Source organism: Lepidochelys olivacea (genome assembly GCF_965140295.1).
Source record: "Lepidochelys olivacea isolate rLepOli2 genome assembly, chromosome: 3".
Classification (NCBI taxonomy): domain Eukaryota; kingdom Metazoa; phylum Chordata; order Testudines; family Cheloniidae; genus Lepidochelys; species Lepidochelys olivacea.
In genome coordinates, this window is record NC_140413.1 from 111,046,697 (window position 1) to 111,190,875 (window position 144,179).

The window sequence follows — 144,179 nt, forward strand, 5'->3', positions numbered from 1 at the left end:
GTGAGGTGCTCAGACACTATAGTACTGTGGGGACATATGAGCACTTAAAAAAGAAAAGATACACATCAGAAGATGTATAAGAAGTAAATGGAGTGTCATTTTTTCAGTCTGCCTATTACCACACAGAGCTTACCCAGAACCTCTTTCTGTGTTGATAGATGTAGGAGGAGATTATGATGCCCATCCCAGCAATGAGCATATCATCCTAGGAGAGGTAAATTTATAAAAAACAGTTACTGTGGTAAATGGTTCTGATTTAATAACTTATGTCTCTCTAACAAACATGAGGGCTCACACTTGAAAATCTTTACTCATGAAAGTAGTTCTTACATGATGAGTCCCTTTGCTGACCCCTCCCCCCACCCCAATTTGTGTTCCAATTGTTAATTTAAATTAGGATTTGCAGGATTATACACTGAGATATTTAAGTGCTTTTATTATTTGAATAGGTAAAAACCCTTCAGGGCTGGATCCATTGCATCATTTGAAAAAACAAGGTGGGTAAGCTAATATCTCTTAGTGGACCAACTGCTGTTGGTGAGAGAAGCAAGCTTTTGAGCTTGCACAGAGCACTTCATCAGGTCTGGCAAACGTACTCAGAATGTCACAAGGTGGAACAGATTGTTAAGCATAAGGAGATAACACATGTCGCAAGAGACCATTCAAGGTGAAGTGGGCAGTTAACATCCCTGTAGTCCTTGGACAAAGTGTGGGGGGTGGGGTGGGGGTGGGGGTTACTGACTGCTGTAGGGCACCACAAATTCTGTGTCTTTATTGGGGCCATGATTTCTAGTGTCTAGCAAAGTTATGAATTTAAGCTCCCAGGCTCGTCTTTTGAAGGTATTGGGCAGGTTTCCTTTGAGGAGAAGGACTGAGGGGGTCCTATATGGAGTAACTGTTTTGTGAAAAGTGTTCACCCACAGGTGATAGGGTGTTTTGGTCTTTTATCATTTTTCTATGTGAGCTCATTCTGGAGCATAGTGATTGTCTCGTTTCACCCACATAGTTGTTATAGGGGCATTTAGTGGACTAGAGATATACCACATGTTGTGATAGGCTTGTGTAGGACACAGGATCTTGACAGGTGTGTTGTGGGGATATTGATCATTGTAGCATTTGCATCTGTTGTTCTGGCAGGGTCTGGTGCCGCTTTGTTGTACCATGGGTACTGTGTTATATAATTGATTATGTTTTGGCTATATACATTGTATGTTTTTTAGTAAGAATTAAGGTATTTGAATAAATTAATAGGATAGTGGATACTAGTATTAGCCATTTTCTTTTCATGCCTTGTAAGTAACAGACAGGATTTTGTCTGTGTCTATGTTAATTTCGGAGGCCCAGGCCCCAATGTGGGAAAGGACAGTTACAAGATTTAGTAAGGTCTAATTTATGATGCCTTTCTTGTTCAATATAAAACACTGCTATTTGTTACCTTTTGAAGGTCTCTGCAAAGAACTGTTTGTGTGAATGAGGAATGTATGCATCAGGGAAAGATAAGATGTGAAGGCCATTTTTGAAGTCAGATGGCCAAGGGAGGAGGAGTGAATAGACTCAGAGACACCAGAGAACCATCAAAGCGCATCCATGGTTGAGGAGGGGCAGACTGACGACCCTGAGGTGAAGGCTGGCATCCTAAACCATAAGATAATTGATTAAATTGAAACCAGACACAATGACCCTCCCGGAGGTGTTTTGGACCATCAAAAGCTAACACTCACTGAGGAGTAACCAGTCATAAACTGACACAGCAAAATCCACAGACTTCAACGGAGGAAAAAAGACTATAAGAACAGGGTGCTTTGCCATGGGGCTTTGGGTTCGTCTTGCCAACAACTCCAGGAGCATCAGATCATGACCGACAGAGCCCAGCTCCCCTCTGTGACCAATCTGGCTGGCCACTAAATTTGATCCAGACTCTGGACTGGTAATTATAAACATCGACTGGCGGGACTGTGTGCATGGTATGTGTATGTGTGACTGAAAAGTATATGCTAACTGCTGTATTCTCAATAAATGTGGGGTGTTGCCTTTTCCCCTATAAAAAGATCTCATGTGCTTTGTATAAGCATAACAGCTTTGTGTTGGTACATCCTAGTCTGTGGGTAGTTTGCTTCTGATGTTCAGCTTGGCAAGGTTGGATGGTTGTTTAAAGGCCAGAAGAGGAGGGTCTGGGAAAGATTTCTTTCAGGCTGTGGTCCCCACACTGAATATACATTGTGATTGTTTGGGGTAGTAAGTGTGGGATGCTAGATGACAACTAGGCATGTGTGGTTGGTGGTCCCCCCCACCCCTCGCCCCTACATTGAAGCAGCTTCTCTCAGGGTATTTGGGTGGCCCAAATATGCAATCTATTTCTCTAGCGGAGTGTACTTATTTGGAGAAGGTGGTTTTAAGTGTGGTAAGTTATATATACCAGACTTTGTCCTCGAAGTATATTCCGTAGTATCTGAGGGCCTGGCTGTAGATTACAGATTTTTTGGTGTGTTTGGGGTGGTTCCTGGCTCTGTAAAGGGACATGTGGTGATCCCTGGGTTTCTTGTATATAGTTGTCTGTCGGGTTCCTTTCAAGAGCCATAGGTTGGCGCCAGTAAAAGATATTACCTCGTCTTGCTAATATCCTGGGATCAGCACGGCTACAACAGCACTGCCAACATCATTTGAAAAGGCCTTTATGTATTGCGCTGGTACTTTAGTCAGGAATAGATTAAAGGTGTTCAGGTAATACAATGCCTTTGATCCTGTGGTGTTATTAGTTGCACAGCACTTTCTCCTGACCCGTTTTCTTTAGCTATCTGGCACATGAAGCTGCAGCTGTGACAAATGGTGCCTGCAGCTGGGTACACACTATGTACCATTGGCAGTAGGGATGCTCAGAGTGGGGAGGGGAGCAAAAGGGGCACTTTGCCGCAAGCCCCTGGTTTGATAGGCTCCCACACCGAGTGGCATTGGAACCTGGTGCATGGGGGTTGCAGTGTCACTCAGGTTGGCCTGGTCGCGCCTCTGTCTCCAGGAGCTTCCACTGCGAGGTGTGTGTGTGGCGGGCTTGCTCTCCAACCCAACAGGAGCTGAGTATGCGCCGACTTGGTGGGTGAGGTGCTGGGGCCAGTGGCTGCTGTGGGGATGGCTCCACAGGGATTGGTGGTGATTTGTGGGATCTCCCTGGCTCATGTGATACATGTATGTACCATGTGAAAAAATTCCGGGGGCACCCCTGGCTGCTGCAAAGAGGCATGACGGAGTGGGGAGGCTGTGTCAATGGTGGCAGAAGGAACAGGGGTGGGCGTGCTGGCAGAGACAGAAAGTGAGAGGTTCAGTACCAGTCCTGGGCTCCCCCAGCCAGATTCTGCCTAACCCAGGTATCCAAGAGCTTTGGGATCCTATGAAATAAGAAGCACTTGACTTATAATGAACCTGCACTGTGCTATGCCCAGGTCTGACAGCCAGTAGAGGATTGCATAATCCCCAGAGTACAGGAAAGGGAAGTACTCCTTGAGGTCAGAAGGGAGCAGGCGCAGGAGAGAACCAGAGGCTGCATGGGAGGAGGGGCAGAGACTAGAGAAGCTGACTGTGGCGCAAAGACAAGGCAGTCTAAGAACTTGGAAGACATCTCCCCATCCCCAGTGGCTCGCAGTAGCTGCAGCAAGAGGATACAGTGGAGTGGGTTGGTGGCAAGAGGATAGTGAGATGGGCTGGGCTGTCATAGAATCATAGAATATCAGGGTTGGAAGGGACCTCAGGAGGTCATCTAGTCCAACCCCCTGCTGAAAGTAGGACCAATTCCCAACTAAATCATCCCAGCCAGGGCTTTGTCAAACCGGACCTTAAGGAAGGAGATTCCACCTCCTCCTTAGGTAACCCATTCCAGTGCTTCACCACCCTCCTAGTGAAAAAGTTCCTAATTTCCAACCTAAACCTCCCCCACTGCAACTTGAGACCATTACCCCTCGTTCTGTCATCTGCTACCACTGAGAACAGTCTAGATCCATCCTCTTTGGACCCCCCTTTCAGGTAGTTGAAAGCAACTATCAAATCCCGCCTCATTCTTCACTTCTGCAGACTAAAAAATCCCAGTTCCCTCAGCCTCTCCTCATAAGTCATGTGTTCCAGTCCCCTAATCATTTTTGTTGCCCTTCACTGGACTCTTTCCAATTTTTCCACATCCTTCTTGTAGTGTGGGGCCCAAAACTGGACACAGTACTCCAGATGAGGCCTCACCAATGCCAAATAGAGGGGAATGATCACATCCCTCTATCTGCTGGCAATGCTCCTACTTATACAGCCCAAAATGCCATTAGCCTTCTTGGCAACAAGGGCACACTGTTGACTCATATCCAGCTTCTCGCCCACTGTAACCCCAAGGTGCTTTTCTGCAAAACTGCTGCTTAGCTGCTTGGTCCCAAGTTTGTAGCAGTGCATGGGATTCTTCCGTCTTAAGTGCTGGACTCTGCACTTGTCCTTGTTGAACCTTTTGGCCCCATCCTCCAATTTGTCTAGGTCCCTCTGTATCGTTTCCCTACCTTCCAGCGTATCTACCACTCCTCCCAGTTTAGTGTCGTCTGTCCTTAGGGATGGGTTATGATCTGTGTTGATCTTTTCCTTGTAACTGTTAAAAGCAGTTGGGCCTAGGGTGTTTGCACTTTGTGTTTCTGGAAGCTGTAGGAAAGCAGTCCTCGATTACTCAAAGTGTGTATTTATAGGAATCCTGTCGAGCCTAGTGTTTGCAGCACCTACAGCGTTTGCCTTCGAGCTCATAGTACACAGAGCACACAACCAGACATGTAGGATATGTCTACAGGTGAGCTGAGGGGTATAATTCCCAGCTCAGGTGACCATACGCATGCTAGCTTTCATCGAGCAAGTGCGCTAAACATAGAAGTGGGGCGGCATGGGCAGTGGGACAGCCTGAGCAACTTGACTAGATGCCTAGAGTACTGGTGGGATTGTACTTGAGTTGGCAAGCCTACTCCTCCACCTGCACCACCCTGGCTAACACTACTATTTTAGCATGCTGTCCTTATCAAAGCTAGTATATGTGTGGCTGGAAATTACACCCCTCGCTCAAATGTTGATGTACCCTTCCAGCGGACTGTATACCACAGCACTTACTCTGATATTCTGCCATGTGGTGCTTACAACATGTAAAGCATCTTCAGGCATTATAATGCAGTTAATATCTATTAGAATCACTGGAAATTGTTATTCAAACCTATTTGTCTGAGCTTTCTACAGCACTGTCCTTCCCTCTAGGTTTGTTGATGTTAAACAGTTTTCTCATTTATAGTGTGTGTATTCAACACAGAAAATGAATAGTGGACATCAGCAGTGACTAGTATTGATGTAACTGGGAATTTTGCTTTTGAAAGATCCCACCCCAGGGACCCAATTCTCTACTCTATCACTTAGTGTCAGAGCCCTAGTCAACTAAAACCAGACTTAAGTACATAAACATTAAGCATATGACAACAAAGCACTCATGTACAACCTTAAAAATTTACTTAGAAAACTTCATTTAAAAAACAAAATGTACAATAACTGCAGTGTCCTTAGTGTGATGTTCACCAAGTTACACGATCTGGATCTGTAGAAACAGATGCATATTTTAAACCAAACTTCTCCATGCTCTGCCTTACTCCAGAAACTACTTCTTCCCGAAAGTGCGCCAGCAAAAGACAAATTACTTTCTAAGACATGCAGTGCATAATCTTCAGCTTCATTTTTGTACTCAGTCTCTTGGATCCAGGCAAATGTGTCTTCTGCCATTTGGCAATCCAAACCGAAGAGTCCAGTCAAACAAAAGCTGTCACACAGAAATTTTGAAGGGTGAGGATTATCTTTATTCAGTCTTTGTCTTCATAGAGAATACTTTTGTCAAGGGAATGGCACATTACTGAAATAACAGAGATCACATTGCTAATGTAAAATACATATTTAATTTTATTTATAATGGTGCTAGATTTTAATAATTTTGGAATAAGTAGGAAGAGGTCAAGAATTGAAGCATCCTGGGTTCTATTCTATTGCTCCCTTTTGCTGTGTAGGCTGGGGTAAGTGATTTAACCTTTTAAGCTAAAGTCTGATTGAGGTCTAATTTACTTTGAGAGACAATGTATATATTATTGCATATACTCTTCATTACAGTCATTCAAGCACCTAGCTTAGACATCCATCTAGCTATGTAAACCTCAGAAAGTGCTGTTATTTTTAAACTAATGATCTAAGAAAGCAATGAAACTGGAGCTCCAGAAAAAGTTTACAGCCTGATTTTGTTTGGCACTATGATTAATCAGGAATAGCTCCAAATAAATCAATGGAGCTACATAAAACTATGAGCAGTGTTAGGTTCTAAGTTTGCAGCCAATTGTTTGCAATCATTTTGATATGAAATTTAACTGGTTAACATTGTTTCATACTTTAGGATTATGCACTTTCTACAGACTGATCACATGGCTGTTTTCAGCCAATCATTACCCAGGATTCTTCCTGAATGTGACATTTTTTCATTAAAACCTCAGCTAAATGTTGAGAATGAACTCCTGCATTCCCACTGGTACTTATCTGGTCATTAACTGCTCGCAAATGCCAGTATGGTAAATGCAACAGTGGCTGCACACAGAGCTTGAGACAACAACAGGTTTCCTACTTAGACATCATAATACTAACTACCACAGCTGCTTGCTCCCAGGTGTAATTAATGTTTGTCAAGTGCTTTGCGATGCTTGACTGAAAGGCAGGGAAGGGCAAAGAATGATTCCTTAGGATTTTATGCTGTAAAGGTAACAGAAACAGCCAATGTAAACTTCAAGTCCATTAATGGCCAAAATGTATTTAAAACAGAGTATTGGTGCACTGCTGCAATGTGATTTTAACCTTATTTAAATTAGGGACTTGTTGAATAAGGAAGCAAAAGGATAATTAAAAAAATCCTTCAATTTCTCTATTTCTAAGCATCATTTGTCCCCATTGTGCAGAGTGACATATACCACAGTGGCAAAATGATTTCTATGTACAGATGTGACGAGCGGTAAATGAAGTTTCTGTTTGCCACTCGCTAGCACAAAAAGTCAGTGTCACACCATTTATCAAACGATAACATGATGTCACTAACCCTTCAAAAGCAGCCCCTGCCCTCTTCCCGATACGAAAAAAAAAAAAAGCTAACCAAGGAGGCAGTGCCTGAGAGAGGGACTCATTTACAGGACATGTAGGTATTGCACGGAGACAAATCTGTTATTTTTTGACTAGAACTAAACTATGAATCATTGTGTGTGTGTATATATATATATATATATGGCTTTATGAGTAAAAGTAAGGAACATTAGTATGCCTTGTTCAGAAGAGATCTTGATTGCAACAACCATGACCTTAAAATACACGTGAGATAAAATGACAGTGTATGGTGAGATAGCCACGTGCCTCTTTCAATGGGATTTGTGGGTGCTCAACAATCCTGAACATCAGATCAACCTAACTTCTGGCATCCAGGTGTGAAAATTTTGACCCTAACTATTTACTCCTCTTCGTATTGGAGAGCCAACAAAGGTATACAACTGTGAACTGGAGTCTAGACTGTCTTGTGAATCATCCAGGAAACTTTCAGTTCCATTATGATTGCAGAAGTTTTGATGTAAGAAACAGAAAACCATTTGAGCTTGTTAGGCTTGAATTTGTTAGGCTGATGCATTACAAAAATTAAGACTTTGCAAGCATTGTAAACTAAGCACACAGTACCTGATAGGGAAGTCAGCACGAGAATAAGTATAGAATTTTCACAATGCCCTTTTTAGTCACTTTTCTAACTATAATTTCACTTTAACGATTTGTAGACTGAGGACAGATGTATGTGCACAATATAACCATATATACAAACACTACACGGTGTATCAACTAAGGTAGGTTGCACAAAACAGGTCAGAGCCTCAGCTGTAAATCATCATAGATCCATTGAAAATAGCTGACTCTCCATTCCACCAGATCTAATGCAAAGGAAACAAACCAGTTCCCTGTCTATCTCTGCGTAACCTCTACTCTTCCACCCAGAGATGAAGACTTCACTAGTTGCACAACCACCATCTACTACATACCACACATCAGTAGAGGCATCAGAAACAAAGTCTCAGATTTGCACCCATTTCATTACACAGAACAGAACCATCATCAAAGGTAGCTAAAGAGTTTGCAATGCTACTGGCTCTATTAAATGTAACTTCCCAATGCATTCCATTACAAATTCAGTTTTCGTTCAGTAATCCAAAAACCAAGGTTTATTTGGTCCTAGTGGTCATAGGGGAAGCCATTTTCAAAAAGACAAATGCTTTGTTGCTTTTTGTAGAGTTGGATGTTCAAAGGGTGCTTATGCATCCTTTTTTTAACAGGTGGCAGATGGAGTCATGACAAGTAAAGATATCCAAATGAATACGCTTTTACAACGAAAAAGAAAATACACTTTCTGAATCGAACTATAAAAAATAAAATACAATACTTTCTGCTTTTTTCTGAGACTACTACAAGGTTACCAACACAATGGAGGAGAGCGAGGTATGCAGTTGTTATTTGAGTGTGACTGTGTCTTGTTGTGGAAGTGCACCTTAAACCTTATTTGCTTGGGTTTGTAACTTTTTTATTTTTGTACGTTTTTAACTTGCTCATCATGCAATATGCTGGTATTTGCTCAAAACCGTAACAGGTTTCTTTGTGTGGGCTGATATATTATGCAGCATCTCCTCTTGTTTAAATCTGCTTGTTAAAATGTGCACTCACACACACCCGCAATTGAAGCATTCACTCAGCGGGCAACCTGGAAAATTCTAGCATTCTAACGGAAGGCACGTGGTTAAATATAAACTCACCCCAATGAACCCTTACCTCTCAAATCAGACTCTTGTCTATTTCTTTAAATCTGGTTTGAGTTGCAGAGCGCTTTGAAGATTTCAAAAAAGGACTTTGGGGGCAAAGTTCCTGAAAAGTCTGTTAAATTAATATCATGGTAAAACCCTCTGTGAAGAGAGAATACCCTAAAGCAATTCAGTGTTACAGATGTCCTCAGAAGATGATGATGTGACTCCCTACTTTACTGTTTGTTTAACATCCTTAAGTCTTTCTAAAACTTAAGCCCCTAAAACTCTGCTTCAGTGATATCCCCACCCCTACCCCCAGAATGCTTATTTTGAGATGTCCTGGAGGTATGGAAAAGTGATGAGCTCTCTGCATTAAAATAAAATAAAAATACTGGACTTGTCCCCTCTAGTGTTTCTCTACCAGTAATCCCTTAGGACGACTTAGTAAAAAGCTGCCCCCAAATTTGACCTACATCAATGTGCTGAAGGCTTTTACCTGAGTGAAATCCCAGTAGCATTTACAATGTTGCAGACCTTGAGCAAACATACATAATAAATTCAGAGAGATGCCTGATGTGCTCTTCAATATTTGATGCCCCTGCTGCTTTTTATAGCTGAACAAAAAGCTGAAAGGCACCACTGTAGCTACATTACCCCAGTATCATTGGCTTCAAGAACAACAGTCTGTTATTGATATCCCTGCATTTAAAGGAAAGCCACGTTATTTTAAGGTAATTGGTCCTTAAAACCTTTCCTGAAACCCCATTTCACATGGCTACAGATTCTCTTCATTCCGCTATAAATGCAAGCCAAGCTGAGCTTTTTTTTTTTATAAAGAAAAATGAGTTGCAAGCATTTTTCAGACAGCCATCTATTTCAATATTTCACTAACCCTTTTTATTTATGGAAATTCAGTTTCTGAGTCACAAGTAAAGAATTGAATATCTAGTGCCATAAATCAATACAGCTCAGAGCGGGGGGAAACTTGAATTTTGCTCTGAAGCCAAAACTCATCTTGAAAACAATTTAACAGTGGTAGACTGAGTTGCTCAGGGCATTGATTATGAGGTCTAGAGCTCTTCTCCTCTAAGTTGCTGGTGTGAATCCACTAAACCTGGGTAGTGACAGAAAGTCATTATCATCTGATGGCTGGAGGATATCATATGTAAAATGGGTTGATTTCAATCTATTTCCTATTTGACAGGACTCCACTTCACTGAATCCACCAACATGATTAGCTCTGTTTGGCATAGAAGCCAAGGACCGAAGGAATACAGAGAATGAATTACTGACATGCCCAGACCCCAAGTTGTGGTTTCTGCACAAGGATTTGGTATAAGGAATCTTACACTGCCATTTCCCATGCTGCACCTGTTCTGCGGATAAACAGAGCTCATTGCTTTTAGCCTGTTAATCTATCTTAGTCTCTTGGGCATTGTATTTTCAGTCAATCTGTAGGCACACATTGCCATGCATAGATATGCAGTCCTGTGTGGTGCACACACTTCTAGAAGTGTACACCCACATCTTCTGCCTGCCCAGGCACATGGTTAGCTAGACACCTATCTAGTCAGGTGCATATGCAAATCAATCAGAAATGCATCCAGTACTGCACAAGCCCATAGGCGCATTTATGTGATTTTGAAAACAGATTAAGCAGCAGCTTCCTTAGAGATGGAACACTTTGAAATTTCAGGTGCAATATGTAGCTTTTTAGAACATTTAAAAACATTTCACGACTCAACATTTATGGCAACAACAACAAAAATGTCCACTTGGTGTTTATTTGGAATTCTCTACTTGCCAGCATGGCGAGTTACATTTTGTTAAGGGGGCAAATCCATTTTCCAGTGACCAACTCAAGCATTTGAGCTGGGGCTAGGAGGATAAGTGGGGAAAGGAACCCTCTGATCCTATGCCATGGAGTGTGCAGAGACCTGCTCTAGTCTTAGCTAGCTGCAGGAGCAACCATGGCTCTCAAAGCACCCCTATACAGGAGGCAAAGCTCCAGAGCAGCATATTTTCCAGCCCTGCCTTCTCCCACACATGCTCTACCCTTACCTGCCCTCATGGTGTGCAGTGAGCCATTGCAAAGCAAACCCCTGCATCTCACCGGAGCTGCATACCCACTGTGCATTCCCCTAAATCAGGTGCTACCTTACTATGATGCATCATTTTCCACTGCCAGAAGATCTTCCACAGGCAATGAGACAAGGACATTATTTGCCCTAAATCTGCACCAAAGCAATAAGACCTTGTGTCTTCATGCATCTCCCATCACACGTCTATGGAAGATTGAGCCCGAGTCACCCTTCAGACACCCTAGTGTAAATCAGGAAAACATCCAATGAGTTACACCCGTGAAAAACTGGTGTTTGCATAAGTTACTACCGTTTTAAATGCAGAAGTTCTTGCAACAATGCTAAGAGGAAGGCAGGATGTGGGAAGCTGCAGCAGGAGGGTTGTGGTGGGAGTCGTGGGGCATCTTCCCCACTCTATCCCTCAGAGAGCCTCCATACCTCTCTCCTGTTCATCTGTATCATGAGAGTTGGGAAGGTTTTGGGTTCCCCCCCCTCTTTGGGTCCCCTCCTTCTGTGTCTCTCCTTCCCTGGTGAACCTTTGGATTCTCCCTGTGCACCCACCACCATGTCCCTATGTGTTCAACATTTCCACATAATCAACCCCCACCCCCGATTAATTCTGTCTTTTCCTTTCCCAAAACACATGATTTATTTTGTGCAATAACTGACCCATTATAGACAGGAATCCTGAGTAACAATGTCCTTCCATTGATAGATTGTTCCCAACTCCATACACAGAAATCCTGCGCATCTCTCATTCACAGATCTGGCAATACCCCTTCGCCTTCCTACTCCCCTTTCCGCCACATATGCTTAAAGTTAGGCATGTATTTAAGCACCTTGCTGCCTCAGTGCCTTGCCCTCCTTCCCTTCTTGCTTTTCCACTGCTTCACCTTCCCTCCTTCTGCTGCTTTTTTCCTCTTTCTTTCTTCATCCCACCCCATTTTCCCTCTTCCTAACTGCCTTTTCCCAGCCTTTCCTCTGTAAACTTTGTTCCTATCTCCCCATTCCGTTATCCCTTTTACCTCTTTCCTTTCAATAAGTTATCACTGCAAACACCCTTAATTCATAAATTACATTCTATGCTCCCTGCCCTGAGTATTAAATCAGCCCTCAACCTCTCTGTGCATAATTTCCAACGTTATGATTGCATTTAATTACGGTAATGTAAATGCTATTCCCACAGGATTACTTATTTAACATATTTTTCCTGCCACCTTAAAATATTATTTTCAGAGGCAGAATACATAAAAGTTTAATAGCATTTATTCAATGAAACTACCTTAATTTAAGTATTGGGGGTAGCCGTGTTAGTCTGTAGCCACAAAAACAACAACGAGTCCGGTGGCACCTTAAAGACTAACAGATTTATTTGGGCATAAGCTTTTCTGGGCTAGAACCCATGCATCCAATGAAGTGGGGTCTAGCCCATGAAAGCTTATGCCCAAATAAATCTGTTAGTCTTTAAGGTGCCACTGGACTCCTTATTATTACCTTAATTTAAGCCATTTTAATCATGAAAACTGGTAGATGTTTGTTCAGTTTTCAAGTAAATACATAATATAACTTCATAGCTACCCCAAATATTTTTCCTTCATCTCACTCAGCTGTTTACTGTTTTTCTTTCCCTCTAGCTGGTTATTTCAGAAATTCTCCTGTTTGCACTCATGTTTATTGTTGAACTGTTGCTGTTATTGTTGTTGAACTCATGAACTGTTTGTTCATGTTTATTGAAATAAAAACTTCAAAATAAAAAACGAGAAATTACAGTCACAATCAGAATAAATCCCAAATACAAGAAAAAATCATCCACCCCCTCCCACACAGACTCTTTGGCCTGAAAACTAGAAGATTAATCCAGTATCATAAGTTGCCCTGTACTGTTCATTCCCTTTGAAGCAGCTGGCATTGGCCACTGTCAGAACACAGGATTTTGGACTAGATGGCCCATTTGTCTGACCCAGTATGGCCATTCTTATGTTCTCATTCCTGAAGCACACTCTGATATAGTGCTCTCTAAACTGTGAGCCACAGTGCTAGAATGCTGTTGCCTGAACTTGCCAATGGGAAATGCATCTTAAAGTTGTATGTAAGAGAGAGTCGGCTGTGCTGTTGCAGAAACAAACAAACAATTGTAGGGGCCTCATCCCATTTTTCTTACCAGTACTCTATTTCTTCCCTTGTGACATTTCCCAGTAACACTGGCATATGAGTGGCCATGCATGTGAACTCTATGAAAATTAGAAAACAAAACCCAACACCATCAAGAAATCTTCAGGGCAAACTGTCCCCAAACTCCCTTCTTTAGCTGGCAGGTAGATTATACTTCTCTTCATTACCCCAGAACATCTGTAAAAATAACCCGGTCAATTTCACCCACAGTTTTCCGGGGGAAGGATACACATATGCTGTATAAATGCTAAGGGGTATCCGGGATGTTTTAATTAACCTCGCCCTTTTTGCCAATATCATGAACCATCTCTTCCACCTCAGTACCTTAACCTGGTGGGAGGCAAACTACTTCTCCCAGTTCACCTTAGTTACTGAATCACCACCAAAGAAGAATCACAAAATATCTATCACCCTGGGAGGACTCATCACAGTTATGGACTTCTCTGGAAGCGAGAAAGAGCACCCTGAAATCCCCACCCACAAAGCCTTGCTCTTCATGTTAATCACTGCTGCAGCCACAGCTGAATAATTATGTGACGTGCCAAAGAATGTGTCCCTACCTTCCTCACTGCCCACCAGCACTCTGCCATCATCTGCATGGGTGAGGCTTTCCATTCATAGCATGCAATTCCTCTCCCCCTTAATCCCTGACATCTTCTGTCACCATTCACTGCCCACAGCAAAGAAAAACCATACAACAGTGGACTCAAGGGAAACCCAGGCCTTATCCCCAAATGTGTCTGTATAGCCTTTCTCCTCCACCCATTTACTAAAGAGATGCTTAGTGCATGAACATGCAGGAACCTCAGTCAGTTAATAAACTGTGGGAGAAAACCATACAATCCTGTGGGAGACAGGACCGACAATAAGGAAGGAAGATTCACGCTATCAAAAGCTAACCCTGCTATTTTCTCTGTGGCCCAATCTCAATTACTTCTCATAAACTACATAAAATGTCACCATGTGATGTTTAACGGCATTACACTGAGAAGGATGCAATAATTTCCCTGCTATTTCCCTCAAACCCTTGCCTAGAATGGAAGCCAAAATTTTGTAATATGTGTTCAAAAGAGGAATATCTCCCAAATCCTCTTTTTAAAAAATATTAAAAAGCCTTCATAAAAGGAAGATCCCAGTGTGCCTTTAGGCAAGGTATCAGTGACAGCACAAGAGCATCATTGAGAGTGGATCCATAAACTTCTGAAAAAATGCCATTCAAACTGTTAGCCCCCAGGATGTTCCTTTCTTCAATGACAAGCTAGCTGCACAAACCTCCATTTCCTCTATTGGTCTCACAAGTGACTCCTGTTCCTTATCTGCCAGTGTTGAAAAACCTGCAGTACTGTCCAACTCCTGCTACAGCTGGGAAGGAGAAATGGTTTGTTCCTGAAATAATTTACTGTAATATTCCTGAACTATCCTCAACATGCCAACATTCCATATCCTGCTGCAATCTCTTTTCCTTACATCCTGAAAGTATATCAGAAGAGGCCACCCCACCTTTTGTCCTAAAGTCCTTTGTAAATTTAGCTGATGCCAGCTGGTCAGAAAACTACAGTTTGCACTGTAAATCATCTGATCACTCAAGTAGTTTTTGCATATACCCTTTGCACTTGGCTTTACTGAATTTCATCTTTTTGATTTCAGACCCTTTCTCCAATTTATCATTTTTTGAATGCTAATCCTGTCCTCCAAAGTGCTTGCAACCCCTTCCTAGCTTGGTGTCATCCTTAAATCTTATAAGCATACTTTCCACGCTATTATCCAAGTAATTAATAAAAATATTGAATAGTACTGGACCCAGGACTGTATAACTGACCACTGTGAGGACCCCACTAGATACACCCTCCTAGTTTGACGGCGAACCATTGATGACTATTCTCTTTCAAACAGTTCTGCAACTACCTTATATTAACTTCATCTAGAGCCCACTTTCCTAGTTTGCTTATGAGAATATCATGTGGCACTGTGTCAAAAGCCTTACTAAAATCAAGAGATATCATGTCTACCGCCAGTAACCCTGTCAAAGAAAGAAAGTAGATTGGTACAGCATGATTTGTACTTGACATATCCATGTTGGCTGTTACTTATTATTTTAAACTTCATGCTGTGATCATCGAGTCGCTCCGCTTAGCAGCATGTCACCATTACAGAATGAGCCTCTTTACACATCCAAGATGTGTTGTTTAAGATGGTATTATTAAATTGAGTAAAACTACAGACTCTGCTCAGACTTACCAAATCATATATGTTTATCACACGTCAGTATTCAACAAAATTGGGCAAGTGTGCTAGTATTTTTGCCGGCAGATATACTGTGAGTATTGAATAAACAGTAGTCAAATATCTAAGGATATATTTGTCCTCTGCCTGTTTTGCTGGTATTTAATTGGTGTGAGAGGTACAATGTTCACCAGTCTCCAGGTCTCTGGGACCTCACCCCTATGTTTGTATGGCACCTAGCTCCTGACTGAGGCCTCTGGGCACTACTTAAGAACATCAGAATGGCCATACTGGATCAGACCCATGCTCCATCTAGTCCATTATCCAGTCTTCTGACAGAGGCCAATGTCAGATGCTTCAGAGGGAATGAACAGAACAGGGCAATTATTGAGTAACCCGTCCTCTGTTGTCTAGTCCTAGTATCTGGCAGTCAGAAGTGTAGGGATAACCAGAACAGAGGGTTGAATCCCTGACCCTCTTGGCTAATAGCCAACAATGCACTTATCAGCCATGAATTTATCTAATTCTTTTTTTGAATATTTATCAATATTCAGTAATGATGATGGTGATAGTAGTAGACATTTTTAATGCGTTTAGTACTTTGGGCAGAATTGACTTTTAGAGTTGTCTCCGTCATTTTGTTTGCCTGTTACTTTTGTTTTCACTAAATAGCCTGTCCTCAGGCATTTGAGAAATGTCCCTGAGCGCCTGGTGGATAAAGATCTATGAGAAAATAAAAATGTATACTGCTCATGAAAATTCATGTTTTTGCTGAATTCTTAATCATTTCATGCCTCCACCTGAACATTATGTCATTGCAAAAGGCAGTTTCTACTGGGAAGTCAGAGAATATGTTACAGCTGTGTTATGCAGGTTTTGCACGTAAGGCTAAAGGCGGAACTTGGAAGCTCCTGGATATTGTATAGCATAACCCCTTCCCAGGTCCATCACTAGATTGAATGATGCCTCAGGGCACAACGTTAGCCCATGAAAGACTCAAAGGCCAAGAATAGAATTAATTCAGGGCATGACACCTCAGAAAACCTCTCTTCAATGTTTCTTTGGGCCCAGCAAAAAATATACTTATTTTCATTGTTGTGAAATTTCACAAGAATTGTGAAAAAATATCTCATGGTGCTATTTGGGTTCTCCTGCATCAACCTACAAACACTTCAGTGCAGCTCCCCTTCCTTCTGTGTTTCTGAGGTGGCTTTGCCTTTTTCTATGCTTCCAGAAAAGCTGTAATTCTTCCCTTTTCAAATGTTTTTATGTTCTTCCCTTCAGTGCTACAGAAGACTGGATTGAACCTTATTACACAAAACAAAAATAATTTGCAAAATTAAAAACTTTCAGGCAAGCAGACTGCTTTTCAAAAAGGCAGAAACATTTATCGAGGAAAATACCATAAATCATGGGCTGGACCATAAACCAAGAGATTATCTGAAAAATTTCTGAGTTCTTCGAAAAAATGCAGTATTTCTCTACTTTACTATATGGGAAGATGGGGACTGATGTAATTAATCATGTTTATTTCAAAGAAACTGGAAAATAGTTCCATAATTACATTGGTGGGAATAGTTGGTAATTATTCTAATTATAGTAGAAAGGAGTAGATATAAAATTTTCCAAAAGTGCATAAACCCAAGAGGCTGAAAATCTTCTAGACCTTTGGGAGACATTTATTGTCTCATTCATATATCGGTATGGTTACCATAATTACCTCTAAAAGAGCTGCATCTCGCTATACATAATTATTCCCATTTTGAGTAAGTTTAGGCCAGAGGTGGGCTAACTATGGCCCACGGGCCACATCTGGCCCAGCCCTTGAGCTCCTGGCTGGGGAGGCTAGCCCTGGCCCTTCTCCTGTTACCCCCCTCCCCTGCAGCCATGCCGCCACGTGGGCAGTGTGGCTGGCTCCGGCAGGGCGGTGCGGCTTCCAGTCCTGCCACTCTGAGCGGCATGGTAAGGGAGCAGGGAGTGGGGAGCAGGGGGGTGGATAAGGGGGTTCTGGGGGGGCAGACAGGGAGCAGGGGGCAGTTGGATGGGGCAGAGGTTCTGGGAGGCAGTCAGGGGATGGGGAGCAGGGGGTGTTGGATAGGCATGGGAGTCCCGGGGACCTGTCAGGGACTGGGGGTGGGAATAGGGGTCAGGGCAGTCAGGGGTGGGGTCCCGGGGGGTAGTTAGGGGCCGGGGGGGTCCCCAGGAGAGGGCAGTCAGGGGACAGGGAGCAGGGGTGGTTAGATAGGGGGTGGGGTCCCAGGGATCCGGTTAGGGGTGGGGGGTCCTGGAAGGGGGCAGTCAGGGACAAGGAGCTGGGGAGGGGTTGGATGGGTTGGAGTTTCTGAGGGGGGGAGTCAGGGGGTGGATAAGGGGAAGGGGGCCAGGCTGTTTGGGGAGTCACAGCCTTCCCTACCCAGCCCTCCATACAGTTTTGCAACCCCGATGTGGCCCTTGGGCCAACAACTTTTCCCACCTCTGGTTTAGCCCATTGAGACTAACAAGTAGAAACTTTCTGGAAATTGGGTTTAATTTGATGATGCATAGGTGCCCCATTAAAGAGGTTTTTCATGTTAAAAATGGGAGACTGGCTTTGGACACTGATTACTCAAAGCAGATTGGACGGGGGTGGTGGGGAATCTTTTTGATAATGTCACATGCATGCACTAACTTCTTGTCATACTTAAGTGCTTTGCTGGATCAGTGCCAGGGTGCCTAGCACCTTACAGGATCAAATCTTTAATTCTTATGGTTATAACTCTGGATATTCTGATTATCCATATACATTTCCTCCAAATTATTGTATGATTAGGAAAAAATAAGGTACAAATGCTGTTTTCCACACATGTTCTAATAGTAATCAGCTATTTCTGGATGTGCATTATTAGACTTCGTGCCCCACAGCCTATCTGAGGCTTGCTGCACTAGCTTACTAATGCATGTCATTCTGTGGCTTATTGCTTAATTACATTGCCTTGTGGCTCAGTTTGCTGAATTGCTACAGCTGATTGCCAATCTGGTTGGGAACGAAGTGTCATACATTGGTTTGATTATCTCTGAAGTAGCAGTATAGTCTTCCATATAAAATCTTGACTCAGCCCTGGGGGACTAATTATGTAGAATTATAAAATAAATTTAAACATAGTTCCAGCCCTTGTACTGAATTTTTTTACCACCATTTGGCTAGAAAGTCACTAGCCACAATAACATCTCCCCTCTCATTTCAAAGTGCTCTGCAAAAGAATGTGTGTGAGAAAGGAAGGGAAAGTGAGGGCTGAGAACAACCAAGGAAATGTCAGGCCTTTTTGATACTGGTCTTGGCTCTGCCACTGACTCCGGTTGACCTTGAAAAAAAAATCATTTCAGTACATTGGCCCAAATCCTCAAAGGTATTTACTTCCATTGAAATCAAGACACAGATTATAACAACCATTTCACAAATGGATAAAGTAGGCACAATGGCCCAGATCCTCAAAGGTAATCGATGGGAGTTAAGAGTCTAAATAAACACCTTTGAAGATCTGGGCCATTGTGCCTACTTTGCTCATTTGTTAAATGACTATTATAATATCTGCCTTTCTTAAAGGGGTGTTGTAATGTACTGGTGAAGTGTGTGATAATGTCATTCTCAAGCATTTGGCCAACATAAGGGATAGAAGGGCCTACTACTTCTTGTACTAGCAGATAGCTCCCACTGTTATACCAGCTCCAGCGGTGAAGGTCGGTTATGTTGGAGTTGAAAGACCAAGGTTTGTAGTACCAGTTCCACAGGGGCCTGTACTGTAACTGTGTCTACGTGGATTTATTGCACTGTGGGGCTTAATTTAGTCATATTTATAAAGTGCTTTGAGCTCCTCAAAGGAAAGAGGGTTATTTAAATACAAAGGAAGTTGTCTTCTTCACTGGGGAGGAAAATATGGTGTGATTTTCATAAGGTTTGAATAGCTTCACTTCCGGGCCATGAAATTTTGAAAACTTAAACATATTTTCTTTTTCTTGTGATTTCAGTTTTATAATAAAACAATAATAAAAATACAGTACTTTGGACTTTAGCAGCCCCTTCCATCAGACAACATCTAAACAATTTACAAATGTCAGTGTATTTAACTTCACAACACCTTGCTGAAGTAGGATTGGTGAGCAATATTATTTCCATTTTACAGATGAGGAAACTGAAACACAGTGGAGTTAAGTGACTTACCAAAGGTCAAATTGGAAATGTGTGTCAGACTCATCAAATAGAACTCAGGTTTCCTGATTCCAAGACCTTTGCCTTAAACAAATATACATAACAGGCTTGGAAGAAATCGCCAAATGAATGATACTGGGACCTGATTAATAAAGAATTGAAGGAGGGTACCGTAATTATTGCCAATCATCATGGATTTATGGTAGATGGATCCCATCAAATTAATTTATCTTTTTTTATGAGATTGCAGGTGACAGTGTTGATGTAATATACTTAGATTTCTGCAAGGCATTTGACTTGGTACCATGTAACATTTTGATCAGAAAACTAGAAAGATATAAAATTAACATGGCACACATTAAATGGATTAAAAACTGGATAATTGTTAGGTCACAAAATGTAATTTTAAATGGGTAATCTTCATCAAATTGGTGTGTTTCTAGTGGGGTCCCTCAGAGATTGGTTCTTGGTACTATGATATTTAACGTTTTTTATTAAATACCTGAAAGAAAACATAAAACCATCATTGATAAAGTTTGCAGATGATGCAAAAATTGGGGGAGTGGTAAATAATGATGAGGATGGGTCACTGATACAGAGTGATGTGGATCGTTTGGTAAGCTGGGCTTAAGCACACAATGTCCGTTTTAATATGGCCAAATGTAAACGTATACATATAGGAACAGAAAATGTAGACCATACTTTCAGTATGGGGGACCCTATCCTGGGAAGCAATGACTCTGAAAAAAGATTTGTGGTGGTGTGTGGGACGGCTGTGGGTGGGGGGGTCACAGTGCACAATCAGCTGAACATGAGTTCTCAGTGTGACACTGTGGCCAATCCTTGGATACATAAACAAGGGAATTTCCAGTAGGTGTAGAGAGGTCATTTTACTCTGGTTTGATGATGATGTGACTGCTGATGTAATACACAACTGCTGGTGCCCACAATTCAAGAAGGATATTGACAAATTGGAGAGGGTTCAGAGAAGAGCCATAAGAATGACTAAAGGATTAGAAACCATACCTTATAGTAGTAGACTCAAGGAGCTCAATCTACTAAGTTTAACAAAGAGAAGGTTAAGTCGTGACTTGATTACAGGCTGTATGTATCTACATGGGAAGCAAATATTTAATAATAGACTCTTCAGTCTAACAGAGAATGGTATAACATGATCCAATGGCTGGAAATTGAAGCTAGACAAATTCAGACAGGAAATAAGGTAGCTACTGTAGAGACTGATTCTTCATCCCTGACTCACTGAGACAAGGGCATTCCTCTGGAACAATGCAGCTAACCAATGCACTCTGGAACAATGCAGCTAACCAAACCCAGGATGAGTTCAGGAGACCTGAGATAAAGTATTCACGGCTGAGGCACAAGGAACTACTAAGGGAGATTAGAATGATCCAAAGTCTGACAAATTTTAGAGAGAGACAAGATAGGCAAGGTAATATATTTTACTGGACCAACTTCTGTTGGTGGAAGGTACAAGCTTTTGAACTACTTGGAGTTTTCCTTCAGGTCTGGGGAAAGAAATCAGAGTGTCTGAGCTAAATACAAGTTGGGACAGATAGTTAAGCATAAGGGTTAACACATGTTGTAGGATCTCACTTGAGATGGAGTGGGCAATAAAGGTTGGATTGTTATATATAAGGGGTTTCAAGAGGGCCATTAACAGTTAGCAGGCAGGTGTATGTCACAGATTGTTGTAATGAGCCATGAAACCAATGTCCCTGACTATCAGTGTCCAGCAGCGTTATGAATTTAAGTTCCCAGGCTCGTCTTTTAAAGCTGTTCTGCAGAGAAGAATTCTGTGTAGTTCAAAACCTTTTCTACCAACAGAAGTTGGTCCAATAAAATATATTACCTTACCAACTTGGTCTCTCTCATACAGCAACACTGCAAACAAATTTTAGAGAGCACTACAAGACTTATTTATTTGATAAAACTTGCCCAAAGGCGACATATTTAACAACACTCTCTTACGGAGAGAGGACAAAGCCCTCTCAATCATGTCTCCCTTTCTTCTACTTCACTGAGATTGTCTGTGAATGCATAGTGGAGGGGAAAGAGACAGGGAAATCTATTCATTTCTTTTCCCACAGAAACATAATGACCACAAGCAAGGAGGCAGTCAGGCAGCACCACTACGCAACAGGCAGACAAAATTATATTAAGCAGCACTGATTGAAAATGTTTATAATTTACTCTGAGAAGTCATTGGTGCTGGAAGGTGGAAGACCTCATAGCGGACTAGGCTTATACTCTACAAGGACAATTTCTGAAGCATACCTTACATGTGATGAAATCTTGTATATTCCAAAGGCAAAAGTTTGCTCTTCAGAAGTAGGTTATGAGCTCAGAGAGAAGAGTTGTATTTGGAACGGATAATCAAGCTCTTTGTAAAAAGGAGGTGACCCTTCAAATTAGACCCAGGGAAATCTTTTCTGCCTGTGCCTTCAACTTGGCTGCAGAATTTTAACAAGAAGCTCTGGAGAGCTCCCAAATTCCTCCACCACTTCCCTGAAATAGCTCTCTTTCTCATATCCACAGTCTTCTCTCCAAGCCAGTGAGATAGCTTGGAAATCTGGCTCATGAGCACAGCTGATCAAAAGTCAGAATTTCTGTCCTCTGGGAAATTCCGATATTTTGACACTTGTTTTCATCCTGATGAAAAGGTGAAGTATCAAAAATTGTCACAGAACAAAAGGTTCAGAAGAATTTTGATTTGGAAATAGCCAAATGTTTTATTTCAACTTTTTCTATCAAAATAAAATGTTGTCATATTCCCGAATCAAAATGTTGTGCCACATGTTGGTTCAACATTTAACTGCATCTGCTTGCTCTGTCGTGGTGCATCTTGCCCCTATTCTCCCGTAAGGGCTGGGCTTCCCTGCCAGACTACAGCTCCCATGATGCACCTCAATGGTTCAGCCAGAGGGAGACCAGGGTGTAGCACTGGAGATGTGGCCGGGTCCACAGAAGTAAATAGGGGATGAGGCACTTCAACGGCAATACCCACGAAGTACTAAGATGGTTCAGGCAGATGCAAATTAATGGAGAATTAACCCAAAATTAAAGGTTTTAATTCCGGTCAACTCAATCCAAAACTAAACATTTTGTTTCAATTTTCCCAGCAGAAAATTGAAAATATTTTATGGCAAAATTCTGTTAATTTGATGACTGAAGAAACCACATTTTCCACCGGAAAAAAAAACATTTTCCCAACCAGAACTAATCATGAGTTCTACTTGCATAATCTAATATTTAAATTGTTCAAAATGCACTAAGAACATGGTGTACTATAGAACCATAACACACCCAATGCATTAACTCAAATCTGCCAGAAGACTGTGTTCTCATTATGAAGAGTTCAGTTAACACAACACACTGTGAGAGCTTAACCAAAATCATATGAGCTATTTCTTGTAATAAGGACCTAATTCATGCAGTGGTTGCCATTATACCCAGAGGTTGCTGAAAATACTGAGTTTTGGTGTGGCATTCTGTTCACTGGGCTGATAAAGATATGGTGATAGGACATCAAAAATCTCATTCAACTATTTGAAAATTTAACAACACAAGCTTTGAAAAAGTATGTTATGGAGTTGAACATCCATCTTATGCCATATCATGTTCTATCAAAGCGTTGCACTTAGACTGGCACCAACTAATGCAACCTGTGCCATTATAACAGGATGAATTTAAAAGGATGAGAAAATATAACATATATTAATATACAGCATTAATATGCAAAATACATTCTGACCACTTTAGCTTCTTTGAAACAAGGAAAACACAAACTCTAATGCTACATTTGTGCATAAACTCGACTTGCACTCTTTCTGGTGTGTACACTCAACCAGTCCTTTCTGATGCGTAAATTTGTAGAGCACCTCTTGACCCAAAGGATCCCAATCCACTTGCAGCAAAATTGATATCACTTACCCATCACTGAAAAGCAGCCACTTCTGCACAAGAGAATAAATTGCATGCTATTATTCCACTTGGTCACTGAATATTCTTCACCATCATAGGTATGCATAGAACTTTACTAAGCATATGGAAAGACATAGTACCTTTCCCAAAGAGCTTACTGTCAAAGAGTCAAAGAAGATAAGTTGCTGAGTGCTTTCTGTCAGGTACTGAGTATCCTCAAGGCCCATGAAGTTCTTTTTAAAAATAAACACTTCTGATTATGAAGAAAACCATCTGAATGTGAACTAATGCAATGCTGTCCTCTTGAATCCACAAACAGACAACCTGAAACAACAGCTTTAAAAGAGGAGTGGACTGTCCCAATCACCTTAATGGGGGTAATTCTTGAAGTCTAACAATAAATTTCTCAGCATTATTATTTTTTTCACTGATGATCATTCTGACCTTTGCTATTAGGGGATTGTAGGAGGAGCTAAAGTAATGCACTACTGTGACCATTTCCAATAAATATACAGCATGGTCATTTTGAAATTACTTGAAACAAAAAGATTTTCGAAATTCATTGCAAAAATTTTTTTTAAAAAGCTTTGTTATACCCAGTGTCTCCACCTTTGGAAATACCACTAAAAATTCAATAATGGGAGATTCTTTGATATTACATTTAGTCTTCTTGAGTTATTATTGTTAGAATTTCTGTGCTTTACTGTCATTAGTCAGTCAAAACAGCATTGTCTGTCAATTGTTATCACCATGTCTTCTGTTTTCCGCAGAGCCTCCTATTAGCTGGAACCAAAGCTTTCAAACTGTGCAGCCATTGCCATCTGAATTGCATAGGCACCCCTTGATAGGTGAGATTTGTATTAGGCATGGGAGATAAACATAAACAGACAAATCCTGCGACTAGGCAGTCTTTCACTAGACCTGCTAATTTGTGTGAAAATTACTAACTGCCTTGTCTTCACAAAGATTTTACCTCACACCAAAAACTCGCCTTTCTTCTTAGTGAAGATACAGACTTAGAAATGCAGCTGCTCAGCATCTTTCAGGATTTGACCCTTAGTATTTTCCAAACCTGAATACCCATAAGAATTCGCTAATAATGAAAATGGCCCTTTATGTTCGACTTGCTTAATTTTAAAGATTCTAAGGTCAATTACACGTTCCAGGTAGGATTTTTGAAAAGCATGTTTTGCCTAGGCTAGTTTTAAATGACTTAAGCAATGAAATACCCTTTGGGTGATTTTTCTACAATCTAATACATTTTGAGATTAGGATGTTTCCTGATATTCACCCTAAATTTTCCTTTGCTGCTGATGTTAACCAATACCTCTTGTTCCTTAATATTCACACTCTTTAAATACTTGCAAATGGACATCTTATTCCTTCCCACATACACAATTGGCCATGATTTGATCAATTCTTATTATCTTTCTCATATCTCAAACCATTATATAACAATTACTTTTGTTGCTGTTCTCCAAATTGAATGATCTCCAATTCACTGACATCTTTCCGGTACTGAGTTGACAAACTGAACTCGTTTATTTAGGTATGGTCTATGCTTCGGCACATAAAGAAGGACATCTAATACAAGTCTCCTTGATTTTAGTAAAGGGCAGCCAGATCTCTATGGTTAGTAGGAAGTCCCAGTCGTTTCAAGTGGTCTACAAAGTGGGAAAAGACTGGATTGACCTGTGCAGCAAGAGAGTGAGCGAACAAAAAGTTCTTAATTAGGTGTTATTTGCCTTGTTGTGGTTTTCTCCCCATCAAGATTTCCTAGGGTGCTCTAGATCAGTAACCAAGGGAAAACTGGTCATCCAACCGTAGCAGGTTTAAAAAATATAAAAATAAAAAGGGAACAGAACATGGAGCAGTTGAAGTGAGCTGTAGCTCACGAAAGCTTATGCTCAAATAAATTGGTTAGTCTTTAAGGTGCCACAAGTACTCCTTTTCTGTTTGGAAATGTGAACTCTTCAATGTTTATCTTGCCTAAGATGTAAATATAATTTATAAAGCTTGTTGGCCACAAGTTCAGAATTTAGCAAAGGACAGTGATGAACATCTTCAACACTGAACCACTAAATTAAATATGACATTAATGAGACCCATTTAATGCATTCAGCTCTGCTTTGATGGCCATTTAAATTGGATTGCTGCTGTGCTGAACTGAAAAGCTGCTGACAACATCAGAAAACCACAGCTTGCAGTATTGCACCTCACAAGATGTTGCTGGGTCTCAATTTGCAAGTATCGTTTATAACTCGGGTCTCTAGGCATGCACCTCTTCCAGAAATGTAATTTGATTTAGAGGTTGGACAAACACATGGGGATTCATTGTCAACCCTTTGCCTACAAGAGCCTTTCTCCACATGGGCTCATTGCAGTTGAACTTCATGATTGATGTGGCTCTGGTATTGTGTCGTGATTGCAAGGCTATAGGTAGTTGGTCTGTTGATTTAAGGGTGAGATGTTTTCCATCGAGGGATGTGTGCCAACAAGAACCCTAAGTTTAATTTTGAGAGGAAGCAGGTGTTCAGCCTTTATTGTAGCACCTACACACTAAAAGAAGTACAATCTAAAGTGACTTCTTTAAAATTTGAACGTACACATTTTCCCACATAATTGTCACCACATAATTGTTTTGCACAAATATTTCTGTCACTAGGATAAAACAATATACCAGAAAAATATCACACTGGTCAGTGATACTCAAATTTATACGCCTTTCCCCTGAGGGAAAGTATACTCAACCCCCAGGGAACACATGTAGAAAAGTGGCTGGCTGAAGCCTTGGTAAAGGCTCCACCCCTCTAGCAACCAGCAGCTCCTCCTCCTCTTATGGAACTCCACCCAATGCCTGCCACCTGGACTCCACCTCATGCCCCGCTTCCAGCAGCTCTTCTTTCTCCTGTGGCCCCCACACACCAAGTGCCTGAGAATCCCCACCTCCAGAACCCCACTCTGCACCTCATCCCTACACAGTCCTCTGCCCCCTTCCACTCCTTCCCACCCCTCCCCCACTCCCTGCCCTGTGCCTCTCACACACACTGCCTCACAGGACCCCACCCTCTACTCTCCCCTGCTTTCTGCCCCCCCCCCCGCGTCCCACCCGAGAAACCATAAGAGTGCATATGTTTGTGTGACAGAGAAATGAGAGAGAGAGGGAATAAGCATAAGTGATTGCATGAGAGAATGGCTGAGGCATGAGTGTGTGTACGAGGAAGAGGGTGTTTGATAGGTCCAGTGAGCATGATTATTGTCAGCTGAGTTTAACTGGAGTGAGAGGCTGAATTGCCTTAAATTTATCTAAAATGAAGGAATTTGTACCTGGCATTTCAAATTTCCCTGGGAGAGAGCACTCAGATTCTCCATTTCTGTTTTTTGCTGCTTCCCCTCAGCTCTCCAAGGCCTCCCACTTCTGTTTCACTGGCTACAAGCGAATGCCAGCAGAACAGTTGAAAGTATTATTTATTTAGTTATAACATTTATTTTTTTAACCTATAAACACCTTATCCTGAGGGGACTGCTGGTCGAGACAAACAAGATCGGCAGCAGCAGTGTACAAATTCTTAAATTATTTAGAATGAGACATGACAGGTTTGAAATAATGTCAGTTTCTTTTAAAAAAAACAGAGGAGAGAAAGTAGAATGCAAAGCTCATGTTGGCTCATTTCAGATTCCTTCAGCGTGAGGGGTCGGCTATTTCAAATGAAACTCTATCACATTTTCTTTTCATTTCCTCAGTTTAAGTAACAGTCCTTACATGTAAGAGGAATTTAAGATTGGTGTTTGAAAGAAATATTTTTGCTCTTCGTACATGTTTCATTTTCTATCCGTATTTGTGATTTTCTTCCTTTTTCCCCCATGGGAGAGAGAACACTGCCACTGTTCAGGGCAGCTGTACCTTTATTACCCCTCCATGATCCACCAAAGGCACCCACTTTTAGCTTTCTAGCTCTCAGCCATCACCTCTTTTGGGCAGAGACCCACGTCTCTGTGCCTCCTGACCAGGGTTTTCAAGGCTGCACAATTCCCTGTCTTACACTCTGATATTCCCAGTGAGCCAGACTTTCCAAACAGGCCAGCATCTGCACTTTGCTTTCTCGCCAAGGGCTATGAACAGCATAATTGCCCGCAGTTACCAGTTACCACACAGTCCCTTATACTCAAGCACATGTATTCATAAGGTGAAAGCATTGCAAGAGAAAACTTTAAAAACAATAAAAGAACTTACATACAAACTCATCACTTACCAGAGGTCACCCTTCTGTCTTATGGAGCCCTAGTAGGTCAAGTCCTTCCAACCCTTCTGCAAGGACTGGGAACCCCCCTTGGACATAAGGCCCTTTCTGTTTGCTGGATCAGACGGAAGGCCGTGAGCCAGTTTAAACTCACGCTGTTTATCCAAAAGTCCTATCTGTTTCTGTTGGTCTCTGGAAAGTATATGTGAGCCTCTCCAGAAGGTGGTACCTCTTGGGCAGGGGGGAGTGCAATCAGGTTAATTTGCCTTAATCGCCACCCACTGTTTTTAGTTTCTGGAGGAGCTGTGATAGTTGTCCCCCACGGAGTAGAACACAATCATATATAAGCCATTCATTTAGAGCAATGAATCCGAAAGATACTGCATGGGGTTGCAATATCTGTCACATCTCCCCTCTAGAGAGTTACGTACAATCCTGGCCCACAGTGATACATAAATTTAATACAACAATGCCTTCCAAGGATATTGCAGGAAGTTGCCATATCTGCCATGAACACCATATTTTGGGGTAGGAGAGGATGAGGCAAGTGATGGGAACAGAAAGCTGGAAGAGGGCAGGGTGTTGGTGAACCAGAGGAACAGTAGATTTTATTAGAAGGATGTTGAAGGCAAAGAAGAGACACGAATACTGAGTCCAGAGGAGGATGTTATAGGAGAACATAAGCAAGAGCAGAGTTTACAGGGCTATAGAAAGGAATAGTGTCTGGGGGGTGCAAATAATTGGAACTGAAGACTTTAATGGGGCCTGCAGAGACAGAATGAGAACAGCAGACATCACTGAAGCCTGAGGAAGCATCAGTGGTTTGCAGTCTATGTATGCAAGGCATTGCGTGCCCTGCATACCTGACCGGCTGTGCACTGTCCAAATGGCACAAATGGGACAAATCTGGCCAACAGGCTGATTCTGTCTGGCCCTCACACAAAATGGCATTCTCTGCACTGTGTGACCTTGCACCGCATGGAGCACGCTGTGTTGTACCACCTACTTACTTACTAAAACTGTCACGGCATGCCGTTGGGAAGCATGTTTGTGAAAAGGGGAATAGAAGTTCTGCATGCCAAAACTGGTGTGTCTTGGCAGAGATTTCTGGAAGAATTTTCAGCAAATAAACCGTCTTGGCTCTAGTCTGAGTTTAGCAGGCCTTCATCATCACAAATATTATAATTTACCTAAATTAAAAAAGAAAAAAAAGGATACTGTTACTGACATAAATGGTGAGGTGGATTCTAAATTGCACTCTGATGAAGTGTAATGCATAAATCTAGCAGCACAATGTAGTTTGTGGATTAAGACTTGCTTAAAACATTTAGCTTACTTAGGTCAATTTTGGGCATTTGCAATACATTAGGAAAAGTACCTGTCTGTAGCAAAATATGATCTAATTGCATGACTAAGAACTTTTCTCAGGAACTGAAAACCTTTGGCATAATCAGTGCATATTCTATATAATTTGGATATATTTTAGTAGGGTTATTTTGTCACAATGACATAATGAGGGCAAGCTATAAAAGCCCTACACTAGCAATGTGTATTTGCTGTAAATCCTATGCAAAATGTGAGTAAATCACAGGCTTCCCAGTAATTGTGCTGAATTATGAGCATTTCAAATCTGGGAAATGCAACACAAGCTAAAGTACTAGCTTAGAATATCATCCAAATTATGTCTTTAAATGTTTTCCCTTGACAAAGGTTACTATATCACTAAATTGAACGCTTAAGAATAAATTACACATAAATGTACAAACACACTTATTTATGTTTGTATGTATATACACACACACAAATATATGCACGTACATCTACCAGTACAAAAACACACGTTTTCGTACACTAATGAAGTTATTATGTAAAACTCAAAGGACAGGACATATAGCCATTACGTGTGCAGATAACACTAGCACTGACTGCAGACCACTTCCAACATGCTTATGCAATTTCTGCTGGAGGCTGGCATCTAGCAATAATTGATAACATGTGCATTGGGAGGTTTAGCTAGAGAGACACAGACTATGAGATGGGTGGCTGTCTTTGGCTACCACCTACCGATTATTAGATAACTAATTTTCCAACAGGCCTGAGAAAGAGGCATTTGATTACCTGAGGAGTCTTTTAATGAGTCCCACTGAAGGTCCCTTCGGCCAGCTTTTGTTTCTTCTTTGATTTAAGACTTCTGTGATACAAGTAATGTCCTCCATTTATACAGCAAAACATTAGACACATGAAAGGAACTGACAGCAGCTGAAGAATTATAACTTTATTCGCCCTTGCCCTTCATTTGTCCTTTATTCTCTCCTCCCCCACCCCCCACCCCTGCTGGGCGTCACGCAGAAAAACAGCATCATGGTGTGAAGCTTCTTTTCACTCGCAGTGTTCCTCATAACAGAGTCAGTGAGAGAGAGAAGTCAAAGCATTATCCTGGATCAATGTGGCCTCAGCAGGGAACCAATATATTCTGGCCTTGACAAAGTGAGCCGGACCAAGTGGGGCCTAGCGTGGTGATGTTAGGCCACTCTCGCTTCTTGATTCTCCACTTGTTTATGAAACTGCATGAAGGAGAGAATTTGACTCTGATGGTTGTCTATTCTTGTGCATGCAACTGCTAGAAAAGAAAACCAAATAAATGAAACACATTTATAGCCTAGATTATGCCACCCCTTGCTCCCAGGATAAGGCTTACAGAAGATTCTATACATACCATGTGCATACATAGGGTGAAAAAGAACACAGTCACTTTGCACTTCTATAGCACTTCAAGGGTGTCACAGCATTCTACAGATATTAAATTAATTAAGCCTCATAATACTCCCAAAGAGAGAAGTATTTTTATCCCCATATTACAAATGGGAAACCTGAGACATAGAGAGATATCGTGCCCAAAGTTACAGACTGAGTCACTGACAGGGTTGGAAATAAATCTTAACAGCGTGACTCAAGTCCCCTTACCTAAATACTAGAAGCAATGTCTCCCAAGGAAAAGAACAGAGGGCTTACATGGCAATTGTGTTTTAAATTTTCCATAGCTGTCCTGTATAAAATGTGCTATGAGAACATCCAGAGGGTAGTGGGCAATATAATACAGAAGCACTTTATGCGATTGTGAAAGAGTTTCTGGAGCAATCATTTATGTGAGCGAGAAAGATCAATAAAAAGAATGAAAAAACAAATACACAAACCCAGTACTATTACAGCCAATAGAGGATGGTGAAAACTGGAAAGTGCTATTTTCAATCTCATCCTCAGGACTTTCCTTTTAATGGTCCAGCATCTTACCCAGGGAAATGTGAATGATATACCTCATTTTGGTCATGACAAAACTACTTTGGCTTTTTACCAGATAACCAGTTAAGGTTGACCAAATTGTTTTGAATATTTTTTTAAAAGTCCATGAAAAAAGATTTTCAAAATGTTCCAATTAAAATTAAAAAATGTAGCCTTTTAAAATAATATTTAAGTTTTGGAGTCTTCATTTAATCTTTTTTCCTTCCTCCCCCTTTTTACTCTTCCATCCCCTACCCCTTTTCTAGTTTCAACATGGAAAGGGGGAGAAAAAAGTACAGGGAAAGGGGAGAAGGAAGAAAAATTGAGGAAGGAGATACTGAAACATTAAAAAGATGAAAAAAATAGAAAATGAAAATAAGGCAAGAATAATAAATATACTGTTCTTATTTTTTCCACACAATCTTCCCAAGAGAAGCCCGATTTCTGTAGAACAGTAGCACACTGAAAACTCGGCTACATCCAATCCACTAATGGAGTATTGACAACCATAATGGCTTGAAGATTTCTCCCTCAAATTCAAACATTGGGCCAGACACTTAAAATGTGATAAAAATGTACACAATATGGAGTAGTTCACTGAAGTCAGTGGACTGCTCACTGTGCTACTCACCATGCATAAAGTTATACATGTGCATAAGCTTTTGCACGATCAAAGCCTTACATTTTAAAGTTAGATCATTGACAGAAAAGTTTCTGTGAAAATGGCACCATTGCAGAGATCATCTCCCTATTTATATTTTCGGCCATATCTACTTTGCAACAAAAATAAATTTTAACTACTTTTACATCTCTGAGCACCGCAGAGCTATCACAATTCCAGGAAAACAAGCCGAATTCTATTCCAGTTTGTGCATCATCATCAGAATTGTTAACTAAATGCCTATTGCAAAATCCTTATTCCCAGTGATAGTGCACAAGCCAGAAATGGAATAGCTTGACTCTTAAATTCCAGAGTTAGGTTTCAGAACTGATGGAACAGACTTATTTTAACTAGAAAAGTGAGGAAATTCTGTCTGAAGTCATTGAGACAGAATTTACATAGAATCCTACTATACTTTTTTTATAGAGAGAATACAACTAGAGCTTAAATATTAACTAGCTGTTACTCATTTGGGGTATTCCTTTTAGTAACGATGATCTCTCATGCTACGTTAGATGCACCTATACTGGAACTTTTGTTCAATACCATCCCACAAACAGATTGATCCAAATACCAGAAGTGGCCGTTAAATAAAAATTATCCCCAAACTATATAAATCTGAAGTCATGCTGTAATTCTCAGCTGAAAATCTTGTTTAAACAGTGCAGCCTCAATTCAGAATCAGTTCATAATATTGAAGAAACTCAAGAAGCTTCTGTGATGAATTTGGAGCTGCTCTGTAATAATGTATGAATAGTGTTTGTTGACCTATTTATTCAAATGTTTAAATATATTGGCTTTGTTTAATAGGAGGCTGTTGAGATAAACAAACAGGAAAAAAAAAAGAAGAATGGCTCAGTATCAGCCTCCTTAGTGAACAATTAAGTAAAAAGAAAAGGAGTACTTGTGGCACCTTAGAGACTATCCAATTTATTTGAGCATAAGCTTTCGTGAGCTACAGCTCTCTTCATCGGATGCATACTGTGGAAAGTGTAGAAGATCTTTTTATATACACACAAAGCATGAAAAAATACCTCCTCCCACCCCACTCTCCTGCTGGTAATAGCTTATCTAAAGTGATCACTCTCCTTACAATAAGAAAAGGAGTACTTGTGGCACCTTAGAGACTAACCAATTTATTACTCTGAAACCTCTCCTTACAATGTGTATGATAATCAAGTTGGGCCATTTCCAGCACAAATCCAGGGTTTAACGAGAACATCTGGGGGGGAGGGGTAGGAAAAAACAAGGGGAAATAGGTTACCTTGCATAATGACTTAGCCACTCCCAGTCTCTATTCAAGCCTAAGTTAATTGTATCCAATTTGCAAATTGTCATAAATATAAAGGGAAGGGTAAACCCCTTTGAAATCCCTCCTGGCCAGGGGAAAGCTCCTCTCACCTGCAAAGGATTAAGAAGCTAAAGGTAACCTCGCTGGCACCTGACCAAAATGACCAATGAGGAGACAAGATACTTTCAAAAGCTGGGAGGAGGGAGAGAAACAAAGGGTCTGGGTCTGTCTGTAGTCGTCTTGGCCAGGGACAGAACAGGAATGGAGTCTTAGAACTTTTAGTAAGTAATCTAGCTAGGTATGTGTTAGATTATGATTTCTTTAAATGGCTGAGAAAAGAATTGTGCTGAATAGAATAACTATTTCTGTCTGTGTATCTTTTTTGTAACTTAAGGTTTTGCCTAGAGGGGTTCTCTATGTTTTTGAATCTAATTACCCTGTAAGATATCTACCATCCTGATTTTACAGGGGGGATTTCTTTATTTCTATTTACTTCTATTTTTTATTAAAAGTCTTCTTGTAAAACACTGAATGCTTTTTCATTGTTCTCAGATCCAAGGGTTTGGGTTTGTGGTCACCTATGCAAATTGGTGAGGCTTTTTATCCAACATTTCCCAGGAAAGGGGGGGTGCAAGTGTTGGGAGGATTGTTCATTGTTCTTAAGATCCAAGGGTCTGGGTCTGTAGTCACCTAGGCAAATTGGTGAGGCTTTTTACCAAACCTTGTCCAGGAAGTGGGGTGCAAGGTTTTGGGAAGTATTTTGGGGGGAAGGACGCGTCCAAACAGCTCTTCCCCAGTAACCAGTATTAGTTTGGTGGTGGTAGCGGCCTGTCCAAGGTGTAATATTTTGTACCTTGGGGAAGTTTTGACCTAAGCTGGTAAAGATAAGCTTAGGAGGTTTTTCATGCAGGTCCCCACATCTGTACCCTAGAGTTCAGAGTGGGGGAGGAACCTTGACACAAATGAATTCCAATTCAACAGTTTCTCGCTGGAGTCTGGATTTGAAGTTTTTTTGTTGTAATATAGCAACTTTCATGTCTGTAATCGCATGACCAGAGAGATTGAAGTGTTCTCCGACTGGTTTATGAATGTTATAATTCTTGACATCTGATTTGTGTCCATTTATTCTTTTATGTAGAGACTGTCCAGTTTGACCAATGTACATGGCAGAGGGGCATTGCTGGCACATGATGGCATATATCACATTGGTGGATGTGCAGGTGAATGAGCCTCTGATAGTGTGGCTGATGTTATTAGGCCCTGTGATGGTGTCCCCTGAATAGATATGTGGGCACAGTTGGCAACAGCTATTACCAGCAGGAGAGTGGGTTTGTGTGTGTGTTTGGGGGGTGTGTGTGAGAAAACCTGGATTTGTGCTGGAAATGGCCCAACTTGATTATCATACACATTGTAAGGAGAGTGATCACTTTAGATAAGCTATTACCAGCAGGAGAGTGGGGTGGGAGGAGGTATTTTTCATGCTTTGTGTGTATATAAAAAGATCTTCTACACTTTCCACAGTATGCATCCGATGATGTGAGCTGTAGCTTACGAAAGCTTATGCTCAAATAAATTGGTTAGTCTCTAAGGTGCCACAAGTACTCCTTTTCTTTTTGCGAATACAGACTAACACGGCTGTTATTCTGAAACAATCAAGTGTTGTTAAGAGACAAAGCCAGGCCAGGAAAAGGCCAGGAAATCAAAAAAACTGTGGCAGGTTAAAAAAGGAACATTCTCTCAAGGAAGAGAGGTCGTCATTCAGGAGAACCAGACTGAGACACAAGATCCCAGTTGAGAAATGGGGCATAGGGGGCCTGAAGAAGTTAGGCCTGGTTAGGTTACCATCAGGGAACGGTGAGCCTTTCAGGAAGACAGACATGTGTAGACGGTTGGTTCTTTTAAAATCCTTTTTCTCTAAATGCTTTGCTCATATTGCAAAATAAACAGTACTTTGTTGTAAGAAGGCTGTATAATCAGTGGTTACCACTAGTCACACATTCCCAAAGGGAAGAACTGCAGGTATCTGAACTCAGTTGTACCTTCTGGGTAAGCATGGTTTATAACACAACTACTGTAAGCCCAGGGCCCAGGCTAAGAGTGGGAGAATTGTGGAAGTCTGTCCCAGGATCGGTAAAGGTATAGGGCCTGACACTTGAGAGGGTGAACTCAGAGAGACCACAAAGGCAGCAGAGGTACAGCTAGCCCTGTAATCATGTCAGCTCCATCTGGGATTTGCACCTTGTGATCTTGCTTATATTTTGCAGAAGGAAATCAACATCTTGAATTTGCATGTGCTGAACACAAATGTCCTGTAGTAGAGAAGGTATGTGATCATGCATTTCTAACAGAGGGCTTGGAGTTAGTATTCCTGGATCCTGTTCCTGGCTTTACACTGAATTGCTAGATAAGTAACTTTATATTACTGTAAAATGGGTATAATATTACACAATACCACCATTTTTATGCTGGGGTAACTCCATAGTTTCTGTCCCTAAGCCAGTAGCATATGGTGTCTTGGTCTTCAAGTTTCTCAGAGCACTTTACAAACATTGGATGTGAGTCACCACTCTATTAAACCGCTATAATAGAGTGGTGAATGTTGGTAAAGTGCTTTGAGATGTTTAAAGGCAAGTACCACATCCAGTAAGTAATTTGTTTGTACCAAACATTGCACATTTAAAAGTATTATTATTGTAAGTGCAAAGCATTATTCCTGTTGGTTTCAGAATGGCATAAACTGTCGCAATCTGCTTGTGGCCTGATATAATATTTCTGTGATTTTAAAGAAAGTTGTACAAATGCATTGCAAAATCAGTAGCCTCTAATGGCAGCCCACTGACTCAGGATCAGAGAACTGCACCTCTCATTTTACAGGCTAATGTCAAAATTAGTTGAAATTAATTTTTAAAAAATCCTTGTGGTAATGCATCTGGGCAGGACATTGAACCTGAAGACAAATAAAGGTAAATGATTGTGTACAACCCTGTTTTCTAGTTATGTCGGAGGGTACAATTCCCAGCAAAGAGCAAAGACAGGTTATTTTCAAAAGTGTCCAGGGGAACAATACAGGTTTGATAGGACCTGTATCTTACGGACACCTAAAAGTTTAATGTTTGAAGATGGAGATCCACAAAGCAAAAAACACTGCCATTTTGAAACTTCCCTTTACTACAATCTCATCTCACTTCTTATAAAACTGAGATACTTATTGTTAACAGCAAAAGGGTAAAAGAGAATCCTCATGTACACTATAGCACAAGCAGGAGTTAATTAGAAAAGGAAAAGGTGAAATCGTAAAGCTGTCCGTATGGAAACCCACAGCTGTGGCTCTGTAAATGAGGGCTTCAGAAGTATCACAGTTTGGGGTATCCGCTAAGTACATTGATTTTTAATTGCTGCAAAAGCTGTGGTTAGAGGGGCTGAAAATGTGGTGAGTGGCAAGTCTGAGCAGAGAATGTTCTGGAGCTTTGCAGGGTAGGAAGAAAATTAAGAATTAGAGTAATTGAGCAACTATCTGTCAGTAGGTATTAATGAGGACAGACAGAGGGACTCTACCACAGGCTGTTTCCTCCATTCAGGGAGTGAGTTCCATGGTAGCAACTTGTGCAGGAGAATTTACTTTTGTTTTTACCTCTTTAGAATCATCAGTTTATTCCCATGGCTCGGAGTGGCAAATGGGGGGTCGTGGGGAATGCTGAGATCACGAGGCAACTGAGATTAGAATGAAAGACAAACGACAACGAAATAAGCTGCAGAAGAGTAATGAGAATGAGATCATAGTAACATTCTTTTGCAGGGTACGCCAATAGAAAGCAATCACTGTCCCTTATCCTAAGCAGTTTCTGGGAGAAAGAAGTACTTTGTGGGTGCTGAATAACATCTGTTTGGGTGTATAACCATTTCAACCATAGTATAAACAACCCATCCCTTAATGCACCTTCTCTCTTGCCCCTAAACCCAGGAACAAGGGGGATGTAATAGATAATCTAGCTCTAAAGAGAAGGTGTGCAGATCCCTTTTCCTCAGGAACACAATGTTACTCTATAGTAATAGCTAGGATATCAATGCAGGAGGCCAAGTCTAAATTAGGGATTTTAGATAAATAGAAAAGTAAGAAGAAATACACAGGAGGTTGCTGTGAACCAAAACTCATGAAATTTGCTTAGTTATCTTGATTTATCTCCTAACTAATAGTACATAACCTCATTAGCCTAGAGTGTACAGATAACCTTAAGACACCTACGGTGAGAGTCTCATCTCACACTGTTATACCAATGTGTCTCCACCAACGTCAATGGGTTTACCTCCCATTTATTCCCTTATCTGTTGTGGTAAGAGAACCAAGACCAACTTTGTATCAATGCCCTCTAGCGGATCACTATTACATCCTCTTTTCTAGGTGAGGCAGGAGGACAGTTTATATTACATCTTCATTTCTGCAAGGGGACAGTGGCAAGGCAGGGGAGAAGGACACATGAAATAGTTTTGTGTGTGGGCAGAGGCCTCTAGTCCTTGTGTGTGTAGACCACTTGCCCTTTGTTACTAAATCTTTTAGTCATGAGGGTTGCTGTGCGTTTTTTTAGGTCGTGTGCTATTAATTTGTGGTTCCCATCATAGGTGCTGGAACTAGGGGTGCTGAGGGTGCGGCAGCACTCCTTGGCTTGAAGAGGTTTCCATCAGATACAGGGTTTACAGTTTGGTTCAATGGCTCTCAGCACCCACAATGTACAAATTGTTCCTGCACCCCTGGTTCTCATCAACTACCTATCCCAACTGACAACACTGTTTGAACGTACTTGGCATTTCATCAGGAGGGCATCTGTCTGTGTAGTAGCCCAGCCAAACCATCATGAAATGACCAGCTCAGGCACAAAATCTACTCAGCTCATCTTTACCAGGATAATTTATTACTGTCATCATTATGTACATAGCGTCAAGAGTGTGCTGGGCATTTGACAGACATGTAAGGAAACAAAGGTTTTTTGCCCCTGAGATATTACAGTCTGATGATTGATGATGAAAAAAAGAAAATATTTTACTAATTTATATTTTAAACTATTTTATATATTTATATGCATGCCATGCATGTATGTACATTTACATAAATTTGCAGACACAATGTCTCTTTGTCCTACTTGCACCTAATCAGTGCATTCACTCCATACATCTGTACCAGCATTCACTCTATGCACCCTTTCATTTCTCCCCAGTGAGTCAATGAATGGGATTTTTGCAAGGCCAGTGTACAGTTACATTCCTAACAAGTACATGATTATTTACCTTGGACTGTGTCATTTTAGCTAGGAGATAAATACAGTCGAACCTCAGAGTTACAAACATCTCGAGAATGAGCTTTCATGAGCTACAGCTCACTTCATCCGATGAAGTGAGCTGTAGCTCACGAAAGCTTATGCTCAAATAAATTGGTTAGTCTCTAAGGTGCCACAAGTACTCCTTTTCTTTTTGCGAATACAGACTAACATGGCTATTACTCTGAAACATCTCAAGAATGGAGGTTGTTCTTAAATCTGAAATGTTTGTAACTCTGAACAAAACATTGTGGCTATTCTTTCAAGAGTTTACAAATGAATATTGACTTAATACAGCTTTGAAACTTTACCATGCAGAAGAAAAATGCTGCTGTCTCTTTATTTTTTTAGTAGTTCACTTTATACACAGTACTGTACTGTATTTGTTTTTTTTCTGGGGATGGGTCTCTGCTGCTGCTTGATTGTCTACTTCTGGTTCCAAATGAGGAGTGCAGTTGACTAGTCAGTTCTTAACTCTGGTGTTCATAACTCTGAGGTTCTACTGTAAAGGAAAGTGGGCCTATCTAAGTGTTTTTAAATGATAGCATCTTCTTGTTTAATGCATTATACATCTTCTTCCTTAGTTTTTATAACATCTGCCAGTTGTTCCCTGGCTTCTATGAACAGACAGCATTTACCAGCTAAAGAGAAGGCAATGCTGCCTTGGTATGCTCACCATAACTTGGCTGCTTTATGAACCACCTGCAGCTTGGATTTCAGATAAGATTTCCCAGAGCTTTTAGTCTTTCTTCACTTACTTCAAATTGGCTTAATTTATCAAATTCCTCATGTTCTTATTATAAGTAATGTCAGTGCCTGCAACAAAGTATTGTTTTGTTATATTGTGTTTGCATTTTGTTTACTAGAACATTCATTTAAGCAATTATGCTAATGATAAGGGTCTTATCTTGATACAAAGGCACAGACATTGGACCACATTTACCAGTGGTGTAAATGAGGGCAGCTCCATTTAAGTTTGTAGACTAGTGCATACTTTTATACCAACATCAAATTTAGCTCAAATAATCTATTGTTGTGTTAAGAGTATATATGTATCCACAAAGTATTGTTACTTTTATATGTATATAGTTTATATGATAAGCACCACCTATTAATAAGGTTATTTGACACTTCCCATTAGAAGACCCTGTTTCAGTTCCTTATAGCTTTGCCGAACTGTATCCATTTGAGCTAACATTTTCCATACCAGGTGTCTGCCTGAGTATGAAGATTTTTTTTTAAACTTCAGCCAAAACAGTTCAGCCATTTTCAAGAGCAAGACTAGGGGGAAAATATGGGGTTTTGCCCATTAAAAAGAATGCTAGTGACCTTTTTTCTGACAAGCTCTAGTGCTCCCATGCTTTGGAGCAAGGACTAGAAGTCTGGCAGGGATGACTAAGCATTTTCTAGTGGCATTCATAATTTGTAACATTTTAATTACATCATCAATATAGATGGGATATTGTTAAACAAGCAAGTAGCATTAGACCACCTTTTAATTGACCTTCAGTTCTCCAGGAATCCAAAGAGAACTCTGGGACAGGGAAAGCAATAAAAGAGCGAAGATGAAAGGGCACGAGGATCCGGAGACTATATACTAGCCAACATATAGAACAATTTTTTAAAAAACCTAATGAAGAATTCTTTGATAACTGCCTTGGCCAATCTAGAGAATGCAGTGTTAGATATATTTTGGCCATTTTAGTAGAAACCACAGTTCACAAAGCAAGTATCTGAGTTTTCCATCAGTGATAATTTTGGTCTACTGTATTTTACAATATTTTTCGTATTTCCTTATTCCTCTGCGAAATGGAGAAGACTGTGCACCCCTATCCTTCCATAGGAATAAGGAAATATGAAAAATATTGCTAAATACAGTAGACCAAAATTATCACTGATGGAAATAGTAAGATAAGTCACTTTTTGGCTCAGATTCTCAGCTGCCGGCAGGAAGGGAGGAGACACAAATCAATCAGTTTTGCCACCACTGGGCAGGCAAACTGATAGCATAGAACTACTGCTAGCATCATGATTTAAACCTAAGTACAGACTGGGCCTTCTTTGCTATCCTCTCTTACATCTCCCTGCTTGCTTTTCTGCCCCTTCCTATTCCCTTTCCCAAAGAGGCTTAGAGGTTTGTAGGCTAGTAAATGGGCAAGCAGGTTAAGTAAGAAGAGTTACGAAACATGAACTGTGCCTACAAAAAATAGCTTGCTGTGCCACCCTGCTCTCCAAAGTGTTTCTGGCATGATGGCCATAGCTTAAAAAATCCACGAAAATGCTTTTAATATCAAGAAGGATGGTGATAATTGGAGAGGGGTCACAGAAGAGCCGTGAGAACTACTAAAGGATTAGAAAACATACCTTATAGTGATACAGTCAGAGCTCAATCTATTTATCTTAACAAAGAGAAGGTTAAAGGGTGACTTGATTACAGTCTATAAGTGTCTAGATGGGAAACAAACATTTAATAGTGGACTTTTCAAAATGTAGCAGAGAAAGTTATAACATGATCCAATGGCTGGAAGTTGAATCTAGACACATTCAGACAGGAAATAAGGTGTACCTTTTTGACAGTGAGAGTAATTAATCATTGGAATAATTTACAAATTGTCATGGTGGATTCTCCATCACTGGCCATTTTAAAATCAAAACTGGATGTTTTTCAGAAAGATCTACTCTGGGAATTAGGGGAAGGAAGTTCTATGCTTTTTGTTATACAAGAGGTCAGACTAGATGGTCACAACGGTCCTTTCTGGCCTTGGAAACTATGAAAAAAATTAAACTTGTACACTTTGAATGAGGGGAAAGGGCCATTGAGGACTTCTTTAGCAAAATAGCTTTGCCATTAAAATATGGCTATCTTTTCTTTATCTCTTCTTTTCTCCTCCATTCTCCTTCACTTACCCTGCTCTTCCCTTTCCTCTCTGATAGTTCATTTTAAGATTCTCATTAAACAATTGTTTAGCTGATGGCAAGCATTAATCAGCAACTCCAGAACAAACACAGACAAACAAATTGAAACAAGATAATTGGAGGGCAAGAGAAATGATGAAAAGTTTGGACAGTGAGAGCTTTCAAAAAAGATTTTGAGAACTAGACATGTTCAGTCTGGAGAAAAGATGACAGAGTAAACATAATGTTGATAAATATCTAAAGGGATGTTACAAAGAGAACAAGAATCAATTATTCTGCACAAGTGGTGAGGTCAGAACTGAGGTTGCCAGTTAAGCTAGTGCAGAGAAAGTGAAGGTTAAATATTAGTACCTAAATAAAAAAATCAGTTGTTAACTTCACTCATATTCAGAACCAATAAGTCACCAATCAGAACTATGAATTTGTTCCATGAACTCCCTTTCCAGAAAGTGGGGGTAACTATTACAAAGGTCATTTCAACTTAGAGCATTATGGAATATATTATAGTGAAGAATCCTGCATTGGGATGGGGTTGGACTTTTCAACATCCTCTTCTGGATACCTAATTATACCCCCAATGGAATATATAAAAATGCCATTGACTTCAGTGAGAGTGATTCTATCCTGCACAGTGAAAACAGTGTCCCAAGATAGAGGAAAGAGAGAGACTAAAATTAATTAATAAAAATTCCAATACAGCACAAGAAGAGTGATGAGCTGTGTTGCACCAACTACAGATTAGTCCATAAGCACACTAGGAACCACTGAAGTGGATTTCAGAACTTTGTAAATCTCTTTTCTTCTCTATTTTAGAAAGGAGGGGTTTTAAAAGGTTAGAAGAAACTGTTCACTGAAGTTCCAATCTCTGATGAGCAGCTCACAGCAGCATTTATTTAGGGTAATATATCTTAGCTAAAACATGGATTTGGCAATCTTATATTGCTTGCCATACCTGGAAAACATCACCAGACTGGCTGGTTCTCTATACATTTTAATCAATGAGAAAGGAATAGAACCCCCAAGACTGACTAGTAATCAAACACAACATGTCTGTTCTCCCACTAATGAGCAGGGGAGTCCCATTGCCTCATCTCCATATCTCCAGGAGTGAACGCTAATTCCTTTTTATTTTAATGCTAGAGTTGTAAATCATCTACCCATAGATTGAGTCTTAGAGAGAGAATTACAGTAAAAAAGGATTTAATATTCACTGTGCTCTAAATGTAATTTCATATTCCTTATATATGTTTGCTATTTGGGGCATAAAACTAGTTACTATTGGGAGGGGGTTTTTTTCTCTCATCAACAGTTGTGTGACTTCCCTGTTCTTTAATGATAGAACAAACATACTTGTTTGATTACTTGTCAGCCTTGGGATGTTTGTCCTTTTTTTGCTATTTGAAACTAGTGAACTATTGGACTGGAGGGAGGTTACTAGTGTAGTTCCTCAAGGATCAATCACAAGCCTGATCTTATTTAGTATTTTTTTTAATGACCTGGTGCACTCGCCCCGCACTGGATGGGGAAGGGTTAACCCTACATTGTGGGTTGAGGAAGCCATGCCCCCTTTACTCTACTGGGCATGCTCCAGGTGCACTGGTATAATAGGGAGCAGCTCAGCTCAGTTGGGACTGACTGCTGGGGAGGAGGGAAGTGCTCAGCTGGCTCTAGTTGAGGATCAGCCAAAACCCAAGGCCATAGAGATCGGAGACACTGTAACCCAAGCAGACACTAAGGTGCCTACTGAGACCCCGCTACATCAGGAGTCACTGGGGACAGTGCAGACTGGGGAACCTGGAGACAGCAGAGACACCCAGACACGGGTGCTATGGTAGGAAGCAGCCCAGGGGAATTAGACAGTGGCCTGGTTAGTGAACCAGAGTTTTGAGTCAGCATGTTTCAGTTGGAACCCCCCCCACCCGTCTGCTGACTCAGTGGCACATGCGCCTTCCACTACCAGGGCCCTGGGTTGGGGCCCAGTGGTGAGGGAGGGCCTGGACCCCCCTATCAGGGCTGCCACCCCCCTCCTTGTCTGTGCGGCCCCCTTCCCGACTGAGTTTGGCCACTAGGCCTCCCTGCCCTGCCGAGAAGGGCAAATCTATGGACTCTGGCCCGTAAGCCTTACTGCCCTGTCTTCCTGGGGCGAATGTACTGATTGTGGCTACGGGGCCTCACTGCCCTGCCAAGAGGGGCGAAGTTATTGACTTTGGCCATTGGGCTACACTGCCCAGCTATTGGGGTGAATACATGGACTCTAGCCATTAGGCCTCACTACCATACTGAGAAGGGCAAATCTATGGACTTTGGCTGCTAGGCCTTACAGTCCTGCTAACTAGGACAAATCTATTGACATTGGCCAGTGGGCCACACGGCCCTGCAAACTGGGCTGAATTTACTGAATTTGGCCACTAGGCCTCATTGCCCTGCCAAGGAGGGTGAATCTATGAACTCTGTCCATTAGGACTTACTGCCCTGTCTTCCTGGGGTGAATGTACTGATTAGGGCTACTAGGCCTACTAAGAGGGGCAAGTCTATTGTTGCTGACCATTGGGCCACATTGCCCTGTCTCATTAGGGTGAACTTATTGACTTAGCCACTGGGCCTTACTGCCCTGCCGTCTGGAGCCAATTTATTGACTCTGGCCATTGGGCCTCACTCCCCGCTAAGAAGGGTGAGTATATAGACTGGAGTTAGAAGTGTGACGGGGTGCCCTCGCCCCGCACTGAACGGTGTTTTCCCCAACCCTGTCACACCTGGACACAAAAAGTAGAAATATGCTAATGAAGTTTGCTGCTGATACAAAGTTGAGAGGCATTGTCAATACAAAGAAGAATTGAAATATTCTAGAGGAAGATCTGGATGACTTTCAAGCCTGGAGTGACAGAAGTGGGATGAAATTCAATAGTACACAGTACAAGGGCATCCACTGAGGATCTAATTATAAGAATTTCTGCTACAAGCTCGTGTCGCATCAGTTGGAGGCAACAGAGCAGGAGTGAGATCAGAGTGTGTTTGTCAATGACAGGATGACTATGAGCCATCAATGTGATACAGCTGTTGAAAAGGCAAATGTGAACCTAAGATGCATCAGGCAAGGCATTTCCAGTAAAGATAGAGATGTTTGTTAATGCCATTGTACAAGGCACTGCTTAGATCTCATTTGGAACAGTGTTCAATTCTGGTCACCCATGTTCAAGAAAGATGAATTTCAACGGGAATGGGTGCAGAGAAGTGCTACTAGGATGATCAAGGGAATGGAGGTCCTGTCTTATGAGAGGAGACTGGAAGAGCTTAGCTTGATTAGTCTAGCAAAAATAAGGCTGAGAGGGGATATGATTGTGCTCTATAAATACACCACAGAGGCAAATACTAGGGAGACTGAGGAGCTATTTAAGTTAAAGGACAATGTTGTCCCAAGAACAAATGGGTGTAAGCTGGCCATGAACAAATTCAGGCTGGAAATTAGAAGAAGGTTTCTAATCATCACTGGGGTGAGGCTCTGGAACAGCCACCCAATAGGAGTTGTGGGGGCAAACAATTAATTTTAAGAGAGAGCTGGATAAATTTATTAGTATGATTGTATGACAAGGTTGTTTGTAATAGTATGAGCCAGGGCTCAACAGTCCTGGGGCTCACTTCTGGCTTATGTCTTATGTTCTTAAAAGCTCATGCTTCAGGTTTTCAGCCAGTCACCTGCAGGGTGAGGAAGGGATTCACCCTTATCCCCCATGTATCCTGGGTAGGGAAGGGGTTAGTTGTCTTCCCCTGAAGCATCAGAGATGGCCATGGCTGGAGATGGGACATTGGACAGGGGGTGGGCCTGGGCTCTGAGGCAGCACTGAGCATTCTCTCTTGGGTGCTTGGCTAGCTGATTGTTGCTCACGTGCTTAGGGTCTAACTGATCACCATATGTGGGATTAGGAAGGAATGTCCCCCCTAGATCATATTGACAGTCATCTTGGGGATATTTTGCCTTCTTATGCAGCATGGGGTGAAGGCTGCTTGCCGGGATAATCTACATATGTCCCTTAATTAATACTCTGCCATTACAAGGGCCTTAGGAACTGGTGCACCTCAACTCTGCCTATTCTCTCCCCATGGCACATAATAGGTGAGTCTCCTGTGGGCTGTAATACCTTGGTCTAATTTCAGTTGTTGGGTTTAGTGTGGGGGTGGAGTTGGTGGCCAGTGATATATAGGAGGTCAGATTAAATTATGAGCTGGTCCCATCTGACCTTAAATTCTATGACACTAGAATGTGTAGAGAACTAGTCCATTTTCATTTTTCTGGTGCAGATATTGATGTTCTTGAAAAATTGGTAATGGGATAAAGAACCTTTCATTTCTACTAGAATGTGTAGAGAACTAGTCCATTTTCATTTTTCTGGTGCAGATATTGATGTTCTTGAAAAATTGGTAATGGGATAAAGAACCTTTCATTTCTACTTCACCAGTTCAAATGCAGGCAGGTTGGCAGTGACAAAGTCATTACCATATGGTTACTATATTGAATTACTGTCTACGTTGCAAAAAACCCATCACCACTATCAGCACCCTGTCAATAGAGGCCTTGTGTATAGTAGGAGTTTCATCTGCATTAGACAAGTGATCTAAAACCTGTGTTCCCCAATCCATGTTAGATTGAGAGGTTGAAGTGTATGTGGAACTTGGTAGACCCTGCCCACACCACCAGGACATTTAACATGAGCTGAGTCAGTAGGCAGGGACAGCTGAAAATGATAGTGAAGACATAGACAGAGAAGTCAGTAGACATGAAAACAGAACTATCCTCCCACAACTATAGTGATGTCTGCACTAGAGATGTTTTCTAAAACATTCCCATTGCTGCTAACACCTGCTCTGTTCCACCAGAATGTAGCAAGATTGGAAACCATAATGTAGATGGGCCACCAGTGTTTTTAATGCTAACTACTAGGAATTAGAGATTGATTTTTCAGTTTGCAGAACCCAAAAAAAGGTTCATTTTGAACCCAAACTGATTTTTTCAGCTTCTTACTGAAACAAAAACAAAACAAAACAACAAATCACTCAGCTCTACTCTGAACAAGGTCACATGATGCAGTTGTTAACAATGCCAGTGGTGGCTGGAAACCCATCAACACTAGGACTCCCCATGTTGGTAATGCTGGTGGAGGTGGGCCAGTATGTGAATCTTTAGCAAGTTTCCCTTGTGTAGATATGGCCTAGAGGTAGAGATTTGGTTGGAGAAAAAGATTGCCCTACTACTGAAAAAGTAATTCTGGATCACGTTCTCTCAATACGAATAGAGAAATCAAATATCTCCTAGGGGTCAATTCACAAAACTCCAGCCTCATCTTAACATGTAGATAAAACTGACATTACATTTTAGATTCCACATTATTAAAATATCCAAATTATTTTTGATGGACCAGAAATTTTCAATAAGTGAAACGTTCTTGACACTTATGTTATATTTTATTCACATTGCCTGAAATAACACCAGGCACCTTGTTTCTCTTTTCTTAAATCTTTTGATTTGGAAAAAAAATATAAGCAGTTCTATCCTAATTAACTCAAATACTTTATAAGCCCCTCTAGCTGTGACAGAAGTTCTAATGGGTTTAATTAGTGGTTCTGCATCATTCTTCTATGCAACACAAAATCATTGATGCTTCTTGCATAAAAAATATTGCCAGAGTAAATAGATCCAAAATTGAACTTCTTTGCCTGTTTACTCTTGGGAATATTTTCTTTTAAAATAATGAGGAAAATTACCAATTTACACACTAATGAAGAAAATAATAGTGTTTTTTTCCCCAAAAATTTTTGCCTTGCACAAAAACCTCCCTTGATAGTTCTATTACAATCCTGCATATAGAGTGACCTGATTGCTTACCTAAAGAGGGAGGCAGCAAGTGGAATGGAAACATTGCATTGGAATTAGCTTACACAGACACATCATGAATAATATCCCAGGGAGAGTAGTAAGGAAAAGCAAGCACTAATATTAGAAAAGGTAAGCCATTAAATACTATACAATCTCATGTATCCACCCTCCATTTAGGCCTTATCCAAAGTCATTTGAAATCTAAGGGGAGTCTTTCCATTTAATTCAATGGCCTGTGAACATATTCTCAACCAGAAATGCCTCTTATCTCAGCCCCAGTTATGTCCCTTGACATGAGTTGCTCTCTTTCTACACAGTTATCTGGTTGAATGAGTGTGTCCACAAAAGGAAAAAAAAAAAGACTAGACTTCCTAGTTATACAATATGCCAGTTTTAACCTAATGGGATGCTTTTAGTTTGCTTTCTCAGTGTACATTTAGCTCTGGTAAAAGGTGCCAGATGGAGACGAGTGGAGGCTGATGTTCTCTACTCACAGAACAGGTATAATGAAGGCAACCACTCTTAAGCTTCCTCACTTTGTCTTACCAGTACACCATAAACCTAGACTTCTTGGAGCACCTCTAGGAGCGAGTGGGTATTGCAGTATTAATAGCCTTTTGGTCCTCTGAGGCTGCTGATCAGGATGTCAAGTAGTAGCAGCTGTGATATAGGTGCTTGTGATATAGACTCCTGTCCACTAGGAGGCACCAGACTTAGCTAAACAATGTTTTCTTTGAACTGCTGAGCTGTCATTAGATAGTAAAGAATTTCATTCAATCACAAATTGGACTGAATTTGAACCAGTGATCTCAAAGTGAAAGGCTGATGACTCCATTCTCAATTCCCAGAGCCATCTAATCCGAGATAATTTCTATTTTATTGTCAAAATCCACACAGATGGAATCTTCTGGGTTTTATCTTCCTCCTTTTCCTGACTATAAGTTTTAGAGGGTTTTGAGCATAGGTTTTGGAGACATTAGGACTCAAGGTGGTAATTCAGAAGCTGAGCCCAGTACAGCATATTATTTATTATATGGATCACATAGTGCCCAGAAGTCCCAGGGACCCATTGTGCTAGGTACTGTACAAATCATAGAAGTGTAGGAATGAAAAGAACCTCAGGAAGTCATCTAGTGCAGTCCCCTGCACTCAAGGCAGGACTATGTAATAACTAGACCATTCCTGAGAGGTGTTTGTCTAACCTGGTCTTAAAAACCTCCAATGATGGAGATTCCACAACCTCCCTAGCCAGTGTGTTCCAGAGCTTAAATAAATGCAGAACAAAAAGACAGTCCCTGCCTCAAAGAGCTTACAATTGAAGTAATCTGCTTCTAGGCATTAATGTGTGTTAAGGAAAGGCTATCCAGGAGCAGGAGGCCAATTTAAGGCCTGACAGAGTTACGTCATTAAAAATGGACGCCAGCAGAACTAGGAGAGGAGAGATCACAGTGAGATAGGGGAGACACAGTTGCGTTAACTTGGATGGGCTAAATGAGCCCAGAGGGTCAAAGGTATTAACATGACCTTGTCACCATGCAACACTGAACAGTTAAACTAGGTTCAAGGTTTTGAGCACAGAGATCTTGGTCTGATTGGCTCCAAGGCACAAAAACGAAAATTCATGCCAAAATTGGAACATACATTGACTGGGATACACAAGTGGAAAAGAATCAACAATAAAACAAAGCATTTTGAAACTTAAATTGTCCAACAAAGCAAACAATCAAAACTGATTAAGTCCCTTTTTGAGAGAGAGGATATCGGTTAGACCTCCTGTTCTATCATGCAATCCTTCTGAGAGTGGGGAAGAAAGGATTAACCCTGTTGGATTTTGAATTGATCACTGAGAACAGTGTTTACATTTTCTGCCTTTTGGCAAAACAGACAGACGCAAGAGGGAAAAGAGATAGGAAAGTACAGGTGGGGGAAACATGGCTTTTGTTGATGTTCTCAGGATACAAGGTTGCTGGTCAATCATGGATGGATACCATGAGCTAGAAATTTGATAAGTTATTCTAGATTCTGGCTTAATTTCTTGCTATGGGATGCCACCCGACTGATCTGGTAGGGTCCCTTGCTTTCACTGGTCCTTCTCAAACAGGGCAGAGCTGAATGGGCAGCCTCATTCCGGTTTGTTGTGCTGTGTGGTGCAGCTGGTCTTAGGATCAGATGAAAAGCTGAGAGAGAGAGAACGAGAACACAGGAGAAAAATAGTGGGGGACATAAAGGAACACGTGAAGCAACAGAAGAAGCAACAGGATCTTACATGTATCAGGCTGGCGTACTCACTGGTTATTTAGTGATTTTCAGGCATCCTCACCAGTGTGGGTCAGGAGGACACCCCCATAATTGACAGGTTTCAGAGTAGCAGCCATGTTAGTCTGTACTTGCAAAAAGAAAAAGTGAATGGCAGAAGTTCTGGAGTGAAGAAGAGCCCTGTTGGCCACTTTGGTCCCAAAGTTTCTCTTTTTAAAACTTCAAGGAGTGATGAGTGGCATAGGCCATTCTCACATTTATTTTGTTCACTGATTAGGCTTAACTTCCAACACACCAATTTTGGCCCACTGATTGCTGATCCTATTCTCTTCTTGTTTATCAGTCATGACCCTAACACAGTGCTTGGGTAGCATCAGTCACCCCTTTTATTTGGGCTAATTCAGCCTGTTTCCTTTTCATATCTTTTCTATCAGCATTCATTGTTACTGGTTATTGTAACATTTTATGAACTTGTACCTACTTTCCAACAACTGGGCTTACAATTGCAGTAGATCAGATAGGCGCTGATTATTCCAGTAGCACTTCACTCCAAGAAATGTTTAAAGAGGGTCAGCAAGGTTTTTGCTCCCACATATAGAAGGGCTAGGGAAGCTTGGCGTGTCATGTAGTCATGGTGCTTATGTTCTAGGTACTGCACCTTTAAATTTCTATGTGCTTGCTGTCAGCAAAGACAGTTGTCATTGTGCGGCAGCTGGCAGAGCCTGTATCAGAGAGATACTGTTCTTTGTTGGTTTGTTCTTCTTTCCCTTTACCTAAAATAAAAGCAATTAAGACTAAACTGTGTCATTGCTCCTTTTTTTATTGAAAAACTAAACAGGAGAAAAGACGATGAGCGAAGAGGGTGGTGGCCATTTAAATTCACGAAGCAGTGCTGCTGGATTCTTACTAAGGCAAGTGGTCTCAGAGAAGAGTACTGCAGAAAATTGCTCTGGGTGAAGCACCCAGTGCAGTAGGGACTGTTGCACTCAGGAGAGAAGGGTAAATTGAGACCCAGTTGGGCCCACCCCTACAGCCAGGACCCCCACCCTGATACTCAGAACTGTGTATGGGTGACAGCTCCCACACACTCTGGAGGCTCCAGGACTAATGTGTCATTAGGGAAAAACTGCAGAGGAAACAGCCAGTAGGAGCAGCTGCAGAAGCAGCCAAAGCTGGGACCTGTGGACATTCAGAGAACTTTCTACAGTTTGGACTGGATTTTCTCTGCCTTGTGCTGATTGACTGTTTGCGCCAACCCTTTCTCTCTCTGTCTCTTCACCTCAGCTTCACTCCAGAACTGTACCTCTTATGCTCTTCTCCCCGCCCATCACCGTCCCCACTCCTTTCACTTGTCTCTCCTTTTAGCTTATTGCCTAACTAACCCCCTTCCCCTTCAAAAATGGGGAATTAATATGCAGTTAGCTGCCATCACATTGTTCATTCTCTGCGTTATACCCCTTCCCTGTCTGTGTCGTCTATTTGGATTGTAAGCTCTTCAGGGCACGTGGACCATCTACCACTGTTTGTTCAGTGCCTAGCACAATGGGCTCCCCATCCTGGCTGGTCCTTAGGTTCTACTATAATAAACTTGTTCAATAATAATTCACCACCACAAGCTCTATGTACCACTTACGCATTCAAAATTGGGCCTAAGTGTCACTTAGATCTTGCAGTGGCCGTTTACCAGGGTTCAAATAGCCCATCCCAGACAAGTTGGGCTATTTGATTGTCATGCACATTGTGTAAAGAGTTGTCACTTTGGATGGGCTATCACCAGCAGGAGAGTGAATTTGTGTGGGGGGGTGGAGGGTGAGAAAACCTGGATTTGTGCTGGAAATGGCCCACCTGATGATCACTTTAGATAAGCTATTACCAGCAGGACAGTGGGGTGGGAATAGGTATTGTTTCATATTCTCTGTGTATATATAAAGCCTGCTGCAGTTTCCACGATATGCATCTGAGGAAGTGAGCTGTAGCTCACGAAAGCTTATGCTCTAATAAATTGGTTAGTCTCTAAGGTGCCACAAGTCCTCCTTTTCTTTTTGCGAAGATAATTAGGCAGGTTGTTCCATCCCGGGGTCCCAGTCAATGAAAACCCTCCGCACAAGCAGCCCAATGGCTAATTATTTTTACATTTTAATTTTATACATATAGTGCTATTATATGTATGATCAAAAATTTGGGTCAGATTCTGCCCTCAGATGTGCTCCTACTGAAATCGATGAGAGCCAGAAGCAGGCATATCTGATGGTAGATTCTGGCTTCGTAAACATAAGAGTGTCTCACTAGTTCCTTTCTAAACAAGGTTTGCTCTGTCTCAGACAGACACCCGAGTAGCTTCCATTGCAATGACTTTGAATCAGAGCTTATGAGGAGTGGGAATCTCATAAAGTAACTGAATTGCAAAGCTGGATCTGTGGGACCCAGGCTTGGTGTTTCCAAGCCCACCCTTTTGCACCCGCACAGCATTGTAAACCTGGGTTTACAGTTGTTGGAGTTGGGTCACACAGCTGTGCTAATGCACCAATACTGCATTATGCAAATCTTCTGACTTGGGTCTGCAACTTGACCTGCATCCACACTGCAAAATGACAGAACTTGGGCCCAAGTCAGAGAAGGATCCCGTGCCCACACCCACTCCCCACCTGGGTCTTAGGACCCAGGTCCTAAGTGCTTGCTGGCCTGAGTCAGACTGATTTGTGTATGGATGGAGGGAGGACTTGGGCTCAAACCTGAGTCACAGCCTGAGGTTCGTGTGCATAGTAGACATACCCATAGACTTTGATGGCTGTAGGCTGTCAGATTCAGCACCAGTTCCGGGTGCCATGCTCCACCAGTGCTAGTGGGATAGTTAATATTTGTGTCCTTACGCAACACAGCACTGAGCTTGAGCCACTTCATGTTTCCTGAGAACTCCATACGATAATAATTCAAGTGCCTCTGGAAAGCTATATTTCTCCCTCTGTATGTGGTCTTCACCGGGGTACATCATATGGTCTCACTCCTCTTTAACAGGAAACCTCCATCCAGTGCTTTCTAACTAGCTATGCAGCCGTACACACGTTACTAATTCCCTTTCTCCTCCACGCTCCTAGGATTGAGCCTACCCCCAACCTAGATTGTACAGGAGTTGTCATCAGAGTCAGGCAGTGACACACTGAATCATCGACCTCAGAACTGCAGGCTACAATGGGATGCTTGGATCAGTTGTTTCATTGTGTGATGGTGTCACATGATGCTTTCCGATATGGCACAATATGAAAATGCAGAACTGAGAGAAGTGAGGTGTGCTGCCATGTCACCGTATAGGAAATGGACTGTACTCCTTGTAGAAGCACAAAAGGCTACTCCTGCTTTTTGAGAAGCAGGTGATATGGTTCCATTGTGCTCCACACTATTTTAACTACTGATGGATAACCACTTACCCATGAAACTTACTCTGAAACCTGTCACTTACCCATGATGATGGAAATGTTCACTAAAATGTGGGCTCTCATGCTGAGTGAAACTAATCATAAGATTTCAATTAAACTGCACCCCAAAAGAATGCACCATGAAAAAAAATAACAGATGTCACACAAAGAGGGAATGAATATGCAAATATGTAAGGCTGAATATAATTATTTATCACCTATTCATGTGTTCCTAAATGTGAGAATCTACTAGCAATTCTATTTGTAATCATAAAACATTTGCAAATGTATATTAAAAAGTATACATGTTTGCTTGCAAAAGAATCAAATAATCTCTTTGGGTGCAAGGACTGTATCTTTTATGTATTTATACAGCACCTAGCACAACGGGGCCTGATCCTGATTGAGCCTTCTGGATGCTACTGTAATATAAATAAAAGCAATGTATTAACTGTACGTACACACACACCTATATATAATACATATTTTATTAGGGGGAAATGATAGCCCTGACATTCAAACAAAGGAATGGAAATGAGGACTTGAATTTTATTGCAATCACAGCCATTTGTCATGGGCAAGTCATTTGATGTTCTGTGCCTCAGTTTCACCATATGTAAATTTGCGAGGATACAATTTACCTGCCTCACTGGAGAATTGTGAGGTTTAATTTACTAATGTTTGTAAACCACTTCAAAATCCTGAACTGGAACATGCTATAGAAGTCAAAAGTATAAGATACAAAGAGGTGTGTATAACATTAATGATCATACAAAACCTAGTTCAGAAAATGCTCAATTACTTATGAAATAGCAATCACCCAAGAGTCTGATATTAAATGTACTACACATGGCTACTTTATCATTCTCGACATGCTTCTGCCTTGAAAAAACAACTAGCACATGATATTGTTGGAAGAGGGTTTGGCAGAGAAACAAATGAATAGAAGCAGGTCAGGCCCTCAGCCACTGTAAGTCAGCACAGCTCTCCTGACATCAGTGTTGATTTACATCGGTTGAGGGCCTGGCCGAATTTTGCATGGTGTGACCAAAAGGAAATGCTGGTAAATCATTTAGCAGGCAAAGCATTTTAGGTTCTCCACTGAAACTTCCAGGGATAGTGCTTCAAAAGGGAGATGATGAAGCTATTAGCTGGGCTATGATTCCCCAGATACATTTACATACTCAGTTTTAGTTGGGAAGATTATGCCACATGTAATCTTTGGCAGAATCTCTTTTAATTTTAAAAGACACCTCTTGGGAATCCAGGTCATAATGATATTGTGATAGCTTGGAGAATTAATATAATTACTTTTCTATAAAAAGAAATGTCATAAATATATTCAGAACAACATATTGTAAATGTGTATACAAAAGTTTACTGAATGCATTCAGGTGGAGTCATAGAAGCATTTCACTGAGAGGAGGCAGTGTATAGCTGATTCAAATGAGTTTTATTCTTTTTATGCAAAAATATTAATTGTAGCAGTGCTTTGCTTATGCAACACATTAGAAAATTCTGAGTTGGATGTTTAGAGATGGTTTTCTTGGGCTGTTAATGCATACTAACGTGAAAATTAGGAACTCCAATTCAGCCATGTTGTTGTATGGTGAGAGGTCAAAAATAATCAGAAGTATTTTCTGATGCATGCCCAGCTAATATGAGAGGCAGTCACCCTAAAAACTTTGTAATCATTTTGCCCTCAAAAACAAAAGTGAAGAGACTTCATGCCAATTAGGGTGAGATATTCCTTCCATAGCTTAGTGATTTCCTATCTTCTGTTATTTTCCATTTTATCAGGTCTCGATTGATTTTAACCTACACTTAAAAATAAACTATAGTTAAACAAAACACTTAAAAATAGGCCTCAAACCTGAAAAGACGCATCCACATGCTTAAGTTTATGCATTATGAGGAAACCCAATGAAGCGACTTCAAGTTAAGCAAGTACGTAAGTCTTTGCAGGATCAGAGACATGACATCTGCCTTCCTTCTTTCTTTCTCTTCCTACAACAGCTATCAGCCTCGTATATGAACATCTGTGTTTTCCTTTATATGAGACAAACTCCTCTCATACTACGTGAAATTTGTCAATGTCGTTCATCTTATACAATAAATAAGATAGTTATGTTTCCATAGATAGTTTCCACCATGTCAATGTATCAGTCTCTTAAAAGAGAAAAATGAGAGCTTATTTTTATCTCTGTCATTTGAATCACAGTAGCTTCTACAGGCACCCACCAAGATGCGGGTCCCATTGTGCTAGGTACTGTACATATCTAAAGTAAGATACAGTCCCTGTCCTGAAGAGTTTATAATCTAAATAGACAAGATGTTATCTTTATTTCACTGATGGTCTTGTTAAAGGTCACATAGGAAGTAAGTAGCAGAGCCAGGAATTGAAGCCAGATTTTAAGACTCTCAGGTCACTGCTTTAACCACAAGACTATCTACAGAGTTACAAACAGTATATGCAAAAGGAGCTTCAAAATAGGATGTGAACTAATGTGTCACACTCAATATTTGTATCTTTTTTTAGAAGATATGAAATTTAATAGAATCTAATTTTCACATGATCTATTTGTATATTTTATGATTTGACATGATATTCGGACGGTGTAAAGCTTGATTCTGATCTCACACTGCTGTAAATCATGAACAACTCCACTGAAGTCATACTGGTGCAAAAATGGTCAGAGCAGAATCAGGGCCATTGTTCAGACACAGATAGGGTCCTAAAGTCTAATTAGCCCATCACACCAGTTTTTACAATCTCCCTCCCTCTGGGAATTGTACATTTGCTCTTGAAAAGCCCATTTGTATGGCCACATCCTGATAAAATGTGAGGGGTATGTGTGTGTGGGGATGGAATACACAGTAAAGAAGAAAAGATCCTTTCCCAGAATCTCTAAAGCCTAGTCTACACTACACAGTTAGGTCAATGTAAGGCAGTACACTCTGCTCCCACTGATGTAAGTGCCCTACTACACTGACATAATAACTCCACCTCCACAAGAGGCATAGGGCTTATGTCGGTGTAGTTTGAGTGACCTAGTATCTGTGTAGACACTGCGTTACTTATATCACCTGTTGGCTGTCTTGTCAATTTCACAGCTGCATCCAGGAGTGGGGAGCTGAGACCCTGGGAGGGCAGCAGAGCTCCCAGTGGGGAGATACAGGGAGCTGAGAGCACTGACTCTCAGCCCTTCACACTGCTCCTCTTCAGTTGATGTAGGTACTGTTTGTGAGGATGCACACCACCAACAGAAAGGGGGCAGTGTGGATATCAGTCACCCCAGTAATTAATGCGCTGGCTGTAAATTGACCTCGCATAGGTCAATGTAAGTCTGTAGTATAGACATGCCCAGTATCTTTGCTCACCAAGCAAATGAACAGACTGCAATTTAAACTGTGAAGCAGTGAATACAGCTGTAGAGTATGAATGCTTAGCTAATGTACATGATGACAACAGGCAATATATGTTGTATTATATTTTGGAGGAGGAAAAAAATACAAACATGGGCAGAAGGGAAAAGCAGGAAAGAGAGAGCCTTATATCTTCCTAATTTTGTTTTTCTTGCCTTACCTCCCAAATGGAGGTTATAAAGGAAGGATCAAGGCCACACCACATGATAGTGATCCCTATACAAACAAAGAATTCAATTTGAAATCTTGTCACGAGTAATAACTGTATCTGAAAGTATCACTGTCATGAAGTGCCAATGACAGAAACTGCAAGGCAACAAAGAGTTGCATGGCAAGAGGTCACAACTACAAATTGCCTATGAAACAATAATGTTATACAATGAACTTCTTATTTCTCATGTTACTGTAACTTTATCCAAGTTTCTTGTGCTAATTTATAGAGAAGAATAACTAGTCTGGGTCATTTAAATAGGAAAGTCACATAAATATATCTTTCTCCACATAAAAGGCAGTAGAAGGTAAATTTGATTGCTGGTCACTTAGGCATCAGCAGAACAAGGACATTAACATTTTATGTTTTTTTCTTATTTTTTAAAGTATTATATCTTATTAAATTCAGGTCATTTAATAAGGTCATTAGAAATGTAATGTACAAAAAAGTAACATAAAAAGGAAAAGAAGATTAAAAAGGTCATTCACATTTGTGTTATTTATTACAGATAGAGAATCAGTAATAAGAACAGTGAGTCGGAGAAAAACCTCAAATGACAAAGTCAAAACACAATGATCATCACAGTATGGCATTCGTTGTCTCTTTTGTGAGCAATCCCAAACTTGTTTCATGAAGTTGGTTGCAGACAGAGTCTACATTGAAGACTTACAGGGAGCCTATAGCAAATCACTCTCAAAAAGCAACTGTGGCAGGCATGTCACTTTGCGACAAAATTTCACACCAGAACCCAGAAGGGGGGACCACACACTGAGAGGATGGAAGAATCCACACAGAAGTTTGTTGTATTTTGTCTAAGCAGAGTGGTTTGGGGAGCATAACAGAGTTCCCTGAAGTTCTTCCCCCAGATAGTGGGAGAACCTGACTGCACCCCATTATTTACACTGGGTGGCTCCAGCACAGGGCCCTAGTTCCTCACTACTTGCAAGGGGGTCCTGCCCTTTGTGGGCCTTCTTAAGTCTTTTCGGATGGGTCAAAATGATAATCACAAACCCCAATAGAGTGTCTATCAAAGTGGGGGAAAGTCCACAATGCTGCCCACGCATAGAGGGTTTCAAGAAATCTCTCTGGCTAGGCTGCTGACTCAGGCTTAGTCTGTCCGGCTTGCCCTGGGAGTTCACTGAACTCTCCTTAGGGTCGGGATGAAGGTCTCCTGCTGGGAGTTCCCTCATGTGAGGTCTATTTGCCCGATTAAAGGGAGGGAACGGATAGCTCAAGTGAAACGTCAATCCTTTTTATTTTCTAGTCATGTATTGGATTTTTTAAATCCATATATTAGGACAAAGACTCATATGCAGCCCTACAGTGTGCCTGACCAGCATTGATTGAAACAGAAACTAATTGGGTTAAGTTCCCTTCTTCCTCACAATGTAATAACATTCTGTCCAGAACTTCCTTTAAAACCATAGACTTCCAAGAGGAAGAGTGCTGTGACCAGCGCACCCAATAATATGCAGTGCCCAAAGTTCAGCAACAGGACTTGGTTTGCGTTTGGGGTTGAGATAAGTCTGAGATATGGGGTTGAGATATGGTTCATAACTCTCTCTGAGGCTTGCTCCAGACTTCCCCTATACTTATCGTGGCCGTCTGTTGCCACACTCCGGGTGTGGGATGCACCCCACCTTGGAAAAAAAGAGTTTGTTGTAAAGAGCATTTGTTATTTATACTACAGTAGCAGCTAGAGACCCCAACTGAGATTAGAGCCCGATTGCTATAAGCACGGTACAGACTAAGAGACGGTACCTGCCACAAAAATCTTACAATTTAGATAGACAAGACAAAGAGTCAGAGCTATTAAGTATGATTGGACCCATTCTATAGATTTGTGAATTGCAGAGATTATGTGACTTGCCCATGGTTACATGGGAGCTCTATGACAGAGCTAGAAACTGGACCTCCTGAGTCCCCAACTAGTGTCTTAACCACAAGCATCCAAAGCCTTCCTTGCTAATGCTTTTCAAGTCCTTCTGTTGGATTTTTATTTGGAGGGTCTAATTTGCTCCTCAGTTCTAGCTATTATTAAAACATTTCACATTGGCTCAATATCTGTATTTTTCTTAAGCAGGGGAATTGTGGAGTTTTGTTTTGTTTTGTATTGCCTGAATACATTAGGAGAATGGGGCTCATCAAACATGTATTTTATTAATAATAATGTTATGCATATCACTGGTGATTACAGGCCTGAAGCCTTGATGCAGCGAACAGAAATAGTTTCAAGGCTTCATGGAAAATAAAATTTCAGATTAAGAAACAATTTGCCAAAACGTAAGCATGCCACTAAGATTCCTTTTTCTGTGGTTGGCTAAAATGAAGTAATTTTCTCTTGTTAAGAGAAAATATGGAATAAGTGATTTAGTTATTTTATTTTAAAATGATATTTTATATGATGCTGTCATCAGGAGATTTAGAAGCTAGCCTAAACCTTTTTTTATGCATGAAGAAAGGAATTGAGTGAAAGTTTCTCTCTCTCTAAGAGGATCTATTTAAAGTTCTACATCACGCTTGAAATCATAAGGCCAGTGTTAGAGGATGTTCTGTTACATATTCACATACTGTTGTAATAATGTGTGTTTTAAATTTAAACAGGAAAGGCTGCTTAATAAACATACTTAACAGCTCATGCGTAAAGGTACCTATGTAATTTCAAAAAGTGAGTGGAAAATGTACAGGGAAATTTTCAAAGGGGATGATCTGTGTGCACAGCAGGAAATCTGCATGCTCTATTTTGGTAGCTCTGGACACCAGTGAAATTTCAAAATAATAAGGTGGGCAGTGCTGGAGTTTTGAAAATATGGGACTCCGGCTCTAGCTGCACACTCATGAGACAGGATTTTCAAAATCAGCTGTCACATGAGGCTATGCTACCCAGCCACCACTCAGAACACTTGTTACCAAATATTCCATCACTTCCATCCTGTGTGGGGACCTCAGATGGAAGCCAGGCCACACCTATGTGGTGACCACTGCGTAAAGGAAGAACCCACAAACCCAGGAAACCTATGACATCAGAAGTGCAAATGCTACTCAGATGTGTATAGACCAACCTTCCCTCCACTCATATTATGCAAGCTCAGGCTGGGTGCAGAAGAAATGTTGCAGGAAAGAAATAAGCGACTACTTTCATACCACATCAGGAACCAGTCATCTGCTTGAAATACAGTAGAGGAGTGAATACCGTACAGATCCAGGGAACCCACAATATGGTTGCTAAGTGCTGCTCTGTGATCTCCAAAAGGGGTCATATGACAGGGATTGAGGGCACAGGGGATGCTTTCTGTGTAATAAGGACATTCTTTTATGATTGCAAGCACCAACAGACAGGAACCACAAAAACCAGGATACTACCTGTAGAGAACTCTATTGGACATTCCTATGGCCAGAAGTAATCACTTATATGTGATGTCACTGTCAAGGTTCCTTCCCCACTCTGAACTCTAGGGTACAGATGTGGGGACCTGCATGAAAGACCCTCTAAGCTAATTCTTACCAGCTTAGGTTAAAAGCTGCCACCACCAAAGTGTTACACAAAGAATAACAGGGGAAGTGCCCACTTGGAAATGTCTCCCCCCAAAAAATATCCCCCCAAGCACTACACCCCCTTTCCTGGGGAAGGCTTGATAAAAATCCTCACTAATTTGCATAGGTGAACACAGATCCAAACCCTTGGATCTTAAGAGCAATGAAAAGCAATCAGGTTCTTAAAAGGAGAATTTTAATTAAAGAAAAAGTAAAAGAATCACCTCTGTAAAATCGGGGTGGTAAATACCTTACAGGGTTATCAGATTCAAAACGTAGAGAATCCCTCTAGGCAAAACCTTAAGTTACAAAAAGACACAAAAACAGGAATATACATTCCATTCAGCACAACTTACTTTATCAGCCATTTAAACGAAACAGAATCTAACGCATATCTAACTAGATTGATTACTAACTCTTTACAGGAGTTCTGACCTGCATTTCTGCTCTGGTCCCGGCTAAAGCATCACATAGACAGAGAGAAACTTTGTTTCTCCCCGCCCCCAGCTTTGAAAGTATCTTGTCTCCTCATTGGTCATTTTGGTCAGGTGCCAGCGAGGTTATCTTAGCTTCTTAACCCTTTACAGGTGAAAGGGTTTTCCTCTGGCCAGGAGGGATTTAAAGGTGTTTACCCTTCCTTTTATATTTATGACAGTCACCAGCCACCTTTTCTCTCACATTGTTCAAAAGATGGTAACAGCCCCTATCATGGCAGAATATAAGCAGGAGACTAGATTCAATGGAGAAGGGGGACAAAGGTTTGTATCTCAGATAGTAAAAAATCCATTGACCATCTTGATAGTCTATACATTTATTGCTTAGCCACAAGGACTGGGTAGAGAGTAGTTTTGTTATGACTATTGCTATATACCCCGTGTATAGGAAGGGAACCATAATACCCTCTCATTTGCTAAGCAGAAATCAACCCATAAGGCTAACCTTTGGCTCATTTGCCAGCTTTGTACGTTTTCGAGGATGGGGTCTAGGCAACTAATCCAAGAGGCTGTAATCTCCTCTAATTTCAGAATCCAAAGTTTATGAAGGAATCAAATAAGAATAGGGCTGGTATTGGCACAGCTTTTAAAAGCAAAGAATAAAAGCAAGCTGTCATCCTTCAAAATGAAAAGGAGTAATTATTTTGGACAGACTGATCTAATTTTATCAAAAATTGATTTAAATGGCAGGTCAGGGTGAGAGCCCTTTGAAATGTACATGTTAGAGCAGAAGAGATTTACCAGTCAATAAAGAAATAAACTCTACCCAAGATTTATGCACTCTGACAGAGTGTTAGACTGTGGAATCACTGAGTGAAATTTTATAACCTGTGTGATGCAGGAGGTCATAATATGGTCCCTTCTGGCTTCAGAAGTCTATGACTGTTCTTTCAGGAGAGAAGTGTACTATTTAAAATTGGATAAACCACAGGTGAACATAGTGTGAGGAGGAATTCTGTACTAATAATGGAAGATGATGTAAGAGTGTTTCTCAACCTTTCCTGAGCTTTGGTCCATGGCATTTAAAAAAAAAGGCTCAGGATCGTCTCAGACATTTCAGGACCCCTTTCCATCTAACCATAAAGCAAAAGAACAAATGGGTATAAACCGGCCGTGAATAAATTTAATCTGGAAATTGAAAGAAGGTTTCTAAGCATCAGAGTGAGGCTCTGGAACAACCTCCCACTAGGAATAATGAGATAAACCATTTAACTAATTTTAAGATGGCTGGCTCTTAAGATGTTTATGAATGGGATTATATGCCTGTCATACCAGGGGTTTAGATTCAATGACCTAAGAGGCCCCTCTAGTCCTATATTCTTAAAAGAAGGATGGTCGTGGCCCCTTGAAACCTATTTGCAATCCTCTAGCAGAAGTTCAGGATCCCAAGGCTGGGAACCTGTGAGCTAATGAAACTTTTCCAACTCTAATGTATATGGTGAAAAGAAGAAAAGATTTGCATAGCAACATACATTTTTAAACAAGTACACATATTTTTTTCAAATAATCTTGGTCAAATAATAAAGGATAAATGTATTTGATCAATTTCTCCTGATTCTATTTGCAAATTTTCCACAAACAAATGGGGAAAAAATCCTCTGATTTTATTTATTGTTTGAAATTATTTGGAAATTTCCTTAGCGTATAATTCTTGGTCTTCAAATCATGTGCAAGCAGCTCACTGCTAAGGGTTAAGATGTATGCTGTGTTGGCTAATTACTTAAACCACAAGTATTGTTTCTCTTCCCTAAGTAGAGAAGTAAAAGACACATTATGACTGTCCCTTCCATAGCCATGCAATTGTGGGAAGGAAGTATGGACATTCTCTCAGTAGCACAGCCAGTGTAAAAATCACAACCCATGCACTTGGTGGAGGAATAGTGAAGGGACTGCTTTTGAGTTGCTTCTCCAGTCCCCAAAGCCCATGGAGTAACTTGCCAAGAAGGGGGAGGGACCAGGCAGAACCATGGCTCCATCCTGTGGAACTGGCTCACCATGCAGGGGGCAGTATGCTACACTCCTTAGTTTCTTATTCCCTCCTCCCCAAGAACAGCCAGGGGGCTCCTCAAGCAGGCAACTCTCTGACACAGAATGCCTGCCATTACAATGGACTGTGTCTAATAAACACTATTTAGCCTTGTGTAACTAACAGAGCTGGTCAAAAATGTATTTTATTTGCTGCAAAAATATTTTTAACAAAACAAATTTTTTTATTTTTGTCCACATTGTGGAGTTTTTTTGGGTTTTCAACAACAAAACCCCCAAACCTGAAACTCAAACTTTTTTGATTTTCAGTTGTCAAAAACCTGCAAAAATTCATTTCAGTTTTTGATGAAAATCCACAAAATTTTGACAAAAATGTAAATTCTCATTAAAGTTTCTGTTACTTCAAAAAGCCAGTTTTCATCAGTGAAAAATTGTCATCCCTTTCAAGTAACTAACCAACAACAGTGAAAACATTCAAACACAAATTTGAGTACAAACTTTGAAATTCACTATTTGCTTTGTTGGTTAATTTTACTATTTGAAATTTGCTCTTTGCAAATGTTTGAGAATTCGAGCTTAAAACAAGAACACAAAAGGGGCACAACAAAATGAAAGCTAGTTTCTTTAAGGATACAAATCAGTATTTGCAGATTTTATTTTAAAATTTAAAAGCTTGACAATTAAATTAAAATACCCCTTTCTAGGGAACATGAACTCATATTCATAGGTCTCCTCAGCAACATGGGCTACCACAAGCATATCAGACCTGTCCTCTGCCCTCTACTCTGGCTTCCCATAGAATACCAAGGCAAGTTTAAAATCTCAGTACTTATCTTGAAGGTGCTCAATGGCCTAGGCAAAGCATATCTATAATATCACCTGGGATAAAGACCAGGGTCAACAACTCTGCTCCTCAGGCACAATAGAATTTTCTACTATAAGGATAAAACTTGTCTGTGCAGAAGACAGAACTTTGTCAGGATCAGTCTGAGACTGTGGAACATGTAACTAAAGAAACTAAAGACCACCACAAAATCACACCACCTCCTGCTCCAAGCGCAAGGCATACTTCTTCAACCGTCCTCCTCTATCAAACATACAACAATGTGTACATTTAAATAAAATCCCCTTAATCAAAACCTTAGCAAAAATAACAACACACACACACACACACAGAGTTTTCCACCTGGGGACAGGGGGAGAGAGAGAATGAACCACACATGATAGATGTTAGTCATGTTGCTGAATGCACTATTGGAAGGAGCTCAGATACATTCTCAAATTGCAGCTATAGCCAAAGTTAAGCAGTAATAGGGCAGAGAGAGTAAATTACTTCTCTGTCTAGTTCTTCATTCAAGTCCTATATTCACGACCCACCTATAGAAGAAGTTTCAGATTCTGAGACAGGCAGACAGTGTAACAAAGTTCACTCTCCTTAACAGTTCTAATTTGTATTACTGAAGATGGTTCATGACAAGGCCTTTCAAAAAGCAACAGATATAAAAAGACAGCCCGGCTGTGGGCCTGTTGAAGAAGGAGATATCTATGTAAATGAGAGCAATTGTAACTACCGCAAGACAGGCACTCCCATACAGAACAAAATCAGAGCCCGTCCCAGGAGGAGCCCGATGCCAATTTTGTGAGCATAACTCATAAATGCTTCCAGTGCTGTGATGAAAAGGCTTTTGCAGCACGATGGAAATGGGCAGCTGCTCATGAGGTGAGCAATTCCAGAGAGGGCATTATGTGGAGGAATATGCAGGCGTCCTGCGAAGGAGCTGCTCATTTTTATGTGTCTTGTCTGCAGTACATCCTTGATTAGGTGAAGAATAATAACAGCTCCTTCAATCTGAAGGTACACATCTCAGCTAGAAGATGTATTGCTTCATCACAGCAAGGGATCGTTTTCTTTAGGAGGGTTAAGTATCCTTGCTTCCTGAAGTAGAGGAGACAGCTGCTTATTCACCCTGGTGCCACTAGAGTCTTTAAGGAAGTTGGGTGCCAATTTCTTTTTAAAAGGTGTAGTAAAAGTTATCACTGACATCCCAACCTTGTGCTCCCATTTGTTTCAAGGAACCAGTTGGCCTCACAGTCTGCGACAGAGGGAGACGCATCTGAACACACTTCATTTTAGTTAGAGTGGGAGGCTGCATTCTGAAAAACAAGAGATAAATGTTAGTTCATTAAAATTGGAAGCAGAGTCACAGGGCAAACTGAGAGAAGCTCACGTCTCTCCCTGGCATTCAGAAGTTGCAGAGTCAGCTATTTTCAAAACTTGAACAGGATAGATGCTAATTCTTGATCCCTATAGCTCCCAAGAAGCTTATTTTATTGCCAGATTATTCATATTTTAGACAGCTTCTATCAAGGCAGATTCAACATTGTCTCTTAGCAGCTTGTCATCAAGGATCGTGATCAAAATCAGAGATTTTGTTAAAACTTTCAAATGTGTCATGTGTTTGCAAGATTCTTGGAATAATCCCTCCAAACTCCAGACCAGGACTTTGGAACTGCCAAAGAAGAGTGCCCTCAGAGAAGCCATTCCTGGTTTTACACTGAACCCAGTGCATTCGGGGGCCAAGACCTTGGGAGCACTATATAAATACTCGTACAGTGCAGACATGTTCAACAAAGTTTAGTTTACACTTCACTATGTTTTCATTATGATGCAAGGCCCCTTTTCACAGCACATCTGGGATCAAAAGTGAGACCTAATGTGAGTACTAGACACAGCTACAGTTCCACGTAAAACACAAAAATCATAGCCTCCTTTTTTTTTTGAACAAGTAACATTTGAATTATATTTGCTAGCTGAAAATATGGTGATGGATGCTGTTAAAGACAGGGTTCCTGGGCATAGGAACCCTGTACATAAAAATGTGTAACTCACAGGAGGGACAGAGTCATATTTACTGTCTCAGAGGTAATTTCTCCTTTATTTCTTTCCTTCTTTCACTGAAACTGTGGGTTTCTAGGTAGATGATAGCAAAGGAGTTAATCCAAATTTTCTCTTGGGTAGGAATAGCCAAGAGATTCTGATGGATCAAGGGACTCCCTTTGTGTCAAAGTTGATGACGGACCTGTGTGCAAGGCTTCAAATGCAGGCCCTATGAACCTCGGTTTACCATCCACAGGCTGGTGGCCTGGTTGACAGTTTTAACAGAATGCTGAAGGGCATGGTATGGAAAGTAGTGAGATGAAATGGGAAGAATTGGGGTACCTTGCTACCCTACCTGTTGTTTTGCTATAAGGAATATTCCCCAGGCTTCCATGGGAGTTTCCCCCTTTGAGTTGCTATATAGTCGCCACTCTGGCAGCATATGGGACATTGCCAAGGAGGGCTGGAAGGAACAGCTTCGTCAAGGAATGAACATCATTGAGTACATGACACAGATACAGGATAGATTAGTGCAGGTAACCCGCACAGTGCAACATCTGAAAAAAGCACAACAGGCCCAACAGGCCTATTATAATCATCAAGTGAAGGTCTGGAAACTCCAGCCAGGGGATTGGGTAACAGTGGTGGTGTCATAGCAGAAAACAAGGTCTTGGCCAGATGGCAGGGACCATATGAAGTAATAGAGGCCATTGGGTAAATTCACTTTAAAAACGGACAACTTGATCATTGGAAGCAGAAGCAAATCTACCACGTCAACCCATTACTGGCAAGACAGAGGAGCTTATATGGTCACCCTAGAGACACCACTCCAGGAAGATAAAATAGGGACGAGTAAAAATTCCTGAATTGACCCCTGAACAATGTACAAAAGTCTTCAAGATTGAGCAAAACCACAATGTGTCGTCAGAGAAGGCAGGCAGACCCACAGAAGCTCGTCACCACATCATCACAAATCCAGGAGTAAAGGTGAAGGTTAAACCATACCGGATCCCTGAGGCCAAAAGAGAAGGGATCAGTATAGAAGTTAGAAGGATGCTGGAGCTGGGAGTCATCAAAGAGTCCTAGAATCAATGGTCCAGTCCAATCGTTCTGATACCTGACCAGATGCTGCCATGAGGTTCTGCAATCACTTCCAATTTATGAGATGTCCCAGTTTGATGCTACCACATACCTCAAATAGACAAGCTAACTGACAATCAGAGAAGACCAAAATTCTTGTCTGCTCTTAACCTGATCAATAAAGGGTATTGGCAAATGCCTCTGACAGAGGTGGCCATAGAGAAGACTGCCTTTTCTATACCAGAGGGCCTATATCAGTACATGGTCCCCCCTTTTGGATTGTATGGAGCACGAGCAATCTTCCAGCAACATACTGATAAACTATTACATCTACATGCCAAATATGCAGCCGCTTTTTTGGATGATGTGGTCATACACAGCCAAGACTGGAAGACCCACCTGGTGGATGCAGTACTAGAAACCATGAGGAAAGTGGGTGTCACCGCTAACCCATCCAAATGTACAACTGGGCTAGTGGAAGCCAAATACCTCAGGTACATCCAGTGGTGAGCTGCCAAAATCTTAACAATGGGTTACCTCCTCACCCCACAAGGGGGTTGTTGCCCAACCCCGCCCCCCAGGACTCCTGCCCCATCCAACCCCCCGACGTTCCTTGATGTACCTAATTTCCACCTGCTGCCAGTGAAAAGCATGATCTAAGAGGGTGACATTATGCACACCTTGAGAGATACTGAAATCCTCTGACTTGTGCCAATTAATCTGTACCCTGAGATTTTTCCAAACAATTCAATAGTTTGTAATATGTTGGGGATGGCCTGAAGGGGGCTGTTGATGAATAAAAGTATATCAGCAGCATGTAAGCATATTATCATCTCTTGGGACCCTATTTTTGCAGTCTGATTTGTACTGACAGTTTCTTTAAGGCCAGATCGAATAGGAAGGGGTGGTGGCGGGGATAGCCCTGTATAGTACCATGATGAAGACTGAAAGGAGGGGAGATTTAGATATTAGTGACTACACAGGCACTAGGACTGGAGTACAAAAGTCTAATCCAGGAAATGGAAAGAGGGACCAAATCCCAATTTTTGTAGACTGAGGAATAAATACTTCCAATTAACTCTGTCAAATGCTTTTTTCATGTCCAGTGACAAAATAACCATCAGTTCTGAGGAGCTTTGATAGTAGGACAGCACACTGATAAGAGGACAAGTGTAGTCTGACCCATGTCTCTTTTGTATAAAACCCACCTGGTCTGGATGTATTGTATTCCTCATTACTTTTTCTAATGGCCCAGCTAGGATTTTAGACAATACTTTAATATCAGAGTTGATATTGGTTAATAACACATTCTTGAGCATTTTTGTCTGACTTAAGCATGACTGAGATTAGGGCTGCATAGTGTCTCTACCCAAAGCCTCAATGTCTACTTCAGAAGCTAGGGTGTCTGAATCGGGCATAACATTTAGCAGAAAAGCGGTCTATGCCTGGGGCTTTACCCAATGTCATGTCACCTAGGACAGCCATAATTTCAGAGCTACGTAACAAGGAATCCAGCCAAATTTGTTGTTTTTCTGTTAGCTGAGGGAGATGCAGATTTTGGCTGTATTCCTCAAGAAATTGATAATCGGGGAGGGGAGAGGGGGAGATCTTACTCTAAATACAAGCATTGACAGAATTTAGAGAATTATTCATTAATAATTTTTTGGTCAGTGAGTTTCCAGCCTTGGCTTGAGTGGTGCCCTGTGCCCTCTGCAGGGCTGACAAAGAGGCTCTGCTTCTTTGTGATTTTGGGGGAGTCTAGAGATTCAGCAGCATTCAAAACCAGATCCATCTGCTACTAACGTTAAGAATCAGGATGAGCACCCAGAAACAAAAACTGTGCCCAAAGTATAGCAGATGTTGGTGGATTTTAGTAGGGTCAGCAGGAGCTCCAGATCAGCCATTGACCCCTGCTGAGCGTGTCCCTTCCTAAGGGGTTTTGAACTTTTTGCTGGGAATGGCTCAGACCCAATGGCTCGCTCATGATCCTACTTGATAAGGCAGCAGCTTTCTTTGGAAAAAGGTCTCTGAGCCTGCCAGTGCCTTGACACACAGAAGCGTGAATATTTATATCAGTGTGTTTGGCCGTGTAGACCACAATGAGCAATAATTACCGCTTGAAATGGATCTCAAATGAAAACCATAAAAGTTTTGAGGTCAAATCTAATAAAGTATGTGGTGCTGCAAAAACAGGGCCCGGTGGCGAGCACATTTCAGAACCACTTAATGCACAGGGTACTTTGAACTAGGTCATTCAGGTGCCAGAGAAACTCAACTGCACGGATGAGCAGAATGTCACAGAGGGTGTTTGTTTAGGGTGGGGACTCAGGGCAGGGAGCAGGGTGGGGTTGGGGGAGGAGCAGGAGAGTTTGGTTCCTGAGAGTGAAAGGGAATTTCAGAATTTAAAAGAAGATAAAGATGGAATATCCAAACCCTTCTCTGCTTTACTGGCAGTGGCAGTGGCCTCTCACCAGATGACTCAGACCCTAGCTTCCCACACCTGCACCCCAGGCAGAACTGTTAAGTACTCCATGCCATCTCTCGCCAGGAATGAAATCTCTTCTTTTTAAAAGCGAAATAAAGCAGAATCTGCCTATATGGAAATCTAACTCCACTGTATGCAGTCTCAGGTCACTACATTGACACCACCACAGATGAATTCACGGTGAATATTTTAACAAGAGGCTCTCATCTAAGGTTGCCTCTTAGCTTGCAGTAAGCCCTCAAGACCCAGAGGTAGACCCAGTCACAGGGCAAAGGGAGAGATTGGGGGAAATGAAAACGTTTGTTTCCCCATTTAAAGAAAAATGTTTCCTCCTAAACAGAACCAAGGAGGGAGGCAACCGCGCTTCCTAGTCAAACAGCCTCTGATCTTGCAATTCGCTACACTCACACCGAACCCCACTGACTACAAGTCAGTGCCTGATTGTTCTCACTCGCAAGAGTGACATTGAGTGGTCAAAGCTCAGAACTGGGATCCAGCACTCACCTGCTCCTGCCTCATCCATTCACTTAAGCAAATCACAAACGCCTCAGTGTCTCACTTCACCCGTCTATAAAATGGATAATTTAGAAACTACAAGTGGAAGAAGCCTATGGGATTATACAGCTCATCCTCTTGCCTGTGCCGATTCACATTATAATATTTGCCTCCTTACCGAAGGGGGTCGGGGGGAATTGAGACAACATATATTAGTTGTACCTGCCCATCAAAAGGCATCCAGAGATACTGAGATGAAAAGCAGCATGGAAGTGCTGGGAATGATAAGAAATTATTTTTACTGTATGTTTTGGCTTTTGACTATAAATATAAAATGTTGTGTAAGGAAATGTGTTCATTGTTCTTTGCTTGTTTTTCTAAAGGAATCAAACATATTACAGGGACTTTAGACCCTGGTGCATTTTTCTTAGTTTGATAAGCACTGGTGTTTAGTTCTACACTTGGCAGCAATGCGGTCGTTACATCCTCCCCAGTCAACGGAACACCTGTACTAATTAAGTAGCGATATGATTATAAAACACCTGGGAGCTTTCCCATTAACATATATTTTAAAGTGTTTTTACTGCATTTCATTGAGAGGCTTTGGCAGTTCTGCACTTTTATGCCAAGGAGGTATTTTAAACGGGGTTTGTCGCCTGGTTTGCTTCCATTCGTTGTTTTGTAATGTTTGGAAAGCAAAGCTTTTGTCTTTCTCCTGCTGGTTAAACAGGCAGGTACAGTACAGTAGCTTAGTCTGGCATATAAACAGAGCCTGCTCAGGAGTCTGAGCAGTGAAACCAAAATGTCTGATCCCAAGATGTCACTATAGACGCTTACACTAAGCAGCCTCCTTTGATAATTTGGCCAACATTCCATTTTTCTACACAAAACCCGTTGTTTAGGGTACTTCCTGTCTCTTCTGCACCCATGCAGCAAGACAAGCTAAAGTAACCTATCTCGGTGCCCCTGGAACAACGCTTGGTAATGTTACAGCCAGGCTGTGCGTCAACCTCTGTTTTTGCCCCAGCAAAATGAATTGGAAGACCATAGCAGATTATTTGCACTTCTAGCAACATGAAATGTGCCTGAAATGAGGAAGCTGGACATGTAAGTATTCAAGTATGCAACTGGCATTCAATTTTGGGCAGAAATTTAAAGGCTGAAAATGTGGCTCTAAACATGTAGTATTGAGTGAACCCCCCGCATGTATCTAAGATTCATACTTCAACCCAGAGGGATTTAGTTTACTTTCATTGTACAGCAGCTTATCTGTACCATATAATGGGAGTTCCATATATCAAGAAAAAAAACATGCATGCACACATCATATCTATATCTATATCTAGATCAGTTTATAAAATTTAAAATTACTATCCTGTCTATATCACTCATTTGCCACTAAATAGGCTCTCTTTCATTTATATAAGCCCTTCCATTCTGATGTAGTCTCAAGAGCTGTATAAGCTGTCTCGTGCTGCCTGTGGAGAGAACACATGATGCTGTGAGATAAAAGTTTTTGTCAACACAAGCTTGGAAAAGCCTGGAGACCATGAATAGTCAGTTTGCATACCACCTCTACACCACATCGCACCATCAAGTATCCTACCTATGCTGCCTAGACAGAGGAAAAATTACTTGAGAAATGTGTTTGAGGGAGTTTTAAAACATTTATATTGGGGCTATTTATCTTATCTGCCTTCAAAGAGATGAGTCACTTAGCACCATGCACCCAACTGAACGAGACTCTGAAGGAGGGAAAAATCAAAGCTAATAAACTTAAACCACCTCTAAATTACCTAAATATCATCTTTTTTTATAAACAATAATCTGGTGAATTTAAGGTACAATATCATGGCAACCATCCCATGGGGAAGCACTAAGTGGTGTGTATCTCAGGGGGAAATCCCTTTTCCAATGGTATAAAGAGCTTCCATTTCCCCAGTTCTGCAGAGTTGTGAGATACAAGCCCTTCAACTCATCCCTGGGGCAGCACTGTATACTGCCCATCCTTGGGCCTGGCCCAATGCCATTTGAAAAGGAAAGTGGGGTAAGGAGACATTTTTCTGGTGGTAGGTTGATTTTTCTTTCATTTTTGACAATAGCTGTTTAAAGCTGTGCTGAGGTTTGGAACGCTGAAGTGGGAAGTTGAGGCAGTGAGTCAGATGCAGGTGAGTAGGTGAAGGACACATGATAAAAGGATTTTATTAAATGGATTTATGGGGTGTATGCACATACATAAATAAAAACTGACCATTGCTTGCCCCTGAGACCTGCAGTATCACTAGAATCATGGCAGAGTGATGAAAGTTGAACTTTTTATGTCATGCATTCTGTGAGGGTGAGGTCATAGGCAGGCAAAATAGTCATCCTAACCAGGGAAAGGTTACTACTGTAGCCTCTGATATAGCAGCTGCTATCTCTATGCACATGTATGATGGTTCCCACCCTAAGGATCTATGTAAGTATAAATGTAGTGGTCCCTGCAGCCACATTCCCCACCCCCCAAATTGCAACACTCCATGCCAATGTATTTGGGGCAAGCTGAGAGACTGCTTTGCTAGCACATCATGGTTTAGAAGCCCCTGTACAAGTCCATGCTAACCATGCCTTCCCTCCCTCAGCACAAGGTTACCAATGCAATTCTTTTGTGTGAAAAAGCCTTCAACTGAACCACTGCAAAGGGGTTAATTTCACCCTGGGAACAATCACACCTTGTTCTTCAGATGGCTACTTTGATTTGCTGGAGAGAGATTATGGTTATTGGCAACTAGTGTTTCCTCTTGATTGTCTACAGACAATGCTTGTATGAGTGCTCAGAGCTGTACCATGGATGGAATATGGCTTTACAAAAATAATGCAAGAAACCCACAGTTATGTTTGAAAGATAATCACGGCCATGCAATTATAAAATAAATCAATTGAGTGGTAAAATAATATGCAAGATATTTCCCTTTGCATGAAAGAAGCTTTTATATAAATCTAGAGATTCTTGTAAGTCTCCTCTTCCGTGTGTGCAAGTCAACAGGTTAGGTGGTGCCGTGGCTAGACCACCAGCAACCTGTCTCCACTAGCACTCCCAGCATCAGTGGAGTGGCACCAATATTAGTGCAATGGCTGGAAATCTGAAAATAAATGCAAGCATAGAGACAAGGGCTGATAACGTCCGCTTTCCATGAGCACTAAGATCGGGGGGAGGAGGGGTTTAAACCACAACACAGGAACAAAATTAGATATCAATTACTAGAAGGATAAGTGTCTCATTATACCCTCCTATTACCTTATTCAAGGCCATTAATTTGTGGTGCATCTGTACTGAGCTATTTTGTTTGCTATAAGCCAAGGGGAAACTGGCTGATGACAGAAGAATAATTTCTCTGCTGTTAGGCATGATTTACAATTTGTACTTTAATTTCTTCCCTCACCCCGATCCTTCTATTTCAAAATGGACTTATCTTGTCATTTAGCAACATCGAGCTCTCGAGCTGCGCACTGGACTCTGAAGAAGGATTAACCCATTTTGGTGTCAGCATCAGTGACTTCAAGCAGGTGTCAGGAAGCAGATGTGCACTGTTCTCTGTAATTAATTTCAGCTCTGGCTTTGCCCTTCACTGTCTATTTGAAATTTAACCTTAATAGAATCAGAATGGCATTTACCATGGGATCATCTCCAGAATATGTGAAACTCACAGCAATAAAGGTGATGACACAGTAACTCTGCCACCTTATTTTTTTGTTACTTGAGACTTTTTCAAGTTGTTTCTAAGACCAGAAAGATTAGGAGGGCTGCGTATTTACCCTACAGGCGCCAGGGAAGGAAGAAGGGTGCTTGAAGGGGGCCACGACAACACGGTTGCATTTCAATACTCTGCTTCACAGCGAAGGGGTCTGTGTACTTGGGCAGAATGCCTGAGCATCATAGAGCACTCCACACTATATTTACCATCACTTTTCCACATTAATGCCAAAAACAGCAACAAGACTCTCATGTAAGCTACAATGAACCTGTTTCCCTTCTATTCAGGATGGGATTATACAGCAAAAAAAGTGCTGCATTACGTGGCAGCTCACAATAACTGTAATCTCAGCAGCTTTTTCTTCATTTGGGAAATATGCTTTCCTAGTAAAAATTGCAAGGAAAGAAAGATGTCGTAGGGATGATCACAAGGAATGAAAAAGCAATGCTGAAATTAGATTCTCCTACATCCATCCTGCAATGAATGTGATTTTAAGGTTGTCACGACTGTGGTGCTGTATGAGAAGGAAGATGACGATTTACATCATTGTTGCTACCACTGTTGCACAATTGCAACAAATCCTGTACAAAGTGTATCATGTAAGGTGTCAATGGAAAAGGTACAGTCTATCAAGTATGATTATCCTGGTTAAATCCATGTATCATCACTGTAGCTGAAGTTATGAATATTGGCTATGTATTTGTATCTCAAACATGTGTTGTGTTCGCAGGTGACACCCTCCAGATAGGATTTACATTAGGGCTAGACAGCTATGTATTGGTAGTCCATTAAGGACACTCTACTCTCACAATGGCCCATTGCAGAAACCCATCCCACCCAGTCGGCCTTTCCTGTAGATGCCTCAGACAGCGAGAAGCCAGTGGCCATGATCCAGCAAACCGTGTAAGGACATGTGATGAGGACATGTGACCTAAGACTCCATCTTCTACCAGTAACTTTTCATGCTCATGTGACCCTGGACTCTACCTTGAGCCAGTATCTTTCCATGCACCTGGGCTGGGCTATAAATTGCAGACTGTGACATCACTGCTTTGTTTTCATTTCCTGCTTCACTTCTCTTGACTGGATTTCTAACAAGGAAGCTTAAAACAGGGAACTGAATGACTCCCAATTTGTTTGGGGGAATCTAGAGAGACTTTTTACAAGCTCGCAGATTTATATCACTGCTATGATCCTGACCTGCATCTCTGAAAATCAGTTGTAATCGAAATGATCCCCTTTAACCGTTTAATAATGCTCTTCTTTTCTTTTAAATTAATAAACCTTTAGTTTTTAGATACTAAAGGATTGGCTACTAGCATAATTTTGGGGTAGGATCTGAGTTAGATATTGACCTGGCTAAGTGGCTGGTCCCTTAGAATTGGAAGAACTTTATGTATTATGAATCTGGCTTTCTGTAATCCTCTCATAATAATGTCCAGTTGTCTGGATGGTGAGCCAGGAGCTAGAATGCCTAAGGGGACTTTTTTTGGCTTCTTGTTTACCAGTGTGGTGATACAGAAGCTCATTTTGTTGCTGACTTGGAAAATTTTAATGACAGAATAACCACCAGAATAGGGTGGGTCTGCCCTGTTTCATACCATCTGTCCTGAATCTGGCATTCTCAGCTGTGATCAACTGAGACACAGTGACAATGATCACATGCTGGATGCTGTAAAGTGCCATTGAAAGTGCATGCTATCTGCTAAGGTCTATTTTGCTGCATGCCAACTATTTCACCTTGAGAACAAACATTTACACTTTCCTGACTCTCATGGGACTCAGATCTCTCCAGTATTCCAGACTATGAATGGACATCCCTCCTGGACTGCAGTTCAAATGCCAGCACACCCTGTCATGTTCTATACCAAAGATTTAGCAATCAGGAGAAATTCCTTACAGTTGAAGATCATACAGCCAGAGATAATATTGCTAGCTTAAAATTCATCAGGTTTTTTTTTAAAATTGCCTTTTCAGAAAAAGGCATGGTCTCTTGAAGGTTTTTTTTAAATTCAGGGACCGTTAAGAACCTTAAGAAAACTGAAAACTCAGATTATTGTGTTTAAGGGGATTCTCAGTTTTTCTTCACATCTGTATATTATCCCTTACCACAGGATCTACAGATGGAATTGTTTCTAGTTCAGTTGCACAGCTAGTCAGTTTTCTAGTTCCTCTGTACATATGTCTATTATTTCTAAATGTTGATCTAATTAATTGAAAGATTTGTATAAGTTATTCAGTTTATTAACTGAAACCGCCTCCATTTTTTGAATGGTTTTAACTTAAGAGAGCAATGAAATCTCGGGTTCAATAAGTAAATACTAGTAGTTTCCTTAACAAATGTTAAGGCAATGTTGCTAATTCTCATAATGCCTAAAGTTTCACCAGATCCTCTGCCTAAGCTAGAGGTCTGAGAGATTGGCTGGGAAGATCATAGGAGACAGTCCATTGGGTTGGAATTATTTAACCATCAAAGGAGTGAAGTTCTGGAACAGCCTTCCAAGGGAAGCAGTGGGGGAAAAAGACCTATCTGGCTTCAAGATTAAGCTCAATAAGTTTATGGAGGAGATGGTATGATGGGATAACATAATTTTGGCAATTAATTGATGTTTGATTATTAGTGGTAAATATTCATGGTAAATAGGCCCAATGGCCTGTGATGGGATGTTAGGTGGGATGGGATCTGAGTTACTACAGAGAATTCTTTCCTGGGTGTCTGGCTGGTTAATCTTGCCCACATGCTCAGGGTTCAGCTGATAGCCATATTTGGGGTCAGGAAGGAATTTTCCTCCAGGGCAGATTGGCAGAGGTCCTGGGGTTTTTTTGCCTTCCTCTGCTGCGTGGGGCATGGATCACTTGCTGGAGGATTCTCTGCACCTTGAAGTCTTTCAACCATGATTTGAGGACTTCAATGGCTCAGACATAGGTGAGAGGATTATTGCAGGAGTGGGTGGGTGAGATTCTGTGGCCTGTGTTGTGCAGGAGGTCAGACTAGATGATCATAATGGTCCCTTCTGACCTTAAAGTCTATGAGTCTATGAGTTTCCGGAAAGAAAGGACTATGCTAAATCTCAGACAAACCGTCTACTATAATGACAGGTTTCAGAGTAGCAGCCTGTCATAAATATAAAGGGAAGGGTAAACACCTTTAAAATCCCTCCTGGCCAGAGGAAAACCCCTTTCACCTGTAAAGGGTTAAGAAGCTAGGATAACCTTGCTGGCACCTGACCAAAATGACCAATGAGGAGACAAGATACTTTCAAAAGCTGGGGGGAGGGAGAAACAAAGCCTCTTTCTCTGTCTGTGTGATGCTTTTGCCGGGGACAGAACAGGAATGGAGTCTTAGAACTTAGTACGTAATCTAGCCAGATATGCGTTAGATTCAGATTTCTTTAAATGTCTGAGAAAATAAGCTGTGCTGAATGGAATGGATATTCCTGTTTTTGTGTCTTTTTGTAACTTAAGGTTTTGCCTAGAGGGATTCTCTATGTTTTGAATATAATTATCCTGTGAGGTATTTACCATCCTGATTTTACAGAGGTGATTCTTTTTACTTTTTCTTCTATTAAAATTCTTCTTTTAAGAGTCTGAATGCTTTTTCATTGTTCTTGAGATCCAAGGGTTTGGGTCTGTGGTCACCTATGCATATTGGTGAGGATTTTTAATCAAACCTTCCCCAGGAAAGGGGGGTAACTTTTGTGAAGATTTTGGGAGGGGAAAGACTTTTCCAAACGGACTCTTTCCTAATAATGTACCGGTTAGACGTTTGGTGGTGGCAGCAAAAGTCCAAGGGCAAAAGGTAAAATAGTTTGTACCTTGGGGAAGTTTTAACCTAAGCTGGTAAAAGTAAGCTTAGGAGGTTTTCATGCAGGTCCCCACATCTGTACCCTAGAGTTCAGAGTGGGGAAGGAACCTTGACACAGCTGTGTTAGTCTGTATCTGCAAAAAGAAAAGGAGGACGTGTGGCACCTTAGAGACTAACAAATTTATTTGAGCATAAGCTTTTGTGAGCTACATTGGATGCATCTGATGAAGTGAGCTGTAGCTCACAAAAGCTTATGCTCAAATAAATTTGTTAGTCTCTAAGGTGCCACACGTCCTCCTTTTCTTTTTGCGTCTACTATAACAGACTCTATCAGGCAACAGCAGAAATCCTAGATTAGAGGAATTATGCACTGTTCTGAGGAAGGGTCCTTGTGGTATGGCATCCATGGGGGGGTAACCTTGACCCAAGAAGAGGGACCCTTATACTGCTAGAGCCAAGAGGCCCCTGACTCCTGAGGAGGGTTCTGGATCATAAAGGCCACTGGTAAGGGACCTTGGACATAACCTTAGTCTTCCAATCCCCCATTTCACTCTGCCCCTCCTCTCTTCAGCTAGTGATGATGATGAGGCGGCCTTTTCATGTGATGGTCTGCCTCAGTGGACTTATTAAAACTTTCATTTTGTGGGAAAATGAGGCAGAGATGCAATGGCAGGGCTGAACTGGGCTGCCAGGGAGTGCTCCAGGGCTGAGGACTCATGTTACAGAGCTGCAGATGCTTAGGGTACTGGGCTAGAAGACCTGGTTTCTAGACCTTGCTCAGCCATCAACTGTACGATCTTGAGGAAATCGCTTCACCTTTCTGTGCCTCTGTTTTCCCTCCTACATTCTGTCTGTCTTGTCTATTTAGACTGTAAGCTCTTTGGGACAGGGATTGGCTCTCACTATGTACATGTGTATATTCCTAGCACAGTAGGGCCCTGATCATGGTTGGGGCCTGCACACTACCATGATGCAAATAATTAATGCAGCAGTATGTGAAGCCCAGAAAGAAAGACGACATTTGAGAGAAACAGTGAGCATTCATTCTCCTGTGCTGTCTGTCAAATGCTGAGGCCTGAGGCCAGTATTTGCTCTCCTATTCTGTCTCCCAGACCCTTTTGAATAGAAGAATTATGACTATGGAACGTTAAAAAATAAAGAAGCAAAGGGGAATCTTACAGGCAGTATTAAACCAAAACCATTTAAAAGGTCATAAAGCAGTGGGTCCCTATCTGCTGTATGTTCTAGCCTAGTGTATGGCCACATGACCACAGCTAAGCAATTAAGAATGATGATTGCTATTGAACACTGTAAATCTTCACCTTGGTTAAGCACAACACAATTTAGCACATGTTTCCATAATTGCTATAGATCTGAAAAATGGGGTGTGCTCAATCACCCTCAAAATCACATCTCTGCCAGCGTGGTGTGGAGAACAGTAGAAAATACACTGCTTGTAATGTACACATGTAGTCAGAGTAAACAGCGAGAGACCTACTAAATCTAATAATGACTGCCCTTTTAGGGAGCTATACTATCTTTTTTCCAATGGCTGAGCACTCTCCTTCTTCTATAGGTGGGAAATATGTCCAGGAAACAACTTGGTTTTATATTTTTACTTAAAGAAGAAGTCAGCTGGTATATGAAGCACTGTTTAAAAGCAGAAAGCCAACACTGGGGTCTGATCTAAAGCTGATGGAAGTGAACAGGGGTCTTTCCATTTCCTTCAGTAGGTTTGGGATTATCTCTGCACTAATGCCCTCTTATGGTGCTCTAGCAGCATACAGGTGCAGTAAAAGGGCAAAAACTGCTCCCACGTAATACACCAAGCATAAGCAGACACTCCCCTACCAGTTTAGAAGAGCTGAAATGGTGCTCCACCAGTTATCCTCCCAGATCCTGGTGCAGGAGATATGCCAAGGGCAGTAAGGGGAGGGACTTGGTCAGAACACTGCCATGTTCCTGTTTTCTTCTCTGTTTCCCACATCCTGTAGAATGCCCTGGGAAGCAGAGCATACATTACAGAGACTCTGAGGCTATACTAACTAACAATGAGGGCTGTGCAGTCCACTGGTTGGCTCCAAAATACAATAAAGCATGGAAAGGTGACTGTAAAGGGATCAAGATCTGGGTCTGACCAACCCCTCCAATTAGCCCTGCCTGCCTCAACTGAGGTGGGGTTTAATTCATAGAACCAGCTGTGTATAGAAGAGCTGATTCCCTTATAAAGAGCAGCAGGAAGCTGTGGGATGGAGAGGTACTTAGAGTTGGAAACACCTAATTAGCAACACACAGCAACAATACCGAGTCACAGAGTTTAGGGGAGGGAGTGAAGTAGAATGCTATATCTAGCTGAAATTGTAGAGCGAGGTCAAATTTAATTAGCTAAGCTGGAATTTGGCCAGAACAGTAGGGCTAAAACTTAACTTGAAGGAAGTGTCACAGGATCTTTAATGATTAAAAGAAGCCAGGAACTTGGATTTTTATATTTCTTAAAAGACAGGTTATATACAAACATTTAGAGATGGTGATTATACCTGTATGCAAAATTCTACTGTGCTCACAATAAATTTTAAAAGCCTGTCAATTACTTCCCTCCATGCCCTTTTAGAGTGCTGATTTCTGTCAATCTATCAAATGTAGAGAGGACAGAAAGCAATTATATTCCAAATTCAATCCTTATTTCTTGTTAAAATTTACAAGCTTGTTTGTCATAAAAGTTTAAAAAATGGTCCTGTTTTTGCAGAGTTAGAAACAAAAATGATTTTATAGCCTCAGTATTCTACCCTTTCTGGGATGGGAACTGTTTTATGTGGGGAGTTTATTTAGATCAATAGGGCTCTGCCTGAAATAATTGGCAGAGTACATTCAGGAAGCCGAACTGTGAATTGATTTAACATCTCAGGCATAAGGGCATATTGCATCATTTAAACTCAAAGGCACTAGATTGATACCCTTAGTAAAATCAGGCAACAGAGCAGTGCAGCAGGGTGTGGGAAGAGTAGAGTGAAGGATTGTGCTTCCTTTCCACCCATGACTCTCCGAAAAAAGAGGGTTGATATGGGGACAATATTTTATCAATTAAAAAAAAGTGATCCACAGGTTGGGGTATATAACCAACTCTGGCCCTCATATTGCAAACATTTAAACTTGGTGGCCCTGATTCACCATGCTCCTGTCATCATGTTGTCATTTACAGTGGTGTACAGTGAGTGCAAGATTCCACTGCTCTGATTTGGCAGGGTTTTACACCTATTTTGCACTGGTGTAAATGACTACACGTGGTGCAGGCAACGGTGAATTGGGCTCAGTGAGACAGCTCACGTGCAGAAAGATACTCAGGGGTGTGAGTGTTTGCAAAATCAGGACCTGCATCTATTCTCCATATATGATCAGTGTACCAGACAGACTACTACTACTATTTCTAATAATGAAGTTTGTAGAACACAGACCATCCCAGTAACTCCTGAACACAAAATTAAGCCATAGGAAATCTTGGTGATGATGCTCGTTAAAAAAATGTGTTAATTAAATTTTGACTGAACTCCTTGGGGGGAGAGCTGTATGTCTCCTGCTCTATTTTACCCACATTCTGCCATGTATTTCATATTATCGCAGTCTTGGATGATGACCCAGTACATGTTGTTCGTTTTAAGAATACTTTCACTGCAGATTTGACAAAATGCAAGGAAGGTACCAATGTGAGATTTCTAAAGATAGCTACAGCACTCAACCCAAGGTTTAAGAATCTGAAGTGCCTTCCAAATCTGAGAGGAATAAAGTGTGGAGCATGCTTTCAGAAGTCTTAAAGAGCAATACTTTGATGTGGAAACTACAGAACCTGAACCACCAAAAAATAAAATCAATCTTCTGCTGGTGGCATCTGATTCAAATGATGAAAGTGAACATGCATTGGTCTGCAGTGCTTTGGATTGTTATTGAGCAGAACCCATCATCAGCATGAACACATGTCCTCTGCAATGGTGTGGATCTTTAGTGCATCTGGCATGTAAATATCTTACAACGCCAGTTACAACAGTGCCATGTAAACGTCTTTTCTCACTTTCAGGCTACATTGTAAACAAGAAGTGGGCAGCATTATCTCCTGAAAATGTAAACAAACTTGTTTGTCTGAGTGACTGACTGAACAAGAAGTAGGACTGAGTGGACTTGTAGGCTATAAAGTTTTACATTTTACTTTTGAATGCAGTTATTTTTTGTACATAATTCTACATTTGTAAATTCACTTTCATGACAAAGAGATTGCACTACCGTACTTGTATGAGATGAATTAAAAAATACTACTTCATTTGTTTTTTACAGCACAAATATTTGTAATCAAAAATAAATATAAAGTGAGCACTGTACACTTTGTATTCTGTGTTGTAATTGAAATCAATATATTTGAAAATGTAGAAAACATCAAAAAATATTTAAATAGATGGTATTCTATTATTAATAGTGCAGTTAATCACATGATTAATTTTTTTAATCACTTGACAGCCCTAGTTTATATCCATATCACCCTATATTCTCCCACACACACTCCTGCCACACTGCCCCTCGAGTCGAAATCTGACATTCAACTGCACAGGATGAACATTTCATTACTAATATATGCAATATGGGCAGAGGAGGTAATCAGTGGGCCTGCTTCTTCCCTGCCTTGCACCTGTGTGAAGTGGGTATACAATGTTACCTTCTGATTTGGTTTTATAGTTTGAACAGATGTAAAGGAGCTTACCAAGTGCTATGCCATGGAGAATCAGCCCAATATTCTAACCAAATTATCTCCATATAATTACCAGCATCTGCCCGAATTTTTCTCTTTTCTGAGGCTCCATGATCCTCACCTGTTGCCATGCATCTGAAACCACAGGAACTTCATCTCTTTAAACTAAAGTTTGATGAAGAGCTTTGCAAATCTTTCACTATGATCAGTACAAATTTGACACTTTTAAAAAAAACTATTTGCCAAAACAAGCATAAGTCCCAAATATGAACATATCTGGTGACTTGACAGAGAGACCCTGACATCAGCCAGGCAGGACAGAGGTGCAGGGCAGGGGCAACCTCAGAGACCCCCATGGCTTTGATGCAGCAACAAATATGAAGAGAGTACAGATCAACTGAAATAAAATAAGATTGTCTTTGCCACTGCCATTATTATAGTATTTCCAGTGAACAACCTCAAAATACCTGCAGGAAAGAGTGTTTCTCCCTTGGTACTTCATGGTATGAAATGATGCTGAAAAATTTCATGCCAGGATCTGCGGAAGGTGAGGGAGAGGGTTCTGTGCCCTGGAGGGAGAGATGAAATGAAAATAAGATAGAAGAGAAATATTGCAGATAAACACAAGGAGAGAAAGATGCAAAGAAGAAACTAAGAAAACAACATGATGAAACAAAAAGAAAATATAAAATAAAAAATGTCCCCATCTTAAACTGAAGCAATATTCACATTTGGATATGAACAATGGACCAAAAATATGAAAACAAATATGCAGAACTTTCATGGACAGCTTTGCTCTCCTCCAAATTATAGAAGTGAAAGTAAAAATTGGCCCATGGTGGCCCCAATCCTGCTATGTGCTCTATGTGAACAGACGTCTGCACTCACATGGAGCGCCATTAAACTCAGTCAGACTACGTGCCAGCACAGAGCTCTACCTATATGGGGACTTACTGATCATATAATAAAACTCTGGAAAGTGTCACCTATTTTTTCCTATTATTAATCAAAGTAATATATTTTTATTTATATGACCTCTGTTTTTGAGTGTTTCTAGGTGTCTAGTAAAGTGTAACTAAAAACATAAAACCTGATTAAAAGTCTGAATGGGATTCTAGAACAGATCAATGGGGCAAATGAAAATTCCCTACAAAAACTTCCAGAAGTAGGGCTTCTTGGGAAAAAAAATTCTGCAACTAAGATATTGATTATCTGCTTTCAGTTTTCAAACAGCAGGACCTTCATGATAAAGTTACAACCAACAAAGAAAAAGATGACCTTCCAAGACCGTATACAACAACCATGGACTGCACTACAAATATCTCAACTGATGTACACCTGTAAATTGCATATGAGGACTCCTGTTGGTTATATGTCCTGTGAAGCATTGTGACTTAGAGATGGCACAGAGAAGGAAAATAACAAGCATCAGAGCAATGTCAGCTGCAGGAAGTAGACTGTAGTTAGAAATGATTTTGAAAGACTTGAACCTTGATGAGGCATTTCTAGTTTTAACAGATGCTTCTAGCAAAGGCTGTGGAAAATCAAGTCTTTGGTCAGTGAGTGATTTGGCCAATGTGTTAACTGGAGAGAGTTTTTAGAAGACGGTATCAAAGATGGTAATAACTGTCCTTTTGGGGGAAAGAGAAGTTAGTCGAGATGAGCTGGAGCTGTTGTTGCTGCTGCTATTCTTAAAGTCCAATCCCATTTCATCCAAGGTGGGTTTGGGATTTAGCTGGAGTCAGCAGAGGTGGTGATATATCTGGGTCCCTCTCTCCGGCCTAGTCTTGTCCAGACATCTCTCAGAATCAGGATGTCAAAGGCTTTGGGTCCCAGGAGGTGGAAGGTTGACAGCCATGATGGTGAAGTTTGCCTTGTTAGCCAATTTTTCTCCCCAAAGCCTCCTTTCTTAAGGACCCACAAAGGGAGTAGCGGGCAGAATAGTCCATCCCTTCATTAGTTTGTCCACCACTTAGGCCTAGTTTCCGACACACTGATTTTGGATCATTGATTCCTGGTTCCATACTCTTCTTGACTGCTAAACATGGTCTTAGCACAGTCCTTGAGTTATACCAATAGGCCTTTTTGTCAGTCTTTCTGTCTCCCTTTTGAAATCATTTTCCCATCAACATTTGTTATTATAGGTTATTGTGACATCTTTATGAACTTTCACTCACTTTCTACAGTTGAATTAGGGTATTCTCAATTGAATTCTCAATTAGGGTAAATTTGTAGGCCCAATTATCACAACAGACCAGTCTTCACTATAGCTAGAACATTATGGATACTGTGTCAAGTGGTAGGACTTCAAGACATCCAAGAGGCTGCAGCAGAGTTGCCGGCCAACTGTCAGGAGCAATGGCAGAGTGAACTAGGTGCCTTTCTCCCAGGGCGGAGGTAAACTCACACGAATGCACCTCTGAACTCTGGGTCTCCACTGATCAAGGACAACTGTGAGTGGAGTGTGGTTGAGGGAGAGGCATGTTAAAGAAATTTTTGTTTGTTGGACTTTCTCACCACAAGGTGAGAACCTGAGGTAAAGGATTGTCAAGGTTCCTCCCCCACTCTGAACTCTAGGGTACAGATGTGGGGACCTGCATGAAAAAACCTCCTAAGCTTATCTTTACCAGCTTAGGTCAAAACTTCCCCAAGGTACAAAATATTACCCCCGTTATCCTTGGAATGGCCGCTACCACCACCAAACTAATACTGGTTACTGGGGAAGAGCTGTTTGGACGCGTCCTTCCCCCCAAAATACTTCCCAAAACCTTGCACCCCACTTCCTGGACAAGGTTTGGTAAAAAGCCTCACCAATTTGCCTAGGTGACTACAGACCCAGACCCTTGGATCTTAAGAACAATGAACAATCCTCCCAACACTTGCACCCCCCCTTTCCTGGGAAATGTTGGATAAAAAGCCTCACCAATTTGCATAGGTGACCACAAACCCAAACCCTTGGATCTGAGAACAATGAAAAAGCATTCAGTGTTTTACAAGAAGACTTTTAATAAAAAATAGAAGTAAATAGAAATAAAGAAATCCCCCCTGTAAAATCAGGATGGTATATATCTTACAGGGTAATTAGATTCAAAAACATAGAGAACCCCTCTAGGCAAAACCTTAAGTTACAAAAAAGATACACAGACAGAAATAGTTATTCTATTCAGCACAATTCTTTTCTCAGCCATTTAAAGAAATCATAATCTAACACATACCTAGCTAGATTACTTACTAAAAGTTCTAAGACTCCATTCCTGTTCTGTCCCTGGCAAGCGCAGCATACAGACAGACACAGACCCTTTGTTTCTCTCCCTCCTCCCAGCTTTTGAAAGTATCTTGTCTCCTCATTGGTCATTTTGGTCAGGTGCCAGCGAGGTTACCTTTAGCTTCTTAACCCTTTACAGGTGAGAGGAGCTTTCCCTGGCCAGGAGGGATTTCAAAGGGGTTTACCCTTCCCTTTATATTTATGACACGCCCCCCAAATCTCAGCTAGGGTGAAACACTGGCTGGGATTTCTTCCTGGAGCTCTAGGAAAACAGAGTTAATAAGACACATGCATCTCTAAATATACTACCAAGTACATAAAGACTAACAATATTTTCCACATCTCAAGGACGATTTTAACCAGTTGATTCTGGGAAACTTTCACGGGAGAGTGCATCAGCCACTTTGTTAGAAGCTCCTGAGATGTGTTGGATGTCAAAATCAAAATCTTGGAGAGCTAAACTCCACCGAAGAAGTTTTTTGTTAGTTTCTTTGACGGTGTGAAGCCACTTTAGTGCAGCATGGTCGGTTTGCAGGTGGAAACGCCGTCCCCAAACATATGGGCGTAGCTTTTCCAGAGCGTAGACAATGGCATAACATTCTTTTTCAGTGACTGACCAGTTACTTTCCCTCTCAGACAGTTTTTTGCTGAGAAACACTACAGGGTGGAATTCTTGATCAGGTCCTTTCTGCATTAAAACTGCTCCCACACCACGCTCGGATGCATCTGTGGTTACTAGGAACGGTTTGTCAAAGTCTGGGGCCCTTAGTACAGGGTCAGACATGAGTGTCGCTTTAAGCTTGTTAAAGGCCTTCTGACACTTTCCGGTCCACTGAACAGCATTTGGCTGTTTCTTTTTGGTTAGGTCTGTCAGTGGGGCAGCGATTTGGCTGTAGTGCGGTACAAATCGTCTGTAATAACCGGCCAAGCCTAAGAAGGATTGAACCTGTTTCTTTGACTTTGGGACAGGCCACTTTTGGATAGCATCCACTTTGGCCTGTAGGGGGCTGATAGTTCCTTGACCCACCTGGTGTCCAAGGTAAGTCACTCTGTTTAGGCCTATTTGACACTTCTTAGCCTTAACAGTTAGTCCTGCCTCCCTTATGCGCTCAAGGACTTTTTGTAGATGTTCCAGGTGGTCTGCCCAGGAATCCGAAAATATGGCCACATCGTCGAGGTAGGCGACTGCATATTCTCCTAATCCCGCTAGGAGACCATCTACAAGTCTTTGGAAAGTGGCGGGTGCATTTCGCAGCCCGAAAGGGAGTACATTAAATTCATACAGCCCGAGATGTGTGATGAAGGCTGACCTTTCCTTGGCAGATTCATCTAGCGGTACCTGCCAGTACCCCTTGGTTAAGTCCAAGGTAGAGATGAACTGGGCCCTTCCCAGTTTCTCTAATAGTTCATCTGTGCGTGGCATGGGATAGTTGTCTGGGCGAGTTACAGCATTTAGCTTATGGTAGTCCACGCAAAAACGTATTTCCCCATCTGGTTTGGGAACTAGAACCACTGGAGATGCCCATGCACTTTCAGAGGGGCGGATTACACCCATCTGTAACATATCCTGGATCTCCCGTTCTATAGCAGTTTTAGCTTGAGGAGACACCCGGTAAGGTTGGACCCTAATTGGGTGAGCATTACCTGTGTCAATGGAGTGGTATGCCCGTTCAGTCAGTCCTGGGGTGGCTGAGAACGTTGGTGCGTAGCTAGTGCACAGCTCCTGGATCTGCTGTCGCTGCATACGCCCAAGGGTCATGGAGAGGTTCACCTCTTCCACACCACCAGCACATTTCCCTTCGTAGTAGACACCTTCAGGCCACTCAGCGTCGTCTCCTCCCTGGGCTGTAAACTGACAAACCTTTAATTCTCTGGAATAAAAGGGCTTTAGAGAATTAATATGATACACCTTAGGCTTTCGGTTGGAGGTGGGGAATGCTATGAGATAATTAACAGCTCCCAGGCGCTCCTGGACCACGAATGGCCCTTCCCACGATGCTTCCATTTTATGGGCCTGGAGCGCCTTTAAGACCATGACCTGGTCTCCTACTTTGAAGGAACGCTCTCTGGCATGTTTATCATACCAGGCTTTTTGCTCTTTTTGAGCATCCTGTAAGTTTTCTCTAGCAAGGGCTAAAGAGGTTCGGAGGGTGTTTTGTAGGTTGGTTACAAAGTCCAGAATGTTAGTTCCTGGAGAAGGTGTAAATCCCTCCCATTGCTGCTTCACCAACTGCAATGGCCCCTTAACCTCACTGCCATATACAAGTTCAAATGGGGAAAACCCTAAACTGGGATGTGGTACAGCTCTGTAGGCAAAGAGCAACTGCTGCAATACTAGGTCCCAATCATTGGAGTGCTCATTTACGAATTTACGTATCATGGCCCCCAAAGTTCCATTAAACTTCTCCACCATGCCATTTGTTTGATGATGGTAAGGAGTGGCAACCAAGTGATTTACCCCATGAGCTTCCCAAAGGTTTTTCATAGTTCCTGCCAGGAAATTAGTCCCTGCATCTGTGAGGATGTCGGAGGGCCAACCTACCCTGGCAAAAATGTCTGCTAGTGCCTGGCACACACTTTTAGCCCTGGTGTTGCTTAGAGCTACTGCTTCCGGCCATCGGGTGGCAAAATCCATGAAAGTCAGTATGTACTGCTTTCCTCTGGGTGTCTCTTTCGGAAAAGGACCCAGAATATCCACAGCTACTCGCTGAAATGGAACTTCAATGATGGGGAGTGGCTGGAGAGGAGCTTTGACCTGGTCTTGGGGTTTTCCCACTCTTTGGCACACCTCACAAGACTGGACATAGGTAGAAACATCCTTGCCCATTCCCTCCCAGTGGAATGACCCCCCCAAACGGTCTTTGGTCCTGTTCACCCCAGCATGGCCACTAGGGTGATCATGGGCTAAGCTCAAGAGCTTGGCCCGGTATTTAGTTGGAACTACCAACTGTCTCTGAGGATGCCAGTCTTCCTGGTGTCCCCCAGAAAGAGTTTCCTTGTATAAAAGTCCTCTTTCTACAACAAACCTGGATCGATTAGAAGAGCTGAGAGGCGGTGGGTTGCTCCGTGCCGCCGTCCAAGCTCTCTGGAGGCTTTCATCTGTTTCCTGTTTGGTCTGGAACTGTTCCCTTGATGCTGGAGACATCAGTTCCTCATGGGATTGTGGACCTAGGCTTGGTCCCTCTGGAAGCGATATAGGGGATGGAGCTGTTTCTGTTGACTGTGAACCGCTCTCCGCTGGTGCACTATGTTGGGATTCAGGCTCCGGCTGAGCCTCTTGTGTAGGGTTATCGGCTGCTGCCAGTTCAGGTTCGGTGGGGCCCTCTGGTGTTGAGGTTGCAAGTACTGGATTCAGTGCTGACACGGGGTCTGGTGTTGGTTGTTCGGCTGGTTCCGGTTCTGGGACTGGTTCCGTCTGGGTCTCTGGGACTGGATCCACTACTGCTGTTGCAGACATTGGCCTGGGGTCCAGGTCCATCACCTCTGACTGGGTCCTGATAGAAGTTTCCGGAACAGAGCTAGGCCTCACGGCTTGTTTAGCCTGGTTGCGGGTGACCATTCCCACCCTCTTGGCCTGCTTCACATGATTGGCCAAGTCTTCCCCCAACAGCATGGGGATGGGATAATCATCATAGACTGCAAAAGTCCACATTCCTGACCAGCCCTTGTACTGGACAGGCAACTTGGCTGTAGGCAAATTGAAAGAGTTGGACTTGAAGGGTTGAATCGTCACTTGGATCTCTGGGTTGATTAAATTGGGGTCCACTAAGGAAGCATGGATAGCTGACACTTGTGCTCCGGTGTCCCTCCACGCGGTGACCTTCTTCCCACCCACACTCACAGTTTCCCTCCGCTCCAAGGGTATCTGGGAGGTATCTGGGCCTGTGGACCTCTGGTGTGATTCCGGTGCAATGAACTGTAATCTGTTGGGGTTCTTGGGGCAGTTGGCCTTTACATGCCCCAGCTCGTTACACTTAAAACATCGTCCAGCTGACGGGTCACTGGGGCGAGGAGGGTTGCTGGAGAACGGGGTGGTGGGACGATAAGGGGTCTGGAGGGTTCTTTGGGAGGTAGGTGGGGCTTTGGGCGGCCCCCGGTAATAGGGTGTGGTCTGGGGTGGTCCCTTCTGGTCTCCGCTCCAACTGCGACCAGTTTTCTTCTTCTCTGCCACCTCCACCCATCTGGCTCCAATCTCTCCTGCCTCAATTACAGTTTTGGGTTTCCCATCTAGGATGTATCTTTCTATTTCCTCAGGAACACCCTCTAAGAATTGTTCCATTTGCATTAGGAAGGGCAAATTTACTGGAGATTCAACACTTGCTCCTGATATCCAGGCATCCCAATGTTTTACAATGTGGTAGGCATGTCGGGTAAATGACATGTCTGGTTTCCACCTTAGGGCTCTGAACCTCCGACGAGACTGCTCGGGTGTTATCCCCATTCTGACTCTCGCCTTGGATTTAAACAGTTCATACTTGTTCATGTGTTCTTTAGGCATTTCAGCTGCCACCTCAGCTAAGGGTCCACTGAGCTGCGGCCTCAGCTCTACCATGTATTGGTCAGTAGAGATGTTGTACCCAAGGCAGGCCCTTTCGAAGTTTTCTAAGAAGGCCTCAGTATCATCACCTGCCTTGTAGGTGGGGAACTTTCTGGGATGGGAAGTGGTACCTGGAGAAGGATTGCTAGGGTTTGTTGGTATATTCTGCTGGGCCTTTATCCTCTCCATCTCCTCCACATGCTTCCTCTCTTTTTCCTTCTCCTCCTCCTTCAGCCGCATGAGTTCTATCTGTCTTTCATGTTCCCTTTGTTTTTCCTCAGCCTGAAATTTGGCTAATTCCAGCTGTAGTCGAGCTGAGGATTTGGCCATTCTAACCTCTCTGTTTTTAACTAACTTTACACCCGAGGTTTAGAAATAAACAAACAAAACTTGGCTGTAAAATTTTGCTGTGCTGGAATAGAATACCTATTCTCTGATAGTGATTGTCAGCCTACAGAAAAAGACAATTCCCTTGTCTCTGCTCTGGGCCCAAATTAAAGCAAAAAACCTCCAACTACTTGGAAACCTGCTTACCCAGCCCAAAGAAGAAAAAAAATTTCTTTTCAAACCTGTGCTCCTTGTAAAACAAAAAAAAAATCAAAATCCTAAAAAAAACCCTGCCACTTTTGTCTCCAGGCAAATGGGTAGAGCACACACCCCCTATTTACTTTTAGGAAGAAAAGAAAAAAAAAAAAAACCTCTGGGTTGGAAGACTGTGAATTTCCCTGCAGGAGTTAAGTACCCTGCCTCCAGGCAAAGAAAACCTGCAGTTCACAAGATAATCCCCTTTTGTCTCTGCTTGGCCACAAAGCAGAGAGAAACCAAGCTGCTTTCAGTTTCAAAGCTGCCTTCTGGACTTCCTAAAAATTCCTTTTTAAAATCTGTATTTCTAGTTCAAAAAATCTCAACTGGATCTCAAAATGATTTCAGGTTAATCCCACCACTGTGCCACCATGTCAAGGTTCCTCCCCCACTCTGAACTCTAGGGTACAGATGTGGGGACCTGCATGAAAAAACCTCCTAAGCTTATCTTTACCAGCTTAGGTCAAAACTTCCCCAAGGTACAAAATATTACCCCCGTTATCCTTGGAATGGCCGCTACCACCACCAAACTAATACTGGTTACTGGGGAAGAGCTGTTTGGACGCGTCCTTCCCCCCAAAATACTTCCCAAAACCTTGCACCCCACTTCCTGGACAAGGTTTGGTAAAAAGCCTCACCAATTTGCCTAGGTGACTACAGACCCAGACCCTTGGATCTTAAGAACAATGAACAATCCTCCCAACACTTGCACCCCCCCTTTCCTGGGAAATGTTGGATAAAAAGCCTCACCAATTTGCATAGGTGACCACAAACCCAAACCCTTGGATCTGAGAACAATGAAAAAGCATTCAGTGTTTTACAAGAAGACTTTTAATAAAAAATAGAAGTAAATAGAAATAAAGAAATCCCCCCTGTAAAATCAGGATGGTATATATCTTACAGGGTAATTAGATTCAAAAACATAGAGAACCCCTCTAGGCAAAACCTTAAGTTACAAAAAAGATACACAGACAGAAATAGTTATTCTATTCAGCACAATTCTTTTCTCAGCCATTTAAAGAAATCATAATCTAACACATACCTAGCTAGATTACTTACTAAAAGTTCTAAGACTCCATTCCTGTTCTGTCCCTGGCAAGCGCAGCATACAGACAGACACAGACCCTTTGTTTCTCTCCCTCCTCCCAGCTTTTGAAAGTATCTTGTCTCCTCATTGGTCATTTTGGTCAGGTGCCAGCGAGGTTACCTTTAGCTTCTTAACCCTTTACAGGTGAGAGGAGCTTTCCCCTGGCCAGGAGGGATTTCAAAGGGGTTTACCCTTCCCTTTATATTTATGACAAGGATGCTGCCCAATGTTCTCTGGGGTGGGTATTTTGCTCATGGTCTTATGCTTATGAATTATGCTTGTGGTGCTTTCCCAGATTAATACTGGGTTACTTTCCACATTTTATTAAAAGTTTGTTTTCTACACACAGACTCAATGTTTTCTGAGGGCCCTGAATAGCACTATCGTCATGTCTGGTCCATCCTGGAAAAACTATGGTTTGTATGTCAAACTAGGGAAGAGCTCCTTTGACCATTGAATTTTTATGTTACATCATCACCCTGGAGGGTATTCAGATGGACCCACAGAAGGTGAAAGCCATCCATAACTGGAAAGCACCTTGGACCCTCCAAGAACTTCAGCACTTCCTGGGCTTTGTGAATTTTTACAAGTGGTTTATTGCCAACTTCTCTGAACAAATAATTCCTGGCTTCCCTCCTTCATAATGCTGTTTTGTTCATTTGGTCACCAGAAGCCCAGCCTGCTTTTGGCCAGCTGAAGTCTGCCTTCACCACAGCCCCAAAACTGGCACAAACTGACCCGACTCACCCATTTATAATGGAAATGGATGAGTCCAACATGGCCTGCAGGGCTGTTTTTGCACAGCAACACAGATTCCAGTCAGTTCTGCATCTTTGTGCATACTTCTCTCAAAAACTTACTCCTGCACAAATTAACTCAAGTTTAAAAGTGTAATTAGGCAGGCCAAAAAGAAATTTGAAGAGCAACCAGACAAAGACTCAAAGCTAACAGCAAAAAAAAAAAAAAGAATTTAAGTATATCAGAAGAAGGAAGCCTGCCAAACAATCAGTGGGGCTGTTGGACAACCAAGATGCTAAAGGAGCACTCAAGGAAGATAAGGCCTTTGTGGAGAAGCTAAATTAATTCTTTGCCTCAGTCTTCACTGCAGAGGATGTGAGGGAGATTCCCACACCTGCACCATACTGTTTAAATGATAAATCTGAGGAACTGTCCCAGAATGAGATGTCATTAGTGGAGGTTTAGGAATAAATTGATAAATGAAACAGTAATAAGTCACCGGGACCAGATGGTATTCACCCAAGAGTTCTGAAGGAACTCAAATATGAAATTGCAGAACTACTAACCGTAGTCTGTAACTTATCATTTAAATAGGCTTCTGTACCAGATGACTGGAGGATAGCTAATGTGATGCCAATTTTTAAAAAGAGCTCCAGAGGTGATCCTGGAAATTACAAACCGGTAAGCCTGACTTCAATACCAGGCAAATTGGTTGAAACTATAATAAACAACAGAATTATCAGACACATAGATGAACTCGATTTGTTGGGGAAGTCCACATACATGGCTTTTGTAAAGGGAATTCATGCCTCACCAAGCTATTAGAATTCTCTGAGGGGGTCAACAAACATGTGGACAAAGATGATCCAGTGAATATAGTGTACTTGGACTTTCAGAAACCTTTGACAAGGTCCCTCACCAAAAGGCTCTTAAGCAAAGTAAGCAGTCATGGGAGAAGAGGGAAGGTCCTCTCATGGATCAGTAACTGGCTAAAAGACAGAACACAAAGGATAGGAATAAATGGCCAGTTTTCAGAATGGAAGAAGGTAAGTAGTAGTGTCCCCCAGGGATCTGTACTGGGACCAGTGCTGTTCAACAAATTCATAAATGAGCTGGAAAAGGGGTAAACAGTAAGGTGGCAAAATTTGCAAATGATACAAAATTACTCAAGATAGATAAGTCCAAAGCAGACTGCGAAGAGTTATTGTCAAGGTTCCTTCCCCACTCTGAACTCTAGGGTACAGATGTGGGGACCTGCATGAAAGACCCCCTAAGCTAATTCTTACCAGCTTAGGTTAAAAACTTTCTCAAGGTACAAACTTTGCCTTGTTCTTGAACCCTATGCTGCCACCACCAAGCGTGTTAAACAAAGAACAGGGAAAGAGCCCACTTGGAGATGTCTTCCCCCCAAAATATCCCCACAAGCCCTACACCCCCTTTCCTGGGCAAGGCTTGATAAAAATTCTCACCAATTTGCATAGGTGAACACAGACCCAAAGCCTTGGATCTTAAGAACAATGAAAAAGCAATCAGGTTCTTAAAAGAAGAATTTTAATTAAAGAAAATTAAAAGAATCACCTCTGTAAAATCAGGATGGTAAATACCTTACAGGATAATCAGATTCAAAACATAGAGAATCCCTCTAGGCAAAACTTTAAGTTTTGGGAACCTTAAGTGGATGGGAATCTGGGAGGCAGTGACCATGAGTTGGTTGAGTTCAGGATCCTGACACAGGGAAGAAAGGTAAGCAGCAGGATATGGATCCTGGACTTCAGGAAAGCAGACTTCGACTCCCTCAGGGAACGGATGGCCAGGATCCCCTGGGGGACTAACTTGAAGGGGAAAGGAGTCCAGGAGAGCTGGCTGTATTTCAAGGAATCCCTGTTGAGGTTACAGGGACAAACCATCCCAATGAGTCGAAAGAATAGTAAATATGGCAGGCGACCAGCTTGGCTTAATGGTGAAATCCTAGCGGATCTTAAACATAAAAAAGAAGCTTACAAGAAGTGGAAGGTTGGACATATGACCAGGGAAGAGTATAAAAATATTGCTCGGGCATGTAGGAATGATATCAGGAGGGCCAAATCGCACCTGGAGCTGCAGCTAGCAAGAGATGTTAAGAGTAACAAGAAGGGTTTCTTCAGGTATGTTGGCAACAAGAAGAAAGCCAAGAAAAGTGTGGGCCCCTTACTGAATGAGGGAGGCAACCTAGTGACAGAGGATGTGGAAAAAGCTAATGTACTCAATGCTTTTTTTGCCTCTGTTTTCACTAACAAGGTCAGCTCCCAGACTGCTGCGCTGGACATCACAAAATGGGGAAGAGATGGCCAGCCCTCTGTAGAGATAGAGGTGGTTAGGGACTATTTAGAAAAGCTGGACGTGCACAAGTCCATGGGGCCGGATGAGTTGCATCCGAGAGTACTGAAGGAATTGGCGGCTGTGATTGCAGAGCCATTGGCCATTATCTTTGAAAACTCGTGGCGAACCGGGGAAGTCCCGGATGACTGGAAAAAGGCTAATGTAGTGCCAATCTTTAAAAAAGGGAAGAAGGAGGATCCTGGGAACTACAGGCCAGTCAGCCTCACCTCAGTCCCTGGAAAAATCATGGAGCAGGTCCTCAAAGAATCAATCCTGAAGCACTTGCATGAGAGGAAAGTGACCAGGAACAGCCAGCATGGATTCACCAAGGGAAGGTCATGCCTGACTAATCTAATCGCCTTTTATGATGAGATTACTGGTTCTGTGGATGAAGGGAAAGCAGTGGATGTATTGTTTCTTGACTTTAGCAAAGCTTTTGACACAGTCTCCCACAGTATTCTTGTCAGCAAGTTAAGGAAGTATGGGCTGGATGAATGCACTATAAGGTGGGTAGAAAGCTGGCTAGATTGTCGGGCTCAACGGGTAGTGATCAATGGCTCCATGTCTAGTTGGCAGCCGGTGTCAAGTGGAGTGCCCCAGGGATCGGTCCTGGGGCCGGTTTTATTCAATATCTTCATAAATGATCTGGAGGATGGTGTGGATTTCACTCTCAGCAAATTTGCGGATGATACTAAACTGGGAGGAGTGGTAGATACGCTGGAGGGGAGGGATAGGATACAGAAGGACCTAGACAAATTGGAGGATTGGGCCAAAAGAAATCTGATGAGGTTCAATAAGGATAAGTGCAGGGTCCTGCACTTAGGATGGAAGAATCCAATGCACCGCTACAGACTAGGGGCCGAATGGCTAGGCAGCAGTTCTGCGGAAAAGGACCTAGGGGTGACAGTGGACGAGAAGCTGGATATGAGTCAGCAGTGTGCCCTTGTTGCCAAGAAGGCCAATGGCATTTTGGGATGTATAAGTAGGGGCATAGCGAGCAGATCGAGGGATGTGATTGTTCCCCTCTATTCGACATTGTTGAGGCCTCATCTGGAGTACTGTGTCCAGTTTTGGGCCCCACACTACAAGAAGGATGTGGATAAATTGTAGAGAGTCCAGCGAAGGGCAACAAAAATGATTAGGGGTCTAGAACACATGACTTATGAGGAGAGGCTGAGGGAGCTGGGATTGTTTAGCCTGCAGAAGAGAAGAATGAGGGGGGATTTGATAGCTGCTTTCAACTACCTGAAAGGGGGTTCCAAAGAGGATGGCTCTAGACTGTTCTCAATGGTAGCAGATGACAGAACGAGGAGTAATGATCTCAAGTTGCAGTGGGGGAGGTTTAGATTGGATATTAGGAAAAACTTTTTCACTAAGAGGGTGGTGAAACACTGGAATGCGTTACCTAGGGAGGTGGTAGAATCTCCTTCCTTAGAGGTTTTTAAGGTCAGGCTTGACAAAGCCCTGGCTGGGATGATTTAACTGGGAATTGGTCCTGCTTCAAGCAGGGGGTTGGACTAGATGACCTTCTGGGGTCCCTTCCAACCCTGATATTCTATGATTCTATGATTCTAAGTTACAAAAAGACACAAAAACAGGAATATACATTCCCTCCAGCACAGCTTATTTTACCAGCCATTAAAACAAAGAAAATCTAACGCATTTTCTAGCTAGATTACTTACTAACTTAACAGAAGTTCTGAGGAGTTATGAAGAGCATTCCTGATCTGTTCCTGGCAAAAGCATCACACAGACAGACAGACCCTTTGTTCCCCCGCCCCCCCAAGCTTTGAAAGTATCTTGTCTCCTCATTGGTCATTTTGGTCAGGTGCCAGCGAGGTTATCCTAGCTTGTTAACCCTTTACAGGGGAAAGGGTTTTGCCTCTGGCCAGGAGGGATTTTATAGTTCTGTATACAGAAAGGTGGTTACCCTTCCCTTTATATCTATGACAGTTACAAAGGGATCTCACAAAACTGGTTGACTGGGCAACAACATGGCAGATGAAATTCAGTGTTGATAAATGCAAAGTAATGCCCTGGGAAAACATAATCTAACTATACATTCAAAATGATGGGTTGTAAATTAGCTTCTTATCACTCAAGAAAGAGATCTTGAAGTTATTGTGAATAGTTCTCTGAAAACATCTGCTCAATATGCAGTGGCAGTCAAAAAGTCTAACAGAATGTTAGGAATCATTAGGAAAGGAATAGATAATAAGACAGAAAATATCATAAATGCCCCTATATAAATCCATGGTATGCCCACCATGGTATGCCCACATGCAGTTCTGGTCACCCCATCTAAAAAAGATATATTAGAATTGGGAAAGGGACAGAGAAGGGCAACAAAAATGATTAAGCATATGAAACAGCTTCCGTCTGAGAAGAGATTAAAAAGACTGGGACTTTTCATCTTGAAAAAGTGATGACTAAGAGAGAATATGATAGAGGTCTATAAAATTGTGAATGCTATGGAGAAAGTGAATAAGGACATGCTATTTACTTCTTCACATAACACAAGAACTAGGTGTCACCTGATGAAATTAATAGGCAGCTGGTTTAAAACAAACACAAGGAAGTACTTCTTCACACAATGCACAGCCAACCTGTGGAACAAGTTCCCAGGGGATGTTGTGAAGGCCAAAATTATAACAGGGTTCAACAAAGAATTAGATAAGTTCTGGAGGATAGGTACATCAATGGTATTAGCCATGCTCTGTGTTTCCCTAGCCTCTGATTGCCAGAAGCTGGGAATGAATGACAGGGGATGGGTCACTTGATGATTGTCCTGTTCTGTTCATTCCCTCTGAAGCACCTGGCTCTAGCCACTGTTGGAAGACAGAATACGGGGCTAGATGGACCATTGGTCTGACACAATATGGAATTCTTATGTTCTTAACTATGAAATATTGGCCAATGAGCGCCTCATAATAAAAATTGCTTTTGAAAAATGGCATCACCATTGCCACCCGGCACAGGTTTTTACTGACCATGAGAACACTTAGTACCTCGGCAAGGCCCAAGCTTTGACCCAGAAACTGTTACAGTGTGCCTTGTTCTTCTCTTGATTTGAAATTATGATCACCTACTGCCTGGGAAGCCAAAATGGGAAGCCAACGTACTATCATGAAAGGGGGAATACTACTGGGAACTACCTCCAAGCCCCCCACCTCCCTAAGGTGAGTTACTTTATCAGTGTCGCATGCATACCAACATCTGCTTCTTGTTTTAGGTCTGCAGTTTGCCAAAGTCTTTGCGGAACTAAGAGAAATCTTTTGGTTTGGGCAGGTGGAAACATGTCAGTCTCTGCTTCATGTTATTTATAATCAGCAACTTTCTGTGTTGATGTCTAACAGTAAAACGCACTCTTTTCATGTCAGGCTTTGAAAATTAGTGCAGGACGGGCAGACATAATACTGTAGACATGTATATAAAGGAGAGTAGAAGTCTTAATTAATGCTATTGCCCTGCAGCCCTGTGCTTCCTTTTATTTAAGTGGTGCCTTATACACATTGAGGATGAAGATGAGGGATTACGAACATTCTACTTCAATTGTATTTGGTATTAAATATTTATGTAAGACAAGCCCTTGGGCCATTAAAACACCTTCAAATGGGGCGTCTTTAATAGAGGGCAGATTGGAACAAATCATTAAATCGCCAAGCTGAACACTGATTAAAAGGACAAAGACAAGCACTTATTTCTAGTTTTAAAAGTATGATACTGTTTTTTGTCATAGTTTTTCAGAAGCCCAAAGATTCAAACCCTTTCCTCCTGATTTTGTCCTTTCTGTATTTGTAACACTGATTCTCCATCTCCATTCTCCAATTATGGCATTGTTTATGTAAGGCACCACTGGCAGCCAGTACAATGTCCAGTATCTCTCACATTCATCTTTTATTACATTGCAGAGTTTGTGCAAGTCCTGGGTCAGAATGTAAAGGATTCCACAGAGATGAACAGTACTTCACGGACCTACAATCAGACTGTTTAATTGTGCGGTATAGTAGGAAAGCAACAGTGTGAAAATTAGAATGTTCTCAATTTCAAAGTGAAATTTTATAAAAATTGTGGATTTTGCAATCCTCTTGTATAAGTACTGTAGTGTTTTGTAGTCACTGGCATAAATAGATATTTTTGTTACATAATTATTGCGTTAGTTTGCCTAATTCCTTATAACAGGGGTTCTCAACCTAAGCTGTTTTCTGTGGGGAAGCATGGATGGTCACAATATTTTCTGCAGAGTAAGTTTTATATGTTTATATCTGGAAGATGATCGTGGCAACAAGATATAGATATATTGCCACGATCATATTCCAGATATAATCAGATGCAGCACGTAGATTTCTTGAATATATATCACCTCATGGCATATGCAATTCATGATTTTTGTAAATGTGAAATTGTTTGTGCATCACACGGCTGCCACATTCTGAATTCTTGTCACCAAGCCCCTACAAAACAGATTTTACTTAATTGATCCTAACCCCAAAGCATCTAGGGTGCTCTAAAAGATTTCAAAGCTCACAAGGAGGTCAAAAAATTCCTCTCACATATCTCAGAGCAAAGTCTATTGAAAAAAAGTAGAAACAAGTAGTGCCCTCTGCATTGAGAATGGAATTTCAGCTAGGTGGCCAGGCATGAGATAAGAGGGTGAGGAGCAAATATTCTCAGGGCTTAAAGTTATGTCAGAAGACATCATTAACTTGAAACCAACTCTGGAGGCAGGTCGGTGCCTGCAGTGACTGACTGCTGGATGTCAGGGGTGGAAGACTGGATTAGCTTTAGAGGACCAATCTTGGGCTGCAGAGGCAACAAGGGGGCCTGAACAAAGACCTGCAGGAAAAAGTGTTGGACATACAGGACAAATGGCAGGGCTGCAATCGGAGGATCCTAGACAGCCCAAGGTGGCAAAGGGAGGTAAACCACTTGCATTCCTGCAGTACGTACTGAAGATATCCTTGGAGAATGAATGGGTACACCGATCACCGTCACCTAATGATCAATTGTTGCATGCTGCAAGCCTCTATTACCCTTCCACTTTACATGCTCTACATTCACTGAACACCCCATGGACTACCTCTTTTACCTTCTGCTTCTCTTCCGTTTTCCTCTTTCTCCCACTGCCAGTAGTTTCCTTCTCTCTGGGAAGCTGCATTCCCTCTTCTCTGGATTGAACGTGTAGCTGTACACTTAACCTACAATCCAATATATTCTATTAATCTATTTTATTTTTAAAAGAGAAATTATCCAGTGTATGTGCACTGAATATAAATGCCTACTTTGGCTATATATGGCACCCTGAATGCGCAGATCTCAGGTAACAATGAAAACAGTGGGTGTCTTTGGGTTGCAAGTGAAAAAAATATTGATAACACCCGCCCCAAGAAGGAACCTTTACATAGAAAAATGTAGGTGATTATTGAATAAGGATATATAAGCAGAATTCCTTATTCTGTTACCTGAATGGGACTTATCATCTATCCTGAAGCACAACAAGACCACTTTCATCTGGTGCTTAGATACTATAGTGATATTACAGTGGTACATTATAGAAAAGATTAGAAAGAGAGAGGGAAAGGCTTTTCCCCCCTTGAAAAACATCTGAATAGACTGATAGTCCAGTACAGAATTTTGACTTGCTCATCCTGTCCATAAACCTGAGCTGTGCATGAAAACTTTGACATGAAGCATGATCTAGATATTTCCCATTAAACCCTCATGCATTTCTGGAAGGAAGTGAAACTCTTATTGCCTAGGGAGCTGTGTCAAACAATTCTCCTGCTATGATGTGGCCCCTTTTCATGCTTCTTGTCAGAAGCAGAGAATCTGCAGGGAAGAATGAACTAGTTTGAACATTATAATAAATTATTGGAACTTCCTGTAAAGCCTGAAACCCAGTCCAAATGTCTTTAAGCTTGAAACATGCACTTAAAATTCTTTTATTATCATTTTAAAAAATGTCAGTGTGTCTCTACACTTTCTAGTTTGGGCTGGGTCCAGAGGCAGACACAGAGCCCAATTATGTGAGGTGCTGAACACCCTTAATTTCCATTGACTTCAACAGGGGGTAAGAGTGCTCAGCTCCTTGGAAAGTCAGGCTACTACTGAACTAGGTAAAAGCTATTGTGATATTTCCAACCAGAGAGAAACCAAGAAGCCCCAAAATTTGGTGGAAAAGACTTTGCATTACATTTCCAGGCTGGTTTTTCAACTAGTAGGTTTTGGATATGTCTGTATACACTTTGAATATGCTACCAAATTTCTTGTGCTTTTGACGTTGCCTATCACTAACCCATCCCAAATTTATTTGCCACCAGTTAATTACCTGTTGCAAAAATTGCTTTTCATTCCTATTAACAAAGTCAGTCCAGCTCAGTGCACATAAACTACAAATAAATTACTATAATAATAATTCTGGGAGATGAAAACTGTGACCAATTAAAATAATTTTATGTCCTGCTTGGAACTTATACATGACTAGATAAACTAGCAAGTTTTTGAAACTACACTTTCATTGTACCTTCTTGTGAAAGTAGCACTAAATTCTTTAATATTTACCTGGATTTATTGCCTACAAACCTGAACACATGAGAGACACTTATAATCTGGTATGGTTCTTTTCGCATTTGGTGCAATATTAATTGACCTTCAGGAAATAAACATTTGTTTCAAAACAGAGCTCTGATACATCATATTGTATTTGTAAACACTTAATTTAATATTTTGTCTGGTTATTAATATTTTCTTTGTAACCCTTCTGCCCAGTGCAGTCAGCAGCAGCAAGGGCCAAGTTCAATATCTAGGGGTTCCCCTTAACATCTGGTGTTACAGTACAACAGTACAAAACAGAACTGGCTTGAGTCTCCACCCAGTAATCTGGAAAATTTACCACCACCTGGGGGCACCTCGAAGAGGCAATACTTCCCTTCTTGCAAGTACTGAGTCTGTGTATAGCAAAGAAAACTTTTAAAGGGAAAAAGAACGCAGCATTAATTTGGGCAAATACCACAACCATGATTTGAAAGCATATGACCATGAGCAAACACCCACCCCAGAGTATGCTGGGCAGTGCCCTTTGCCTCAGTTTCTCACCTTGAGTTATGAAAGTCCAACAGCAAATGTTCCTTTACCACATCACTCCCCTCTCATTCCGCTGCACTCCACTCAGAGTTGCCGTTCTTGGTCAGCAAAGACCCACAATTCCGAGGGGCATTCACGTCAGCTCACCTCCCACACAAGGGGGGTGCGTTGGAAGCACCCAGCAACACCTCAGCTGATGCACCACCGCTGCAACTGCTTCACAGTTGCCACCATTCACTCTGCTGTCACTGCTCACCGCTCTTGCGGCTCGCCATCGGCCACTGTGCCGTCCTTCATTCACTCTGTTGCGACTGGCACCGCACTCTGCTGTCTCTGTGCTGCGACAGCAAGTGCCGAGGGGTGATCACTTCACCCAGCTCTCAGTGATTTCAACTCTTGGTCATTTCAGAGGATAGTGGGGAACCTCACTACTAGTGAAGGCTTTGCAGTCTCTTTCACTGCAACACTGTCCCACCCCAGAGCTAAGGCTCAGTACCTGGTTATCGGTGATTTCAGCTCTAGTGATCACTGAACAATACAAGGCATCTGAATCAACTCAGTCTATAAACTGGAGAGTGAGAGTCAAATGATGTCTAGCATTCCCTAGGCGGAGCCCACACCACGAGGTAGGAATACCCATCCCTACTCTCTCGCTCTCTTTCACTGAGATTTGGCATCCCTACCCCCTGCTTAGCAAGTGAGGTAGTTTAGGGGGAACCTCTCAGTGAGGGCAGGCTAAGCACAGTTCTGCTGCCCTTTCCTTATACAACAGGGATAACAACACTTCATTACCCCTGAATTCAAATTTAAACAATTTATTAAAGCTAATGTTTAAAAAATTATATAATACATAGGTTGGGAAAAGAGTGTCTGTACATCTTGGTATTATAGTGCTTAGATTATCCACAAATATAAAGTTAGTTTTTAAAAGTCATATAATACATAGAGCACATAATCAGCAATAACCCAAATTCAGGTGAATAGATTTAACAATACAGTTTAGATATTCATAGATTCATAGATATTTAGGTCAGAAGGGACCATTATGATCATCTAGTCTGACCTCCTGCACAACGCAGGCCACAGAATTTCACCCACCCCTCCTGCAAAAAACCTCTCACCTATGTCTGAGCTATTGAAGTCCTCAAATTGTGGTTTAAAGACTTCAAGGAGCAGAGAATCCTCCAGCAAGTGACCCGTGCCCCATGCTACAGAGGAAGGCGAAAAACCTCCAGGGCCTCTTCCAATCCGCCCTGGAGGAAAATTCCTTCCCGACCCCAAATATGGTGATCAGCTAAACCCTGAGCATATGGGCAAGATTCACCAGCCAGACACTACAGAAAATTCTTTCCTGGGTAACTCAGATCCCACCCCATCTAATATCCCATCACAGGCCATTGGGCCTATTTACCATGAATATTTAATTACCAAAACCATGTTATCCCATCATACCATCTCCTCCATAAACTTATCGAGTTTAATCTTAAAGCCAGATAGATCTTTTGCCCCGAATACTCGGGTACATCACTCATGAAAAGTTGTACAGAGATTTGGTTGTGGAAAGCAAAATATAACGAGTGGAGTGATTTGTAACCCACAGACGCAATTGATCACTTTGGCAAAGCAGCTCCCTCTGCTGAGTACCTAGGCAGAGGGTGTGTTTATGCAAATATGGTGTGTTCCTGAAGAATTTTCCCCCAACTCATCACTAGATGTCAGGGGAGAGCTCATTCAGACCCTGCTTACATCTTCAGATAAAATATTTAGGGCTAGTTTCTGATACCTTTACCCTTGTTGAAGTCCATGGGACTACTTGTAGAATAAGGGTGCTACTTAATGTAAGTAAGGATATCAAAATCTAGCCTTAATGACTACTCTATCTAGTTAATATTTTTTGCAAAATATCAATCAGATCCTACAACCTTCACTTATCAGAAAAGTCCCACTGACATCAATGGAAAGAATGACTGAAGCATGAGGCTAGAATCAAGTCATTTAAATCTTTTGTCCTCAGTGTGCAAACTCTTCCTGCCAAAAATGATAAGCTATGCCTTGTACCCATATAGACCCCAAGCCTGCATTCCTAGCAAATCCAAAGTGTCCACTGAGGCAAATGAGAGTTCTGAGTGTGCAAGAAATGCCCTAATTATAGACACAGCTGGTACAGCTACAGCTGGCAGCGCTGCCTATAACTCAGGTTGCCTGAAACTTCCCATTATACTTCAGCTCCTTTATGGGGAGTTATGAGAGTAATGAGTGCACCTCCGAAGAACTGACCTCTAAGTGTACAAACGTGCCCCAACTGTAAAAAAAAAAAAAGGTCTGAGAATATCAACTTAATTTCATTCAGAACTTGGAAACAGAAGGTTAGCTGTTTTTCAAGAATTACACCTAGGATGTCAGTGCTATATAACTAACAGATACTGGTAAATACATGTTTAAATCATACAGAAATTAATGGCATGATGAGGATAATAAGAGCCCTCGGATGGAATAATTGCTTCACCGTAGGGAACTCATGCTGCTAAAGTTTGTTGGTGTCTGGACTACAAATGAGTTCTCAATGCCTGTGACAATGCAGCACAATGGCAATGACAGACAAAGTGCCTGCCAGGGAAGAAGAGCCTTCAAAGTCACATAGTATGTTAATGTTGACAAATGAAGTTGGAAGAAATTTGTATTTTAAAAAAGTTATCAAAAGAGAGAGAGAGAGAGAAAACATCAAAATCCTCTTCTCAGTTCTTTTACAGTGGATGTTAAAAAAGCCATTTTACCCCCCTGAGAATTATTAAATATACCACACCAATGCCTCATTATTAAATCTCTCTGAGATACTGGTGTGAACGACACATTCAAATTAAAAAGTATTCATAAGAATCCTAAAATACTTCTCTACCAATAGTTCAGGACATATAAGCTTGGCAGTGGTTTAAGCTTGGCAGATGATTTAACTGGGAATTGGTCCTGCTTTGAGCAGGGGGTTGGACTAGATGACCTTCTGGGGTCCCTTCCAACCCTGATATTCTATGATTCTATGATTCTATGATAGACACTCAGTTTAAGTGTGGAATTAGACAAGGTGACTCTCTACAGCACCAAAGCCTCAATCCTGAAATACAGAAATGAATCAGCATGGGAACAGAGATCTGCCAGTATGAGGATGGATTTTTTTTTTAATGTTTTTTTGCTTCTATCTGGGAGAGTGGTGTAACCTTAAGTGTACAGGCTTTTAGGAAATGTAATTTAGTAACCAAGTGGCAGTTTTGCTGCAGACCTTGTAATTTTGTTGGTTTAATTAAAATGTATTTTAAATAAAGGAATTATTGCATTAAAAGGAAGAGATGAATTACTGGATCTGTGTGCAAAATGTAGGAGGTTTGGGTTGGTTGTTTTTTTTTTAACTAGAGAAGACTTTAATTCTTTTTTTTTTTTTTAAAGGATCTGAATGATTTTTGCTTCTTGGTCAGCAGACTTTTTATTAATCTTTTGACATGTCCTAAAGTAACCCTGACATATGCAAGTCTTTCCCTGTAGTAAGGAGTGTATTGCGTAAAAGATGTATTTAAAGAGCTCTGAACCCTTAAGAAGATTTTATACATGGACAGAGGTTTGTTCTGTCTGGGGGAAAGTAAATAAAAACTCTAATTTTGTAATTAGTCTTATGCAACCAAGAAGGAGGTGTTGTATAATGCAGAGATTTATATTGTTAAAGGTACCTCATTTTGTTTGTAAATTGTAGGATTTCTTCTGCAACAAAAGGACTAAGGATATAAAAAAGCCGCTACTTTCCCCTGGTGCTCTTGTTGAAGTAATATGCAGTTTTTAATGGCGACACAGGCAGAAGCTGAAACATTTTATATTCAGGAAAGTGGTGTAACCTTTTGATCTTAAGCATATTGGCTTTTTAGGAAATGTAGTTTAGTAACTGAGTGGCTGTCTTGCTGCAGGTCTTGTTATTCTGCTAGTTGAATTAAAATGTATTTTTAATAAAGAAATTATTTCATTAAAAGGGGGAGATGAATTAGCAGATATGCTGGCAACATGTAGGAACGCAATGGAGATTTCAAAACATTTGCTGGATTTTCAAATGCCTTGCTGAAACCAGGTGGGTGAAAGGTAACAGTTGATCATCTTGTCTTGTAAAGATGTCATATAAAATTGTTCATAAAAACCAAGATAAAGTACAAGACGAAGCCAAAGTAATTACAAGAAATGAGTATGTTTAGGCTGAAATGCAATGGTGAAATAGATGTCCAAAGACTATTGAGGTCACAACACAGCACAACAATGGAGCAGAAATTCCTTGAATTGTAAAGCAATCATGATGTTAGAGGGGCATCTGAAACATTGACTGTACAAGTTGGGAAGATGTTGATTGACCATGTCTTTTCTGGACATTTTAGAGAGAGAAACATGGCTAAGGGGAGTTCCTAGGGATCCTCATATCTGGAGATCACATTCAAGGCCATCTCACTTTTACCCATGGACTCCTGGGTAATTCTTCAATATATCTAAAAAAGAAAAGGAGTACTTGTGGCACCTTAGAGACTAACCAATTTATTTGAGCATGAGCTTTCGTGAGCTACAGCTCACTTCATCGGATGCATACCGTGGAAACTGCAGCAGACTTTATATACACACAGAGAATATGAAACAATACCTCCTCCCACCCCACTGTCCTGCTGGTAATAGCTATTCATATTCATATTCTCTGTGTGTATATAAAGTCTGCTGCAGTTTCCACGGTATGCATCCGATGAAGTGAGCTGTAGCTCACAAAAGCTCATGCTCAAATAAATTGGTTAGTCTCTAAGGTGCCACAAGTACTCCTTTTCTTTTTGCGAATACAGACTAACACGGCTGTTACTCTGAAACCTTCAATATATCTAGATCACAGAATGACCAGTGAACATGCCAGCAGAATCCTTAGCAACCTTCGAATTCTTGCTGTTCCCTTTCCTTGTGTTTTGCTTTGTCCTCATTTTATGTTCTCTCTTTCCAATCTTTTTGTCTTCTGTTCAATTCCAGGCTTCACTACTGCTGGGAATTAATTCAGATTCATTATACCATCACCATAACCAGCATGATAGGCTGAGACAACATAAGGAGCTGTGCCACAGCATGAAGGAGAAGTGGTGGGAGGAAGCCAGAGAATGCCAAACAGAGGTCACCCCAGACTAGAGATCTGAGCTGGGGTCCAGAGGTAAAAACACACCTTTTCATGACTGACCCTGTGCACTGGTTTCCTGCCTGCAGTGCTTCAATGAAGCCAGTATCAGACACAGAAGTTTTCATTTCTTTTCTGTCCTTTTTCTTCCCCTCTCATGGGTATTTGTCTAAAAACCAAAATCCACCCAGTGATTGATCTTTTCTCCTCTCCTCCTCCCCCCATCCTCCAAGAAAGACTCTTAGGTCTGGTAAGAAACATTTAAACAACATTTTATCCTCTGAATGACTTTACTGAATGTATAAGAAAAAAAGGGAAACTTTCCCAGAACGAATGATTATTTCACTTTTGAAATCCAATTATTTAATCTTTAATATGTGTTTTAACTAAGGTGTGGGAGCGACAGTAAAAGCAGATTGGAGTTCCTTTATCAACAACCCACAAACCACAATCCAATGTTTAATGTTGTAACAATACAAAGAGAATTCTAAAGTACCTTTGAGCCTTACACTCTGTATTGAGATGTGGAGTTAGCATTTCTTTTTGTATTCTGACTTTTTTTACTTATTTTCAAAAAAAAAAAAAAAGAATTTTATATAAACTTTTGATGGTTATTCAGTGAAATACCTCCCCTAATATTTTTGTTCTCTACATGCTTAGGTAGATGTGTAGCATACTGTATGCCTCTTGTGGCCCATCCCCTGGTTAAGTGGCCATTCTTTGGCAGGAAAGAGGGTATGAGCGAAAAATTTACATTTTGACAAAGAAACAGCTTTGGGTTCCTGGCAACACAGAGTTTCTGTCTCTGAACCTCTGCTGGAGATGATTCTCAAAGAAGAGAAAGAACTATAAGAAGGAAGAACAGATGCCTCAAATTATTTTTCCCTTTCTCTCTACCTATGGCATTGACAATACCTGAAGAACAAGGAAGCAGCACTGGACTGGGGGAGGGATGTTGACTGAAAGAAATTCAACCAGTAAGACTGCTGAAACATGGTGATATAGAAGTATTGCTTTGAATTCACTTAGCTTGTTAATTTAGGTGTTTTACTTTTATTTTCTTGTAAAGAAAAATTCTGACTTTTTTGCCTCATTACTTGTAATCACTTAAAATCGATCCTTCTGTACTTAATAAACTTGTTTTATTGTTTTATGTAAACCTAATGTAAACCTAATGTGTTTGGATTGACGTGTTTGGGAAACTCCATTTGGGATAACAGGATTTGTGCATAACATTTTCTATTAATAAAATGATGGACTTTATATGAGTGTGCATTGTCTAGGAGAGGGCTGGGCAGTACAAGACATACATTTCTGAGGAAAGTCTAGGACTGGGAATTTGCTGGTGTTGCTCTGCAGTATAATTCAAAAGTGGCTGGCCATAGCACTCATACAATACAACTGGGAATAACTTACATGCTGGAGATTGTGTGTGAGCAGACCAGAAGTGGTGGCTCTCACAGCAAAGCAGTGTAAAAGGCACCCCAGGTTGGAGAACTGAGGGTACACAGCTGTTCATCGGTTCAGATTGTACCCTGGGTAAAGTCATAGAATCATAAACTTTAAGGTCCGAAGGCACCATTATGATTGTCTAGTCTGACCTCCTGCACAATGCAGGCCACAGAATCTCACCCACCCACTCTTGCAATAATCCTCTCACCTATGTCCTCTCACCCATATAAATCGTGGTTTAAAGACTTCAAGGTGCAGAGAATCCTCAGCAAATGACCCGTGCCCCACGCTGCAGAGGAAGGCAAAAAACCCCCAGGGCTTCTTCCAATCTGCCCTGGAGGAAAATTCCTTCCTGACCCCAAATATGGTGATCAGCTAAACCCTGAGCATGTGGGCAAGATTCACCAGCCAGATACCCAGGAAAGAATTCTCTGTAGTAACTCAGATCCCACCCCATACAACATCCCATCACAGACCATTGGGCATATCTGCTGCTAATAGTCAAAGATCAATTAATTGCCAAAATTAGGCTATCCCATCATATCATCCCTTCCATAAACTTATCAAGCCTAGTCTTGAAGCCAGATATGTCTTTTGCCCCCACTGCTTCCCTTGGAAGGCTGTTGCAGAACTTCACTCCTCTGATGGTTAGAAACCTTTGTCTAATTTCAAGTCTAAACTTCCTGATGGCCAGTTTATATCCATTTGCTCTTGTGTCCACATTTGTACTGAGCTTAAATAATTCCTCTCCCTCTCCGGTATTTATCCCTCTGATATATTTATAGAGAGCAATCGTATCTCCCCTCAGGCTTCTTTTGGTTAGGCTAAACAAGCCAAGCTCTTTGAGTTTCATTTCATGAGACAGGTTTTCCATTCCTCGGATCATCCTAGTAGCCCTTCTTTGTACCTGTTCCAGTTTGAATTCATCCTTCTTAAACACTGGAGACCAGAACTGCACACAGTATTCCAGGTGAGGTCTCACCAGTGTCTTGTATAATGGTACTAAAACCTCCTTATCTCTACTGGAAATACCTCGCCTGATGCATCCCAAGACCGCATTAGCTCTTTTCATGGCCATATGACATTGGCGGCTCATCGTCATCCTGTGATCAACCAGTACTCCGAGGTCGTTCTCCTCCTCTGTTACTTCCAAGTGATGTGTTCCCAGTTTATAACAAAAATTCTTGTTATTAATCCCTAAATGCATGACCTTTCACTTTTCACTATTAAATTTCATCCTATTGCTATTACTCCAGTTTACAAGGTCCTCCAGATCAAACTTTATTTGCACACTCTGGCTTTTTGTGCCAAGGTCAGTAATAAAAAGATTAAATAAGATTGGTCCCAAAACCGATCCCTGAGGAACTCCACCTTTCAGTGTGACCCGTTGTAGTGTTCCCTTTAACCAGTTCCTTATCCATCTTTCAATTTTCATATTGATCCCTATCTTTTTCAATTTAACTAATAATTCCCCGTGTGGAACCGTATCAAATGCCTTACTGAAATTCAGGTAAATTAGATCCACTGCGTTTCCTTTGTCTAAAAAAATCTGTTACCTTCTCAAAGAAGGAGATCAGGTTGGTTTGACATGATCTACCTTTTGTAAAACCATGTTGTATTTTGTCCCATTTACCATTGACCTCAATGTCCTTAACTACTTTCTCCTTTACAATTTTTTCCAAGACCTTGGCATATTTTATTTGAGAAATAGTACATGATCATTCAATTAAAAACTGTATCATAGTGCACACTCACAAGGGGCAGAGTTAAGGTCACATGTATACTGGATATAATTTTTGCAATTTTCCCACTTACAGATTAATCCCTGTGCCCAGTACAGTGTGCAGCCTGCCTGTAGCCCTTTCTCAGGCAAGCAATCCTCCCTTCAATAGGACTACTCACATGAGTCAGGATCACTCTCCTGAGTAAGCAGTGCAGGATTGGGCACTCTGTTCTCAGACTCTCCAGATACAGAACTGCTACGAAAACAGGCTATTATGTTGTTTTTTTCACACCAGAGAAACTTTTCCTTGTCTACACAAGCCTACAGGTTGTCATCTTGGAAATCTGCATGCCAGTTTCTATTTATCTCTAATCTATCTATAGCTCTGCTGTTGCAAGAATGTCATAGTTCATTGTCTGTTGCAGACATTGACAGAATTACCCTCAGAACTGGAGATGAAAGGGTCAAAATGTGTTCTAACTCAGTGACTCTCAACCTTTCCAGACTACTGTACCCCTTTCAGGGGTCTGATTTGTCTTGCGTACTCCAAGTTTCACCTCACTTAAAAACTATTCGCTTACAAAATCAGACATAGAAATACAAAAGTGTCACAGCACACTATTACTGAAATATTGCTTACTTTCTCATTTTTACCATATAATTATTTGGAATATAAATACTGTACTTACATTTCAGTGTATAGTACAAACAAGTTATTGCACCAAGAATAGCTTTCTTGAGGTCCAGCTAAAAGGTTACAAGCAAAACAAAAGCATTTGGGGTTAGCACAGAGGAATCCACAAGCCATAAAGAAATAAAAGAAATAAACCTAATCGCGTCTTCCTAGACATTTTCCTGATCTACTTACATATCTGGGGTTTTAAATAAGTAGTTTCTAGGTAGGATATTGATGATTTTTTCATACCTGGCTCAAGCTTTTTACAGCATAGCTGTTGCCCTGTCTGCCTCTTCCTGGGAGAACAATGACAGACAAAGAAGTCGTTTTTCAATTTTAAAAAGTTCTACCCTTCCCATTGGCTCTTTTGGCCAGGTGCCCACTCACTTCCTTTTACCTATGCACAGCAATGAGACTTTTTAACCCTCTACGGGTAGAACAATTAAGAAACAGCTACTAAGAGGGATATTATAGCTACTGGCTGGCTGGGTGTCCATAAAAGGGAGCAAACCCCGCACCTTCATTTATCACATGCTTGTACAAGTCTGAGTTGTTTTGGTCTATCATACTAATTGGTCTCTTGTGTAGAAATATTGATTGCATTTCTGTTTAAAAGGGATCTCATGTCAGCCAATTTGCTGTGTTTTTAAAGCTCAGTATTTTGGCCATCGTAAAATACCAACAAGTATCTAAACCACATTCTAGCGGTAATTACTTGTCAAGGATTTTTATGTATCTAAAGGCCAAATTCTGTTCTCATTTATACCTAGGCTATTCCACTAAGTTAATTGATGTGACTGAGGGTTTACCATAAATAATGTATTATAATGCAAACAGAAGTGAAAGAGCATTTGGGCAATTTATAACTTTATTGAACTATTAAAATTAAAAAACCCAATGGAGGTTGAATCCCAAGGGCATGGATCAATTACAATATAATAATCCACTTACCTGGGAAGATCAAGAGTTTTTTTCTTTGAAATGGTTAAAAAATATTGTGTTTCTGAACTGAGACACTTCATAGCAAGTCTCAGTTTAGAGTGAATGGTTTAAATTACTAACAATTTGGGTCTATAATGATAATGCTCACCGGCTCTTAACTTCATAGGCATTAAGATGCCAATTCCAATAAGCAGAAAGGTCTCACAATGTATTTGGAATTTTTAGAGCAATTTTTTATTATGTAGAGCACTTTTTTATTCTCTTTTGACTTCTGACGGGGTCAGTACAGTAGCTTGTTTTCCTACTGTCCCTTTTTCCTAGAGATTTGCACACTTTGCTGTGGTAGAGAGGCAGTGTGGTAGAGAGGTTTATAATGATACATTCAACTCTCTAAAGCTTCAGAAGATTGCCAACACCATCATTTCAATTTGCAATGGCCACAATGAGCATCTGGTTCTTTATGGTAACATGTAATTTGTTTGCCTCTCTTATGAAATTATGGGCATGCTCAATCTTCTGTTTTCAGAGAACTTAAATTAAAAGTCTTTCTTTCTTTCTTTCCTTCCAATAAACCAAAGTAGTTTAAGACCACAATAACAGTGCATTCCTGTGATTTCATAGTCCTTTTTCTGAGTCCTGATGTTTACTTTTTTTTGTTTGTTTGTTTGTTTCTCCAAAGTTTCCACTTTGGATTAGCCAGAGTCAGTTTAGACCAGTGATCACAGAAATACTCGTGTACATTTTCAGTGGGACAGGTTCAGCATATATAATTGAGAGTTAAACAGACATTCGGATGAGTTTAGAATAAACAGGCAAGCCCCAGAGTCCAGTATTCCTATTTGCCAAAGTTCAGCAACATGCATTTGAGAGGTAATATGCTCTAGCAGGTAGGGCACAGGGCTATTTCCAGCTCTGCCACTAACCTTGTGTGTGACTTTAGGCAAATCACTTCACTGCTCTGTCCCTCTCTTGTCTTTCCTTCTCTAGTTAGTTTGTAAACCCTACAGGTCAGGAACTCTTTCTTACTCTGAATCTATACAGCACCAAGCACAGTGGGTCCCCAGTTTCAGTTGGGGCCACTAGGTGCTACCAAAATATAAATAATAGTGGTACACCAAGCCAAAGGTTGTTTAAAGAAAGCATGAGTTCAATAGGGATGATTTGGGACAATATAGGGCCTGATTCAGGAATTCAGTTGAAGTCAATGGAGTTACAACAGTGTAAAACAGGTGTAAATGAGAGGAGAATCAGGCTCAGAGTCCATTATTATACTAAAAAGAAAAGGAGTACTTGTGGCACCTTAGAGACTAACCAATTTATTAGAGCATAAGCTTTCGTGAGCTACAGCTCACTTCATCAGATGCATATCGTGGAAACTGCAGCAGACTTTATATATACACAGAGAATATGAACCAATACCTCCTCCCACCCCACTGTCCTGCTGGTAATAGCTTATCTAAAGTGATCATCAGGTGGGCCATTTCCAGCACAAATCCAGGTTTTCTCACCCTCCACCCCCCCACACAAATTCACTCTCCTGCTGGTGATAGCCCATCCAAAGTGACAACTCTTTACACAATGTGCATGACAATCAAGTTGGGCTATTTACAGCAGGAGAGTGAGTTTGTGTGTGTATGGGGGTGGGGGGGATGTGAGAAAACCTGGATTTGTGCAGGAAATAGCCCAACTTGATTGTCATGCACATTGTGTAAAGAGTTGTCACTTTGGATGGGCTATCACCAGCAGGAGAGTGAATTTGTGGGGGGGGGGGGTGGAGGGTGAGAAAACCTGGATTTGTGCTGGAAATGGCCCACCTGATGATCACTTTAGATAAGCTATTACCAGCAGGACAGTGGGGTGGGAGGAGGTATTGGTTCATATTCTCTGTGTATATATAAAGTCTGCTGCAGTTTCCACGATATGCATCTGATGAAGTGAGCTGTAGCTCACGAAAGCTTATGCTCTAATAAATTGGTTAGTCTCTAAGGTGCCACAAGTACTCCTTTTCTTTTTGCGAATACAGACTAACACGGCTGTTACTCTGAAACCTGTCATTATTATACTGTGTACTTGCTGTTAATCTGTAAGAAGTGATGCCACCTCATTCTCTCTGCCCAATCCAAAAGATATGAAAGACAGATTGACCAGTTCCAAACTGAACCTGGGGATGGTAATGAAAGCTTCCTCTGTAGTAACAGCCTGGAACGAGTGCACTTACCTTACAAGGACACTGCCCACTAGAGATCTAGTCAATTTTTTGAAACACATTTTAAAGTAATTTCAGGTACTATTATCCTCTGGCCAATTTTCTGTGATCTTACAATCAGCTTTCCTTCTTTTTAAAATGTTTTTCTTTCCTGTTACTGTGAGAAAGACCCCTCCAAACAGGGGACTGCATGGACTGGCTAGCCAGGGGAAATTCCAAAGATCCCAGGTTTTTGTTTTGGCTCATCTCTAATGGCTCTTCAAGTAGCTCTTCCTTGATTTAATAGTAGCAGAAATCTGAAGTAGGCTGACCTTTTTAAGTGATTTTTCTGAAGGGCACAAGGGACAAAGTAATATGTTCTCATTTATTCACTTTTTTAAAGTGGCGTTGGAAGATAGAGGTTCATTCACTTACAGCAACAAGTCAGGCTTCCCCATCGTTCTTTGTCTTGTTTCAAAGCCGATTGTTTGTTTCTGCCAATTTGTAATTGCATAGGAAGGTTGATGCCAGAGATTGTGAAAGGAGGTTTTCTATCATTGTATCTAATGGCTGTTCTACTCGGTTTGGGATTATTCATTTATGTCTAATGTTTGCTGCTCTTGGCGGTAGTTAGTAGAAGACTTGCAGCGGTTCAGTATTATTTCCTATATGTCTTTCACAGAATCATTAGTTTCCTGCTCCAGAGAAACATCAACTTCTTAATGCAATTTGTTCCTCTGATTAATGAGAGAAGTAAATCCAGCCATTTTTTCTATTTTCACTCTCTTTATCCAATAAACCACAGCTGTATGTATCTGAGAGTACATGAATTGATAATATGCCTTGAAATTGTAATCCCTATGCAGAGAAAGAGAGTTATTGCATGGTTATTATTCGCACTTTTTCACCCTCCCATCTACAACACCAAGACAAAATGCTAGGGGAAAAAAACAGTTCTGCAATAATGAAACATCTTCTTGCAAAGTGATATTTTTATTCCTCTATTTCTGCTGTGACCCATCACTAGACAGCTGTTCTCTGCCTGCTGTAGATAAGGGTTCTATCATCATGGCAAATGAGAGAGGACGCACTTGTCTAGTTCCTCATGATAAAGAGTGAGACTGCAACAGAACCACATATGTAAGCCATGTGAGATACCAGAAACCTACAGTCACATTTTCTAATATAATGCAATTTTAAAATGCTAAATACATCAAAAATCTTCTCCTTATCTAGAAAGAGCATTAAATTAATGCTTGGAGGATTTCTCCAATAAATGTAAAACAGACCAAATTCAGCCCTGGAGTATGTGGAAGGAATCCATTGATTTCAGTGGAGACATGTCTATTTGCAGCAGGGATGAATTTGGTCCAAACAGTCCAGTGCAGTTGAAAGATTTCATTATAACTTCTGTCCTACCATCCTGAATATTTTAGCAATAGGGTCTGCAGCTGAAGGGTCAGTTCTTTTCATTGGTTGTAGTGAAGATTTTCACATTAAAAAGGAAAACTTCATCAAAACTACATCAAAGATGAAGTATTTTACTTGAATTTATAGCAAGAAGAACTTAATTGTCCTGTACTGAATAAATAATGATTTGATACATCTTAATCAGAGTATCTGTCCTTTAGGGACTCAAGGTCTTATGAAACTTCACCTAAAGCCCATTTATAATTTCTGTTTGACTAAGTTCAACCCTTGTTCAGCGAGATAACAAATGCAAGATCATTTCATCAGCTTCTCCCACAAAAGTACAGAAAGTTAACGACCCAATTTTCCGGTCGTGGTATTTGTTTTTGTTTAGATGCATATCAGACATATAATTCCTATAGCAATTACTCATTATTTATCTCCTCCTTTGCTGTATGTTCTAGTACCGCACACAGTGACTGTTGATCGATGGGAGTGTTCTTGAACTATCTTCCTACTTAATTTGCCTCCACCTTAGCATCTTTATCTCCAATTTTCTGTCATGTTGGAAGCAAATGCCTATTTAGCACAAAGATCATTGAGAGAAAGTTTCTTAAAGGGCAGTTCTTGAAAGATAACTCAATTTTCCAGGTTTAGTGTGTTCCGCCTGAAGAAGTTTAATTTCCTTCTCTAAGGAATTAATCTGTGAATTAGTTGATCTGTCAATTCTTATTGAATGAATAATAATTAATCCTCCAAAGTAAACCTAATGCATTTCTACACAACATTAGGGGATTTTATAAGATCCTCTCTATTATTACAGGATGTTATTTTGTGAGGCTATTTATTGGCAGAAGATATCAACATGCCATTAGTATGGTCAGTTAAATCTGCTGAATCCAACATATTGCAATGCAAACCCATTATTCAGGAGCCTTAAATCTTTTCTGTAATTCAGTCAAAAGGGTTAGGGCCTAAGACACTCAATAGGAGAGACTGAAAAGTCTGTTGCTGGAGGAATTTAATAATTAGGTAAAATGTACCCTGAAGCAGATTCTACAAAATGGGAGGACAAGATTAAAAACAGGAGTTTTGTCATTGAATTCTATGGGAGAAGGTTAGGACCTAACGGTATTAAACAAAGAAATGTCAGTTGTGATATCACTTATTTTACAGATCAGAGCATCTGGAAAAACTAGAATTCTCCTGTGCATATCATTGTGCCCAGGTTATGAACAATTGTTCTGTAGTTGAAAATAAGTCGCAGATGTAAACCAACATATGCAATGAGATATCATGCTATTCTTGTGTGATCCCTGTACATTGGTGTAATATACAGAATGTGATTACCCAGTTTCTGGAGACCTATACAATAACATAGGACTTCAATAGCTCAGTCATAGGTGAGAGGTTTATTGCAGGAGTGGGTGGGTGAGATTCGGTGGCCTGCATTGTGCAGGAGGTCAGACTAGATGATCATAATGGTCCCTTCTGACCTTAATATCTATGAAATCTATGAAACATTGCACGATAAAGTTGGCTACCTATATGTGTGGGAATGGAATGTGGCAGAATTATCTGAAGTGCTATCATGGTGGCACTTTAGAACAGATACACCATTACCTGCAAACTAGGGCAGCACTGACGGTGCATTTTCTCCCAATTACAGTAGGCCCAGAGCCTATAAAGACTTATCCACATGCTTATCTTTTCACTTGGGAGGACTCCTACTGAAGCCAATGGCAAAAACTGCAATCCTACTACTCAGTTAAGCAAGTGTGTAACCCTAGGCACCCCTGTATTCACACCCTACACACTACTACAATGATTTTTGAACAAAATAGGTCTTCTGAGATATCATTTGAAACTAATAACACACTGGTTAATATCAATGTAAAATATGTGTAACGATGCTGTATGTGAAATTATGGATATTCACTAATATTATGCTTTAAAGCCTGTGACTAAAAGGTATTTAAACCAGGCATGTCAGGGGGAGTTGATAAACAAGTTTTCTCCAGACAAAGGAAAGAGCTCAACATCTCAAACCAGGTGTGGCCCAAATTCAGTGCACTCTTTGTTTCTATTGGAGGTTGCAGTACAAAGAGATAATTTGCATGGTAGCAACTACCAGTGGAGGAGGAACCAGCATAGAGCCTCATATTCCAGATCTCATGGCTCCTTTACTCCTGAACTAAGCAACTTTATCTGAGGGGACCTTTCAGAAGAATTGATTTTAAAGGTTCACTGAACTATAAAGAGAGGGCGAGTGAACCCCTAAGTTACACTTCAAAGAAACCATGCAATTTGATCTCACTTGGCCAGCTGTCCACTACAAAGTTGGAAAGGAGACTGGGAGCAAAAGAAACCAAACTTGTCTCTTGCTAGATTAAGTTTTAGACTTTTAAATGTATGTTTTCCCTTTGTTTGCTTGTAATAATCTCTACCTTCTGTTTTTTACTTTCAGAGTGGTAGCTGTATTAGTCTGTATCAACAAAAAGAACGAGGAGTACTTGTGGCACCTTAGAGACTAACTGTTACTCTCGAAGGTGCCACAAGTACTCCTCGTTCTTTTTGTCTTTTACTTGGCATCACTTAATCCCTGTGTAGCAAGGTCCCAGTTGGTCCATGGAGCCACTGGGTGGTATAGGGGAGCTACTGCCTCGCCAAAAGGTGTTGATCATACCTCTCCATCGACGGGGAATTAGCGGAAGGAGGTGGTGTGCGGAGGTGGTGTAGCGGAAGGAAGTGGTGTGGTGAGCGGAAGGTGTGCCATCGTAATTGGCGCAACACAGGAGTACTGGCCAGAGTCTGTGATGCACCCCTCAGGCCAGGGAGCGCTGGCAAGAGTCAGTGACATGCTCCTCAGGCCGGGGATTGCCAGCAAGAGTCAGAGCTCTTTATCAGAGTTCTGCCACCCTGAGGCAGGGTAGGGGAATGCAGGCCCACCCGACTCCACTGTGGTCCAGCCCAGGGCCTTGACAGTGGAGGGAGGAGAGGGTCCCACGACTGAGTCAGTGGGGATCCATCCTCAACATGCTGACCAAATACTGACTCACCGCACTGTCCAGTTCTGCCCCAGGCTACTTCCTATCCGGTCTCTCGAGTGGGTTCCTCTGATTCCTCCAACTCATCAGGATATTCAGCCACCGGTAGCCCTGGTAGCTCCAGCTCACCCTCAGCATTGGCCTCACTCGGGCTCGGGTCACTGCCTGGCTCCTCCAGTCCCTCGGGGTACTCTGCGGCCGGCAGTCCTGGTAGCCCAAGTCCTTCCTCAAGGTCAGGAGTCCCCTGGTCCAGGGCATCCCATGGCTCAGCAGCAGGCTCTATAGGGAGCAGCCTGTGTCTGTTTCCCTCCCTGGTGCTGCCCTGACTGGGCTAAGGGCCCCACCTTTTGTACTTCCTGTTCCACCCCTTCCCTTCTGGGGGGCTGGAGTAAGCTTGGCCTGGCTCCGCCCACTCAGGCTGACAGAATGGCTCTTTACCTTCTGCTTTGGAGGGAGGCCACCCCGGCTCCCTACACTCTGCTCTTTTGTTAATAAAATTGTTTTGCTTTCATCATAAATCACCAGTGCTGTGTAAGTTCAGTAAGTGTGGGCCACTGGTAAGCTGACAAGTTGGAACGTTATCCTGTCTCTGTAGAGGCAGTGAACTGAATACTTTTTCTGTGGCGGTCCAGTGAGAGGGACTGGACCCTGCAGGACAATGATTTGGGGGCATATTCGGGGCTGGGAGGGTACTAAGATCAGTCCGCAAGGAATAAACAGGTTGGGCAAAGCCAAGGGGAACCTGGTGGGCTGCTGGCAGGCTGTTGGGGCCAGAGTTCTGACTCAAGAAACCTAGGGTTACCAGGGAGACATTGACTGAACCCCTTACTGGCATGGGTGAATCGGAGAACATCATAATATGGTAGATCAGGACAGGATTGGATCCTTACTACATATGTAGTTAGGGCTGGAGTTCTTGGTTTAATTTCTTTAGATTTTCTGGGTATTTGTCAGACCTTTTATATCATTTTTAGTTTTTCATGGTTTCTTTTCCTTCCTTTTTACATTAGCCATAGGATACGAAATTTAGGCCCTCCACTCCGTTTATTTATTTATTTATTTATTTTTGCTTATATCCCACTTGAAAGCAGAAATATCTTGTCACTGGAAAGGCAAACCTTGCACTCTGATTGTGTAATACCACAACAGAATCCTAGCAAGCCTGGCAATCTGGACAGTGTGCTGTCCAAGAATCAATCACAGCCTTTCATTCTGAGACTGGTAAGGGTGCACAGTTTGGCATTTTGTGGGCAGCATCCTCAATCCCACAGGCATGGGACCATCCCTCACTTTTCTGTAGTAATTTGTGAGGCCATGTAAGAAACAACATTTGGGGACTTCAAAGGAAGACATGTCTAGTTTTCCTTTGGTCACCATGAAATGTGTGCGGTGGAGATTAGGGTTTATAACTTGTGGGTTTCCGATAAATCCCTCAGGACCCTGGCATGAGGCCTGATGGATAACACTGGGGGAAAACTGCAATAGCTGTCTTTCCAGGGTAATATTGCTGAATACTCCATCCTACCACAGGCAGTGTAAACTTCCCTTCCTGCACTTTCCCAGCCAGATCTATATAAAGGCAGCCGTTGCTCTTCAGGTGAGGTCTCTTCCAGGACAGCAGCCTATTGTGCAACTGACAAACCTATCAGGCTGATCTATCCACCCTCTCTATTAAACAAATCTCCTGATCTCTTCCTCCTTCCGTTTCTTACTTCAGCAATGCTGACGCTGCTAACAGATTTAGCCTTCTTGAAATACTTACTTGACGTCATCTTTTTCTCATGTACTTAGCTTGCTGTGAGAAATCTTTGACACTGTGTCAGAGAAATTAAAAGGACATGAGTTCTGAACATCTTTGATCAACAAAACTTTCCCTCATATTTAACTCCTAGTGTCTCTCTAAGCTCCTTCTTTGCCACTGTCTTCAATGCTCCCTTTAAATCCTCCTCCTGTTCTTATCTTTGCATCTTCTTCCCCAGGGAGCAAACCCATTGAGCTTCCTTTTGGAGTAGAAGTGCTGCAGAGATCAGTGTGTCAGCACCCATTGCTCTAGCCAGAGATTGCCAGTAGATGGCTCGAGTAACCTCTGCTCCTCTGCTATAACTCTTCCTCACACTACTCTGTCCCAAGACAATTCACAACAGGCCAAAATTGGGCCCTTTTGTTTTATCCCAGATGAATGTTTGGACCAGTGTGTAGTAGCTTTTAAAAACACATAGAAGATGGTTGGTTATATTTTTTTAATGGATAGAAAATAATACAGAAAGTATTTCAGTGGCATTATATTGACCAGTGCTACACCCTCATTTGGAGCACTGTGCTCGATTTCAATTGCCTCACTTTGAGAAAGGTACAGACAAGATTAAAAAACTCCAGGGAAGGGCAACACAACTAGCTAGAGGGATGAAAGATTGACATATTGCAGATACTAGGCTTATTGAGTCTGGGAAGAAGAGTTAGAGTAGAATTAACTGATGTGCTCATCATTGTGAATGGTGTGAGGATAAGAACATAAGAACGGCCATACTGGGTCAGACCAAGGTCCATCTTGCCAAGTATCCTGTCTTCCGACAGTGTCCAATGCCAGGTGCCCCAGAGGGAATGAACAGAACAGGTAATGACCAAGTGATCCACGCTCTGTTGCCCATTCCCAGCTTCTGGCAAACAAGTTAGGGGCACCATCCCTGCCCATCCAAGCTAATAGACATTGATGGACCTATAACTGTCCTGTCCTGCCTTTTCCCCTGCCCCTGAGCAGGGAAACAAGAGGACACTCTATGAAATTAAATTTCAGACAAATAAAAAGGAATAGTGCTTTCAAGTTCTGCCTACAGGATTTACTTCCACAAGAGGTCAAAGAGACCTGGAACATGAATGGGTTTCTAAAAGGGCTGGAGAGTGTCATGTGATCATTAAGCACCATTTGCAGTTCTGCAAGATGAAATAATAAGGATAATTGAATATCATGCTTCTGGGTGTAAGCTAATTGCCAGCAGGGTTCTGGAGGGATTTTTCTCCTCTGTACACAGTATAGCATAACTGAAGAGGTGGATTCTGGGAGCCTTCCATCTTCCTCTAAAATATCACTGCAGGAGGCAAAATGCTAAGCTAGATAAACAAATGATCTAATCTAGAAGGGCAAGTCTTCCGTTCCTATATCACCATGGTAAACAACCAGACACACTGCAGGTTAACCTAATGCCATTGTATAACAAAGTTTTGAGTAGCTTCAGTCATTATTTTTCCCCTGACATGCCAACGAAGGTCCCAGATGGCACAATATGCTGATTGCTATGGCAACTTACATATAAACTATTGTTCAGTTATACATTAATATGGATTTATGCTTATCTGGGAACCAGGAGTGAATTGTCTGTATTTTAAAAACATAATATCCCTTGCAGCCCTTTAATCTCATTTCAGTGTAGCTGAGTTTCAGGTAATGGAGAGGCACAGTATGAGCTCAATTAGTCTTAGATCTTACACTGTAACTGTACCAGGTGAGTTGCATGAGCCTGCCTAAAAGGACTTCATATTTGAAAGTTATTTACTCAATTTTACATTCTTCCACATGCACTTAACTGAGTAATGATTAGCAACTGATATTAATTAATAGGGTTCCCATGTAATTATGTCTGATGATGACCAAATCATCACCATGATTATTAGGGATTATTTATTACCACGAATACCAATTCTCCAGTAAAGCTCTTCAGCAAACTGAATCAACTGCACATAATTATTCTGTGTTCACAAGTAGCTGCGATAAAAAACCACCTGTACAGTGGGAAGTGCCAAAGATGATCTAGAAATATGCATCTATTTCTGCCTTAGTGGCATGACCTCAACATGGAGAGGGCTGTGCTTTGTAGGATCAACAGAATTTTCATGACAAACATCATACCCAAAAAGCTATCCACGTGAATGACCTTACTACTTTCCTCAAGATTGAAAAATGGGCATGTAACACTGTTTGATTCTTCAGACCTTTCCTCTGTATCTTAGATTCTTCTATATGATCTCAGCTAATAGAGATTGAAATCTTTCAGTCCAATACCAATGCCAATACTGTGGAATCACTCTTCTGTATTCCCAGTCATAAGCATAAGAACGGCCATACTGGGCCAGACCAAAGGTCCATCTAGCCCAGTGTCCTGTCTACTGACAGTGGCCAATGCCAGGTGCCCCAGAAGGAATGAACAGAACAGGTAATCACCAAGTGATCCATCCCCTGTCGCCCATTCCCAGCTTCTGGCAAAAGAATTGTCAGAATAACTTACGACACAGAAAATTCAGAGAGCTTCAAACAGAGAATGCTGCCATAGGCAGTGGCATCTTCTGGACCACTTCACTCGCTGCCTATTTTCTGGCACAGTATAATTCAGGTGTTTAGGAAATTGCAACAGTTACTGTGCAGGTTGCATGTGTCTTTCTGACCTAGTATTGACCCAGTGCACCAGCAGAGAGTTCAGGGATACCGTGCTACTGGTTGTGCTATTGTTCATATCAGGTGTTAAAGAGCCCCTGACTACTTGATCCCACAGTACTTTATGTAAGTGTGAGTGCTAACACGCAGGACCGTCCTTAGGAGGAGTGTGGAGCCCGAGGCAGAAATGACAAATCCGTCACTTCTGTGAAATCCGTCACCTCTGTGAACGACCGACCATGCTGACCAATTGTGCTGGCCCACGGTGCCCCCCAGAGCGCGAGGCCCAGAGCCGTCGCCCCAATTCGCCATACCCTAGGGACGGCTCTGCTAACACCCCCCTCCAGTCCAACCAAACTCCAACTTGACTAAATATATCTTTCAAACCTCATTAATTTATTATTATTACAGACAATATTTTTGTAAGTGTCCACTAATTTTGGGTGCCTACCTTGAGACACCTAGGGTCTGAATTTCAGAGCCATCGAGCACCCTTAACTCCTATTGTTTTTAACTGGAGATGTGGGGCTCAGCACCTCTGAAAGTCAGGCCTGAGGTGTCTCCCATGAAGCAACGAAAAATGGAGGCACCCAGAAATTAATGGGCACTTCTGAAAGCATTGGCCATAGTGTTCAAAGTGTGCTAAGTACTTTACAGCCAAATAAAGAAACAAAGCCCCCTCTGGAAGGCTCTTAAAATGTAAAAGAGGCAATAAGCAGACAAGAGATGCAACAAAGCATATTGTTATTCAGATAGCAATGTTAGTTCCATCTTCGTTTTTACAGGTGACATTTTAATCTAATTTTCCCCTGCAGTTTCCACTGGATTCTTATTTACTTCTCTCTGTAACTATGTTGTAGTGTTGCTGTAAGTTGTTAAACAGTTGCCATTTCCTACTCCTGAGGTTTTGGCAGGCACGTTTCAACAGTAGGTACAGTGATTCCAGCAGACAGATAAGACAGATACATACTGAAGTGCTATTGGTCCTTGGAGATGAAAGGTGCACAGATATAAGCTGATATTATTCTCTAAAAAGGAAAAAAAAATGTCCTGACAGTCTGATGAAAGAAGCAAAGACTAATTCACAGACTCCTAGTCCTCCCGTAACAAATAACTGACAGGATTGATTGGGACGCACTGGGCTTGCACTTTGGGTTTTTTTGGAGAAATTATAGCAAACTAATCTGAATAAGGAATGTCACCTTCTTTGGTGGTAGGTTTCACTTTCCTCCAGCAATAGAAATGAAAATGGAAATTCCATTTCAAAAGCACGGAAAAAATTGAAAAATTCTTTTCAGAGACAGAATAATGCATCCTTAAAGAAAAACTCTACAATTTTCATTTGCAGCCTTAAAAATTAAGACTTTGAAATAAAACTTTTAAAAAACCTTCAGCTAGTACTTCACAGCATTTACTCAAAGGCCAGTAAAAACTACAATGAAAAATTCAATAAATGCATAGCAAGAGACGATTTGAAAGAGAGAAAGAGGAAATCAAATTAGTCTGGAAGACATTTTAAGAGTATCATATTGAAAGAATATGAATGCTGTGTTTCACCAGTCCTTCAGGGACACACAGGCTTGTTTATGTGACCCCGCAACTCAGACTATGGGAGTGTAAATTGTGGTGCGCACTGTTTAAAGAGGACCACACGAATATAAACTAAGTACCTTTTAGTTCACGCCTGCAGCGTCCCTGCTGGGGACTTACAGCTCAACAACACTGCAGATCACAACTCCGTAAGGGCCAGATAGACATAGCCTCAGTTCTATATACAGTATTAGTCCGTAATGAAAGAAGGTACTGATGTGTAGATCAACATTTAAATCCATAAAATGTTTGATGAGGCATTGCTATTCCTTTATCTGCTACTTTTCTCTTATGGAACATTTATTTCCTATGGACTGTGTTTTCTTATTTTATATAGACCACATGCTGAAAGCCCTTACTCATACAAAACTGTCCATGAGATCAATGGGAGTTTAAACTGAGTTAGGACTGCAGGATCTGATCATGTATCTGTGTATAATCTTTACATTTGGGCCACATTGCAAATCTCCTACTCATGATGAACACTTAGCCCTAGTCTACAATAGGAGTTGAGGTCAAATTTAGCAGCATTAAATCGATTTAACCCTGCACCCATCCACATGACAAAGCCCTTTTTTTCGATTTAAAGGGCTCTTAAAATCGATTTCCTTACTCCACCCCCGACAAGGGGATTAGTGCTGAAATCGGCCTTGCTGGGTCAAATTTGGGGTGCTGTGGACACAATTGGATGGTATTGGTCTCTGGGAGCTATCCCAGAGTGCTCCATTGTGTCTGCTCTGGACAGCACTCTCAACTCAGATGCACTGGCCAGGTAGACAGGAAAAGGCCTGTGAAATTTTGAATTTCAATTTCCTGTTTGGCCAGCGTGGCAAGCTGCAGGTGACCATGCAGAGCTCATCAGCAGAGGTGACCATGATGGAGTCCCAGAATCGCAAAAGAGCTCCAGCATGGACCGAACGGGAGGTACGGGATCTGATCGCTGTATGGGGAGAGGAGCTTCTTGATTGGCTGCAGGTGTTCTAATCAGCCTGTCTTAATTGTCTCCAGAAGGTTCCTGATTGTTCTGGAACCTTCCCTGTTACCTTACCCAGAGAAAAGGGACCTACTTAGCCTGGGGCTAATATATCTGCCTTCTATTACTCTCCTATAGCCATCTGGCCTGACCCTGTCACATATCCCCCCCTCTCTGCTCAACACTACGGGGTTGGGCAACTTGGACATCAGGCAGTGTACTCGTGACAAGCCATCTGCATTGCCATGGTGGCTTCCAGCCCGGTGTTGTATGGTGAATTGGAAAGGTTGTAGGAACAGGAACCATCTGGTCACCCTTGCGTTCTTCTCTTTATTTTGCTGCATCCACTGGAGGGGTGCATGCTCGGTCACAAAGGTAAACCGTTGTCCCAGAAGGTAATAACGTCTTGTTTCCATGGCCCATTTCACAGCTAGGCACTCTCTTTCAACCACGACATACTTCTGCTCTCTCGAGAGGAGTTTCCAGCTGAGGTAGAGAATTGGGTGTTCTTCATCTCCGACCATCTGAGATAGGACAGCTCCCAATCCTATTTCAGATGCATCTGTTTGTAAAATGAATTCTTTGTTGAAGTCTGGGGCTATAAGCACGGGGTTACTGCAGATGGCTGTCTGTAGATCCATGAATGCTTTCTCTGCGGCATCTGTCCACTTCACCATGTCTGGACCCTGGGCTTTTATCAGGTCTGTCAGGGGACTCACTCTGGTGGCAAAATGGGGAATAAATTGTCAGTAGTACTCCATCACACCCAGGAATGCCCGGACTTGCTTTTTCCAGTTTGGCCAGGGCCAATTTTGGACAGCCTCTAGTTTGTTTAGTTGGGGCTTGACCATGCCCCTTCCCACAATGTAGCCAAGGTATTTAGCCTCAGCTAGCCCTATAGCACACTTGGCTGGGTTGGCGGTGAGGCCAACCTGTCTTAGCTTTTCCAGAACTGCTTCCACCTTTCCTAAGTGGGTTTCCAGTTGGGGGTGTGAATAATCACATCATCCAGGTATGCCGCTGCATAACTGGTATGGGGAAGTAGGAGCTTGTCCATAAAACGCTGGAAGGTGGCAGGTGCCCCATGCAGTCCAAAAGGAAGAAAAGTATATTGAAACAGACCCTCTGGTGTAGAGAATGCCGTCTTTTCTTTCGCATCTCTGGCAAGGGTAATCTGCCAGTATCCCTTTGTTAAATCAAGGGTGGTCAAAAATCGGGCATTGCAGTGGGGTATGCATCGAATTTGGATATCTCATTCAGCCGGTAAAAGTCATTACAAAACCTAGTGGTGCCATCGGGTTTGGGCAACAACACAATCAGGCTTGACCACTAACTGTGGGACTCTTCAATGACTCCCAGCTCCAACATTCTTTTTACCTCTGCCTTGATCTCCTCCCTTTTTGCTGCTGGGACCTGATAGGGCCTTAAAGTTATCTTTGCCCCAGGGTCTGTGATAATGTGGTGATATGCTTCGGTGGTCCAGCCTGGTTTGATTGAAAACACATCCTGGTATTCGTTGATCATCTCAGTTACCTCTTTCTTCTGATTTGGTGTCAGATCAGTCGATATCCTGATCTGCTCCTGCATATTATTTCCCTGGATCGGGGTCTCTTGGGCCACTACACATGCCTCTCGTTGGTGCCAAGGCTTTAAGAGGTTAATGTGATAAATTTGTTCTTGTTTCCGGCTTCCTGGCTGCCGCACCTTGTAGCTTACTTTCCCCTCGGGTTCAACCAGCTCATAGGGCCCCTGCCATTGGGCCAAAAGCTTGCTTTCTGCCATGGGTACCAACACCATCACCCAATCCCCTGGTTGGAACTGTCAGACTTTTGCCTGACGATTGTAATGGGTTCGCTGGGCCTCCTGCCCCTTTTCCAAATGTTCCCGTACAATAGGGGTGACCCGGGCTATCCGTTCTCGCATCTGCAACACATGGTCAATTATATTTCTCCCCTCATTGGGTTCCTCTTCCCAGATTTCTTTTGCAATATCTAGTATGCCATCAGGATGGCGTCCGTATAATAATTCAAAGGGGGAGAACCCAGTTGAGGCCTGAGGTACCTCCCGGATTGCAAACATAAGGTAGGGTAGTAGGGTGTCCCAATCCTTCCTGTCTCAACTTACCACTTTCCTTATCATTGCCTTGAGGGTTCAGTTAAAACTTTCTACCAGCCCATCGGTCTGCGGATGATAGACTGAAGTTCTCAGGGTATGTATATGGAACATCATACAGAGGTCCTTCATTAGCTTCGACATAAATGGGGTACCTTGGTCTGTTAATATCTCCTTTGGTAGCCCCACTCGGGCAAAGATTCCCACCAACTCTTTAGCTATTGTTTTAGAGGCCATGTTCCGCAGGGGGACGGCTTCTGGGTAGCGAGTAGCATAATCCAGAACGACAAGTATATATTGGTGGCCCCGGGCTGTCTTCTCCAGGGGTCCCACTAGATCCATGGCTATTCGCTCAAAGGGGACCTCTATGATGGGAAGGGGTATTAAAGGTGCCCTCAAGTGGGGATGGGGACTGTGCAGCTGACACTCCAGGCAGGACGTACAGTACCTCCACACTTCTTCATATACTCCGAGCCAGAAGAATCGTTGCAGGACCCATGCCAGGGTCTTCTCTTGCCCCAAATGCCCCCCAAAAAGATGACTATGGGCCAGACTTAATACAGCATTCTGGTGTTTTTGAGGTACTAGGATCTGCTGTACCTTCTGCCCCTGTACTGGTGCAACCCGGTATAAGAGATTCTTCTTCATTATGAAGTAGGGTCCTGGTCCCTGGATTTTCCCTTCCACAGGGACCTATTTCACGGGGACCCTTCCACGGGGATCTATTTTGGTCACCTCCTTCCTAATGTTGTTGTACCTTGGGTCTTCAGCCTGGTCCCATCCAAAATTTCCTCTCCTGGGGCTAATTGCCTGAGATCTAGGGGGTCAGTCTCTGTTGCCTCTACTGGTTCAGAGGTGTTAGGGTGTGGGTCAGACTCGGGTGCTTCTCCCTCCTAGGTAGCCTCCTTTTCAGCTGCTTGGGTCCGCCTACTTACGAGAGTGACCCTCTGGCTTTGGGCCAGTATTCGGGTTCCCAAGGCCTTAGCTGCCCTTCTTTCCCTTTTCATCTTTCTACCCTGTCTGGGAGTGGAGAACAAATCTGGGGATATTTCAGAGAAGGTTGGGGGTTGACAGTCTACTGTGGATGCCTCACTACTTTTAGGGCTTCCCCCTTTCTCCAATTCCCCTACCGGGAGTAAGTCTCCAAACCCTGGGAAGTCCCTCCCTATGAGCAGTGGGTATGGGAGTTTAGGGACTACACCTGCTGCTACCTCAGTAATGTTTCCCTGAATCTTGATTTTTACTGGGATGGTGGGGTAATAACCAACTGTCCCATGGACGCATGTTATCCCCGTATGCTTAGCCCACAGCAGCTGACTACGCTTCACGAGCTTCCCTGAGACAAGCATGATAGCACTCCCCGAATCAACCAGTGCTGTGGTCTCTATCCTATTTAGCTTCACTGGTCTAGTGTACATATATGGGGCTAGTGAGACCCCCACAAGGTGGATTAGGGAGCATGGGTCTGCCCAGTTCCCCAGGTTACACTGCATAGGCTCCTCGGCATTGGGACACTGTGCAGCTATGTGTCCCCACTTCCCGCAGGCGTAACATCTGTATGGAGCCCTAGCCATTCCCTGGTCTCTTGGTTTGGGTAGTCTAACATCACGATCCTCTTCCCCCTTAGTGCTCCAACTCTTTGTGGCTTCTGGTGGGCCTTCAGCACCTCTCTTTTTCCACCTGGGTTCTCCTGGTGGCCCAGTCACCTGAGCTCTAGGGCTTGGTGCTGCTAGTTTAACCTGGTGTGCTTCTTCCCTTTTTTTTTTTTCCCTTCCAAACACCCTCCTTCTTCCGCCGCACTGTGAATACCAGATCCCACTTCTCACACCAGTTGTGACAAAGTTCCCCCTCTACCTTGGTGGGTCTTGCACTTATTGGTGGATTTGCTCACCTTGGAGCTTCACAGCAGCCCTCAGCTTGGCCGTTTTTCTGAAAGGCACCTGCTACCTTTTCGCCCAAACAAGAGTTCCTGAGGGGAAGAAGAGAGATTGAACCAAGGGCTGTGGAAGGCTCGAATCAAAGAAGCTTTCTCAGGAATAGACAAGAATCTCATGAGCTTGTTCTTTAAAGATACACTCCATTACCGCTAGAATCAATACACATAACTATAAGGTAGGGAAGTGTTAGCCCCAGATCCAGAGCATTGGCGTAAACTCACAATACTTCTGCAGGCACTATGTGCTTCACTTGGATGTTTACTGACTCACAAAAGCCATTCACCGCCTCCAGCCGTAGACCCTTTTGGAGTAGCTAGCTATGCGGAATGGTTCATATCTCCTGCTGTTTGCTGTCGCTCATCAAGATCAGTGATTAAATGAAACTTAAAAGCAGATCAGCAAGCATTAGAAGAGTTGCTGGTGTGTGGGAACAATGATGGTTTCTTAAGGCGCACATGTTTATATTGTATATATTAATATACTGGGGTAAGATTGGTTATTAAAGTGCTGCATAGTAAACATGCCCAGAGAAAAAGCTGCTCTCCCAGTGACCAGGGGTTTATAGGAACTGAACTGTTACATGTTTTCCCCCAAGCCGAGGCTCAGAACCAGCACTTCCAAAGTAAACTGGGACATGAACTAATTTAGCTTCACAACATCCCTCTCTGAGGCTCCTATTCTGCAAAGTACTTAAGAACATTTTTGACTTTAAGTCATCAGTTTACCCATAAACAAATCTAGTGTACTCCCTTGAACCATTGTGTTATGTAACAAAGTTCCTGCTCTACCTTAGTGGGTCTTGCGTTTATTGGCAGATTTGCTCACCTTGGAGCTTCACGGCAGCCCTCAGCTTAGCCGTTTTTTGAACCCACAGTCCAGGTCGACTCCTCCTGTGTCTGATCAGGAGTTGGGAGGTTTTGGGGGAAACCCGGGCCCACCCTCTACTCCGGGTTCCAGCCCAGGGCCCTGTGGAATGCAGCTGTCTAGAGTGCCTCCTGGAACAGCTGTGCGACAGCTACAACTCCCTGAGCTACTTCCCCATGGCCTCCTCCCAACACCTTCTTTATCTTCACCATAGGACCTTCCTCCTAGTGTCTGATAATGCTTGTACACCTCAGTCCTCCAACAGTCTGCGTTCTCTCTCTCAGCTCCTAGTGCCTCTTGCTCCCAACTCCTTACATGCACACCACAAACTGAAGTGAGCTCCTTTTCAAAACCCAGGTGCCCTGATTAGTCTGCCTTAATTGATTCTAGCAGCTTCTTGATTGGCTGCAGATGTTCTAATCAGCCTGTCTTAATTGTCTCCAGAAGGTTCCTAATTGTTCTGGAACCTTCCCTGTTAGGAAACGGAACGTCTTTTGCTTGCTCCTCAGCTATCTGCTTTCTATTCTTTCCTAAAGCCCCCTGGCCCGGATTTTTCTTACTTTTTTGCACCTGCCTTAGTCCCCCCCCGACCGGGCCAGACGCTTTTTTTGATTTTTCTTTTTATTTTTTGTGTTTTTTTCCCATCTACGTCCTTTGTCGGCCATCCCCCCCACGCCTGCTTTCGGGCGCAGCTATTTGCCTCAGCTGAGCCCCCGGAGGAGGGGGGGGAAGATTGCCGATTTTGCTGTCCGGAGGGGGGAGTGGAAACCCCCAGACCCAGCCGTTTCGCCAGTAGCTCGGACCTTATAGCATTCTTAACATACCGGAGGACTTGGAACACAGCCAACACAGCCGGAGACGGAGATTCCATCGGACAGAAGAAATAATATAAATCATCGTGACGGAGGCCGTAAGACTGAGTAACTTTCTGAATTATGCTCTCGTGGGGGGGAGTTTGACTGTGATTACTTGCGTTTGTGGCGGCACAGGGGGTGTGGCGTGGAGACCCCCACCCCCGATCCATCGGTGCCCCTACCCCCCCATCGTTATTACAACTGTCACGGCCCCCCCGCAGTCTGTCCCTGCTGGCAATCTGCCATCTCCCTTCGGATCCAGCTGTTTGCTTTGAACTTTGCCTTCCGGACCGGACCTAACAACCGACCAACCGAGACTCTTTGGACAAACGTGTGTGGGTCTGCACCACCCCCCCCGGACTGCTTATCCTACAACTTGCCCCTTTTACTGGACCCCGATTTTGTTCCCCCCTTCCTCCCAGCCCCCCTCCCTCGGCATTTTTTTTTCCTTCCCATCCGCAGCCAGCGGAGGGAGGGGCTATTCTGCCTTCTCCCCTCCCCCCTTCTCCTTCCGGTGTCTCCCTGTCTCTCCCTGCTCACAATGGCGGGGAACGAGAGGGGCGAGACTGCTTTATTAAAATTAGTTGTCCCTTCCCCACCACCACCCCTGCCCAACCCCCAAGGTCCCCCCCCTACTACTATTGTTAAGGTACTTGCCACCCCCCCTGCTGGGGCACCGGTAGCAGGAGGCACCAGGGTGATTGCTGCTGCTGCTGCTGCACCCACCACCCCCCCAGATTCTAGGAAACCCCCCCCGGTTCGCAAGAAGGGCCAGGGCGGGTGGAAGGGAAAGGGCCCCGCTAAAACCACTGAGCCCTCCATGGCGGGAGCTGCCCCCACCGCTGCGGCCTCGTCATCAACCGTGGCGCCCCTCCCAGCGTTTCCCTCCACCAGCTCTGCGATTGTCCCTCCCCCGGCCCCCAGGACGTATGCCCGGGCGGCAGCGGGCTCCCCGCTGCCTGCCGCCTCGTCATCTCGCCCCCCCCCTGCCTCTGCCACCATCACCAGCGGCCGAGGCCCTTTCCCCGCCTTGACCAGGAAGCACGGCGTCCGTTGCCTCCTGGTGCCCGCCTCGCCCCACGTGGAGACATACGTGCAGGCGTTGGCGAAGGTGGTGGGACCCACGGCTATTGTGGCGGCCTCCAAGATGTATGGGAAGGTCGTTTTCTTCTTAGCCTCGGAGGATGCCGCCCAGGAGGCGGTGGAGAGGGGCCTGACGGTAGGGGGGGTGTTTGTCCCCCTAGAACCGTTAGAAGACCTGGGCGTTCGCCTCGTCCTTACCTCCGTTCCTCCCTTCTTACCCAATGCTGCCCTGTTACCCGCTCTTTCCACCCTGGGGAAACTTGTTTCTGTCATCAGCCCTCTCCCGTTGGGCTGCAAGGACCCCACCCTCCGTCACATTTTTTCGTTCCGCCGGCAAGTGCAGCTTCTACCACCGGCAGGGGCGTGTGACGGAGAGGCGCTTGAGGGGTCCTTTCTAGTCCCCTACGAGGGAGCCCGCTATCGGGTCTTTTATTCTACCGGAGAGGCCCGGTGCTACCTCTGCCGCTCAGCGGGGCATGTCCGCAGAGACTGCCCTTTGGCTCGGGGGGGAGGGGCACCCGAAACCCCCGAGACCCGGCAGGACATCGGCCCCGTCGCTGCCGACGCCCCTGGCTGCCCAGTACCTGAAACCAACCCTCCTCCTACTCGACCCATCGCTGCTCCCGTCCGGGCCCAAGAGATACCTTCCCTACAATGCCCGGGCGAGCAAGGGGTTTCCACCCTTGCTAGTACCACCCCAATAGAGCCCATGGAGGAGGGTGTGGCAAGGATGTTATCGGGTATAAGAGAGGGCCCTCCCCAAGGAGAAGCCCCCGCCCCTCATGTTGCCCCACCGCTACCTCCCCGAACCCCTAAACCATCGCCTCCGCCCCCCGACACGACCCCTGCTAACCAACCCCCAGATGATGCTATGGAGGGCTGGACCCTAGTCCAGGGGAAGCGAGGCAAGCGGAAGGCTCGAGCTCCGCTGCATCCACCCGACGCGGAAGCCCCCCGGAAGACCAGGAAAGGAGGCACTGCTATCGAGCCTCCCGCCACGGCCGCGAGCGAGATCCATCTGCCGGTGTCGGGAGGGGAAGATGGACTGGCATTGGAGGGCAGAATCCCCCCTCCACGGGAAACCCTCCCCTCCGAGACTTCTAAGGACACCCCTTCTGCCTGGACGCTACCCGAACCCCCCGCAGACCCCGAGGCGGCCGTTGAGGCGGGCCCTAGAGGAGAGGCCCCCGGGGTGGCAGGAGTTGGCCTCTCCTCCGTGTATGCGGAGATTGAGGCCCTGGATTTGACCCCGGTCACCCAGGGAGGGGATGATTTGCTGCCGGCTGGCCTCGAGCTGGGCAGCCTTACCCCAGCCTCCCTTTCCCCATGCTCCCTCCCCCTTTTTGCCTTTCCGGGTGAGCACCCTGCAGAAGGCGGTCCACCACCTGATGCCGTGACCGCTAAAATCACCATGGAGCCAGCACCTAGCATTCTTGGGAGCCCCTCCCCTTCCCCCTTAACCCTTGATTCTGCTCAGGAGGCACTTTCCTTTAGCTGCTCGCCTCCTGCACCCCAGAGCCTTACCCCTGCCCCTGCCCCCACCCCTGCCCCTGCCCAAGGTCCCTCCTCCTGCAATGTTAATGCCGCCCCTGGGGTTCTTTCCTTTCTGCCTTTTGCAGACTCCCCCCAGGGAGCAGTCTTTGCACTTTCTAGTCGCGACCCGTTGGGAGTGGCAATTTTTCCCCTGCCATCCCCCTCCACCCCAAGGCGTGAAATGAATTTAATAACCCCAGCCTGTCAGACGCCCCGTCGGTGGTCTGCACCCTGTCTACCTGCCTTAGCGGACCACGAGGCTGTATTAAGAGGCCCATTAGGGAATACCTCGGGAATTGTAACCCCACCCCCCCATGAGCTGCGGCATGCGCTACGGAAGTTCCTAGAGCACTCCCGTGGCGCCCGCAATAGGGCACAGCTGGCTCTTCAGCTATGGGGGGACTTTGATCAACTCCTCCAGGCCACAAAGGCCCTTATGAAGGAGGGCAGGGGGCAAGGAAAGCGCGGTGCTGCGGCCTACGAGCGAGCCCGCAGCTTCCGAAGCGATCTACTCACCCACGGGATGGGTCATGGGTTGCTGCGCAACCCGCCGGGGGCCCTGAACCCCCCCGCCAATACAAGACCCCCACCCCCCCAGCCCTCCGTATGATGCCTCTTATTATTGCGACCCTGAATACCAGGGGCTGTAGGATGACTCTCCGCAGGTCCCAGGTGCTCTCTTACCTTCGGGAGGGGAGGTACTCTGTAGTTTTCCTGCAGGAGACCCATACAGACCCGGCCGCCGAGGACAGGTGGCGGCTGGAGTGGGGGGACGGGGTATACTTCAGCCACTTTGCGACCTGGCAGGCTGGAGTGGCAACCCTATTCTCCCCCAACCTACGGCCTGAGGTGCTAGGGGTCAATGAGGCCGTGCCGGGCCACGTGCTGCACCTTCGAGTCCGTATGGAGGGGCTCGTGGTTAATTTTGTTAACATCTATGCCCCGCAAATGAGCTCCAGGCGGCCACAATTTTATCAGCAGGTGTCCGACTTTCTCGGCACCCTGGATTCGCACGAGTGCCTGGTCCTGGGAGGGGACTTTAACACCACCCTCGAGGAACGGGACCGCTCAGGGGCCGAACCGAGTCCGGCCGCTGCGAATATTCTCCAAGGGATAGTTGACCATCATTCCCTAGTGGACGTCTGGCGTGACCATCACCCAGATGACACCTCCACGTTTACCTTTGTCCGGGTGGAGGCCCATCGGTCACACCACTCTCGGTTGGACCGTATTTACTTATCCCGTTTCCATCTTTCACAGGCCCACTCCTCCGCCATTCGGCCGGCCCCATTCTCCGATCATCATTTAGTCGCTGTAACGGTTTCCCTCCGTGCAGAGAGACCGGGGCCGGCCTATTGGCACTTTAATAACAGCCTGTTGGAGGACGAGAGCTTTGTGATGTCCTTCCGGGAGTTTTGGTTGGCCTGGCGAGAGCAGTGGCGTGCCTTTCCCTCGGTGCGGCGATGGTGGGATCTCGGGAAGGTGCGCGCCAAGCTCTTCTGCCGTGACTACACTCGGGGCACCAGCCGACGGCGAAATGCGGCAATAGAGCAGCTGGAACGGGAGGTCTTAGAGATGGAGAGGCGCCTGGCCGCCGATCCCGAGGACCCGTCCCTCTGCGGAGCGTGCCGGGAGAAGCGGGAGGAGCTCCGGGCCCTTGAGGACCACCGGGCCCGAGGTGCCTTTGTTCGATCCCGCATCCGCCTCCTTCGGGAGATGGACCGCGGCTCCCGCTTCTTCTATGCCCTGGAGAAAACGAGGGGGGCCAAGAAACACGTCACCTGCCTTCTTGCGGAAGACGGCACCCCCCTCACGGGTCCGGAGGAGATGTGTGGGAGGGCCCGTGACTTCTACACAAGCCTTTTCTCCCCGGACCCGACCGATCCTGACGCTTGCGAGGTGCTCTGGGAGGAACTCCCCACGGTCAGCGTGGGCGACCGAGACCGACTAGAGCTGCCTCTCACCCTGGCCGAGTTCTCGGAAGCCCTCCGTCGCATGCCCACCAATAAATCTCCGGGCATGGACGGGCTGACCGTGGAGTTTTACCGCGCGTTCTGGGACATTCTCGGCCCAGACCTAGTCACCGTCTGGGCTGAGTCCTTGCAGAGCGGGGTCCTCCCTCTGTCATGCAGGTGAGCGGTGCTTGCTTTGCTGCCAAAGAAGGGGGACCTCCGCGATCTACGAAACTGGCGTCCCGTCTCACTCCTTAGCACGGATTACAAAATCGTAGCGAAAGCAATCTCGCTGCGGCTGGGGTCCGTGATGGCGGACGTGGTCCACCCAGACCAGACCTATACTGTCCCGGGTCGCAGCATTTTCGACAACCTCTTTCTCGTCCGAGACCTTTTGGAACTCGGGCGGAGAGATGGTCTATCGTTCGCCCTCCTGTCTCTTGATCAGGAGAAGGCGTTTGATAGAGTAGACCATGGGTACCTCCTGAGCACTCTGCAGGCGTTTGGATTTGGACCTCGGTTTGTGAGTTTTCTCCGGGTGCTGTATGCCTCCGCGGAGTGTTTGGTTAGGCTCAACTGGACCCTGACTGAACTGGTCAGCTTCGGGCGAGGAGTGCGGCAGGGGTGCCCCCTCTCGGGCCAGTTGTATGCTCTGGCGATCGAGCCTTTCCTCTGTCTCCTCCGCAGGAGGATGACAGGGTTGGTGCTGCGGGAGCCGGAGCTGCGGCTGGTCCTGTCGGCGTACGCCGATGACGTACTTCTCGTGGTCCAGGACCCGGGCGACTTGGCGCGAGTGGAGGCATGCCAAGCCATCTATTCGGCAGCCTCCTCCGCCCGAGTCAACTGGGTCAAGAGCTCTGGCTTGGCGGTGGGGGACTGGCGGCAGGTGAGCTCCCTCCCACCCACACTTCAGACCATCCGGTGGAGTGCGGGTCCACTGCTCTATCTCGGCGTTTACCTTTCCGCCACGCATCCTTCCCCGCCGGAGAACTGGCAAAATTTAGAGGGCGGGGTGATAGAGCGGATCCGGAGATGGACGAGGCTTCTTCGATGTCTCTCCCTCCGAGGGAGAGCACTGGTGCTTAACCAACTAGTCCTGTCCACGCTCTGGTACCGGCTCAACACCCTGGCCCCGGCCCCGGGTTTCCTGACCCATCTCCGGAGATTGATTCTAGAGTTCTTTTGGTCAGGAATGCACTGGGCCCCTGTTGGAGTTCTTCATCTACCCCTGAAGGAAGGAGGGCAGGGCCTGAAGTGTCTGTACACTCAGGTCCGCGTCTTCCGCCTCCAGGCCCTGCAGAGGCTCTTTTATAGTGCAAGTAGTTCGGCGTGGAGCATACTGGCGCACGCCTTCCTGCGCCGTTTCCAAGGGTTTCGATATGACCGGCAGCTCTTTTATCTTTCTCCGAGGGGTTTTCCGCGAGACCTCTCCGGGCTGCCGGTCTTCTACCAGGACCTCCTCCGGACCTGGAAATTGTTTCTAACAACCAGGTCCGTGGCGGCCACCGTGGGGGCAGATCTCCTCACGGAGCCCCTGCTACACAACCCCCAGCTCCGTGTGCAGGTGGCGGAGTCCCGCTCGGTGCGCCAGAGGTTGGTCCTGGCGGAAGTTACGAGGGTCGGAGACCTCCTGGACTACGACCGGAGAGACTGGCTGGATCCCCTGATGCTCGCTCGGCGCATGGGGCTCTCCAGCCTCCGTACCCCCCGGCGCGTACTTCAGGAGGTGAAGGCCGCCTTGACCCCCGCTGCTCGGGCTTATGTTAGCCGAGCCTTGTGCGAGGGCACACCCCGCCCATCCCTTACCCCAGGCCCGCCGGACCTTTCCATCGGGCCCCCACCCCATAGATCCCAACACACCCCTCACCCTTTCACTGCAAGCCGGCTGCACGAACTGCAGCCGGTTAGCTTTCAAATTGCTTCACGGAAATATTTATATACACTTACGCTTCACACCCTTCACGCCCACACCCTGGTGTCCCGCCCCGATACAAAGTGGCGGGATCTCCTGCCACCTTTGGAGGGTGAGCAACCTCGGTGGGCCAGCCTGTATTCCACCCTGGTCCCAAGGCCCGTCGGGGACATCAGTTGGCGGCTCCTTCACGGAGCTGTGAGCACGGGCGTGTTTTTGACACGGTTTACCCCCATTCCGGACACTTGTCCTTTTTGTAATGTGAGGGAAACCCTGGTGCACGTGTATTTAGAGTGCGCCAGATTGCAGCCCCTTTTCCGGCTCCTCACAAATATTTTATTACGCTTCTGGCTTCATTTTTCCCCCCACCTTTTTATCTATACACTTCCCATTCGTGGCCCCACAAAGTCGCGGGATCTTCTGGTCAACCTCCTCCTAGCTTTGGCTAAAACAGCCATTTACAAAACCAGAGAGAGGAGGTTGGCCCATGAAACGTCCTGCGATTGTGGGGCCGTTTTCCGATCCTCAGTACACTCACGTATCCGAGCGGAGTTCCTCTGGGCGGCGTCCACCGACTCCCTTGAAGCCTTCGAGGAGCGGTGGGCGCTGTCTGGGGTTCTCTGCTCGGTGACCCCGTCCGGTTCCCTCCGTCTGACCCTTTGATTGAGGGGAAGAGCGAGAGACGCCAGCCCCAGCCATTGCCGCTGTGGATACCATCATTCCTGTCATCTAGGAGGGGTCCTATAATACATGGGTGTCTACCCCCCCCTCCCTAAACCGCCCACCCCGCAGCCGTGCCCATCTTACCGGGCACTCTCAGGAGAGGGAGGATCGGTGACACTGGGCGCGGCACTGGGTAACTCGAGGGGGTGGAAGACCACGAGTGTCGAGGAAGCCCCCCCGCTCTGGGCCCAGGCTAGCCTGAACACTTCTCCCTCCTGAAAGCTGCTGTGTTATACCTTCTGATTGCGTTGTTTTGTTGCATAGTTGTTTTGTTTCCTTTGGTAATTCTGTAAGCGTTACCAATAAACTTTCTTTTTGTTTTAAAAAAAAAAAAAAAAAAAAAACCTTCCCTGTTACCTTACCCAGGGAAAATGGACCTACTTAGCCTGGGGCTAATATATCTGCCTTCTATTACTCTCCTATAGCCATCTGGCCCGACCCTGTCACAGTTAGGATATAGATATTCAGGCCTGTCTGTAAAGGCCTATACTCTAAGAATTTAGGAGTATTCTTATCACTTAGCTAGTTATAGAGGTATAAAAGAAAGAATCAAAATCACTGTCTGCTTGTGTAAGGGCCTTCTCTTACTGTGACAGTCTGAGGCCCTGTTCTTAGGCTAAGATCTCTGGCGAAGCAGCAGAGGCAGCCATAAGCTGGGAAGCGAACGGTCGCATCCTCACATTTCAAACTAGTCACACTGAAATAAGGCAATCTGGGGCTCTTAGAAAGGTGATCTGATCTATCTCCTCCAGGGAAAGGGAAGCACCTAGAAAATGTAAAAGGAAACTTAGTTTGATAGCATCCTGTCTGGCAAGAACTCACTTATCAATAGCTGGGATGTGAAATCCTCATTTCGGTCGTGTTCTATCATTGTAGTCCCCATTTCCCTATTGTTTGTCTGTATAATCTCTGTCTGGTTCTGTGATTATTTCTGTCTGCTGTATAATTAATTTTTCTGGGTGTAAACTAATTAAGGTGGTGAGATATAATTGGTTAAATAAGCATGTTACAATATGTTAGGATTGGTTAGTTAAATTTCAGTAAAATGATTGGTTAAGGTATAGCTAAGCAGAACTCAAGTTTTACTATATAGTCTGCAGTCAATCAGGAAGTGAGGGGAGGGATGGGAACAGGGAATGGGGGTGGGGAAATTGGAATCGTGTTTTGCTAAGGGGGGGAATGGGAACAGGGACACAGGTAAGGCTCTGTGGTGTCAGAGCTGGGAAGGGGGACACTAAGGAAGGAAACTGGAATCATGCTTGCTGGAAGTTCACCCCAATAAATATTGAATTGTTTGCACCTTTGGACTTCGGGTATTGTTGCTCTCTGTTCATGTGAGAAGGACCAGTGAATAAGTGGGTGAAGGAATAAGCCCCCTAACACATTGTTCTTTCCCTACTAAAACTCCGACCCATGCTCAAGTAAGTGCTCTGATGCCTGGATCCAAAGTCTGTATCAGTTCCATGGGGACTTCATCTTCTCCTGACTGATGGTGCTGTCTGTCTCCAGCACTCCTGTCATAAATATAAAGGGAAGGGTAAACCCCTTTGAAATCCCTCCTGGCCAGGGGAAAGCTCCTCTCACCTGTAAAGGGTTAAGAAGCTAAAGGTAATCTCGCTGGCACCTGACCAAAATGACCAATGAGGAGACAAGATACTTTCAAAAGCTGGGAGGAGGGAGAGAAACAAAGGGTCTCTGTCTGTCTATATGCTGTTTCTGCCGGGGATAGACCAGGAATGAAGTCTTAGAACTTTTAGTAAGTAATCTAGCTAGGTATGTGTTAGATTATGATTTCTTTAAATGGCTGAGAAAAGAATTGTGCTGAATAGAATAACTATTTCTGTCTGTGTATCTTTTTTGTAACTTAAGTTTTTGCCTAGAGGGATTCTCTATGTTTTGAATCTAATTACCCTGTAAGGTATTTACCATCCTGATTTTACAGAGGTGATTTCTTTACTTCTATTTACTTCTATTTCTATTAAAAGTCTTCTTGTAAGAAAACTGAATGCTTTTTCATTGTTCTCAGATCCAAGGGTTTGGGTCTGTGGTCACCTATGCAAATTGGTGAGGCTTTTTATCCAACATTTCCCAGGAAAGGGGGGGTGCAAGTGTTGGGAGGATTGTTCATTGTTCTTAAGATCCAAGGGTCTGGGTCAGTAGTCACCTAGGCAAATGGGTGAGGCTTTTTACCAAACCTTGTCCAGGAAGTGGGGTGCAAGGTTTTGGGGAGTATTTTGGGGGGAAAGACGCGTCCAAACAGCTCTTCCCCAGTAACCAGTATTAGTTTGGTGGTGGTAGCGGCCAATCCAAGGACGACGGGTGGAATATTTTGTACCTTGGGGAAGTTTTGACCTAAGCTGGTAAAGATAAGCTTAGGAGGTTTTTCATGCAGGTCCCCACATCTGTACCCTAGCGTTCAGAGTGGGGGAGGAACCTTGACAACTCTGGACTCTGAGCTACCACCACCACCTGGAAACCCCGATTGATTCAAGCTTCATGGAGTGGTGAGAACCCAGCTCTCTCTCTCTCTCTCTTTCTCTCTCTCTAGGGGTAGCCTTCTGACCCTGACTTGTGTGATCAGTTATAGTTTTCTAAACCTGACTTTTATAATCAAATTTAAGTTAGCTTTAATATTGTAACTGTTTTGTTTGTTTGGCTCCCCTTGTATGGTTATTACCTGGCAATAAATAACTTTCATGGTTAAGCTGTTTGCTTCTCTCTCTCTCTCTCTCTCTCCCCCTCATGGGTGTTTTTTGACTTCCCCATTCGCTCAGCAGCAACTCTCCTCATACCTAAGCTAAAGATCCCTGCAGCGCCCAAAAATCCTGTGGGGTTTGCTCATCAAGTGAGTTACCACCAGAACAATAGTAACGTGAAAGTGGGGAGAGGGACGTGCTGAACCTGGGGCATATGAGTGTGGCAGACTGAAAGTGCTGCTCCACCCAGCCTGCTCAGGGGTTCTCTATCCCAGTGTGCTGTCCATGGCATATGAGGGTGGCAGCTTGGAAGTGCTGCTCGACCCAGCCTGCTGAGTTGAGGGACATATTGGGAGGAGTGGTAGATACGCTGGAGGGGAGGGATAGGATACAGAAGGACCTAGACAAATTGGAGGATTGGGCCAAAAGAAATCTGATGAGGTTCAATAAGGATAAGTGCAGGGTCCTGCACTTAGGACGGAAGAACCCAATGCACAGCTACAGACTAGGGACCGAATGACTAGGCAGCAGTTCTGCGGAAAAGGACCTAGGGGTGACAGTGGACGAGAAGCTGGATATGAGTCAGCAGTGTGCCCTTGTTGCCAAGAAGGCCAATGGCATTTTGGGATGTATAAGTAGGGGCATAGCGAGCAGATCGAGGGACGTGATTGTTCCCCTCTATTCGACATTGGTGAGGCCTCATCTGGAGTACTGTGTCCAGTTTTGGGCCCCACACTTCAAGAAGGATGTGGATAAATTGGAGAGAGTCCAGCGAAGGGCAACAAAAATGATTAGGGGACTGGAACACATGAGTTATGAGGAGAGGCTGAGGGAGCTGGGATTGTTTAGCCTGCAGAAGAGAAGAATGAGGGGGGATTTGATAGCTGCTTTCAACTACCTGAAAGGGGGTTCCAAAGAGGATGGATCTAGACTGTTCTCAATGGTAGCAGATGACAGAACGAGGAGTAATGGTCTCAAGTTGCAGTGGGGGAGGTTTAGATTGGATATTAGGAAAAACTTTTTCACTAAGAGGGTGGTGAAACACTGGAATGCGTTACCTAGGGAGGTGGTAGAATCTCCTTCCTTAGAGGTTTTTAAGGTCAGGCTTGACAAAGCCCTGGCTGGGATGATTTAACCGGGAATTGGTCCTGCTTTGAGCAGGGGGTTGGACTAGATGACCTTCTGGGGGTCCCTTCCAACCCTGATATTCTATGATTCTATGATTCTATATAGGAGGGTCAGCTTGGGAGTGCTGATTAACCCAGTCCTCTCCGACGTGCTTTGTGTGTGTGTGTGTTCGTCTGATTCTGGGGCTGGAAGAACCCAGCCCCGGGGAACCTAGGTCCTGCAGGATAGCTCCATTGGGAGGGGACTTGCAGAAGGGAGAAGTAGAACTCCATGTGAGAACACAAGTGACACAAGCAGTACATTGATAGAATTACAGACAGCCCCTCCCCCCCACCAGAAGAGCAACCCTAATAAATGAGCATAGCAAAAGTAACAGACAGATCTGGTCACAATTTGTCTGCCCTGCTGTGTTACACTCATTTGTTCTGTGCCATCTCTGTCCCTCAATGCACCCTGGCCACGCAGTGAAGCCTGCATTACGGGCCAAGAGTGCTTCTCCCTTCACCCCACATTACAATACTGGTCATTTAACCACAGAATAAACCAGATACTGTATATTGGATGCATGATGTTTGGCAATGCCTCCAGGTAGTTGGGGGGGTTATTAAATCCTGACACACCTCTAATGCATATGACTGCTTGTCTTGTTAACCAATTGTACTGGGTTAATTGATTTGATTTGCTAACACGTTGACTCAGCGTTCGATTTGAAATGAACAGCAGAACAGATTTAAAGTCCATTCTGTGGGCATCATGTACCGTTCCACTTAATTGTAAGCAATCTAATAAAGTGGGCAGATATGATGTTGCTGGTCTCATTGCTGGCAACAGCCATGAGGGTTTTGTAAGGAAGCCTTAGTATAAACAATAATCAAAGTGGAATAATAATAACTTAAGCAGTGAAGTGGTAAAATGAAAAGGACTTAACGTCTGTATCAAAATGAATGTGCAATAGAGGAGCCACATATGGAATAACCCAAAAACCAGCAGAGATTTGGGCCTAGGAAACGTCTCTAGCTCAGGTGTCTGACATGCAGGTTCCAAAGGGTGCATGGAATCTGCAGAGCAGTACCTGGGAATGGGGTTATTCGTGTACCTGAGAGCCAGACCACCAGCTGCAGCTTCTTCACTTCATGGAGAATTCTCCAGCGTTGGCTGGAGTCACTTGTCTTCACTTGAACAGGAAGTGCCCCCCCGAAAGGGGTTGGTTTGGGTGCAACCGGCAAATAAAAAAGGCACTACTTTGGACTACATCACCGGAGACTGGAAAGACTCAAGGAAAAATTAATAGCTGGCACTCGAACCCCCTCGAGTGTATAGTCACTGGGCATTTGTCTGGTCACAATGCCTTTGCGCATCTGTCAGATAAAGCAGAGCACCAGCTGCACTCAGGAACATTAGTTGGATTTGGAATTCCTCCTGAAGGGATCTGGGGCCACAAAGAAATTAACCAATTACAAGGAGGCAGCATCTTCAAATGCAGCAGGTATAATCTTGTTCTGGTATTTTCAAAGGTCTGGAACAAACTCTTACTGTGCATTGGAAGCGTTGTAAGAGGGACATAGCAGAATATAAACCCATACAAGGAAAGGAATTTTCCTTGAACTATCTACAGTTCGTAGCTTTGTTTTAAACGGGGTGGAGTGTGGGGATGAAACGCCAAAGGAAAAGTAGCATGTGAGTAAACTCATGCATTGGAATTTGAGACAATCATATGTGTGCATAACACTTCGGAAACATTGCTAAGAACTGCAGTCTTTATGGAAGATTGCCCCGTGATTCTGCCAAGGTCAGTGTCACGACTGGAGCGTTCAGTAATGTAGGTGTCAGTTATGCTTCTGAAGTTCATTCATCTCCTTTTCAAAATGAGAGTGACTGCGAGTCTTTGGAATTTTGCTCTTTTGCCATGTTCTTCTCATTCCAGAGTGTGTTGTCTCCCTTCTGGGCTTGTGCATATATACAACACATGCCACATTTGGGTATGGGTCATTGCCCAACATTGTTAGCAAGCACAATCTGGATTTCAGACATACAGTAAAGTAAGTGGAAGAACCAGTTTCAGCTTCTTTTAGTTTCCACTCCCCTGGAAAAATTAAGCCATTTCATCTGACTATTTTACTGGTATTATTTATTACACTGACACTGTGATACAGACAACAAAGTCCTGAGTGCACTTCTAAATGCTAGCCATCATGATATTTGCACAGGGCATTATGATGGCAGATATATACAAATTTAGACGTCAACTCATCATTAGTTAAAGCTGAGATCCAGCAAAGCACCTAAGCACATGTGAAATGTTATGACTGAAGCCCATGGGACTATTCTAATACTTAAAGTGTGCTGAAGTGCTTTGCTGGATCAGGTCCTAACTGGGGGGGAGCATGTGTCCTGTACACTCAACGAAGGCTTTTATAATTCCAAAGAACAAATAGTTAGAATGTTTGATTACTTGCTACTTACCTCAGTTACTGTCCCCTCACATCCCTCGTCAAAAAAAAGCAAGTGTACTTTGAATAGGTATAAACAGGTTCCCAATGATCTTCCTTTCATGTGTCTTTCTCTCCTCTTTTGTCATCAAGTAAGCAGATTCATGGGAGGAGAGATG

At 43.0% G+C, this 144,179-nt stretch overlaps 1 long non-coding RNA gene across 10 annotated transcripts; it reads left to right on the top strand.

Annotated features, from left to right (window-relative positions):
* The first annotated feature begins 1,559 nt into the window (after positions 1-1,559).
* LOC311517933 lies at positions 1,560-107,507 on the top strand. Of its 10 annotated transcripts, none has more exons than XR_014710827.1 (6): positions 1,560-1,964; positions 35,178-35,236; positions 98,015-98,104; positions 105,197-105,291; positions 106,215-106,389; positions 107,014-107,507. It is a non-coding gene; the product is annotated as an uncharacterized lncRNA (long non-coding RNA). The 10 variants fall into 10 exon arrangements; XR_014710833.1 differs by having other exon boundaries at positions 1,560-1,927; positions 98,015-98,099; XR_014710828.1 differs by lacking the exon at positions 98,015-98,104.
* Positions 107,508-144,179: the final 36,672 nt, after the last annotated feature.